This window comes from Dicentrarchus labrax, unplaced genomic scaffold (assembly GCF_905237075.1).
Source record: "Dicentrarchus labrax unplaced genomic scaffold, dlabrax2021, whole genome shotgun sequence".
Classification (NCBI taxonomy): Eukaryota; Metazoa; Chordata; class Actinopteri; family Moronidae; genus Dicentrarchus; species Dicentrarchus labrax.
The window spans coordinates 7,283,750-7,426,542 of NW_026136712.1; the positions used below are offsets into that span (position 1 = coordinate 7,283,750).

A 142,793-nucleotide genomic window follows, 5' to 3' on the forward strand; every position below is an offset into this window, starting at 1 on the left:
TTGCAGTCGATGAAACCAAAGCAATAGGGAATGGGAATGTGATGTCATCAACAGCAAGTCGGCCATTTTTGGAAGTTACCAACCGTAACCTGTTACTACCCAGCCCCGAGGAAGAGTGCCAGGCTTTGAAGGCAATTTGACATAGTGGCCGAACCGTGTAATTACAACAACAGCGTACTTTACATAATGCACATTGGCCCACAAAGACTTTTCCCCATAAGACACATTGTGAAAGAAGCGGCTGTAAAATGGTGGATAAATCTTTTTAACCACCAGAACTTGTTTCAGAATTTGATCCATGCGGTCCAGTAACATTCTGAAAATCTACAAGAGACGTACAAATAAGCTGAAAAGATGCTTAAAGGCTCGGTACAGCTGAGAGGAACCACAGTCGGGGGAAAATGCTCTGTGAGTTGTCAGCGTCGTCAAATGAAATCAACACATAAAGTTTGGAATTTCACCATTCAACCCTGAAACCCTGCTTTTCCCTTTAACATCCCCTGTTCCCTCATCGCTGTCATCTTTCTCCTTTTCCCCTCCTCACACACAGTCGCACACATACAGTTTTGTTATCAGTTCAAAGCGCAGGGAGAGGTCAGTGAGGGAGCATGTCAGTCAGACAAGTTGTCACCCAAATGATGACATATTGGCCGAATCTCCACTCGCCTCCCAATCAAGTCCAGACCTGGCTTTCTTGCACGCACAGTTCCTGTAAATAGAGATCGATGGCACTCAGGTGAAGCTCGCGGTCCCTTAGCTCAGTCACACACAGTCAGCACTCTGTCTCTGCCATTAACCGCTGCTTACAGTCAGATAGCTTTATCTAATTTATCTGGGTTTCAGTGGAGAGTTTTAGGCTCCCATAATGGTCTAAATTCTGTTGCAAATGCCTTTTCACCCAGAACCCTCGGAGCGCTGAACCCTTGTGCTTTTTGTGTCATATTCGACCATACTGAACACAATTGCTGTTGGCGTCAGGCTTCCTCCCACCTCATGCAGTATACAGTATAGAGACAGCATGATGGAGGGAGAGCCTTCACCTGTTTCTGATCTCCACTCGGCTACTAACCTTGACGCCTGTCCAATGGGCTTGTTTCCAGGGAGACAAACATCTTGTAACCCAACACTGTGAGTCTTGCAATAACATTGTCTTTATCGGCGGCGATGGATGGAATTTTCTCATTTCACGTCTTGAAGCCGTGCGAAAATGCAGGAATGCTTTTCCTCCTGGTGAATGTAGAGCGGAACATGGGCAAAATATTTGCTTTCTTTCATGCTATTTTCTCGCACTTTTCCTGCACCTTTACTGTCCTTCTATCTTCTTTTCTATCTTTGGCCACTTTAGTCATACAGGCTATGTTTGGTTAGCAACTTCACATGGAGCTGTAGCTGCTTATGTTTCATATTGAGAACATATCAATGTGCATTTCATAAGTTATCAGTGAGTAAATCCATATTTTGGTGGCGAAAAAAATATAGATATTGTGAAAAAGTGGGGGTCCCAATTTACAGACCTACTGACATTGACGGGGTTGACACTTGTGGCGTTGAATGACATATCTCAAGGGTTACTAACCTAAGTCAGGGAAACTTTCCCAGCAGGACTAAACAGATGCAATATTTTGTAATTTTTTTGGTTTTCTGTCAGTGATTTGGGATTATATTTTTCTCCCATGGAACTGAGTGAGTTGTAAATTCAAATTAAATGTTTTCAGGGAAAGGTTTTGCAGTTTACTTTAATTTCTTAAAAAGCAAGAATACATATAATTCAGTTAAAAGCTGTTTCCTTTACAGCTGGTGACCACAAACACATATTCCTTCCTTTATTTCTATAGTATGTATAAACCAGTGGCAACAGAAACAATGTAGATAAAGAGGAAAATGTTCCTTATTTTAGCACACTTTTTTGTTGAGTTTTCTCTCTGCCTCTTCAGCGTCTCTTTGTTATTGTTGCTTTGAAACCCACAGGGATCCATAAAGTTTAATGTTCTGTCACTGAATAAATCCTAGCTTTTACTTTACCTTTGCACTTTTGCTCCTGTGACCTCTTTGATTAGTAGAGGGAACTAAGTGTTGAGAGAGAGCTGAAGTTTGAGGAGTTTGAAGTTAAAATACACTGACTTTATTTTGTGTCGGGGTATTAAAAAACAAATGATGTCGAGGACAAATGCAGGACAAAGGCTTCTACAAGGGTTTCTGCTGTGATGTGGACAAATCCCAGGGTGAAGCTTTTGCTCTGATTCATTGCCATCACTACATTCATTCCCATTTGGTCAAAAAGCCATTCAGGGTGGGAGGGGTGTGGGTGTCAGCGGGGGCAGAGGTGAAATCCAAACTTTTAAGGCTAAGCCATAAAGTTTGCATTAAAAACAACCCTGGACCTCAGATGGCAAATGTGAACAAAATAACCGGACTCATTTTCTTTTCTTTACCACAAGCTTCCTCCAGGCGGGGGTCCGCCAAGTCGCAAATTAACGTTGATTCAGAAACAACAGAAGCCTTTTGTCTCAGAGGGCTCGGATTTTTTTCTTTCTTTTTTCTCGACCATCGAGCCACTTGGCTCCGCGTCATGTTATTTTTCCACGCATAAAACTTTCATGATGAAATAAAGCAGAGGGTGCACGGCGGCGGGGACGGGGCCACTCGCTAGGCCTTTTGGCTGCTATCACTCATGAACCTGCCTGACTGATGAGGCCGAGCTGGCTTCTTTTTCTGCTTGTCTGAGTCTGTGTCTGTCTTTCTTGCTGTCTCTTCTCTGCGTCTCTCTTTGTTTCGGTGTCTTCAGTCTACAGTGGAAGTCCCTTCTTCTTTGTGTCCCTAACCTTTCTATTTCTGTCTCTTCACCTTTCTCTCTCTCGTATAACTTTCTTTGTCGCTGTCTCCCATTTTATCTGTCTCTTTCTCAATTTAAACTCAATTACCATACATTTTTATTGGCTTGCACGCCTGAAAATCAATCTTGCTGACAAATCAGAAACGCTCCTGTTATCTGTATCATTCTCTTTCTCATCTTCCCCCACCAAACACACACACACACACACACACACACACACACACACACACACACACACACACACACACACACACACACACAGAGGCTCAGGTTCCCTCAGATGTCGGGTTTTAGGATTCATTCTGGACGTCAGATGAAGAAGTGCGTCTGGGTCATTTCCACGAGGATGTTGGTTTTGCCCGCAGAGCGTCGCTTTAACGTCGATATCTGATATTCATATTCTGTCATCTCTGATGTTTTTCTAAGCCCCCTCTACCTGTCCTCATAAATAAGGTTAAGCTGTGGATTTAATGGGGCAGCAGCAGACACTGATGGCTGCTGGTGTGTCTGACACCACATTTATCTCACATATCATTAGTTTTGTGACTCAGTTTCATGTTTTATGATGGGGGAACTGAACTTGTGGCCCCTGGATACAAAAATAAGCTTTTTCTAACCCTAGCAAGCAATGGTTGAACTAAAGCATTACATTTTAAAGACTAGGGCTGGGAGCTGATTTAGGAACCACCACCGTGTGAAAATCTGACACACCTGTCATGCAAACACAACCCTGAAGTCCCTCTTAAAGCTGCACTTGTAAATATTTTGATATAAGCAATGGATTAAATGGTTATGTGTATGTGAAAGGTGTCATTCATAGTGGCAAATGCACAGAAAAGTATAGCAGCTCCCTTAGCATTTTTCAGCTTAATGTTTGGTTTTACAGCTGTAAATAGCTACTAGCTGGTGAACACTGAAGCACTTAGCAGTATTTGTACAATACATTTTAAGCTACAGTTAGCAGCCAGCTAGCTGAGCTTAGCATAAAGACTGGAAGCAGGGGGAAACAGCTAGCTTAGCTCTGTCTAAAGGAAATAGAGAAACAAAGTACCTCCACTTCAGGTGGACCACCATAGAATTATTTTATCAAAAAATATGTACAGTGCAACTTTCTGGGCTTACAAAATTAACGCGATATATATAATTAATTGAACAATTCAAATTCAAAAAATTATAGTTATCTCCCCGTTGAGAACTATACTTCTTCTTTCAAATGAGGACCCCTGGGGCACACTAGAAGAGGAGGGACTTCACCTCCACTCCATTTTTTTAAAGTACACAATGTTTTTTGAGTTGGTGGGGACCAAAACCGTGTTATAAGGCATGTGAATATTGGGCTTACAACTTATAGACAAAGAGCCTATACTGTATGTGTAAATAGGCAACTATTTGCTAACAAGTTAGCCATAGCAACTTATAGTTAATATTACTTTTAAGCTTTAATGTTCAATTAAAGAACAATATTTTTCAGAAGCACCAGTGAGAAACACATTAAAGGTAGCTAGATTATCAACTGAAACCCCAGTGTCCTGTGGAGAAAGCTGACTTGTTCCACTTTGTGTCGGTGTTTTATAGACTTTATGGTTGCGTTTATGCTTTATTAGTTATGATCATTTATCTTTATAGATCCGTTTTAGCCATTATTAATTAAGTATTTTGTGAAAGTTTGACGTTATAGTGTTTAGTGCTTGTAAATATTATTTTAATAAAGCCTTGCAGATAAATTCTGTATAAAAAAGCAGTTTATTTTAGAGTGGTGCTAGTTCACTGATATTGTCTTTTGAGAGAGAAGTCGTGGCTCTTCCCATTCACCTCATACAGTCAGGATTTTCATTAAGCTGTTTGGTTCTACATCAGGAGCATTTTCACGACAACGATATATAACAGTAAGCAGATTCTAGCCATATGAAAGCATTTTTAACCTGACACAAGCCATCAAAATTAAAAGATTACATTTGTTCAGTGGTTCACTTTGAGAATGCGACAGGACAGACGTTAAGGTTAATTGTGAAATGACACATTAGGCTTAGTTCTTCTTGCCTCTGCTGCAGAACTATGAAGTAGCATTATGAAATATCTTACTGAGAGGTGTTTGGCAGAAAGTACTAAACACACGTCTGACACACAGAAAAACAGACTGACTGACAGGAAGCATGACAGAAAAGAAAGTGGGCTGTGAGCTGGGAGTTCCTCTGTGTTATTCGATGAAGGTGGGGGCGAGGGGCGGGGGGGGGCAGAAAGGATACAGACAGAGCGAGAGTTCATTGTGATTTGATAAACGCAGCAGTCAAAGTTTTACAATCACATCACACTGCATTTGGAGTATTTGATGTCAGCGGTTCAGGACTGGGTCATGCGATCATTAACAGCAACCTGAGAGAGCCTGTAACAGCAGTGTGTGTGGGAGAGTGTGGTTACAGAAATAATTCAGTCGGAACCAGAAATTTGCTGAATTGAAGTCAATACTGGTAACTGATTAGATTATATGTGTGTATGCAGCCAAGCCATTTAGTCTATTACAATAGAAATATGGGTTTGTTAGTGTCAGGGAAAATGGAGACTACACAATTATAACTTAACAATCAAAAGATACTGCGCAGGCTGACATAACAGTCCTCTGTCTGGGTTTTGTCAGTGTGATTGTGGTGCAGCAGATACAAGGCACAGCTGCACACCTTAATGATGGCCAAAGTATCACCAAGGATATTTTATGAATACAGCTCACCTGCTATGGCTAGAAACAAGTTAATGAGATTGGAGAGAGTGAACCGGTGAAGCTGTGGGCAGCAAAACTAAAACAATGAGCTGAAAAATGTTAAAAAGCTCAAAAGAGCTGAGGAGAGCTGCAGAGCTCCACATGAGACATTGCCATTTGAGCCATTGTTATTAAAAAATGTTGGTTATATATCTACTGTAACATGCTCGACTTTAAGATTCAAACAAATTATTTATAGATGTAAAACATAAGAGTCAGACATCGTATTACAGCTGTTAAATTATGAATTAGACTTATTTATGACCAACATGTTCCAAGTGTGTGTAAAGAACATAAATCACTGCTGTATACTTTAATACAGGAAAGTATTTACTTGTATGTAAATATTTCCGTACATAGGAATGACTTAAGTGATTAAGCTTTTTAGTAATTTAGTAATTTATTAAGAATGCACCAGAGACTGAAAGAAGGGAAGAGAATTGTTTGCCATAATTATTCTATAAAAGCGGGTCCTTGTGCATTTAATTGGAGACTTATTAAGAAACTGAGTCGAGACTGAGTTGAGAGGGAGGTCACTAGACCACAAAAGAACCAGTAGCTGATATGATGTTTTTTTACATCACTATTCAAAGAATGTGTCTAAATGAACACAGAGATAATAACTCACACATGTTTATCAAATCAAGGCCAGAAGTTGGGCAGAAGATCAATGTGCATCAATTGTACATTATGGTTTAACATGACAACTCCAAAATAACTACAACACACAATAACACATATACTAAATAGGAGGCAGGAATAGCAGGAGGAAAATATCATTTTCCAAACATTTCTGAGTGCAGGAATAATCTGACTGGCGGAGGTAAACGCCTGTGGGTGGAGCTCAAGACAGAGAAGCTGAGTAATATAATATCACCTCAGAGCAAGAAACCTCAAAAACCACCCAAAGTCAGAAAGATGGTCAACTTACCATTAAACAACCCTAACATCAGTTTAGTTGATGTTTGTATTGAGAGCTTCAGTTCCATGAGACCGGGCAATTTCATTTTGAGCACTCCCAGCAGGATAAGACCATTTGAAGTATTAAGTTATTTTTTCCCAGGAGAAAAGACTGAACTCTGAGTCAGTGTTCACCGGAAGAACAACTAATATACAACTGTTCTGACATTAAAGGGCCGATATAATGTTCATAGGTGTGGATGATCACGTGAAAATAACAATTGTTGTTTTTTCTTTACCTTAGAACGAACTGTTCTCATCTACACAGGTCCTCTTTACTTCCCCAAATTTCAAACTATTCCTTTAAAATTTACTTGATTTTCAGGGATTTTGGAGACATTTTGTAGTGTGTATTGTTTGCTGAAATTATATTGAGAAATAAGCTGACTATCACCACTGATTCTTTTTTAAGGCGTTGTGTTGCAGACACCATTTCAAGATATTGTGTTCAGTGCAGAGCAATGCATTTCGACTGTAAAACACACACAGCCAGTACTTTCCGTCCACTGCTTTCGTTCATTTCTCTGCTATCTGTGCTCTGAGCGCCTGCTGCCTCCTTCTCTCTTTCACTCATCAGCTCTCAGAGACAGGAAGCAATTCACTAACCCCTCTCATCACCACTCCAGTTGTTCCCGTCTCCAGCACTTTGGCATGCCATTTTGATAAATACCATGACAATTCATATACAGCGAGCCCAGCCATACCATATTATCCTCAATATGATGGAGTGTGTGAATACGGAGCGCAAATCTAGGGCCCCTGACTGAGTATAATGCAGTATCCTCTTAAATCCCTTCAAAAAGCAAGCATTCCCTCATGGATTCATGAAAAGAGCCCATTTATAGACATGAAAAAAAAAGCTCGTTTCAACAGACTTTAAGAGCTGCAGCCAAGGAAAACAATGTGCCTGGCCAGAAAAACTGAAGTCTGTAATGCAGCGACTTAATTCCATTCTCTCGCATGAAAAGAGAATAAAAAGTTCAGGGCTGGCTGGAAAACTCGCTGTGTCCGAATTGTGTGCGACTGACAGAGGCACTGACATACAAAGTATCACTCTGCACAAAAATCAACTCAAGGCTAAATCACACCACAGGCTGCCACAGTGGGGCCAGAGTACGTCACAGTGATATGACAAGTGATTTATAGACAGCTAAGCCAAAATGCTGAAAACGGGATTGAAAGAAAACGTGCGAGAGAGAGAAATAAGCAGACTGGGAAAGGGAGAGAAAGTATACAAAGACAGAGTAATAAAGTGAGGGGGAGAGAGAAAGACGGAAAGCGCTCGGTGCCAGTCGTCAGTCCATTTGGTCCATTAATGTGCAGAGTAACGGCCTCGCTGACTGAGATGATAGGAAAATGGCCCTTCCTGTAGGGTAGCCCTTGAAGTGATGTATAGTAGCGAGGACGGAGCGCAGCGCTGGATGGCCGATTCCTCCTTCCTCAGCTCGTCACGGGCATAAACAACAGGGGGCCTTCCTGTTAAAGAGAGGGCACTTTCACAACACGGAGCCAAACCAAACTAAAGTGTATGAACTGTATTGTTCTGGTCTGATAACTTCAGTTCCAACTTTAAGTGTTGCTACCGCTGTCTTTTTCCAAAGAACACAGAGTTTAAAACTGTAAAAAACAAAAACAGTAATTGACAACAGTATACATTATGCCACAGACACCTCAAATAGTGAATAATCAGTGATCTATTAACTATAGCAACAGCAGTTATACTCACTTGAGCTTTTAACACACTGCTGAAGCTAATCCTTACAATTACGTGAAACTTTGTACTACTTTTTTTATTTCACCATGGATCAAATGACGTACAATCAGGGGCATTTCCAGATTTTTTTGACTGACTGGCACTGATTTATGCAGGGGTATGAAGTAGCTCAGCTTTCCAGTCATTCACAATTTCTAATTCCAATCCTGTTTAGGGATGTAGAAATATTCAAAGACACGAGGCAAAAATTACACATTCATACCACATGCAAAAAGCTGCATGTTTTTCTGCCCAAACACTGTGTGGGATTAGCATAAAGTGGGTGCATCTGCAAAGTGGAGACTTGTATGTACCCATAGAACCCATTTTCATTCAGATATCTTGAGGTCAGAGGTCAATGGATCCCCCAAAATTTAATTTAAGCCTAACTTTGGAGCGTTATTTAGCTCTCTTCCCAACATGCTAGCACTTTATAGTTGGTACCAATGGTTGTGTTAGGTCTAGTTTCATATGATACCAGTATCTTCACTCTATCTTTAAAATGCCCGCTACAGTGGAAGAGGTAAGAGTACTGGCGTGGCACTTGGGGTGGCCCCCCGGAAACGCTCCTGTGTGCAATTGTTTTGGTTTTACGGCCTAAAACTTTTTTGTTTGCTCACCAACACCAAACAGCAACTAGCTGGTGAACACAGTGGAGGCTTTGGCTGCTTTAGCTGACTTGGTGGAGACCATTGACAGTGTATAAAAAAAGTGAATATTGGACTCCAACTCCAAATGAATGTTAATGTTAGTCTGTTAGACCTATCGCCGTGATGCCTGATTTGGTCTGAATACGGAGTTGATTTTAGTCAGTGTTGCAGTTTGTTGCATCAAAATATCAATCAATGCTGGTTTAAAGAACTGGTAATGATGTAAATACAGCCCATGAAGTGCTATAGTAAATCTGTGATTGTCGAAATATAGTGGACATGGAGTTGCTGTCGAGCACGTCATTGCTGCAAAAAACTGTTATAAACGGGATTATAGTAAAGATAATGGTGGAAAAAAGACATTTGGAACATTAGTGTTGTTTTTACACCTCATCTGGATGAGAGACGAGGTTTGAGGCAGGAACTGAACTGACTGAGTGAGAGGAGGGTGGGCCCCACAGCTGGACTACACTTGAAATGTAAAAGTTTCATCATGAAGCTTTAAATAGCTTCAGACATTTAAATATGATCCATCGTGTTCAGCATTGTTTGTCCTTGTTCTTTAGCTGACTTGGAAATTGCAACCTGCTCTATATCAAATCATTTAAATGAAATACCTCTAAATCCAAATCATTCATCATGTTCCATGTGGATGTCAAAAGGTGCATTCTCTAAACATCTATTTGTGCATGTGATAAGCCTAAACAAATAAATCATTCTAATAAGTGTTTTCAGTTAAACAACACCAACTGCATAAACAGTAAACACACGAGACAAAGTCTGGTATTGTTGTACAAATGAACGGAATCTCAAACTGCAGTTTATGTGCTTTACAACAACAACATAGTCTGGATGCAGTTAATAGGGAGAGAGTTAACAAGGTGAAGCCAAGTGCAAGCACAGGTCTGCTCCTGGAGCCCGATGCTGCGAACCGTTCCTACTGGCAAAGACAGATACGCAATCATGGCTGGCTTTTAAAATACAGCTGCTCCAGAAGCCTGAAATGTGAATAATAGGTGCAATTTGAGATCGTTGTCAATTTTTCAAATAACTGACAAACACATTGTGGATGATTGTTCTCAGACGGGGGCCTCTGAGGAGGAATTGCCAAAACAAGTCGCTTAGAGAAAATTGCAGTCTTGAAAACACTCGAGGAGAGTGATCACCATTTGCTAATGAAAGCTCTCCTCATGGGAGACATTCAGACTCACCCGTCACACAGGCACAGACTGACATTTGTTTTAGAGATAGTTTTTTAAAGTTTGGGCCCCGGCTGCGGAGGCTCCCTATGACATGTTTTCGTATGATTAGTGAGAGTAAGAGCTAAGTAGGAGTCCGCTGTTGGATGGCACAGCAAACTCGTTTTTCAAGAAGTGCGTGTTTGTCTGTCTGCAAGTTTTCAAGCCTTTTTGCGCCTGTCTTTCTTTGGTTTCTGAGTTCAGCACCTATCTTAAGATCTGGTTTCTCACTTTACTTATGTGCAAAGGGATTTCCCCAACTCCTTACTCCTGACCATAATGAAACTAAATTTCCTCTTTAAAGTCAATCCATCTTCTTGCCGACAGTACGGTACATCAACCACTGGACCAGACAGTAAGACACAATAAGAACTTAAAAAAAAAAAACCCTGCAAAAGTATTTTCCTAATTGGGCCGTTTGAGAAAAAGCGTGTCAGGACTGAAATCCATCACGCTGATTGCTGGCCTTGTCTGCGTGGAGCCACATGGGGGTGGTGCTGTGTGGGGTTTGTTGGGGTTCTTGTGGTTTTGGATTCTGCACATGCTAGTTGGATCTCGAGAGGGAAGCCCTCGCGCAGCCCAGAGAGCAGCTCATTACCTCGGTTAGTCATCAGCCCCACTGTCTGCAGCAGGATGATAAATGAGCGGGTCCTCATGTGTGGCTCTGACAGCCCCGTGGCACGGGGTCAAGCTGACATCTATCGAGGGGCGCAGACAGCGGGGAGGCCGAGCAAGAAGCAACCACACTTCAGAGAACCTGTGAGGGCTTTCTGGGAATTTAAACACACCCTCCAGGGGCTGCGCTGGAGGTCTTCTCTGGCAGCAGACGTTGTGTGAACAGTTGATATTATTTCTGAAAGGATAACTTCCCTTCCATCTCCTCACTGATCATTGTCATTTTTTTGTTCATTGTTAATAACGCTGTGTATATTGTTACGTACAGCGAGCACACAGCGTTTGGGCACATTTTGGATTTAGTAACTTAATAATTTGCTTTGTAAGACAAAGGCAAAGTAATCTGTGAATACTTCACACTCCATCACCCTGAGTTAACAGAGAACCAATCTTGAGCACTAACAAATTACACCAGCTAACACTCACTGCAAAACTTTAAAATACTTCAACCAACTCTGGTCGGTTGGAGAAACAAACTCCATCATTTGTTAAATTTAACTTTGTTAAATACTTTTCATCGGTACTAACACTGCAGCAGAGAGAGTATTCTTTCTCTACAGCTGAAGATATAATGTTTATAACACGGTGAAGAACTCAGCTTTCTTTTTCTTTTCCGCTTTATACTCCAGAACACACACCATCTTCACATTACACACATTCAATCAAAATTTGATTCTGAAAATCCTGTGAGATTTTTTTCAAAAGATTCCCACCTCTAGTCTATAATCAATTTTGTGTAGGGCTCATTATCTTTATTTTTAATCACTACAGGTCCAACCGGGCAACAAGCAAGATTGTCAGATGATCAAACAGGTTGTAAACAAACCTCCAGGTTAAACACATTTCCTTGGAAAAGAAATTACCAAAATTGTTGCCCCAACTGAAAACTCTGACTTCCTGGTTCAACTTTGACCTACTTGTCCATGTTGTGCGCAATTGCTGTGCAATTTGGGATTATTAGCAACATTATGGGTGGGCTCACTTTGGTTTTCCCTCTAAATAAAGTGGTAAACACTGAAAACACACTGTCAGCATGTTCACAACCTGTCTGATCGCCTGACCACTCAAGCTTGTTCCCCGATCTCAACCTATTGGTAGCGGTGTCGTCTGTGTTTTCAGATCACAGCAATCACTTTAGTGAGTACCAGAGACCAAGATGAACAAACTGTAGTTTTCCTTTAAAGTTCTGTAGTTTCAACAAGAGCTTCAAGCTGATGTGCAGCGTAAACTATTGCTCTTCTGCATTTTCTTCCCATAATTTGCTTTAATTTCTGTTAAAGTAGTGAAGACATATTTTGAGTTGTCCTAGAAGTTGGTCCACAAATAACAGTAAATCAGTTTCGGCAACCTACCCCTCATTTTTAAGAAAAAGGAAATTTTTCAGTTCAAATTATTAAAAACAAATCACATTTCTTAGATATTTAGATATTTGCACACAGGTAATTCTACAACTGAGCTTTCCGTGGCCATCGGAACTCTCTGAATCTGGAACAGTGCTCAGCAACCTTTACTATCAAAAGAAAAAAAACATCTGTCTGGAGCAGCAAAACACATTTGATCCTTTTAATGGAAATTTCTTGCTGCAGATCAAGCATAACAGTAAACCAGCAGTGTTGGTGGTGAAAGCAAACAAATCTGTCCACACACTATAAAATGATCCATTTTCTTCTGAGACATTGGAATCGATAGCTAGCCCACCTAAGGAGACTCAAGACTATTAGCCACCGCTATTGAGGTTTGGCAAAATCTAAAGTAAAAGGTGCTAGGTCAGAAGGTAACATATATGGAGCGCATTTTATTTGACAAAATGTTTAAAACTGTTTATTTGGTGTGTAATGGCTACGCTTTGAGAATGTAAGGATCCCTTTAGGCCTACAAGAATGACGAATGAAAATGTTAAAAAATAACTATTATTCATTTACATCCAATTTTTTGTCAAAGCCACAGGGAGCCAGTGAAGAGGGGCTGCATGAGGCTCTGGAGCCACAGGTTGCCTCCCCCTGACCCCGAAGATTGGCAAAATCTGTGATATGGGAAATACTTGCTTTAGGGACTCACATTCATCACCAGACACATACACACTCTCTGTCTCTCACACACACACAAACATATGACAGCGATGACTCCTTTGTCAGCGGATTGTCCATGTACTGCATGAACGAATAAATGTGGTCTAATTCTCCTCAGATGTCAGTTGTTGTTTTTTCACCGTAAGGTCTGGCAAATTGCAGTGATTTGCAGTTATAAATTTGTCATGCACAAGTTTCCCCTCTGACTCCGGCAGACATTCCTCTTTCAGCTGGCACTGCTGCGGCTACTTGCAACGCTAATGTATGAGACAACCGGATATCTCCCAGAGAGAGCGAGAGGGCCGTATGTTTGTGTGTGGACCTGTCACTCTCGGCTGAGTGATGCTGATGTGAGCCGAAGTGGCATGACTGCGGCTCTCTATGAGGGAGGTATGGCACAGGATCCAGACTGGAGTGGGGCATGGTGAGAGTATGTGTGTGTGGACGCCTTGGCAGACATCAGATGAGGGGATGTCATGCCCCTCGGACTCTCCCACACACACACACAAACACAAACATCCATATCCAACAGCAGCGAGCATGAATGGTCATTCAGCTCCAGCCAGCGGTATGAAAACAAGTCAAAGGGAGGAAGAGGAGGAGGAAAAGGGGGAGGATGAAGGATGGGGTCTCGGGCCAAAAGAAACATGGTGGGCTCGTCTGTCCTCCTCCCTGTCCTGATGAGCACCCCAGGCAAATATTCTGTGAATGAGAGCATATTTTGGGGGGCTACACTTCCTATTTTACCCTGCGAAGGCGAAGGAGGAGGAGGTGGGGGAGAGGTGACTCACCCATGATGTCATACAAGATGAAAAATTTTAAATGAGTCTCAATGTGTAATAGAGGACGTGAATTTTGGCCTGCCTCTGGGTCTGGTACTTCTATTAATGTAGAACAGTGCTGGTTTTTGACCTTCTCGGGCTCAGTGATCCCCAAAATAAAGTCGAGCCCTTTGAAATTCCCCCCGGTTAGCATTTCTTTCTTGTTTGTGTTGTCGAAGAAAAAACTCTAGAAAGCTTTTTAACACTCTACAAAACAGCGATGGTGAGGCATGAATGGGTGAGAATGGAATAGTTTGCCACTTATTTAGAAATACGCTTGTTTCTGGCTGAGAGCTCGATTAGACGCTGAATGCCAAAAGCCAAGCTCTGTCTGAGGGTGAAAAATCCACCTACCAGCGCCTCTAAAGCTTTCTAATTAACATATTCTATAGTCTCTGTAAATTTAATCTCATGGTGACGATAAGGCTCCAGGAAGCTAGCTAAGGAACAGTCCGATATGTTATTCCTCGTAAAAAAAAAACCCACTACTTATCATTTTTACACCTCAGCTGTAGCACGAATTAAACAAACGAGATTTAACGTGTACATTAGTGAGCTTTAGAGGTTCTGGTCCGCAGATTTTGTCACTTTCTGACTGAGCCAGGCTAGCTGTTTCCCCGTGCTTGCCCGTGTTCATGATAAGCTAAGCAAACCGGCTGCTGGACTTAGCTTCTTATTTAATGGACGGACACGAGAGTGCTATCGATGTTCTCATCTAACTCTCAGCAATAAAAGCAAAAACCATAATTCACGAAAATTTCGATTTTTTTCCTTTAACTACCCAAACGCAGAGAACATGATGAGCTGAGACATTTCCAGCACAGCTACAAAGAATAAAAAATGTAAAGAAGCATTCATTCCGCTGTTTTCTTCATAGAAGTTAAAAACTCCTCACGGAACAAAAAGCCTCAAGCTCGTTTTAATATTTGTGTTAAACACCTAATAATGACTGTTTTTCTACGTTCAGCCTCTCGCTCTACACTCTCTACTTTGTAACCCGGCTGACGTGTGTGGGACACAGAGCCTGGACACGCTCCTTTGATCCCTGGCTGCAAACCCACGATAATGAGGTGACTTTATGATCATTGAGAATTTATGCTCATTGGATATAACAGTTTTCAATTCAACAAATTATGAGCCTTGTCCGTCAGAATGTCCGCTCTGACATTTTCCCCAGTTCTCCTTTTGCAGGAAAGCCATTAAGTGAGAGGTCTTATGAAGTTTTCTGTGGGTGTGACAAGTACTCATAAGGGTTTAAATTACCTTTGAAGTGGCGACTAATCACTGTGGTGAAGCAGTTTTGGCTCAGTGGCTACAGCTGCTTATCCAGAGGAGTCGATATGGAGCTGGGGCCTTTAGGCTAACTTATTTAAGCAAGGAAAGGTGGCACAAAAGAGTCTGATAGTCTTCAGATATCAAGGATAAAAGGCAGGTTTTGTCTCTGTCAGCAATCAATTCAATCACAAACAAAATAAGAATATAAAATGTAGTTCTCAATGCGAAGTGTAGACTGTACAAATATAGAGCTTGAAGTCCTCATACCTGAGCAACAAAATAGGTAGTTTGTCACTGCCATCCAAAATGACCCATATTAGTATTTTCTGACCTGCCACCAGGTTTGGTTTAGTTCAGGCAACTAAAACTAGGTTGAGGTTAGGAAGAGATTACAGTCATGGTTAAAAGAATTTAATTGTTGGTAGCAGATTGATGTGAACTGTGGTCTCCAGTATCAAAGCCATGCCCTTTGTTCCCCCAACCATCTTCCCTGACCTCCTTCTTAAGAGGTTCTGTGGCACTATAACCACGTCGAACTACTCTCGGGGCCTCCGATCCCAAGGGCCTGGTTGGAAATCAAGCCTTGGCTACTGTTACCTTTGCTTCTGAGAAGGAAGAGTCATTATACGCTTGACCACAAGATGCTGCTTGTCGGGAAAAAAGAAGCACTGATTGTTTTGGAGTGTTGGATCTAATTCTGTTGTTTTTACTAGGGAAAAAAGTTCAATGTAACAGAACTCATCTTTCCTCAATTCAACGTCAGTTTATTTTGAGACTGCACATAAAAAACACCATCAAAGAAAACTCACAAGAGCAACATTAGTTTTTCTAACCCCATTAGAACCAATTAGACAACCCCACGCTGAGTGATAACAGAGTTTGATAGCTCCCTGGGTGGAGACAGATGCTATCTGGCTCTCTCGCTGAAGCACGACCTTTAAACACACCAGTGTTTTACTGAAGGGGACCCCAGTCCCAGCAGAGTCCTTTATCTCTGATGTAAGACATGGTGGTGTCAAAGAACCCCTTGTGATGCGCCTCAATACCAGTAGGAGGTATTTTAATAGATGTCTGACCCGTGGTGTCTCTAGCCTGCCGCCATCTCTCTCACAGGGAAACTATTGTGCTGCATCAGAAACCCAGTGAGCAGAGGAGTCCCTAAAAATCAGTTAGGTTGTTCTTCTTCTGCTGTTGCTTGTCACTCATGTTGATGAGCTATCAGATATCCTGAGGCTGAGATAACCATCTTTAGTTAAGTCCCCACACACTGTTTAATCTGTAGTGGTTTTATGTGCCAGCTTTTTTTTTTTTTTTTACCACACTTTTTTAACTTTTTATTTAGCCATGCTGAGGTCGGATTTTACTTGTCCAGTAAAATGCACAAATATTATTACTTTCCAAGGTGGTGATACATTTGTATTTGTCAAAGTATTTGTCTTATTTTTAAACACAATTTTTAAATACGATACAATACGATATACAGATTTGTATCCAGATCCATAACGTTGCATACCATGAGACCCAGTGATAAATAGAATTAGCTCCACCTTGAGAAACAACCATAGTAAAATTGCTACTCACACATTAATGCATCAGAATTATTAATCCAACGATATGACAGCCACTAGGGACATTTTTCTGTATTATGCGTTTTTTAATACACTTAAGTATTTACGTTTTTAGTGCAGGACTTTATTCCACTGTGGTAGTTGTACTTGCTGTAAGTAAAGAATCTGCATACTTCTCCCCACCCCTGACAACCACTCTCTCCCCAACCACAGCAAATTTGGCTTAAAACATTATCTTTGAAAAGCCAGTTTCCGAATGCTTAGGACACCAAATGTCACCACAGATATTTATTGTTATTTATGTTAAAGGTTCCAGCTTTAAAACCTCAATGGGTCTTTGTGTAAGACCTTGAATAGCCACACCTGACTAGTTCACACTGCTTCCCCTCTCTCTCTCTGTGATGGAGTGGGTTGATGTTGTATATTTCCAGTATAGGTTTAATATATTGTAATGGAAAGCTATTCTGTTGTTAACTTGAATCAAAACTCGTATGCAGTTCACCTAAAAGGGTGCATGTCTCTCGTTGGCTGTGCGCTTCCAGGCGTCACCATATCACATCCAGCAGCAGAGCCTCATGCATGCGTCCTCCCCCGGTCTCCTCCCATTGTAGAAACAGCTGTGGACCGTGAACCGTGGAGTGCGGGTCTGACACGGATTACCTGGATACCGGCTTGAAGTCTGGGTGGGCATCAACCAGCGACGAACAGAGAGCCAACTCTTCTGATCAAAGTTTCTCCACGTTTATTTTTAATCATTTCCTAGAACTTCAACCATGGCATGGATTTTTCACACTCTGCCTTTATTACTGATTCTGGAGTCGAGCTGGAGCAAACTCCTCTCTGAGGATCTCGGTGAAGCCGTGCGTCAAGGTGCCGATGTCCCGCCGGCTGTGGAGGAGCGCGTCTTTGCGCACGAAAGCGCAAACCGGGACATGGTTTCCATCAACATGTTCAAAGTGTACGAGAAGTACAGTAAAGAGCCGCAGAGCCAGAGGGACGGAAACACCGTGAGAAGTTTTAAAGCTGTCCCGAGTGAGTGAACAACGTTACTGTACAGGAGAGAACGGTTGATCCGGTCAGAATGAAATAATACTTACTGCTGGTGCTGAGTGGAAGCTTTCATAATATCTCTACACACTGTTTACATCTGCTTTATTAAGAATCCCTCAGGTGTCTTTATGTTACTGGTATTTCTATTGACTAATGAACATTTAGTGAGCATTTTGTTAATAAGTCTAAGTATTTTTACTTTTACTTATAAAGGAGGTGATTTTGTATTTTTGTGAAGCATGCTTTGGTGTCAGTAATAACTGAACTCATTTCAATATATCACAGCTTCTTGAAAACAGACAAAATGTTTCTTTTCTAAAGCAAATTAAAAATCAGTGAATCAGCACAATAGCCTATTCTTATTTACTCTATAAAATCATTTTAAACACAACTTATAACTGTTTTATGTTACTTATCGTCGAATGAAACTTTATTTATGTCATCTAACATGTTCTTAATCTCATTTTTGTTTCTCCACTTTATTTTACTTATTGTTGCTCATTTCATTACAGACTAAATCTATTACACACACAAAGAGAATGGCAGAAAGTTCACATTAAACTTGTCCAATCTTGTGCACAAAACAATACCCTGAAAAGATTTGTGACATCCTAAACATCCTAAACGCAGGTGTTTTATCAGTCACACAGCAGCTCTCGCGCCCTTTGGGCTAAACATCTTCACCTCTATGCTCCGTCGGTGCTAAGATTTAGTTGAACTGGGGGACTTAAATTCTCGAGCACTGTTTGTTGCCCGGTAGCTGCAACAGCCGAGGTGTTAGACAAGAGCCTATTATCACACTCAGACAGCGGCTGCACGGCGAAAAGCCTCAGAGGAGCTCTTTCTGCTATAAGCATTTCCACATGCCTGCGACAGACCTACTGGACTGATCCAGTGTTTGTCTCTCAGGCTGTGGTGGAAGTGTGGGAGACAAGGTTGAACTTCAAGAGTATAGCGATATAGAATGAGGGTGCTGGTCATGCGTGAGGCAGATACTTAGGCTTAATATATTCCATGCTGCTGCTTGTGTCAGTCAGATGTGTTGAGCAACATTTTGCACAAGATCTACTGGATGCTGTTATTTATGTAAGTCAAACATGCCAGAATGGGATGATTTAGGAGGAAAAAGGAGAGAGGGGAAAAAGTTCAAGAAAGCAACCCGATCGCTTTCAACAAAACATCTGTTTGGTTGAACCAGCAAGCACATCACTGTTTATAAATCCCCCCCCCTTTTTAAAGCCAATAGATACATTAGAAAAAGCATGGAAGACAGGATTAAACAAGGTTTTTTTCTTAATTTTCTCTGAAGTTTCTGAACATGAACTTGTTTTTTTAGTCAATCGTCTCATTCTTCTTCTAATTTCTAATTCCCCAGGAGTCCTGCACGGCAAAGACGTCTTCCAGTTCAACCTGTCCTCCATCCAAGAATCAGAGCTCATCCTCTTCGCCTCTTTTCATTTCCTCTACAAGCGGCCCCGCCACAACCAGCGACCGTGGCGTTTCCGAAGGCCTCGCCACCCATCCGGTGGCTTCCAGCATCCCTATCCTCCCTCCCCGCAGCTCCTCTTCCATGGATCGCCCCCAAACTCAGCTTTTGCAACACCGCTGGGAAACATAACTCTGGCTCCTTTCAAGAAAGGCTCTTGGCAAACAAGGGATGTTACGGCGGTGGTGAAGCACGCCAGGGATGTCAAAGAGCTTGTGGTCACAGTGGAGTTTGATATGGGGTTCGGGGCGGCTCGGGTGCAGCAGAGGAGTCCTCATGGCCAAGAGCGCCTCTCTCCAGCCAACCTGCCCTATATCTTGGTATACGCAGATGATCGAGCTATAGATGAGCCTAACAGCGTGGCCATGTCACTCCAGCGATACGGGTCGTTCCCTGTAGGGGAGGATGCGTCCCCCTCAGCTGCAGCCTCAGCCTCGAGGATCCGGAGGGAGCTTCACCTCCAGATCCAAACCAACGATATTCCCGAGGTCCAGTACAACACCTTGAAGAACCACGAACTGTGGCAGAACACGTATTTCCCTGCAAAAGCCAAAGCATCAGTGAAACCAGGAAGGAAGCAGGGTCAGGAGAGCAACGAGGGCCTGAGTAAGCCCCAGGTGCTGAGCTTCGATGAGAGGACAATGAAAAAGGCCAGGAGGAGACAGTGGACTGAGCCCAGGGTTTGCTCCAGGCGCTACCTCCGGGTGGACTTTGCTGACATTGGTTGGAGCGAGTGGGTTTTGGCTCCAAAGTCGTTTGATGCCTACTACTGCGCCGGGACCTGTGGATTCCCCATCCCTAAAGTGAGTCAGAGAGACCTTTAAGCTGATCACACACACAGACCCTGCTCCTGCAGCACGGATGTCATTCAGTGTCCCACATCAGGAGTTATATGAACTGAAACTTCTGAAGATACAGTTGCATGTTGCACGGATTCAATCACACACACATACACTGAAAACGTATGCACATGAAAAGTGTTCTTATAGGAAAAGGCAAATGTGATGAAAACTGGAATTTCAAAAGCATGCAACAAAAATATTTCAGTCACTTTGCAAATTTTTTCAGGCATCAGTTGGCATTTTTTAAAAATATATTTTCACGGTAATAACTTTGTTGTATTAGCACTAATCCATTTAACTTATTTCCTTAGGTGGTGCGTCCTTCCAATCACGCCACCATCCAGAGCATCGTTAGAGCTGTGGGAATCGTCCCCGGTGTCCCTGAACCGTGCTGCGTTCCAGAGAAAATGAGTCCCCTCAGCGTTCTTTTCCTCGACCCACACAGGAATATAGTGCTAAAGGTTTACCCCGGCATGTCCGTGGATACCTGCGCCTGTCGATAGGGCCGGAGCCACCGGATCAATCAAGGTGCGATCACTCAAGATGAAAGATTGCCAGGAGGACGTACGTGTAGACTCAGCATATATCAAGAGAGCATTTCCACATCGAAGAGGACAGTAGTGATGAGGACAGATGAGGATGAACTAATAGGGCTCTAGTTCTTGAGTCTCAATTGAGAACTCTCTTCTGAATCTTGGACTGGTGACGATCGGATGTTGACTCGTTGTCTAACAATTTTCATATATGTGTTTTTCTCCACACTGCATTTATTTTTCATCCAAAAGCAGTTTTGAGAAGTGCACTTAATACAAACCTGTGTATGTAATGATCCTATATTGTATGTATTGACTAACTGGATGTTGAAGTTAAGTATGAAGCTCCTGCAGGTGGACCTTCATCTCTGTTGATCCTTCATAAGCTTTTTCAGTCCTTTTTCAGCAAATTTTCACTTTTATAAAGTGATTTTGCCTGTCTAATATTAGGCAAGATAAGACATGACTTTCTCTGGTCTCAGACCTGGTTGTGGAATTGGTTCCAACTTCACTAAGCTGGGTTTCTGAAACCTTCGGACATCAGTATCCTCTACTGCCTGCCCCTGTTTGTAGGAACTGCATTTTGGACGAACTGATGAACCGTACACTGACTCACAGACTCAGGAGGGTCTGAGGGACACAGAGGCTGCATGGCAGCACATTTGAATCTTACCAACTTAATCCACCTATATCATGTAAATACTGTAGTTATTAATGCAAACTAAATCCTAAAGTACTTATTCTTAAGTGATGTGTCACACGGGGTGGCACATCATTGTCATTGAACACCTCCCATATATTGGCAAAAGATGTTATTCATGCATGAGAGGTAATATCTTGTTTGAACTATACTTCTTTAAACTATATTTCAATAGTCAGTTGTTTAGATCTTGTATATAATGACACACATTGAGAGTGAATGTACTACAAGCATTGTGTGTCTTGTTTCTGCTACAGAGGAAAAATAGTGCATTGCTGCCACCTGCTGTGCATTTCAGGAACGTTTAAGGGACTAAAACATTTTGAAGGAGAAAGTTCTAGTGCTTCCTGTGGCTATTCAGTAGTTCCCTTTAATACATAAATACTGTTTTATCAAAGATGACATGTACAGTAAGTAATAATAGTATATTTGCGTAGTAAGTAAGAAGGATAAATGTATCCAACTGTATAAGTGTAGGCTATGACTAAAAGTGTATTTGAATAGTTATGTGATGTGTGCTTTCACAAATCATAGACATACTGTACGCCTGGTAAGGAAATAAACTGAATTGTACATATAGTCAAAGATACTTGCTGATTTGCTTAGGTTTTATAAAAGGTATATACAGCATATACAGTACCTGGACATATACCTTACCATAACTTACTGTATGTCGATACGTACATATACATTAGATAGATGAGAGCCAAAGGGGCGTAAATTACATTTGACCAACAGTAAAGTTGGTCAAATGTCCAGAGTTTTAATCTTTAATATTAAAACTTCAGAAATGTGTGGATGACAATATATTTAATATACAATATTTTGACTTTTAATGAACAAAAAACATGGTTTAGAATTCACATGTACTCTTTTGCCAGTAGAAAGAGCATCAAGAGCTTAGTTATGTCCCTCTGGTTCTCACCCCTTGAATTGAATTTAAAGTTAAGCTGTTATCTTGGTTTACTTATGTATAATGTTAATCTTGAATATAACAGGTCAAATGTGTTGAGTATCATGATAATGTTCCTTTCCTCTCTGAACAAAGCTACAATTAAGAAGTCTGGAAAACCTGTAGTGAGATTTGATTTTATTAAATTAACTTTCACTGCTCTCATCAGTGTCCTCCCGAAGCAGATCTCTTCATTAAATAAACCATGATAAACCCGTTTTACACAGAACCAATCCGAGAGACAAAGTTCGCAACTAGCTGGTGAACACAGAGGGGCATTTAGCAGCTTAAAAGCCACATATTTTCTTCAGAAGTTGGTGGAGACCCAAAACAGAGCTCAAAGGAGAGAGAATTTTGGACTTATTTGTATCATGCTGAAAGAAACACAACTTCCAATGAATGCTAATGTTGCTCCATGTCTGCTTGATGACTTAATAGGCAACTGTGTACCACCAGTCAATGTTGAGTTTGTTCCTCTGCCCCCAAGAAGGCAGCATTTTTTACCCTGCTTTAAAGAGCTGCTAATAATAAAACAGTTAATTGGAGAGTTTAAATGTTACATAAAGTTTCAAAGCCCTTTTGACCCTTGGATACTTTCGCAATTCTTAACTTGAAAACATAAAAGCTTGCGTTGATTATTGAAATTAAACATCGCACTCCTTCGTACAATATTTATGTCAGGCATAAAAAAAAGGCTATTGGTCAAACTCTAATATAATTTGATAGGTTTTTACTGCATATTTTTCGACCCAGTAATATGACCACAGATCTTTCTCAGTCCAGTTTTCCCTGCTGTGTTTGTTTCTCTCCTGTGTGCCTACATTATTTGCTGTATCCATGCCAGTAGATTTTGTCGTCGCCTTTCATCCCTGATTGACTCCATAGAGAGGAATTCTTAAAAGCCTGAAAGGGCCACAACAAAAACATTTTTATGAAACCCGGCGTGAACCAAGTACTGAGTGACTGCATGGGTGAAAGACAGAAATTCCAAGATAGTCCGGACTCAGGCCAACGTCCCCAGACACATTGGCTTGTGGTTGGGGCTCAAACCCCCCCACGGGAACAAGGGGCAAATCCCATCATCCATCTAGCATATGCAGGATGTAGTGGTGAAAGCCACCACCATCATGTCCTTTGTTCCATTCGCCAGTGGTGTGAAATAAGCTCTCATGCTATCAGATTTTATAGATTCCCCCTATATATGTTTATGAACATTTTACCTTGCATTGCTCCTAACATTCTGCGTCTGGTTGTTCTTTAAAAAGTGCAAAGGAAGTGAAGTCATGTTTTCTTGGAATAAAGAATTAGGGAATTAGTGATAGCTGCCATGGATGAACAAGAACATTAAAAGAGATCCCCCTAGATAAAGTTCTACAGAAAATCAAAGGAAAAACATGTGAGAGTCACTCACAGTGCTTGACCGACAGGGTGGTTTCTGGGAAGTGCAGTGGAGAAAAAAATACAGAACTTTACACAATCGTGATGTGTTTCCCATCAGAAGTATATCTTTGTTCCCTTTTTATTTTGAAAAATACCTACAGTATGTGGGAACACAACAAATTCTTTCGACTGTCATATAATCTAATAATGAATAGTTTTCAATAGTTACTGAAAAGGAGAGGGAAGACGCAGCTGCTCTAGTGAACGCAAACAGCTGCATTCAGAGTCTATTATGGATCAACTTTTTCAGTTTGATATCTGAGTTCCCTGAATTATACACATCTTCACCAGCAGAGAGAAGAGACACATTCTTGGAGGAACATCAGCTATAAAGTCTAAATATCCATCATTTGGGACAATAAACAACAATTACGATACCAGTCAGCAAAACTTGCTGTATTTATTTAGTCATATTGCTTAACATTTCTTCTATATTAAGCTACAACTGGCTAGCTGCTAGCACAGATTCAAAATACAGAAGAGTTCAGCTGTGGCTCAGGAGGTAGAGCAGGGCATCCACTACAGACAGAAGATTGGCAGTGCGCTGCTCCTCCAATACTAGAAAGTTCCTGCACTGTGAATTCCCATGTAACTAACCTGGTTTGATATTTCACCAAGATTTTTGTCTGGTCTCAATATAGTAATAATAGTATTCATTAATTTGTTAAATAATTTTGTTATTGTAAAATTCTGTAAATTCAGAAATATAAGTAATCCGTTTTCAATTCATCTCCAGGTCAAGTCAATTTTATTTATAGACCACACAAATCCTGGGTTTTTAAAATCTGTACAACAGTGGTCAACAGTGTTTGGTCACCTCGGCTTAGTTCAACAAAAAAAAAAAAAAAAAGGCATTCTATGGAGATGTCTGCTTGTCAGTAACCTCACAGTTTCCAGTGCCTCCCTCATTATCTCTGTCAAGTGTTTACAGTGTCTTCATTAGCAGCCAGCCCTCTAATGATAACAAAGCTTAAAAGAAGGCATCAATGGCAGTGATAACAAGCTACTATTTTGGTTGACACCAAGTCCCCCTGTTTACTCTGGGAGCATGGGAGCGGACATCAGGACTGTGGTCCTTGCATTGGGGATCTCCATTTTCAAACCTTGCCATCGCAAAGTCTGTTTTCAAGCCGGGAAGAAGGTAAACTTCGTGAAAGATCAGTGGCTTAGAAGGAATCTAATTTCAACATGCAGAGCTCCAGATCATTCCTGTTCCAGGTTTGTTTAAGTCTAGTGGTTTCTATAGGCTCCTGCACCTGTAAACCTCTCACTAATGACATCCAGAGCGAGGACCTTGAAGGACTCTACTCTCAGCTGTCAGAGGAGGACCTTCTGGAGGAGGAAGACACCGACTCCAGGATGGAAAACCTCCTGGGAACCATGAAGGAGGGCTTTCTTAAGAAACTCAACCTGTCTGATGTTCCTCAGGAGCACAGTAAGATCTACCCTCCTCAGTTTATGATGGAGCTTTACGACAAGTACGCCTCGGACAGCTTGACAATCCCTCAGTCTGATGTCATACGAAGCTTCACTGTCCAAGGTACATGAACAGAGCGTAACACTGACTACCACCTGTTAATAAAGATAAATGTTAACCACAACTGCTTTATGTATAGTTTAGGTTGTCTTGAGCTGTTCAATTGTATCCATATATGATGTAATAGAGGCTTTGCCCCACTCACAGCAACAGAAAGCATCTTCTTGGCACTTTTTTGTTCAGTTAGGGTTTTTTATGTGAATTTTACATTACATAAAGCTCTAAACCCATGGTTCCCACACTTTTAGGCCTGTGGCCCCTTCATTGTCTACTTGTGATCCCTCATTATGTGATCAAAAGTGATCTTATTCTTAGTTTATTTTTGGGTGCCTAAAAATAAAAAAATAAAACGTCCTGTAATTTGTAAATTCAAAGGAAAGTCTAAAAAAACCTAATAATTTTATGAAACAGAAATATGCTTTTTCTGGTTCCTCTCTTTTTTGTAATTATGTCACAGACACTCAGATTTATCTTGTGAGCCCTTCAGGGGGCCTCAATACTGTGATGTATTACCCCATGATAGCCTCCCAAAGACTGTAATGCCTGTATCTTTCCTAGAAATAGCCGGATACAATGTATTAAATAATGATTCACCCCCACTTTTTTAATGTTGAACTGAAATTTCACTCATTCAAAGACACTTAAATGATACAGCAGCTATTGTGCATTGTATTCCATTTTTGGAGTTAAACCATTTTTGGATATAGTGTATTGGTTTCAAGTGTCTGGCCATGGGTATTTTGAGCCGTGATCCAGAGTTGCTGACTGTCAATTTTTGTGATCCATATGTTTTTTACTTTTTTCAACAGGCAACATAACATTGGTTATCAACTATTAACAAATTCAGTGCAGTTAAGTTCATTTCACTCAGAAAGTAGAAGCTAGCAACCTAGGCTATCTAGCTTCCACGTGGAAAGTAAAAGCTAGTTAGCCTATCTTGCTAGCTTGCTAGCTAACACTTCGATCAAATAAGTACAAGTCAAAGCAAACACCGATACATATACAGATTTCTTTCTATACAGAAAAATCTCGGTTTGACCCCTTGTCAGATGTGCAAATATCAGCTGCCACTGACCTCTTCGTATCTCTCCGACAGATATCACTTTCTCTGTGACAAATGGCACAAAGACGAAGTACAGGCTGCAGTTCAACGTCAGCATCCCCAGCCATGAAAAGATTACTACTGCTGAACTACAGCTCTTCTTCCTCCCACGTCCCAGGTCAGGGGTCACCTTCCACAATTTCAGGGCCACCGTCAAAGTCTATGAAGTGGATTACGACGATTTCACACCCACGACCCAGCTACTGGTTGGCAAAGAGGTGACAGGCTCACAGAGCACATGGGAGAGGTTTGATGTGACCACAGCTATTCAAAGCTGGATCAGGTCGGGTCATGGAGCAACTGTTTTTGATGTAGTAGTGGATAGGAAGGACTGCGGGGCTTCTAAGGGTGGAGAAGAAGGAGAAGGCTGTTTAAGTCTCAGCGTGTCTGTTGGGGATAATATTTCAGCGGCTTTAATAGTCTTCTCAGATGACCTGGGTAGCAGGAGGAGGGAGACCAAAAAGGAATTAAGAGAGATGATCCTCCACGAAGAAGAAACCATCTTACACTCGGGTGCCGATTGGAACAGAGGAGATCAACTTCCAAACGAGATCCCAGAGGCTCAGCATCCACGGAGGCAGAAGAGGAAGGCCGAGAGGGAATACTGCCGACGAACCTCTCTCAAGGTCAACTTTAAAGACATTGGCTGGGACAGCTGGATTGTGGCGCCTCCAGAATATGACGCCTTTGAATGTCGAGGCCTGTGTTACCACCCACTGACAGATGAGTCCACCCCGTCAAAACACGCCCTCATCCAGACACTGATCAACATCAGGGACCCCAAGAAGGCCAACATGGCGTGCTGCGTCCCCATCAAACTGGACCCCATCACTGTTATGTATCAAGAGAACGGACGCCTTACTATAAGATACCTTTATGAAGAGATGAAGGTGGCGGAGTGTGGCTGCAGGTAGTCAGAGAGATTTGGTTTGCTCTGATGGTAGCACAGGTGATTCTTATGGTTCTAATGCTGCATTTTATTCGAGTCAGTCCGATGTTCATGCACTCCATTGATCCAGGAGAGGTAAAATAGCCCAGTCTAAGAAGAAAGAGGGATGCCCCTACTACCTATTTGAAGAAAATTTAAAAATCCTAAATATTCCATGCAACAGCTTATGTTACATCAGTGATATTTTACCTAAATGGTGATGTTTTGCAGTTCAGCACTCAACACAAAATACAGATTACTTTTGCAGGTCTTACCGAAAGTATTGGACCAAAAGAAAGATCTGAAGAATTCATCCTCTGGGGGCCATTATATTCACGCAAAACTTCAGGGCAACTCATCCTGCTAGTTGTTCAGTTCAGTGTGGACCAAAGCGGTGGACTGACCTGTCAACAGACCGACATTGCCACCCCTACAGCCCTGCCGCAAGCATGGCTAAAAATATAATAAAGGTTAATTAAATATATTGTGTGTATAGTTTTTAGACTGTAGCCTTGAAATAGCCCAATGCCATGTTGAATTTACAGTTTATTCTATTCCTTGAAATGTATTGCAAACAAAAGTTTGAAAACTCAAAAATAGCGATATGTCTGGGATGCAGCATAATAATAATTATCAAATTATGCTTTGTAGCATTTCACATGTCGAAACTACCAAGCAGAAAACCAAAGGAAACAAACAACTTTACATTGTGTATTTAATACTGGTTATATGTACATAAAAAGCCCTTACGCTGCCTTGGTCTAATGTGTTTAAACAGAACTAATAAAATTGTATTTTGTATGTAGTAAATAATGTAAAACAGAACATAAGTATGTAAAAAGTAAAGTAAAATTAAAAAGTAAAATGCAAATGTAAAAAGTCCATCTTTAATTACTACTACGTCTACAAAATAAAAAAAAATTGTGAAAGATTAAAAAAATATTGCTAAAGCGGATCCATTTGTAATGTACGGAAGCCCTGAGAACGAAGTGAGAAAATAAATTCTGAAGATCCATTTCAAGTCCTCCAGTGGAGTTTTAATTTCACTATGCACTCTAAACACAGCATGGGTAAATTATACATATATTATTATATGTATACACATGAGTTAGCACCTGTTTCAACGGATGAAAAGAAAAAGTATTAATCCTCTGGGCTTCCATAATGTGTTTGTAAAACCAATAAATTGACCTGTTGGCATTAATAGGGTGGCATTTAATCACAGCTGTTCATCTATTAATCCTGTACTAATTTTAATGTAAATCTGTACATTACCATTGTAACTGTATGTTTGTTTATATTAATATATTAGTAGTAGTCTGTAATCTACTGCCATACAGACTTGTACTTGTACAGAATGGTCAGTTTATACATGCATGCTACATTGCTGATGTTGCATCCACTACAAGAGAAACTGTTTCTGAAGTGTTGCCATGCACGGCCGCTGTAATGAACTCCAGCAAATTGTCCAGCTTCCGGTGGAGAGTTTTTTCCTACTGTATGTCTTTAGATGGCAGCATTTTGTTTCCGAGGCCTTTCCTATCCTGAAATGAATAAAAATCTTGTCACAAAATAAAATTGTAGTTACTAATCTTGTTTACTGAGCTCATTCTGCATTTATAGCATTTAGTAACTTGACTTAATGTCTTTTTCTGGCCAATTCCTTTACTTCTCTGATCTCCAGGGATGACTGTAGTATACCAGGAGGCATAAAACTCAACCAATAAAACACTTAACACCTTGTATCTGCAGCTTCAAACAACTAAATAGTATTATTCCTCTAAGTTCTATTTAAAAATCTACAGAACTATACTGATTGCTGACTTTTCATCATTCAGCAAGCAGGTTCTTATACATTCCACTGGCAATTTTGACATGGCATGACATGTTGATTTTGTGAAATAATGAGAAACGTTTGTGATATAAAAAGATAAAGTGAAAACTGTGAATATTTCTATAATACCAGTTGGATGAATTTGTACTTTGTTCTCAACATTCTCTTCTCTTTTATTCCTACATGTATTATATTGGAGGGACAAAATAAGGTAGAACTTTATTTATCCACAGGGAAAAGTTGGCTTCCTTTTGTCCATAGGTGTGAATGTGTGTCTGTTTATATGTGAATATTTGTCTATATAAGGCCAGCCCTAACTGAATTGGGTATCAGAATGAGTGCAGCTGTGAAAGCACAGATGTCGCTAATAGCACAACATTAACAACACTATTAATTGTATTATTTACACCTTTCTTTTTGTTACTTTGATGTGAGGTGTTGAAGCTCCAGGATGCAGCCAGGGGAAAACAATCATTTCTGAAAGGATCATCATCCTTTGCAGAATGACAGGATTACAGCAGGCAGCAAGGGAGGGGCGGGGTACGCCTGAAATCAAATCAGTAAACTGTCACCTTGTAGAGATGGACACTAGTGCAGAAACCAAAAGCAATAGAAAATATCTCTCTGTTTTTACTACCACATTAAAATGCATTTTTGAGAAAATTAAGAAAACTTTTTTGAAAACCATAGACATTAATAGGCAATTTATGATTTTATATATGATATATAGTATCATATATGATGATATTTGAAATGGAGCTATGTTTTTTGGGATGTTTTCTCAAGTAAATCAGTCCAGTAGCAGATTATTGTATCCCTGCACTAAGTTATAGTTGCACCCTACTGCTCGTCATATGATAGTGAAAACAGCTGTGAGTCCTTGTATCTCTTAAGCAGTGACACCGTCAATAATGAGTTTATAGCAGATGATATTCTGTTAAAGTTGGTTCAGTTAGGCTAATGTATCCTCCTGTACAGACTGTGTGCTTGTGCATGATTGACTTTTACCTCACTCTCTTGTTAATTCATGGTTCAAGGAGTTTGGTAACTTCAGATAATTCCCAGCACAAATCCACCCACCTCAACCGGAGCAGAAGCCTAATTAACCAGAATAAGTGAAAACACCTGTGTAGGTGTGTAGGGCTTTTAATAAAACTTACTCTTTTTGCCTTGACTGCTATCCTCCATTTGTCCACTGCCAAATAACATTTATTGCACTTTGAGGTTTTAATCTATTCAATACATTCCAGAATATAATTTAATTATTAAAAATGTTCTTAAAAAAATCAAGGTATTGTTCACAGTTCTTGACTATCCTATTGTAACTGTGAACCCAAACTGTAATAACAATGGAGATAAATAGTAAACTGCACTTATAATGATAAGATGTTTGATCCATTCGCAACCTCCATTTTACACATTATTCTCAAATTCATGGCTGGTGGAATATTGAAAGTGGCTGCTTCTGTAAGGTGTGAGAAAACTTCTAAATATTGTCTGCATGTATATCTTAGCCGCCACCAATCAAGGGACTCAAATTGAGAATTACATAAATTCAGCTTGTCTGTAAATTTCCTCACATAACAGGACCATCCCATATTCTGTTGTTTGTGGGGACAGACTCGAATCACAGATAGACTTCTCAGAGGCCACTTGTATAAAATGAAGGGAACACACTACATCTGCACAAATCAAAGTAAAACTAACTAATTCTCGTCAAATATTTTTATCTTAATGCACAGTGTCAGCTCTGCAAACATTTGCAGTCAGTGACACATCCTTATCAGAGCGGAAAACCTCTGTGACAAGACCAATGAGGGTACAAGTTCATGTACGTTAATTGAACATCCTTCCTGGGTAACCCAAAATAGCACCAATAACGAGACACACAATTATAAAAAGGAAAAAAGCCAATACAATAATTGCTTCAGTTGACTTTTGCCTCAGAAGTTCTTCCCCCAATTTTTAAAGTGTCTGGATTGCAATAGCAGTATTAAAATGTTCTTTGTCCATTTGGGAGCAGAACAACAAACTGTAAACACACAATTGACAAATAACAACCTTATTTATTAGAACAGCATTAAAGGCAACACTGAAAAGGGCTCGCTAACTAGCTACCTAGCTAACTACTGAAATAGCTAAGATAAGTGTAGCTGGTCATGTTTATGCCTACTGACATGTAAATAATCCACTGAGATTATTTCAGCCTACAGCAGCAGATAATAGAGAGTAGAGATTATTTGTACATCTTAAATTCTGCATTACATTTTTTTGGTTGCTGTTAGCAGTTCACAAACTTCAATAGGCCTATGCAAAATTGTGGTAGCCTGTTATTATATTGATACAGGAGGGCAAAGTATGACTGTGATTAGAAGTCTTAATTCGCATGCTGGGAATTTGGCAATGGGGATTGTATTATGTAAGGCATGAGGTGGTATTAATAGTTAAGACACTAAGATTAGCTGAGCACCGTCTAGCATTTGGATGGAGATAATGTCTGGCTGCATAATTCTGAGCTGCAATAATTGCCTGGATCAGGGTCTTGCGGGATTCTGTACGGAAGTCATTCAGGTTCAAGATCAACAACAAGATCGAACATTTACAGCACATACAGAATTTGAATCAAATGAAAGGATTAAAACTTAGACGTAGACACTTTCCTTGTTACACCATCCACCAAATGAAAAGATATCATTTAAGAAACAACAGTAAAGCAGGGGAAAAGGGAGAGTAAATACTTCAGCATTCAACCCAGATAAAGACTTTCCAATCAACCTTTTGTTCCTGTATCCAGAGTGTGTTTTTTTTTTTTTTTTTACCCAATTCTGATCCTGCATGTGTTTTAAGAAGGCTTTGCCACGTGTCCACAAACTGTGTAATCATGTCACCAGTGGAGCGACCCAGACATGACCCCTAAAGCTACCAAGCGCACAGAAATACGCCACCATAAGCTTTCATAACAGACAAGTGGGAGAGAGTGAGGGAGAAGGAGTGTGAGAGTTTCTGATCAGGGCTTTCATATCACTCCACCGAAACACGTGTTTGACCTGTCCCTCGAGACAGTTTTGTGTCTAAAAGAAATGTTGAGGTGGTATCAGTATAATGATATATGATAGCATATGATGAACTTGTCATATGATGCAGACAGTAATTCGAGCACAAGTAAGACTACAGTGAAACTGTTAAATTGTGTCAAGTCCATGGACAAATACCAAGCAACTGCACGAGTATCAATTAAAAGTAAGAACCAAAACAAGCACTGTGTTGGTGTAGGAAAGGGTAAGAAACTATGCTCCCATTTACCATTTTTCATTTTGTTTGTTATTGTCTGTTGGCTGAAGCACCACATATAATGCGATTAAAGGTTTATTGAGGACAAAAGCCTCTTATGTTGATGTTGTTGTCCAAAAAAACGACAATGACAGTGTTCCCTCCTACAAAAACCAACCCCTCTTACAGGGTCATATGAACTATCACAGGCCAGTGAAAGTGAAGTCAGAGTGCTTCTCTTTCCATCAGTGATGATGAAGACATTGGCGATGGCGCAACACACACCACCACTGCTATTGATTCTTCTCTTATGTACTCTATCTGTAAACTCGTCATTCCAGCCTGCCCTGGTATTAGAAATGGCCAAGATTCTTTTGGAAAACTATTGCTTCCCAGAGAACCTGGTTGGGATGCAGGAGGCCATCCAACAAGCCATCAACAGCGGAGAAATCTTGCAGATTTCTGACAGGAAGACACTGGCAGCTGTGCTTACAGTCGGAGTACAAGGGGCACTGAACGATCCGCGGTTGACTGTGTCATACGAACCCAATTTCATCCCAGTGATGCCACAGATACTGCCGTCTCTCCCCGTAGACCAGCTGATCTGGCTGGTGAGAAACTCTGTCAAGCTGGATAACCTGGACAACAACGTTGGATATTTGCGGATAGATCGGATAATTGGGGAGGAGACAGCGGCAAAGCTTGGCTCTCTGCTGAGGGACAATATCTGGGACAAAGTTGCTCAAACATCCTCACTGATCTTTGACCTGAGGTATAGCACAGCTGGTGAATTGTCTGGAGTTCCGTTTATAATCTCCTATTTCTCAGACCCTGATGCTCTCATTCATATTGACACTGTGTATGACAGGCCCTCAAACACAACCAAGGAACTATGGACCATGCCGTCATTAATAGGGGAAAAGTATGGAAAGAAGAAAGACGTGATTATTTTGACCAGTAAGCATACCGTGGGGGCTGCTGAGGCAGTGGCATATACATTAAAAAACCTAAAGAGGGCCATCATAGTTGGGGAAAGGTCTGCTGGTGGGTCAGTTAAAGTCCAAAAAATTAGGATCGCTCAGTCGGCGTTCTATATAACAGTTCCTGTTGCAAGATCGGTCAGCCCAATAACAGGTCAGAGCTGGGAGGTGAGTGGTGTTTCCCCAACAGTCAACATCATTGCCAAGGAAGCTGTCACAAAAGCCAAGTCCCTTCTGGCTGTAAGGAGTGCCATTCCAAAAGTTGTGCAAAGTATCTCTGACGTAATCGGGCGATTCTATGCTTTCACTGACCGAGTTCCAGCTCTTCTTCAACATCTGCAATCTACAGACTTATTCTCTGTCGTATCTGAGGAGGACCTAGCAGTCAGACTCAACCACGATCTCCAGACTGTGTCTGAAGATCCACGACTGATCATCAAATATATGCAAGACAATGCTGCCATATTAGAGGAGGACCCTGAGCTTTACAATGTTCCAGATGATATGAAATTATTAAGAGAGCTGGTTGATACGATGTTCACAGTGGAAATTCTCCCACACAACACTGGCTATCTCCGCTTTGACAAGTTTGTCAAGTTCTCTGCAGGGGATAAACTAGAAGAGCTCATGGCTAAAAAGGTATGGGAGCCCCTCAAAGACACTAATAACCTGATTATTGATCTGCGCTATAACACTGGTGGATCCTCTACGTCTCTAGCCCTGATACTGTCCTATCTGCAGGATGTTTCCCAGGAGCATCACTTTTTCACAATATATGACAGTTTTCAGAACACAACAACAGAATATGACTCTCTGACTCAAATTACAGGCCCATCCTATGGCTCCAAACGAGGGGTTTACGTGTTGACCAGCTACTACACAGCAAGTGTCGGCGAAGAGTTTGCTTACTTGATACAGTCCCTACATTGTGGCACCGTCATCGGGGAAATTACATCTGGTACCCTGATGCACTCAAAGACGTTTCAAATAGAGGGAACAAATATTGCCATGACTGTCCCTTTCATAAACTTTTTAGACAACAATGGTGAATGCTGGCTGGGAGGTGGTGTGGTTCCCGATGCCATTGTGCTTGCCGAGGATGCTGTGCAGCATTCTCACAAGATTGCAGATTTTCACAAAGGGCTCAGGTCCCTCATAGAGAGAACTGGGGAACTGTTAGAAAAACATTATGCAATCCATGAAGTTGCACTAGATGTCAGCAAGGTACTGTTGAGCAAATGGGCTGAGGGATTGTACCGGCCAGTGGTTGATTTTGAATCTCTGGCATCTCAGTTGACGGCGGACTTGCAAGAAACTTCAGGGGATCACCGCCTTCATGTCTTTCACTGCGACGTTGAGCCTGAGTCACTTCATGATGTACCAAAAATTCCTACTGCTGAAGAAGTGGGATACATGATTGACGCTTTGTTTAAAACTGAGCTTCTGCCAGGCAATGTTGGTTATCTGAGGTTTGACATGATGGCAGATGTAGAGGTAGTAAAGGCCACCGGACCTCAGCTGATAAAATTAGTGTGGAGCAAGATAGTAAACACAGATGCCCTTGTAATTGACATGAGGTACAACACCGGTGGATATTCAACAGCAATTCCCCTTTTGTGCACGTACTTTTTTGATGCTGAACCTTTGCGGCATCTTTACACTGTCTTCGACCGCACCACAACCACTATGACAGAGGTCATGACTTTGCCTCAGGTCATGGGTCAAAGGTATGGGTCCTCCAAGGGCGTTTACATCCTCACCAGCCATATGACAGGGTCAGCAGCTGAAGTGTTCATCCGTACTATGAAAGACCTGAACAGGGCCACAATCATTGGGGAACCAACGACTGGAGGCTCTCTATCAAGTGGAACCTATCAGATTGGGGACAGTGTCCTATATGCTTCTGTCCCTAACCAGGTTGTGTTGAGTGCAATCACTGGGAAAGTGTGGAGTGTTTCAGGGGTCGAGCCTCACGTTATTGCCCAGGCAAATGATGCTCTTCCTGTGGCACAGAGAATCATAGCTGCAAGGCTGTTGAAGAGAGAGCAAGGAAAATAGTTCCTCATGTTGTATTAGGGTTAGGGTTAAGGTTATTTCCTTTGAAAACTATTAGCTGATTTGTCTTGTGTTTAGCCACCACTTCAATGTCATAGTCCTGTTTTTATGTGTAGCTTGTGTCGCCTCATAGTCAATTTCGCATATGAATCAGTCATATGGTCCACTGGCCACAACTACAGCATATAAAACAGTCTTATCACGTAATGAAATTTAATAATTGTGCGGTGTTGTTGATAATGAATCGTTCATTTAAGGCAGTAGTTCATAGCAGAGCTTTTCTGACAATTGAATTTCAGAGGAGGTGACCTTATAATACAAAGGTGTCCAGAATCCAGAAGAATTCTATTTTTCTGGTCTTGGTTTAGAGTCTGTGTAGGGTTTCAGGGACATTTTCACAAAAATACAGTGGTGGGAGTATAATAATACTTGTAAATTTTACATAATACAAATGTCGGCCCTCCACAATCTTTTTGATATGATTCGATCTGTTTAAATCTCAGAAAGGCCAGCTATGTGTATGGATTCAATATATATCTCATTACAAAAGGGAACCTGTATGCTATTGGTTAGAATCAAATCTACTATGGCATTAAAGATGATGTAATGTATGATAACCTGTTGATATAATTTTAGGTAAACAATGAGCAAAAGTATGTATAAGTATAATTCACCAAGTCAGTATTTCTTGAAGTAAATTACATTGCACTCTTTTATTTATATAATGACATTATACCTCCCCACTATATTTTTATTTATATATCATATAAGGTTGCCTTTTTCTCTTCTGTTTTAATATTATCTGATAGTTCCTGTGATAACATTTTAAATGCCTCATATAACTAGGTAAATATTGTTGTCCCATATTAATGCAAGAAAAAATATATGATCATTATGTAAATGTATGTTGATGTATTTAATTATTAATTATTAATTTCTTTGCTAAATGTCTTGACTGTTTGCTTATTTTCTTTGCACTGTGTTTGTTCAGTGTGCCGTAATGATGTTTCATTTTTCTGTTCCTTAACTACAAAACTACCAGCAGAGGGAGCAAGCACCAAACAAACCTGAACTGAATCTCACTTCAACACCACTTGAAAAAGGAGACAACCACCACCAACTGAACAGCTGCAATTAAGTGTGCACCATTTATGAAACAATAAAGAATTCAGTGGTTCAAAATTATTAATTTTTTTGGGGGGGCTTTTATTGCCTTTATGATAGAGACAGCTGAAGATAGACAGGAAAGGGGGACAGAGAGAGGGGATGACATGCAGCAAAAGGCCACAGGTCGGATTCAAACCCTGGGCCGCTGCAGCAAGGACTCAGCCTCGGTACATGGGTCGCCAGCTCTACCCACTAAGCTAACCAGGCACCCCTTCAAACTTATTTTTGATTTACTTTCCAGACATTAACAGGCAAATTCTTCTTTGACCATGAAGAAATTGTTGAGTAGGCCACACAACAGTGTTGTGTTGAATGATATAGTGATCATGAGTTTTTAACCTCCTCTTATATTTTCATCTTTAGCCAATCAATAACTCCTACTTGTGAATAGTGGCACCAAGGAGCTTAATAAGTGAACAGTGAATTACCCTTAATCCCTTTCCATTTGTCAGTCACAAAGCTTACCTTATTTGACACAGGCAGCTTTAAATAGGTGCTTAAAATACCTAAATTTAAGTCTACCATCCTTGGCAACAACCCCTTGTTACTACACCTACTTGGCAAGGTTGTTATTGCCTTACCTAAGTACTCAGGATAATACGATAAGAGGTTTATTGTGGGGCAAATCCTCTTACGTGTGTGTTAACAGAGACCTTGCATCCAAAACAGTGCCATTTGACAAAGAATCTCTTCGTAGAAGGAGGTTCGGCTCAACAACTTCCACTTCTCTCACTCTTTTTCTGACTAAACTGACAAAAATGGCAAGGGCTCTCTTTTTGGTAGCATCTCTGCTAGTTTTGGGAAATGTTTTCTTTATTCATGCCTCTTTTTCCCCTAGCCTCATCGTAGATATGGCAAAAATCATCATGGACAATTACTGCTCACCAGAGAAGCTGGTGGGGATGAAGGAGGCAATTGAAGCGGCCAGCAGCAACACAGACGTTCTCAACATCCCAGACGGTGAATCCCTGGCTAATGTCCTCAGTGGTGGAATGCAGACCACAGTCAGTGACCCACGCTTGATGGTCTCCTTTGAGCCAAACTACGTCCCTGTGGTTCCCCCAAAGATGCCTCCCCTGCCCCCTGAGCAGCTCATTGCTGTCCTCCAGACCTCAATAAAGCTCGACATCCTGGAGGGCAACATTGGCTACCTGAGGATTGATCACATCCTTGGGGAGGAGGTCGCTGAGAAGATTGGCCCTTTGCTCCTGGACCTGGTCTGGAATAAAATCGTGCCAACCTCAGCTCTTATTTTTGACCTGCGCTACACTGGCAGCGGGGACATCTCAGGGATCCCCTACATTGTGTCTTACTTCACTGAAGCCGAGCCTCAGATTCACATTGACAGCATATATGACCGTCCCTCAAACACCACCACTAAGCTGTTTTCTATGTCCACACTGCTGGGCAACAGATATGGCACTACCAAACCCCTCATTATCCTCACCAGCAAAAACACCAAGGGCATTGCAGAGGATGTTGCCTACTGCCTCCAGAAGCTGAAGAGAGCCACCATCGTGGGCGAGAAGACCGCCGGGGGCTCTGTGAAAGTCGATAAATTCAAAGTGGGCGACACTGACTTCTACGTTACTGTGCCAACTGCAAAGTCCATCAATCCCATCACAGGCTCTACCTGGGAGGTTACAGGTGTGACCCCTGAGGTGGAGGTTAACGCAGAGGATGCCCTCGCTACCGCCATCAAGATCGTCAACCTCCGTGCCCAAGTTCCAGCCATCATTGAGGGATCAGCGACCCTGATTGCTGACAACTATGCCTTTGAAGATATTGGCGCTGATGTTGCAGACAAGTTGAAGGGGCTCCTGACAAATGGCGAGTACAGCACTGTTGTCTCCAAGGAGAGTTTGGAGGCAAAGCTGTCTGCTGACCTGAAGACCCTGTCTGGGGACAAGAGCCTGAAGACTACCAGCAACACCCCAGCCCTGCCACCTATGGTAAGACCCATGTACATGAAATTATTGGTTTTTGGCAGTGAAAGTATCTTTCACTTGTCTATCTATGGCTGTGGCTCAGAGGCAGAGCAGGTCCTTCCTTAATCAGAAAGTTGTGGGTTCGATCCCCGGCTCCTGATGCCACATGTCGAAGTATCCTTGAGCAAGATACTAAAATGTGTATGAATGAGTTAGTTTCTGTTCGATGGACTTTGCCATCACTGAGTGAATGTGTGTGAAAAGGTGAATGTGGCACGTAGTGTAAAAGCGCTTTGAGTGGTCAGAAGACTAGAAAGGCGCTATACAAGTACAGGTCCATTTACCATTTGTTGTTGTTCAAAAATAGTTATTTTTGTTTGAGATTCCAATATAATATCAGTATTATATTTAGTGATGTGATGATGTAGATGGTGGATGAACAAATTGTCTGTTGTGTTTTTACATTTTTAGAATCAAATTAAAATATAGGATTTTGCAGTGCACTCGGTACAAATGTTTAGTCTATGGAAGATAAGATATCAATATTATAGATTTGACATTTGTAGTATGTAGCAATAAACTTTTTTTTATTATTTACTCGTGATACATTGGCCACACTTATATTACAAATTCTGAGTTTTGCATGTTCCTCTCCCACAGAATTATTCTCCGGAGATGTACATTGAGCTGATCAAAGTCTCCTTCCACACTGACATATTTGAGAACAACATTGGCTACCTGCGCTTTGATATGTTCGGAGACTTTGAGGAAGTCAAGGCCATTGCCCAGATTATTGTTGAGCACGTCTGGAACAAAGTTGTCAACACTGATGCTCTGATCATTGACCTCAGGTGGGTAATCCTGCTCACAGAGCAAGTCAAAGCTTCTATTCAAAATGCAGAAATAGAGGATTTAGTCACCATTAGTATAGTATTGTTTTCTAAGTATTTATGTTTTTGTTGTTTATCTGTACATCATTTTAAAATATGGTGTACCAACAGATCCAGAGGATTAACTGATCTAGCAGGAAAAAGCCAATCAATTTATTACTTAAAAACATCTTGTCTTATCGTACCCCAGCTCAGATCAGATAAAACCTTTATCAATGGCAGCATAAGGGAAAAGTTCACAAATAATCTTTCAATTTCATCATTAATCTAGACTTTCTATGATGTTCTGCAACTATTCTTGCAGGAACAACATTGGTGGCCCAACAACAGCCATCTCAGGCTTCTGCTCTTACTTCTTTGATGCCGACAAGCAAATCGTGCTGGACAAGCTGTACGACAGACCGTCTGGCACCACCTCAGAGCTCTTGACCCTGCCTGAACTCACTGGTAATATAAAAAAAATCATTTTATTTTACAAATGGTGTATAATGCCCTAGATTCCAGTTAGAAGTTAGCTGGTGAGCATGGTGGAGCATTTAGCAGCTAAAGAGCCAGATATTTACCTCAAGAGTTGGTGGAGACTAAAAACAGAGTTGAAAGGAAAGCTATATTGGAAAGACTACTCCAGATGAATGTTAACATTGCCCTGTATCTGCTGGATGTGTGAAATTAGAAAAAGTTTGCTAAGAAGTTTGCATATCATCTTAAAAGGTGATAAGTGTTGTGTTTTTAGGGTGTTTCCACTGGCCCCAAATGGCCAAAAATCTGATGCATGCAGGTTCAAAAATACATGAACATAGAAGCGTCTGTGCTTTCTGGTCAGCAAGAAAGCTTTATTTTCTAAAAGCTGTTTTCTGTATGCTTTTAAAGGGAGACAACTAAATGTCTCTCTGCTCACCCTTCACCCTCGCCACTTCCTTCTTTCAATTCTGTATTGACCCTTTACACTATGCACCCATCACCTCTCTACCTCATCTACCTCACATTTTAACCTTGTTCTGCTTCCATCTTATCTTCTTCCTCAGGCACAAGGTATGGCTCCAAGAAGAGCCTGATCATCCTGACCAGCGGAGCAACTGCCGGTGCCGCAGAGGAGTTCGTTTACATCATGAAGAAGCTCGGCCGTGCTATGATCGTGGGAGAGACCACCGCTGGGGCCTCCCACCCACCCAAGACTTTCCGTGTTGGTGAGACCGACATCTTCCTCAGCATCCCCACTGTCCACTCCGACACTGCAATTGGACCAGCCTGGGAGGGAGTTGGCATCACACCTCACATACCCGTCTCAGCTGAGGCCGCCCTCGGCACCGCCAAGGGCATCTTCAACAAGCACTTTGCAGGCCAGAAGTAAACCACGTCCTGAACAAAGCCAGAGGTGTCACAGCAGTCACTTTTGCTTTGGCAGCCAAATAGTTTAGAGATTTAGAATCTAGACTTGTTTAAGAAGTGAAGAATGTAGAATAAGTACAAAGTACAAAGTGTAATCTGTTATTCATCATCTCAAAACCTAAGCCTTGTAAGCCTGTCTGTAATGTAGAGCAGAGTTTCAACAGAAGGATTTACTTCTAGTTTTTATTTCTGTTGAATATTACCCTGGCTGCTGAAGGTTTTGTAAATGAATGGCACTGAGAAGTTGATTCTCTTGTGAAGTTGGATATGAATAAGTCGGTGTCAAAGATCAGTTGTCAAAACATCAAAATCAAAAATAAATTAAAAGTCACATGAAAAAAAATAGGAAACAAATTAAGTAAACATATAGATGTTTAACAAAAGTTATGTGCTATTCATGTATTATCTTGGATATTTGAAATTGGGACCTTTGTGAAGTAATCTACTTGTTACTCTGATCAGAAAACCATCATGTGATGTCCTCATTGTGTTTGGGAAATTATATATGTCCATTATGCCATATGGGCCTACTTGGGTTGTATCAATGTCAGTGGTGAGACAATAAAAAAGACAACTGAAATACAAAACAAAAGTGTGTGTTGGTCATGTTTTACATAAAAAGAGGAGGCAAAGAAGTACAATACAAAAGTGCTTTTGTGAATCTATCATGTATCTATTCTACAGTGAAGTACAGACAGTTCCTTTTTTACCTAATTAGTTTGTCATAACATAAAACTGTCAGTTACAATGCCAACAGCTGGAAAGAACAAAACATTTCTGTTAAATTGGAGCATCAGTTCACCAACAATGGAGTAAAATGGACCAATATGGACCCATATCTACATCTGGGCCACAACAGACAAAGTCTTGGTACCCAAAGGAATCATCAGAAGACAAGCAAAAGAAGATTTTTATCAAGATTGAAAATTAACTGTACCACAAGCACAGTCTGCTTGAGGGGGTTGTTATGCAACTTGTCAAACCTTGTATTTTTTAGTGACAGTACAATTGTCAAGATTATGCTGTGTTTAAGGGCAATTATTTCAAGGACTGCAGGAACATGCTATTCTCTGAATGGTGACAGTTTTGGTGGTTTCAGTGGTTCAGATCCTGAGTCATGTTAATCAGAGCAAAAGTCAGTCTTGGAATAATTTTGATCGCATGCTTTAAAGGCTAGCCCTGTAGTCTTGGTAAAAATACAATAAACCAAACAGAAACACAGATAAGAACCTATTTTTATTGTTGTGCAGACTAGATTCCAAAAAGAAACCAACCTTTGGTATCAAAAAAAGTGTCTTCATATAAAGTGAAAAATTATTTCGTAAGCATCTTATGTAAATATGTAGGATTAATTCCTCAACTCATACAAAACGGCTGAAGCTTCCCATTTGTATAGTTAATGGTAACTCAACCTTAATAGATATATAATTGGTTACTTTTTTGTGAATCCACTAAAACTATTGTTTCTAAGGTGCAATTCAGAACATGCACCCAGAGTTAAGTGGGTAAGATTTCCTGCCTTGAGGCCCAAGTGAAAAAATCATTTCTCCTGGTCTCTGAAGGAAACTGGACCCTCTAAACAAATATGAAAATATAGAGATGAAACACATATTTTTATTCTTAATTTACTTTAGGTTATTAGTTTTAAGTAAAACATTTTGATTTGTTAATAGTCTACAATGGACTTGAGTGTTTAAGTGTACATGAGTGAACATGAGACAGAGGAGCTCTGGAGTAAAAGTACTGGACTTTCATTTGTAAACCACAGGGATCAGAAGGGATCAGTCAGGCATCAACATGTGTTGAGACTTAAAATGAGAGACAGAGGGTTAAGGAGTGCAGTGTATGTGTGTGGAAGTAGGTGGGGGGATCTGAGGCTTAAAGCCCCACAACAGGAGAACATGTGAAAAACTGGGCATAACCTTTTGTGAACCACATCTTGTTTTGTAGATACATTTTTAATGAATAACCACAGTCAGTGCTAATCTCAATGACAAATACACTGCGTTTTCTGGTGTTAGAGTTTCGCCAATTGAAGTGGTAGCAGTAGGATATGTCCAGTTTGCAAAGGTAGAAAGTTAACACAGCTGTGATGCAACTGTTAGGTAAGTGAACAGTACAGTGAGGCTGATATAAATGAGATAAAATTACAAACAGTAACACTGGATTACATTCAAGCTTAATTTCCTGTGAACGTCATATGAAGGCAACTTAAATCCTGAGCAGGAATGGCGGACTCCGCCACTTACATTAAAAACTATTAGATGTGGTAAATGTGAGTTGTAATTGCTGAGTGTAAATCAAGTGTGAAACTATCGTGACGTCACTCATTGGTGTGTGGAGAACAATTTTGATGCCTCCGGTTCGGTGTTATGGCCGCCGCAATGACAGTAAACTGGAGCCAGCGCGAGCCAGCGGACGTAATGTACTGCGAGTTGATCTACACTCATTGGCTGGATAAACAATGGCAGCTCACCTGGTCACACGCAATATCGTATTACAGCTAAATAGTAGCCTACACTAAAATATGTTTCTGAAGTGATTTTAAGCGAGAAATGGGCAACACAATAACATAATCTAGCTTTGTATCTGATCAGCACTGCCTAGTTTGACAGTTTGATTTTAGTTTAATGCTCTGCGCTGGACGGATTCACTGAGAAGACCTGTCAATCAAAAGGTAGCCCCACCTAAAAGCATACGCTGCTTTATCGTATATTTTATTCTAAATTGGACCATCATTTACTAAATGAACATCATAATGTATTGAAAAAGAGGTCAAACTAGCAACTGAGACCATAAACTCATGAGGAAACTCTTTACTAAGCTCATAATTGAAGTGACAAGTTGGCTTATTCCCCCTATAAAGTGAATGGGATTGCTGTGTTATTGCAGCCAATGGAGCTCCCCCTGCTGGCCTTTACATAGAATGCAGATTTTAAGACACTTCCACGTTGGCTTCACATTTCAGACCCGGAAGCTCTGTCCGTTATATATACTGTCAAGTAAGGCTATTGTTGAAAAAGTGGAACCATAAGGGCTTGATTTTATGAACATTTTAAGGATCATAACTTTAAGGAAATGTAAACATGGTGTATTTTCAGAAATGTCATAACATCACAAACTGCCATACATAAGACATGGGGCCATGTAGTATTTCACCATATAGGGATACTGTATGGATAGAGAGCGAGAGGACCTGGGGGTTAAAAAGGGGCCCAGCAAAATTCATTTCTACAGGGCATGTTAATCCATCCATGCTTACAGATATGATGAGCATGGTTGTCCTCTTTGTGAATGTAGTAGGTGATTTACATATTGATTTTCAGTATATGGATCATGGAATAGATTGTGGCGGGTTTTTTTTTTTTATTAGTTTCAAAATATGAATACAAATGTAACATACACTTCACACAAAGACTAAAACTATCATTTTTGTTGTGTTTTTATTAATTTAATTTCATCCTCTGCTTCCAAACAAACACATTAATGAAAAAAGTGGGACCTTTACGCTTAATATAAAACATTTCTTTGACACCAAACCCCAATCCTTAGTAAAGAAAGCAATCAGACTACTATCTACTAGTTAGCCAGATGTTTTCTTTGGAGATAAGCTTCACAACAGCCAAAACACATTTTGTGTAATGTTTGTTGTACTCTGTAAATGTGCCAATCAGCATATATTTGCCACACTCTTATTACAGCCTCTGGTTTATGATGGTGTAATTACAGAGGATGTTGCTGTCCATGGCCCCTGTGCTGTAATTAACTGGGAGAAGCAGCGCAGAGAAAGCAAACAAACTTGTAGAGATTAATGAGGACAAAACGCCGAGAACCGACATAAATGCACACATTGGTTTAAGGTGGTCAGACAGACTGGTATATATGACAATAGGCTTCAGCATCCAGCAGTGACAGCTCCTATCCATCGTGCCCTGCGCAGATTCCCCCGCTAAATGCGCCAGTCTGCCACGTGAGGGAGGCGCAAAATGGGATCTTGACCCATTTTTCCTCTTTCTCTCTCCTCCTCAGTATGAAATATGAAACCTGGTCCATTTCAGCCAAGTCTGTCCCCCGGGCTCCCAGTTCCTCCAACGCTGCTCTGCAGTAACCCAGCTTCATTTGGCTTTTTCAGACCTAAACTAGTTTTGACACTTTGACAGGAAACTTTTATTCATTTTTTTTTATTATTATTTACGAACCACCCACTCCATCATTTTATCCATTTCTCCCTTTGCCGCGGGTTCGGATTTGTTTCTGCAAAGGTTGTTTTGAAGACTTTTTTTCCGCCCCCTGCTAACTGCATGAGTATCTTGAAATAGCCGAAACTTTTGTTTTCAGTCAGTCCCAGTGAGAGAAAGCATCTCTCCAGCAGGCGTTTGGACCGGGATGCTGGAGGTCAACGATTGTAAACTGAGCTCCAAATAAAAGAGACGCGGAAGCATCGCCTGCATCCTTTCTTTTGTCTTCGTTGCATCTCTGCCTCTTTAATTATATAACTGTCTCTGGGATGTAAGAAGACACTGAAGCATTGTGGTTTCTTTACATCCACAAAGGAATTAACTTTTTTTTCTTCTCCCCGAGGAACTATGGCGAGATTTTTGGTGAACATGCGTCTTGTTCTGGTTTTATTCGGATTATTTTTGCTTTCTTCTCCATCCGCAAGATCCGAGCCGGAGCTCCAAGACGAGGAGGAGGAGGAGAGCTCCTGTCAGGGAGCGTTTGACCTGTATTTTGTGCTTGATAAGTAAGTGGAAACAGCTTATAACTGTTCTCTATACATAAAGGCATAACGGTAATATCACTGGGATGGTGAAATCCGCGGTGAAAGGTAGCAAAACACCCAAAATCAGCTAACATCTGAATGTACTTTTCCTGTTACTTTTATTGGGGCTTTGTGTCACGCTGTAACTGAGGATAAAAAAAAGAGGAAGCTTATGTTCCAAACAGGTGGAGAATTATATGAAAGTTTCAGCTTTTGACACGAATTAAAAAAAGATTAATAAAAGATAAAGATAAATAAGTTTAGCTAATCGGGTTTAAATTGGCTGATTAGCGCCGCTGCATCTGCGCGTGCGTGCGTGCGCGCGCCATGACGCTGACTCGCGGAGTACAGTTTGCTGAACAAGCAAAAAGATGGGTGACGATTTGGATGCTGCAAGAGTGATACGTCTCTCCCTCCGCACGTACAAACCAGCTCTTTCTTTGTCCACATCATTTTTGTAGAAGAAAAAACTGTAGAGCTGCTCAAGGCGAAAGAGGCTGCTCTTTCCTTCCCACCCCTGCTAAAGGGACTTTTTTTGGTCTTAGCTGAGTGACTGCTCACCGTTCACTCTTTCATTTCCACTCTGTACGCCCACATAGGAAAAATGTTGTGGTTTAGTGACATCTTAGCGCTGGACTTCAGCTGGGGAGAAAATAAAATGTCAGAGAAAAGCAGGAGAAACTTCCAGAGGGCCTGCTTCTCTTTAAGTGCCTTCACTGTATGGCTGTTATACATTAAAGTGCAGTAGTCTAACTTGTGTTTCCTAACTTAATGCAATATAGGAATCACCCTCTGTGCCATGTTGGGAGTCAATTTCCACTAAAACCCACAGAGTAAAAGTGCAGAGTTTTAAACTCTGATTCATTTTACAGACAAAATGAATCACATGCTGCAACCAAACAAAGTGATGAGCAGACTTTTTTGCGGCTATAGTGTGGATTGAGTCAGACTCAAGTACAAATTTGAGGACTTTAGAGTCAGCTTGAAAAAATCTGAAAAAAGACTTGCAACTCGACTTGGATTTTAACACCAACTCAACTCTTTCACTTGCTTGATACCTTCCCCCGAGCCCAAAGATCATGTTATGTAAAAAGTGTGCCATGTTCAGTATGAGAAAAATAATGTAGACCTATAGACCCCCTCTTTATTATATTATTACTCTGTTGTTAAAATGGCATTCAGTGGATAGAGCATTAAGACTTGATTAGGACTCGAAACTCATAGTTTAGGACTTGACTTGTGACTTGCACAACAGTGACTTGGACTCACCTCTGCTTTATTGTGATCAATATAAAGCTTTACTTGGTTTGCTCTACTGCTCCACTATTCTATCTGTCTAGGTTTATCTTAAGATTCTCTAAGCTGCATTTAAAGTATATTGTTGTATCAGCTCTTATCCTTCATCTTGCACCAATGGAGCAGTGCCAGGAGTGGTGAGGGGAAACAAGAAAGGGCAGGAAGCAACAGCATTTATGGAAAATGTGGTCTTAATTTGGAGAGCAAAATGTTGCACGCAGCACCTTTAAAGACCTGTTTTTGGGTTAAAGAGAAATGAGAAGTCTCATGCAGTTGACTGTATTTATCATTTCATACCCCTCTGGATGGCTTTATCTTACATTTTTGCCACTGATGGCCCCCAGTGGGAACCAGTGCCTAGTGACAGTGTAAGTGCTGTACCCACTGAACTTCACAGCACCTTTGACATTTTTCCTGGCATTTGATTCCAGAGCAGAAGTGGACACAAAACATGAGACTGCTCCCCAGATGTGGAGGTCTGCATTTGGCTTGGGCAGCGCGGTAAACACTGACACATGCTGTAAATAAGGAAAGGGATTATTATTTTTTTTTCCAATGTCAGATGCTATTGTTAGCTTGTCTGCGTGCTTTGGTGCTCACTCTGGGGGTGACTAACAAGGTTTAGACATTAGCTACGGACTTCAAACCAAAGGAAGCTCATTAGAAACCTCTTTCAGCCACCCTTCAACCCCCATCCCTCAGGCCTGAGTTGGTTTTATGAGACACAGTCTGAACTCTCTGCCTCGGTTGATCGAGCATGAGAAGGGGTTTCCGTCCACTGAAACTGTGACAGTCCTTCCTTCATCAATGTAAGACACAAACAACTACTGCAAGGATCTTTGGAGAGTTTGAATCATTGGTCACCTAGACTCCAATCTTGTATGGTTGTGTTGTTGGAACCCCACAGTCATAGACCTTTTGTAACTCACAAAAGGGTGCTTAACATATTGTGTTTTAAAGCAACAACAGAAGAATTTGAAAAATAAAAGTGACCTAAAGGCCAAACTTAGACACAGAAATGTTGGCAGTCAGGAAGTTAATTTACAGTGAGTAGCACAACAGACAGGACTGACCACTATGGTTGAAAAGAGGTTTTTTTTATATTATGGCCACAGAGGATGTCACTTATTAGCTACTCCTCTCGGGTGGAAGCTGTTTTCATCATTTAGGACACATGCAGGCTATAGTGTCCCTGGGGAAATTAATCCTTGTTGAGGATGATGATGAGAACTTATTGTCAGATCAAGATGGAATTTTTTCTTGCATCACAGCCGCTCCAAGAAAAGACAAAAATTAGGACAAGAAACCAACATACATATATTTAACATAACGTTACAAACACTGAGGACAAGTTTCAAGACTTGCAACATGCATTTGATCTGGGATTAAGATCCATATTTAATTTTAGGATTGACTGGTGCATACAAAGTGTTTCAGTCTAACCTTTGGTAAATTGTGGTGTGTGCTAATAAGATGTTAAAAAACATGTTAAGAAATAAACAAGTCTTAAAGGTCCGTTGTGTAACGTGTAGGAGTATCTATTGGCAGAAATGGTATATAATATTCATTGGTATGTTTTCATTAGTGTAAAATCACCTGAATATAAGAATGTTTGTGCTTTCGTTACCTTGGAATGAGATGTTTTTATCTACAGAAGGAACAGGTCTTCTTCTACATAGTCAGCCATGAGTCTACATTCCTGAAATGGGAGTGTGAAGCGAGGGGGCTGTATTCTGCAAGTACACCGCTAGATGCCACTAAATCCTACACACAGGTCCATTAAAGTAGTGGACAAACATTTGTACCATGTTGTACTATAATACTGTCGTGCTTACAATGACAAGGCTAACATGCTGATGTTTAGCAGGTACAATGTTTACCATGTTCAACATCTTAGTTTAGCGTGTTGGCATGCTAACCTTTGCTATTAAAAAAAAACAAAAACATTGGCACTGAAAGTTCAAAAGCATCATTTTTAAACATTATCTGGGGCTTTGCAGAATTATCCAGTATCAACATCATGTCTGCAGATAAGGCTGTTAGTGTTTAAGTGGAAAGAAAATGTACAGACACATGGTTAACCTGATGGGACTGGGATGGGTCCGTTTGCTTAAGAATTAGAAACACACTTGGGCACTGTGTTGTAGGTGGAGAAGAGTCACGAGTTTCACAGTAATGAGGGAAGATAACTGCTGCGTTGGCTCATAAAGTCGACTCCAAAGGCATTTATTGCAGACAAGGGCACATGATGTCACGTCATGGCTCGAACATGTAAGACATTGCTTTCTGAGTCAGATGGGTGGTTGCAGTCCGAAGGGCTGATAATGTGTCCAATGACTGAATGGTTGAAAGTTTGAATCTGGAACATCTTGGACTGGGTTTGGAAAATCTGGTTTGTAGCTAGACATACTCCCCTCAACTGCCAAGTGCCCTGCAGATCATATCCTAAAGGAAAGTAGAGCTGTTACAATACTCACAAGGGCTCAAAGGGGTGAGACGCAGCAACACAACAACCAGTGACAGACTAAAAAGATGCAACCAAATAAATGAAGAGGTTGGTTCTCCCTTTAAGACTAATACACAGGCTCTAATAACTAATAGGATACAGATGCAGGAGCATCTAACACATATGGACATAAAAGCAAAAACTGAGTCAAAATGACACAATATACAGGGTCTCAAGGGTCTCCTAATGAAGCCTTATGGCACAAGCGTGTTGATTGTAAAATGTGGCTGATAAAAGATAAAGAATGATGTTTTGATTAAATAAAATATGAGAACATAATGGCCCATAGCCGCACCCCGCCAACCGCAGTTAACAGTCTGACATCATATCCCTGAGTTGTGGTTTATGGTATATGGTTCTCAATCAGACATGCAACACCAATTCACTGATCAACTACTGTAACCTAAATAAAGTCACACAAGTCCACAGCCATTCTAGCGACTCAGTGGTGCTAACTTCTGCATGCTAACATGCTAATGTTTAGCCGGTACCAGGTGTTTACCATGTCAACCATCTTAGTTTAGTGTGTTAGTATGCAAACAGCTGAGGCTGATGGGAATGTCATTAGTTAGGTCATAAAGCAATGTATTGGACAAATTAAAAAAAAGTACCACTAGAGCGATAATCAGAGGATCACCAAAGTTATTAGGATTCGTCATCTGGGAACCATAAATGTCTGCACAAAGTGTAATGGCAGTTCATCTAATAGTTGTCTAGATATCCAGTCTGGCCACTGTGTACCAAAAATGTACATACAACCAAAAAGAAGAGCCACTGGCTGATGGTAGTCACTCTAGAGACATGACGTCTGCATACATCAGGACTTTTGGGCTTATAAGTGTTGGGGAGATTTCCTTGTTGGTCAACGTAGGTGTTCAAATGATGAAACTATAAGCCTTAAATTGGTCACTGTGATCATTTGGTGTATCCCTTTAAGCCCTATACTGCTGCATATACGTACAAGGATGTATATTTGCTGATTCAGAGCAGACGGGAAGCAGCTTGCTGTTTTATATGGAGCACGGTGCCAAAGGAATGGTTTTGGGTGTGTTCATATGGGAGATAAAGGAATTCACCTATAAGTTAAACGTTAACGCCTGCCTGCATTTAACCATCTTGCACAAATTAGATGACATTCTTGCACATGGTAATTCCACAGTATTGCTATCAGTGTTCAATTCGTGGATAACAATACCAGCTAAGGAAGGTGAAAGAATCAGCCTTGCAGTAGTATCTTATTAATACAAATGCCACTGACAACAGACACATGTAGCCTTACAAGCTGCCTTCCCCTCTTTCCCTTTGTGTCAGTGCCTGTCTGCTTTTCTGCAATTCCTTTCCACAAGTTCTTTCCACTTATTTCTCTCTCTCTCTCTTGTTTCCACCAGACTCCGAGTACCTCTTCAATCCATACTCCTCGTTGCCCTACTTGGTGTTACTGCAGTACGGCATTGTTTTAAGATGTAGAGCCCAACACGTTAGAACTGCTATTGATAATAACCTTTCTCTGGTACACCCTGGCCAAATCACAGCAATTCCTGTCTTGTGAACACTAATCACGGCTGCAAGATGTTTTTGTTGATGTTGATGTAGTCACAAGTTGGCACACCGGTTGGGCGTTGGGTCATGCTGCCTGAATCCTGGCAAGTCAGCGGAAAAACCAAACTGCAGCTGCAGTCCATAAATATTTTTCGATGATGTCTCGCTGTGGAATACGTTCTAGCTGTGGAATGACACTCGCTCTGTGTTTTGTCGTTTTGCCTTTTGCAGCGTGACACTTAAGTGTTTTCAGCAGGAAGAAATGTCTTGTTAAATGATATCGTGCTGTGTGAAGTCCCTCAGGGACAAGAACAAGACAGGGGGATTTAAAGAGGATGAATGCCACTCCTGGTAATATTTGATAAATGGCTTGTGAAAAGTGCATTACAAAGTACATTTTAATTGGTCAGATTAAAAAAAGAACCTATATAATGACACACATCTCAAATGCCTCTCCCCCAGCTCGTTTTTCCTGACAATTCCTCCCGGTTTTGGAATAGGCGTGCAGCATTAGCTCAGCAATCACGCAGTAAAGACTTTGACTTCTGCAATGGCTGTAAAAGTAGGTTAGTGGTTTTAAACAAACAAATCCTTGTGCCCAGTCAGTTAAATTGGAGCACCATCATTGGCTGCAGGCTGGGGTGGTGTGGGTAGACCCAGCTGGAATTGCAGACAGCCTCCTTAGTGGAGTTGGGATTTTTTTTACATTTTTCCCTCTTCGACACTTTGAACCGTGAGAACGAAGCGGAGAGCCGCTAAGCCTTCAGACCGACATGGCTTTTTCCCACATGCCGTCATCCCGTCGCCCTCTGTGACAAAAGTGTTTGCCGGCTTGTTGAGAGTGGACCTGGTTGAGAAATTAAAGAAAGCTTAGTCTCAGACATGCTTCAGCTGTGATATCCTTTGCTAGAGTTACAGAATTGCAGGCCCAGTTCCCTGACATTCAAAATGGCCGCTTAAGGGCCCTCAGCCCAATCAGCTTGATTTGAATTATCAACTCCTTTTCTCCTTTGAAGGCTCCTTAAAGCAGTATTAATGAATATGCTTAAAACTATATTATATAATATACATTAAGGACTTACCACCTTTATATGAATTGTTGTTAGCAAACAGTTGTACACTCAGCCGACAGCATACCTTTGGACTCGTGTCTCTGGCCATGCATCTCGGTCTTTAGCTGCTCAGCTCTTTATTATGTTCATCAGGTAGTCACTAACTGTCTGCCTTGTGATGCCTTTTTTTTGCTGAAAACAGCTGGCTGCTGCTGGGAATGATAAAGCTCAACCAAACACTGAAGCCACGGGCCATAAAACCCAAACAATGAGCTGAAAGATGCTAAAACGCTCTGTAGGGGAACTGTAGAGGTGATAATCATCTGTTTGTCCCTATGAGCAACATTTTGTACATTACGCATTGTCTGACTCATTGTTAATATAAAAATATTGCCTAATGAAGCTTTAAAGTGGCAGATTCAGTTTACTCTTTTAACAAAGCTCTGATGCTAAGTGCATTGGTGTTTAAAGGGGCATACCAGTGGGTTTGCATGTTTAGAAATGTGGAAGTGTATTTTCTAGTATTCCAGGCTGTCACTGGTCACAGCCTGACTTTTAGTAAGACCTAAAACATAGAAACATACTGTTATAGTCCTTTAAAGACTGTTCTGCTTCATTGCTGTGTGCCTTTCTATAATGTGGTCCTTTTACTGTCTCAGCTTCTTCTCTCTGTTGTTATTTCTCTATCCTCTTTTTTTCTTGTCCTGTCTCATTGTTTTTCTGTCTAACCCCTCTCCACCCACCAGATGAACTTTGTGCTCTCCACACCATCTGAGTCATTTTCTGCAGATCCAGCCATTGCAGTATCACCCAGCCAGCAGAAAAAGGCATTATCAAAAATGATTGAAGATGTTTTTGATGGTCTTCTTGGACCCATGGGGAAAATCTAGCAAATTCCTGTCTCCTCTTGACACGGTCTGTTCAGCATCACTGAACAGTAATGAAGCGTATTAACTCTCTTTGTGCCCACAGCTATTTGGAAACAGTTGATCACTGCCCTGAATGTTAGAATAAATTAAGTATCCAAACTATATATAATTTAGGACAAATAGAGGTGAACATAACTTTTCTCAGTTACAAAAGCCGTAAGAATCTAATTTGGGCAACAGGGTGGTGATGCCTGGCTGGAGTTGAAGTTGATTGAGCCAGTAGCAACATTATAGCTGAGCAGCTGTCAATTAAGCAAACCCAACTTCAATTAAAGCTGCAAGCAGCGTTGGGCGGGACCTCACACTCCACGCAACTCGGGGCGTGCTGCGGCTGCGTCGTAAAAACTGAATTCGACAAGTCATTACTGGCACGCGGTTTGACATACAGTCACAAATACTTTTCATCTAGTTTGTATGACCACAGAATTCAAAATGGCCAACTTTGACGGCACGCCACAGATACGCCCTTCAACGTACAGTCTCAAATAGCACAACTTTTAATCAGCACCATTTTTTGACTGTACTGACCAATTTTGAAGTAGATCCAATAAATTCTCCAGGAGGAGTTCGTTCAAATACAAGGCGAAGGCAGAAGTTATTAGCCTAAATGCATTTTTTATGATAGTAGCGCCACCTAGTGGCCAACCTGAAAGCGACTCATAGAATATTTTCACCAGGCCTGACGACTTTGCCAAATAAAATTGAGTTTTCGTATATGTTCAGGGGGGCAAAAATGCAGTCAAAGGGGGCTAAAAATAATAGGTAAGAATTCTAGCAAAAACAATAGAGACCTTCCAGTTAATACTGGCTCGGTCCCTAAATATACTCCTCTCTAAGCTAAGCGCTCTGAAACTATTTTTGGCACCTAGCCAGGATCATTTTTGTATCTGTAAGTCTCTACATTATTGCATTATTGTAACATACTCCATGAACATGAAGACATAACACTTTTTGCTGAAAGAATCAAACTAAATTCCGTGATACTTGATTAACACAAAAACTATTTCATGATGTGGCATCTCCCCCACTTAGACCTTCATTATTCAGAAAAATGCTGAGGACAGATAACCAGATAAGAGGTGACATCATCATCCCACTACATGCTTTGTCATCTTCCTGATCATGTTTGTCAGATTACTGTACAACCTTTGTCCTTTTAATATCACTTTATACACTGTTATGTAGTTATTGCAGTTTTAATTTGCTCCACTATATTTTTCATGACTTGCTCTGCACCACTTATCTGACCACAATTTTTCTTTTTTGGTTTTAAATCCTTTGCTTGCTCGTGTTTATGTTTTGTCTGCCTTTGATTTTAAATGGCTTACAATGTTGTTTTTAATGGCTAATTAATTCAAAATCAAGTCGAAACATTTGCCATTTGGCACCAGAGCATTAGCAGTAATGCTGAGGTGCTGAAAGTGAAGTTAAATAAACAAAGTGAACTACTAATTGATTGAATCAGTTTTTTACTCTTACTTTGGTTGAATGGTGGTGTTGGTGCTTTTAGACTGTTGTGACGTGTTTGCCAGCGGCGTTGACTGAAGCACACCGAGGCAGGTCGGAGAGAAACAGTTGAAGTTTTCATCGAATCCTCCACATGTTTCCTCTGGCAGACGAGTTTACGAGAGAGCCAACAGATTTTTCACATTATCTCATTCCTAGTCAGCCGAATTTACTGTAATCTCACCGATAAGGCTGTTCATCTTCCCTTTGCTCTTTCCTTCCTTTTCTTTTGTTTCTTCTTCTCTCAGCCCTCCAATGGCGTACGGCCAGACACATGCTCTTCATCTTTCTCCGAGAATCTGTCCAATCAAGAAAACCCTGTCGCACGGCTCTGACAATTTGCTATGACATAACTTCAAACTGCTGTTGGGCTCGATCACTTTGTCGGCAAATTGTAACACCCTTCACCTCCCGAATTCTTTTATTTTTTGAGTCCAAACCCCAAACTGCTGAACTTTAAAGCTCAACTCAGACCATTAATATAAGATCAAAAGATTGAGGGTAAAAAAAGGTACCGCATAAAATGGTTTCATCAAGAATCACAGAAATGAAATGGGCCACTTCCTTTCCCAATGCTGTTTGGACAGGTGAGTGAAACTGCAAGCTAGGCCTCGGTCCCACGACTGCAGCCACCTCAGACAATTGAGCTATTCCAAGGCAAACAAGAGCCACTGTGGTTCAGGATTAAAGATAAGCAGCTGAAAACCAACGGTGGGAGTCCTCAGATTCACCCTGATGTTAAATAAATACTCAAAAATGATCCCCCACACCTCTACCTAACTATTAGCTGCAGGAAAGTTTCCCCTAGACTCTATATTCTCTATAGAGACTCTATACCCCCCCGTTGCTGTAATGGAACAATTTACAAAAGAAATTGGCTGCTGCCGTTCCTTCGGGTCAGAGGCCGTCTGTGCATGTGTGTGTGCGATCCTCGTGTGACTATTTCTGTTTGCGCTGCACATTTTGTTGAACATCCAAGCTAAACACCTCTCCTCCTCCACCTCAAGCTTTTTATATTTTGGGAGAGTTTTGTTTAGCTTGTAAGGTCTTGTCCTCTTTCTTTGCTCAGTCAGCCTCAGAGGAATGTAAAGCCTTGATGTGGGGGAACAAGTCATGTCATCAGATCAACAGTAACACTGAGAAAATGCTTAGGTAGGATGTTCAGTTGACCAGCATTCGTATCTGCTCAGACTAGACGAGTGAAAACACTGAAACTTACATAACATGTATGTGTTATTATGGATGCTTTGGTTGTATTTGGAGTAAGGGTCTAGATATTACCAGTATGGGTGGCCCAAGAGAGCCCAAACCCAAACTTTTAGCTTTGGCAGAGGTGCAATGCTCTACTATAAGGAGTAGTTATTACTCAGAAAGTTGCTTCCCTTTGTTTGTTTCCCTTGGCTTTAAAGTCGATGAAGTTTGAGTGCGAGCTGGCTCCCATTTGGTCTATGACGGCTACCGTTGTGCTCATTCTCCTTACAATGCTTGTAGCTGCGGAGTTTTTGTTTGTTATTAGTTTTAATGGCAAAAACGTTCAGCATCTGCAAAAGAGAGCATTTACTGTAAAGTCCTGTTTGGCAGGATAAAGAGCTTTGAATGACTGAGCCATGATGGGAAAGTCCCTGGTGTTCCCTGGCTGTGTCTACCCCCCAGCCTGGTGAAATAATTACCCCTCTGCTGCCGAGCAATAACACAAAAACACCATAGGGCATAACCTCAGAGACAATTGCAAGCAAATAACATTAGTCACAATTCATTTCCATTGCACGTTCTGACCATGGAGCTGCTGTTTTTTAAGACTACAGCTCTGTTGGTTCTTGTATGTTTAAATATCCAAATGATCAAAATACAGAAAAACTATTGATGGTAATGTAATTGACAGAACAAATGTTTTTATGCTTTCTTACCAAAGCATTCAAAGCCCATAAGAAAGAGATGGTTCCTTCTATTTATTATGTCTAGACTTGACCCTCAAACAGATTGTGGTGGGAACTAATACAACAGTATTAGAGTCAGTGTTTAGTCTGGTTCCCATCTACTCCCATGCACACTGATTCAAACTGACGATTTCAAGGCCTATCATTTATATTTACTTCCTGGGATGAACTCCTTTCTTAATTTCTGGGTATATAAAACCTTAACTGTTAAAATGATGTACTCTTACTGACATTATTTACATTAAAATGCCTTCTTGCAGTCAACAATGATGGTGTAGACCGTAAAAAGTCCCATTCATGTTTGGGTTTTACAGAAATAAATACTTTCTAGTTAACTGAATGTAAATGGCAACTGTTCAATAAACTGAAATCCAACTAATCCTTGTGGATAAAAATTGGTGTCAGCCTTCTGTCTCACACAGAGAAATACTAACACATCAATGCTGGCCTGTTCCACTGTGTCTAATGTCGTTACATCAGTCAGTCAGCACCTAGAATAACACTGAGCCAGCCTTGCACTTTATTCTAAGTAAGCTTCATCCACTAAACAGTCCTAGCTTTACCACAGTCAATTAGCTCATTTCCCATGTGTCATCTCTCCGACTCACTCGTTAGCTAACGGATGACCTGCTGACTGGTCACATCATGCCGGAAGCCCTTGCCCTTAATGCTCACACTTAATAAAATTGCCACTAACATACACAGACACATGCCCAGAGGAAATGAAGGTAGCTCCGTTGGGAGTTTTTTATAATCAGTCCAGATTTATGGAGGTTCCCCTGGGGAGACTAGGACCTGTTTCCTCAGCCTTCAGGGGGTCATTCAGGATACAGCAGGGTGCTAAATTACACACCAGACCGTACCACCAGTCTCTTTTATCTCCAGAGTACACTTACTTGTCCCTAATGTATAGTGCAAGCTAATGGATTTAAATGATTCCCTCAATGGTGTTTGTGATACATAAACGGGATTATATTCTTTGTTCCTTCCCTTCAAGGGTTAGTACCAGATAAAGGAAGCACAAGCTGTGTATATGTTGCTAACCAGACAGCTAACAACACCATGCTGGCAACTATGGAATAAAAGCAGTATTCCTTTTGTTAAATAAACAAACAAAATACTTTTTGTAAGAAACAATTGAGGCAGATAGTGAAGTTACAGTAGGGTTGTGTTTTGCCCAGGATACACAGAGCTTGTTCTTCATGTTGTGGAGCTAACGATTTTACCCCCTGTTGTTTTTGGCTAACAAAGCTGTAGTTTTCTTGTTTGACTGCTCTACCATATGGAGGTTAGTGTGTGTCTGACAGATAGCTTAAGCCTTGGTATTTTGTGTGAGTTCAGAACAAATCTTTTGTTACTTACAGATATGTACAGAAACTATATTTTACAACCGCTACAGTCATTCAAGCTGCGTGTTATCATCCAACCATGCTAGTAACAGCCATGAATTAAGGCTAACTGCGCTGCTTTTATGCTAAAGATAACAGAAGGCTAACCATGGGTATCAGGAAAAGATCTGATCTACTTGGGGATATGTCTTAGTGTTAAACTTTTGATATGCATTTGTGACAATTCATAATTTGATTCAAGTTGTTTCGGGGATGTTGGTGCGTATATAATCGCACTGAAGATTCTGTTCTTATTCATAATTGCTGTTTTTCCCTCTTTCCTTGTCTTAGGTCTGGCAGTGTGAAGAATCACTGGGATGAAATCACCTACTTCGTGGAGAATTTAGCTGAGAAATTCAAAAGGTAAGAGACATTTAACACGTATACATGTTAACACTAATAACCATTCAAATATGTAGCAAAAAAGTGGAAGTACGTAGGTGGACATTATACCGTAACATTTAAAATGTTTGGAATGGTTTCACAACCGGACTTTAAGTCTGTAGACACTCAACAGCCTTGTTTCCTCCCTACTCGACTTCCTGGAGCCCCGAGATGTAGATCACTAAAGAGAAACACACACTTTACACAGCAGTCATCCCGGTGAAGTAAAATAAAATCTGTCCCTACAGCTACAACTGGCCATATGCTAAGACACTCAGCATCCAGGCTGATGTTTCACTCTGTCTCTGCAGCAGCCTGAGCTGATGTCTGGTGTCAGTGGGGTTACCAGCAGTGACTACAGCCTAGAAGCTCTCTATGTGTATGTAGCCTGGATTTTATGGCCTCTTTAGACTTAAGGGGGGCAAAGAGTGATGGATGCTTCCAATGGCTGCAAATTATTAGGTGTGTTCATTAAGTGTAGCCTCTTTCTGTTTCTGTGAAACTCCAGTGTAAATCCAGGGTGGGACAATGCAAACCAACCTGAAACATCCTCTAGTACCCATGCTGCTGTATACTAGAAGTTGCCAATGTGTTGCTAGTGGGAAAAACACTCATTATTATCATATGATGTGTACTTGATCATATGCCTTGAAATAAAGTTCATATTATTCACATGTGGCACCCTAAAGTGTTGCATTGTTGCATTTAAGGTATTGCAGCTCTAGAGCAGTAAGAATGCAGTGTAAAGTGGGATATTTCAACAAATGGCCTTCAGCTTGTGGGTGGTTTTGTTTTGTCCGTACTGCTTGAAGGCCACAACAACACCTGGGACTTTGAGGTTCAGCCATAGCAAAGAGCCAACCCTCCTCAAAGTTTCTGTTTTCAACAAACACAAGAAAGTTTCAAACAGCGCAAATCTGCATGAACTTACTTTCTCTCACAAACAACACAACACTTTTTTTCACTTCAACTTCAGATAGCTGTGTGTTTGTTTACCTGCATGTAATTCCTTTCTATATTTATTTTTTCACTATTAAACATCAATAACAGACTTGTCCACATCTGAGGATTCAGTGACTTAGTTCAAGTGTCAACACAGAAGGCACTGTCACGCACAGAAGGTTCAAATCCTGCACACTGACACAAACCCATGCACGCTGTCACTTGGTGTCTCAGTGTGTTGGGCTGCAATCAAGAAGCAATTCGGCCTGTTGGAGTGACTTCAAAGGAAATTAAGTAGTTTTTGCGCAATGAGTTGTTCATTTTTTTTTAATAGGAAGACTCATTCTTTGCTTATGATGGGTCACTGCCAGATTTCTGATGAAAACAATACGTTGCGTTATTACTGCTTGTTTTTCTCTTTTTCTCAGATTATGTGGAAGTGTTTTTATATGTCCGAGGTGGGAAATCACCAACCAACAGCCAGATTCTGTTGAATTCTGTTTTTGGTAGTTCCTCTTAGAGTTTGGGGATTTCAGTGCTGTACACTCAACAGTGAACTGGCCAAGAGTGTGGGTTAATGAATGACAAGTGTGATGATGGATTTTTTTTTTCCTGTTCCAGTCCCATGCTGAGGATGTCCTTCATAACATTCTCCTCCAGAGCATCCACCATCATGAAACTGACGGAAAACAGGTACATTAAGTGATGGTTAATGGAATTAATGAACTGCAAATGACTAATCAAAGCTGAATCTGTGTTCTAAATAAAATAAATGCTTTTCTACCATGGAATACTCTTCCACAACAAAAACAATCAGTCTTAAAGTAAACTCAAACTATTACACTTGAGTGAAAGCAGATGCTCTCTGCTGTTGCATAAAACTGTTGTTTTGAGTGAGAGAGTTTTCTGTGTGAGAGGTGAGATCCACTACAAACCACTATTGCGTAAACTGGGGCTTCATTTCCAACAGAGATGTCTCAGTTTGCATTAGTGCTCCAGTAAATGATATGAACATAATCAGTCGAACATTTCTGCAAAGGATAGAGACGTAATAATCTACAAGATTGGAAATGACAGAGACCATCGTGCTAATTGTGGAGAGAAGAGGGAAAAACACAGAGGGAAAACACAAATATTTCAGGGAGACGGATTAGTTTAAAATAAATAGGACAAACTGCAGTTTTAACATATTCTGATTAAAACCAACTGGGCTATCTTTCTTCTCTGCAGAGTGGACATCAGAAAGGGACTGAACGCTCTGAAAAAAGAGATTCCTGGTGGGGACACATTCATGCACCTTGGACTGCAGAGGGTACTATTCTTGTTTAATGTTATTTAACACTGAGAATCAAACCAGCAAATCAAAGTCTATTAAACTACTAGTTTAAATGTGAAATCTTGGGTATTTCCTCACAATCTGACCATGGATATATCTTCTCACTTAAAGGCAAATGAGCAGATACACCAGGAGAACTTTGGTAAGCATCAAGTAATTGATTTGTATGAAAACTCACTTCAGGCAAAATTTTTAATTATGTTGCGGTTATAGCACGTCTGTATGTCTCTTCCAGGCACAGCCAGCGTGATTATTGCACTGACAGACGGAGAGCTGCAGGAACATCAGCTCATCACTGCACAGCAAGAGGTAACAACTTCACACCGAGGCCTAACATACTCTCATTGCTTGAGTGCCTGGAAGTTATAGATTTATCCCCTCTTTTTTCCAACAGGCGGAGAGAGCTAGGTCTCTTGGGGCTATTGTGTACTGCGTTGGTGTGAAAGACTTCAATGAGACACAGGTAATGCAATGCCAACGCAATAAAAGTGTGGCCGGTTAACATGTATATTCCATGTATGTTATGTACATCTGGTTTGATACATTCTGTCCCTAAACTTCATTGTAATAATTTTTTTAATCTGCAGGCTGGTTACAGTTAACCATGCATGTACTGTACACCGCATGTGCTCAGGAATCCATATACGTGTGGAAACATCCAAAATGCTTTTACCTCCATGTTGAGTGTATTCAGTGGCCCCTGCGCAATTTGGCTAACCCATAATTAAAAATTTCCTGAAAACTAATCGGAGTGATTTTTAAGTCGGAGCTGCCTCCTAGGCTGCTGCAGATGCCAACTTACAAGGTTGGACTGGAGAAATGTCTGAATAATACTCCACAATTAGCTTCACCATGTTGATGAGGGGGATGATTCCTTTTCCTGTATTTAATGTGAAAGATATTTGAGACCTCAGGGTTTGCTCTCTCATGAGGGCTGGTTCAACCTTCAGTAACCAAACGAGTTTAGTTCAAGCTCCATTTGATTGATTATAAATGGACCCATTACCTGATTGTGGATAATGTGTCATCATTACTGTGCAGGGGATTCAATGTCTGAAACTGTGTCACACCAAGTACATTTGAGGCCTGTTTGGGATTGTTATAAAAATATAAAATATCAACCACTCGGTGTCATCCACCTCTGAATGCTGGAGCTGACTCCCTAACCTCTTTAAAACAATCTGCTAATTTCATTTTCCACAATTTACGTCTTCAGGTAATTATTTATTAAACGTTCTGTGAATAAATTCTGATTTCATATAGTTACTGAAAGACAATCCACACCTCTGTCTCTGCTTCTCTCCTTATAGCTGGCAACCATTGCAGACACCATCGAGCATGTGTTTCCTGTGTTGGGCGGCTTCCATGCCCTCCGGGGAGTCATTGATTCGGTAAATAAACTCAGGGAAGCATTCCTGTTGCTGAGCCTTACAAACAAGCCGTGCAAACATCAATGGACTCTGGAAAACACTCAAAGCATGAATATACAGAAAACTCCCTCACTTACTGTACTAGGAGTGTTTTTAAGGAGTTACCTCCAGCCTTGTTTCTCATCAGCCTCTCAACCCAGTCACTATTGATTTTCACAATGCCAGAGTTCAAAAGTAACACTGACACGGTTTTAGAGCCAAGGCAAACAGACCCTGTGCACTATTTTTTTAATATGTGCCAGGAATGTATACTGGGCTCATGAAACATATTCATAGTACAGGCAGGATTCAACTTGTGTTTCTCATGATAGAAACTAATATTTTCATCAGTTTCCCTGTTTGTTAGAATGAAGTGGTTCCCTTTTTACTGTCATATAGTCCTCACATTGCACATATGCGATTTACAATATTAATGTTACAGGTTTAAGGAGATAGACAAAAGCAGGCTCCTCAATTTTAGCCGGCGACTGGTGCGTTTTGCTAGCTCTGAATAACTAGGCAACCATACAAACACTATGTTTTCACTTTTAACATCCCGAGAGATCAGGCGTTTACGGGGAGTGAGGACTAACACATGTGTTTGGCGCACATAATGCTATCTCAGGTCACCTTGGCTGTGGTTGTTGGAGTCTAAACTTACTCAAATTCATTGCAGTGCAGACACACTGAGCTAGTCGTGAAAGTAACTTGTAGCCCCACGAACATATGTTGGCAATTGACCTCAGAAGTAATTCTCAGTATCTACTCTAGGCAAGTTTGCCGTGCTAACAATTCAAGTTTACGTAACAGACATAAACATACTGTTTAATCCATTCTTTCCACTTTTACATTTTGGGTTTTGGGTTTAGCAAACAGTTAGTTGGTATGAATAAGGTTCGGTTATTCAAGAAAAGAACTAGTTCATACATCGGAAGGAAAAAGTGTTTGTAGCTGTTCCGAACGTCCACACTGGAAGGCAAAGTAAAAAAGCCGACCTTCACAGAGAGGCACCAGACACTGTAATCACTCAAATATGCGAATAACCCTGCACAGTCTCTTCTGGAATACATTCATAGCGTCGCACATGAAAAGTAACTTGAGAGAGAAGTTCAGACCCTGGCTCCTCTCTCACCTCCACACCCCTGGCTAATAACTGTGTGAAGTGGGTGTGAATGTCAAGATGTGCAGTTTCGGAAAGGTTACGGCCCAGAAAGGTGTGGGGAAGCCATTTGACCACCTGACAAGCAGTTTTGATGGAGTATACTTAACTGTTGTGACCATAGTGTTCCAAATAAGCATCGTGAGAAGAGGAAACGTTTTCAAACGTGAGACGCACAATGATACAGTATGCATAAGGAAATGACTTCATTCTTAGCAGATTTTTTCTTGACCTCTGTTTTCCTAATAGTAAAATTTGACAAACCTGCTCCTTACAAACAGGTCTGCAGTGAAGAATAACTGATCACTGTCTTTCTCCTCATTTCCCTTCCAGATCATCAAGAAATCCTGCATTGAGATTTTGGCAGCTGAGCCCTCCAGTGTGTGTGCAGGAGGTAGGGAGCTAGAAACACACACTTGCACACACTCACACACAAACCAAAGTGGGTCTCTCCTGAGTGATCCACACCGGTGCCACCCTCCCATCATTTCTTCAGCTGTGTTAATTTCATTAATGGGTGCCCCGTCTCCCCTTTTCTCACTTCAGTAATGACAATCCCAGACTGAAAAGCCACTATATATGGGCATCCAGGTCACTTACAGGAAATCTACTGGGACACGATACTGCAGTGGGAATATTATTATACGGTCTCATTAAAAGGATTGACCGTGAGAGAGTGGCAGTGGTGAGATTGGCTGCAGCTGAAATGCAGAGTAGACAACACCCTTTAGTGTCCTGCCAAGAGAAAGATTATGACAGTTAAAGCAACATTAGATGGACATTAAAAGGCACAAATGAACAGATAAAAGCAGGGGTTGATTAAACACTTTTGGCAAAAGCTAAGGAGATTTTATTGCTTCTGACATCTGCTTTTGTCTTTTATTAAGCAGTGAATTACTGTCACTCTTAGAGGAAAAGTATTTCACTTGAAACTGAATAGTAGTCGCTGGTTTGGTGCAGCAGTGAGTGCTGTACTCTACAGCTCACTCCTGCAGGCTCAGTCTCTTCTTAATACATTTATAGCTGAGTATTTTCTTTGTGTTGCAGGCAACATTGCAACCATTGAAGTTAATGTCCAACAATTATAACTCAGTCATATGCCATGGGGCTTAGTTGTGGGGTGGAAAAGTTGACTTTGTACTCGACCCAATTATAAGCAAATTAGGGCTCATAAATTAAAGTCACATGACTAAATCGTTTGCCTGCGTAGTGGACAAAGTTTGGACAACCAGATTAGAGATTTAGGCCAAAACTAATGTGTTGCTCTTTTTCATTTTGTCTCACTTGGTAATTTTTTGAATGATATAGCTTGACAAACCGAAAGTATATATTAGCAAAATGGGGAATCCATATACTGCACCGTATGTATATTTATACATATTTAAATGTCGTAAACATATAAAACGTAATAAATTAATGACTGATGTGTCATTTTCAGTAGCTGATACATTATGTTTTCAGATGAACCACACTACAGTTTTATTTTAGTGACACAGTTCAAATGTTGTTGTTCTCAGACAGACCAATAAACTGAATTAATGGAGGAAGCCATTCAGACTTTAAAAACTGCCCTGGCCTCTAACCATGCTGGGAAATGTAACTGTGTAGTCTTAAATATGAAAATGTAATTTTGCTTGGCAAGTAGTTTCTAAAAAATAAAAAAATGTCAATGTGTGTCGTGTAACCAGAGTCTTTCCAAGTGGTGGTGAAAGGAAACGGTTTTCTCCATGCCAGGAACATCGAACAGGTGCTCTGCAGCTTCAAAATCAACGATACCATTACAGTCAGTAAGTACACCTACACTCTGCTTGTATCTGTCTTTTCTGTAACAAGCTTTATACCACTCATTTTCAGTCTTTTTGTCAGTGTAGTTTATCAGCATGTTGTCTTTGCCTCGTAGATGAAAAGCCGGCTGGTGTAGAAAACACGTTTTTACTGTGTCCAGCTCCTGTCATCGATGAAGTTGGGAAGTAAGTGCCTCTTTTTTATGACTTTATGATTTTAGTTGTTCAAGGGGAAGTGCTTATATTTCACACAAAGTGGAATTCACGTAATCACATTCTTTACCTCAAACACAGAGAAACACAGACTGTATATGCATACACCCGTTTATGGGCACAGGCCATAAGAAGCCTGCCATACATTAACTCCTTTTACGATCCCTATCCGTGGCCGCATTCCTCTTTTCTGGATCCCAGTACAGCTTAGCAAAATATAAGGGGCTCTGTAGCGGTGCCAGCACACGCAGTGGTAAACCCTTCATGCATTTGTCCAGCTTCTGTCCTGAATTAGAACAGAAATGAGAAGAGAAAACTGGAGACAGTTGTTTTTTTGCTTACATAAGCACTACTAAGTCAGGTCTAGAAACTTGCAAATCTAAAGTGTCTCACGACTTTCTGAATCATTAGTTTTTAATTCTGATGACAAAAAAGAGAGCTGAGGTTGGAGCATCCAAGTATCTCACCTGGTAGAGCTTGTGGCCCTCTCTCTCTTTCACTCTGCCCCTTTGCTGTCTATCAAGCTAGCTGTCCTACCAAAATAAAGGCAAAAAAAAATAAGACCCATAGAAAATATGTTTTTAAAAGAGAGAGAGAGAGCTGTTGTTCTGTTTTGTTTCATTGACTCCTTAGTCTCAGAGCAGTGGAGCAAAAGTGGACCAACAGACCAACAAATTTGTTCTTTTCACTAATCAATATTTTTAAATGAACAAATGATCAAATCAAAACCCACAGAGAGTTATTAGCCAGCTCTATTTAGCATCTTTCTTGTCTGACAGAAATGATCTTGGTTTCACATCCCCAACTTGGTTGCTGTTTTGGTTCACTCTCGCTTCTGTATCATTTCCATCCGTAGCAAGCAGCTGTTTTCTTTTTAAAAAGCTCTAAAAACACAGTGTGTGCTATCAGCAGTAGACAAATATTTTCCCTAAGAGTTGGTGGAGACCAAAACAGAGCTAAAAGGAGCTAAAAGGAGAGTGAATATGTGTATAGTGATGCTCAAGATCTGCTGAATGTGTACATAGGAAACGGTTTGCTAATAAAGCAGCTTTAAATGCTTTCAAACTACTGTTAAAGACCTTAAATACTTGTACTTTTGTTTCATCTTGGTGCCTGTATTTTGCAAGATTCTGAAGAATCTTCAGTCAGGTTCTTGTATTGTTGACACTTAATGGGAGTGTATGATCATTTCTGTTGTGATCAAAACCTCATGTAGTGCTTGTTTGTTTGACAACCTGCCATTTTGCCTGTGAGAAAACTCAAATGTTGACCTCAGTCTTAGTACACTGCTGGCTTCAGACTGAGATAAGTGGGAGAAGATCTGATTATAGTGGATTATATTTGTTTGTTCAGAATCAGGTCTATTGACTTACAGATTAAAAATACAGCATGTTTCAATCACTCCAATGTTCTCTGGCCCACTGAAGGAAAAGAGGGAGGCGGTGGGATGTGAAGACAACTGAGGGTGTTTTACTCAAACATTCACCACACAAAAGTCACACAATTTTCTGGTGTAACCAACCCTAGCCTCGACCAGAGTCGCTGAGTATCAGTTGGCCATAGTCTCTTTTTAGAGCCCAGCCTTGTTCCAAAGTCAACAATCCACAAACCTCTCTAACCTAAGTCTTTATGGGAAGAAAAGTACAAGAGGCCACAGAGGAGAAGGTTCAGTGGACGGTGGTTAAAGACTTTAAACTGCATGGAGAGAAAAGAGGGGAGAAGGGCTCACAATATTAGACTCACACACTGTCTTGACCGTTAATAGTATTTGTGTTGGTGATATCATTATGACACAAATTCCTTCATTTTGTTCTCCCATAGAAGTTGTAAATCTAATTTACAGTCAGTATTTGCACTGGCAGTGGTGTGGAAAGAGAGATCATTTGATTTTAACTGCAGTGGGGAAAGATTTAAACAACCTGGACTGATGACTTGAAGCTTTAATCGATACCTTTGCAGTCGTAAAACTGAAGGTACATCGTGTGCCTTTGCCTCCCTTAAACTTCCCATTAAGTCTTTGTATATGTTCCTGCCCTTGCCTTAGATCTCATAAACTTTCCATCCAATCCCCACGACACTTAACCTCCTGACTCTCTATCTTTTTCCCCCTCCCCCCCTCCCCTTTTCTCTCCACCTCTGCCTTCACTTTCGGTGCCACGGTGGCTCTTTTCACCAACTGCTTTGCCTCGCTGGTTGTTTTTCACCACCCCCCACCTCCTCTGTGTGCCCGTCTCTGTATCTGTCTTTTATTTTTCTCTGTCACACAGAAACTACCTCTTTCATCCCCTGTCAGTCTTTCGCTCTCTTTCAACAGGCTCCTTGTCCAGTTTTGGCTGATCAAAGCCATGTAGCAGCTAGCCTGGTCTTTCAAGTGTGGGGCCATGTGTTTGTATGCAGTCTGATTCTCTGCAGGGCGGAAAAACCTTCAAAGAAAGTGTTTAAACTGCGCCATTAATACCCAGATTAATCAGATAATTTTGACTGATTAGACTCTATTCATATCATGGAACTGATTGAACTTTGGTAGAAAATTTGACAAATTTGTTGTCTCTTTAGTCAAGACCCAATCTTTTTTCAGTGCTGCATTTCATTCTGGTCTATTTTCTGATAGCATTTTCTATGTCTGACAACTTATCACCTATGCTAGGCCAGTTATACAAAGTAAAAACGAATGCAGGTTATATAACGCTTTTAGGATTTTTCCTTTAAGGCCAGTTGACCCACACCACACAGTGAGTGGCAGATGAACTCTAGGGTATGCCCCATTCAAGTGTGTATGTATGTATGTGTGTGTGTGTGTGTGTGTGTGTGTGTGTGTGTGTGTGTGTGTGTGTGTGTGTGTGTGTTGCTTGAACCGCCTGCCCCGTCTGGTTTATTTCCTTGCTTAACAGCTGTCAGACATGGTGCTCTACAACCAACTCTTCCTCCCCACTACATTGTTTCAGCCACATCCTCAACTTCTCTGCCTTCTCCCTTCTTTTAATAACCAATAAAAATCAAACTAATTAAGTTAAAGCCTCTTTCGTGAGCCACACCCAGACTAGATCATTGTTTTAGATTGGAAACAAGACAGATTGGAGCAGACTTGCATTAAGTCATGTTTTAGGATCCTTCTGACAGAAATATCCAGTAATAGATTAAATTATAAGAGAATATGTTCATTATTGTCACCAAAACCAACAATTAATATATCCTAATAATATTATGTTGTCCAAAAACTAATGAAATATGTTCCTTTATTACAAAGAACCTGAGCACTGTGGTCTATTTAGTCTCAATCCCACATTCATAAATACTCTACTAACAAAATGATTGATCTGCCACAGAAAATAGTCCCCAACAAATTCTATCATCTATATATTCCTGTCACCTACATCCTTCGATAATAACTGAAGCAACTAAAAGGAATGCTGGTTGGATGTGCGTCTAAACGCAAGTGAGAGTCCATATTTTCATGCTGTCGTCCACATGAGATCTCTCACTGTCTTCCTCTCTCATCAAGTGATGGTTTTTCATCACAAAACCCGACGCCATACGTGATTCTGCTGGACATCTGCTCCACGAATGGTCTGCATACGTTGAATGGTGTGTGGTGTGTGCATGGCGATTTGTTGACAATAAGAAAAATAAAGAACAATGCCAACCTCATTCAACCTATTTTACAACAAAAGTTAGGACCACTGTGGTTTTAAAGACTTCTATTAAACTATTTCTTTTTAGCTTAGCACATAAGTTTTAACTTAAATTTGAGTGAAGATTTTTACTTAGCATACAGCCATATTGTGCTGATACATCCAAAACATGAAGACAAACCGTCTCTTTTTTAGCATTAAGTCTATTTTGAGGTTTCAGTCCCTTAGTGCCCAGCTGTTTGTTGTCAGCAATGTACATATGCTGTTGATCATGAACTTCACCCGCTTACCCAGCTCTTCTCTCCCCCTACTCTCCTTTTTCTTTAACCCAGACAGACAGCTCTCTGAGTCAGAGTAAAGACAGGTTTATCGGTCAAATGGGCTGCTTTACATCTGCCAGACCTCATTCACGTCCACCTGGTGCCTCAACCAAATAAGAACTGGAGGGGGGTGTTTAAAATGCATGCCTTTCATCCACATGTTTTGAAGATCTGAACGAGAACAGGCTCCAAAGAGACCACTGGAGGTCACGTGAAATTCCCAGAATTGTTTTTCCCCACTTGGAGGAGGAAGGGATTCAGACCATCAAGAAAAACTTTCGCAGTTCCAAAAATGGTAGCAGGGGTAGGAGATCCTCAGAGGACATAGAAAGAGGATGAGCAGAAGGATGTTTTGACAGAGAGTTTATAAGTCTTTCTTTGCTGCATTTTATATCCCATAAGGGAAATTATTTAGTAGCTCCAAGTAGGGATCATACTGTATAGTATGGCAGAGATTATTCTCATTCCTGAGAGTGCATTAAGTATGGTGTCATGTCTTGGAAAAATACACAACTTGCCCAGAACCATAAAATCAAAATCTTAACTTGCAGGTTGTGTTTTTTTTCCATTTCCATTTTCCTCAAGTTCATCAATCCCACCTTGGCCTTGTTCCTGCTGTGTGGCTCACACAATCACACCTACAGTTTGTTGTTTTTTCACTGGTTTTTAACCACAGTGGAAAACTTTTGTGTTTGGTTCATTTGGGTTCAAATTGCTCAATTACATGTGAAACAGGGCTCATAAACAACAGTCACTCCACTCACCAAGTAGCTCATTTACTGGACATAGTTGTGGTAGCATGTTCTCCTGCCAGGTTGGAAAGAGTCAAAACTAATCTGATTCCAGTTTGTGTAAACTCAGAAGAAACATGTGAATGTGAATCGCTTTGTTCTTAGCCTGAAAATCTCATTCGACTCATACTCCCTCGTCCTTTGTGGTCGTTTCCTCTTGGTTCATTCATTCTCGCTTCTAACAAACCACCTCACAGTTCGCAGGCGGTTCGGTGACGTTATTTGGTTTGAACCCGAGTTCAAATGACATCATTCTGGTCAAACAAACTAAGCTGAAGGAGGAAAGGCTTCAGACTAAATAAACTGCATCAAACATGTTAGTTGTGGACAGTAATGAATATACAGAACATACTTGTCCTGTGTGTGTGCTGTTTTGTTTCAGGGTGATTTATCTCCAAGTGAGCATGAACGACGGCCTGTCCTTCATCAGCAGCAACGTGCACATCACCACCACAGAGTGTGTAAGTGGGAGCTTTTTGTCCTCTGATCATGCATTTAATCTGCATTCCTCCCTCTTGGAGATGCATTAAAGTGCAATCATGCAGTGAAAACAGTAAAAATAAAAATGGAAACTTCTTTGCACCAGAGTAGATTGTAATAATGTTTTCAAATTCTTGTCTATAGCAGTATTGTTTCCTCCAAACAGATGATGAATACTGTTTCATTTTGAGTTAATATGTTACAGCTTCTCAGCTAAAAAAGTAGAATTATAGATTTTCTCTTGAGATTTTGCATGTTTTATAATATAATAAAAGAGGTTTTCCATTTCTTATTGTATTGCACTCTTCTCCAACCTCATCTCTTGCACACTTTTTCTAGAAGTCTGTTGTTTTGCTCTCTGCAGTGAGTTTCCTTACCTCCTTTTATCTCTTTCATCTTCCCTTTTTCCATTTTGTTATTTTCCCCGTTTTTTTCGGGGAGCCAAACCACAGGGGTTTGTAGTAGCGATCCACCCAAAAAAGACCCTCTGCCCGGGGTGGCAGGAGACAAAAGGTTAAAGAAGCAGGTTCATGACCGTGAGGCTGCCGCCTCAAGCAACATTTTGGATGTGAAAGTGAAAGAGAAGCATCCTGTAACAGACACGACTGACGCTTGTAGCTCCCAGGTGTATGAATGCATATAACTTGTGTCAGTGTGAAGCAGGGTGGAGCTTAATTTCCTTCAAACCAAGATTAAACAAGATGCAATTTAAGACGATTTAAAGCAATTTAACAAAATAAAACACGTATGTTGGAACATATGGACTGGAGCCACAGTGGATTCCCACCCAGCCAAAAAGAAACATGCTCTTTGAAGCTGTTCCCCCTCAGTCCATGTGACATCATACCCATGAAAATACTGTGAATTCAGACGGCTGTGTTGTGGTTCATGATATACAGAGCTCAATTAGACATACCATTGCAATGAGCCTCTTGCCACTAAACTAAACCATATAGGCTAAACTCACACCAGGATTAAAGAGGCACGACAAGTTGCTAACTTGAGATGGGTAGGCCTGGTACAATAAAGTCAATGGATAAATCAAGAATGAAAACAAACCCATGCGACCCCTCCCCATATCCTCCCAAAGTGCTGCTTCCAGCTGTTTCAACCTTTGTAGTTAGTCCACAAAATATGCCCATATAGCACAAGAAAACACACACTGTATGTGCAAGAGTGACAAAACGCAAATGTGGTCACTGTTGACATTTTTGACATTCTTTGATAAACCACTTACTTACAAATTCTGCATGTCAACTGTTACAGAAAGAGTGCTGATTGGTACATTTCTGGGAAACAGTCATTTGGTTCCAGTGATGTGCTGTCCGTGATGGACCCCACTGCTGAGTTCAAATAAATCCCCCCATGTCTCTGCCACAAGATAGATAGGGGAAAGTCTAACCACATGTGATCCTCATCTGTGGTCTGTAATGGGAACCATGTTTGGCTCATGCATGCCTGCCTGGCTTAAAGTGAGCAAAATAACTGATGGATTCATTCAGGGATCACACAACTTACACCAACCACTGTCATCAGAAAGGCAAAAACATGAATATTTACAGTGACAGAGCTGACAAAGCAAGAAAATCAGTCTCAAGGCTTCTTCCATCATACAAATATGATTATATTTCCATTCTACCATTATTGCTAATAGTATTATTACTGGATGTACAACATAGTCTAATACTACTGCCACTCTATTTATTGTCACTACTACCACAGCAACGTAGGGATTTGTTTTCCATTGATACGTAGTTTCTTTAAATCTCTGTCCAGCTGGTTGCATGTGGGTGGAGGAAGGTAGTTAGTGTGCAGTCAGACTTTCCTTTGGTGCAGTGCTCATGTGGTACTGATGTACTAGTATGTGTGTGTGTGTGTGTATGTACTCTGCAGTTTGATGGCACCATTCTCCTGATCACTCTGCTGGTGTTGTTCCTCCTGCTGGCCCTGCTCTTCATGTGGTGGTTCTGGCCTCTGTGCTGCACTGTGGTAAGAAACTTACACTGCATTCAGGAAGTGGATGATTTAAAAAAAAAAGCAACACTTAACAATTTCCAGTGTTTAAAAAATGCTTTGTCTAAAGTCCAAAGGGCGAATACGCACCTTCAGAGTCCTTACAAACCAAAAACATAAAACCGCTAAGACGTCCTCTGAGACGTATAGTGCTGATTCGATTAATGTGTTTGTGAAACACTAAACAATGTCACATCTCTTATTCTTCCACAGGTGATCAAAGAACCACCTCCTCCACCTCCTCCTGAGCCTGTGAGTCAAAATACACACACATATTTACCCACCATGTCTGAAGGAGAATGTATGTCTGATACTTAGTCACAACTTGTCACGTCCTGTGGTCCTTTGCTTCGTGTCGTCCCCCTTCTCTCTCCCCTTTCCTGTCTATCATGAGTGATCCTGTCAATAAAGGCAAAAAGCTAGTAGTGGATAATTCCAGCTTATGTACAGATCTCAGCTCAGTATTATTGACACTTGACTTCTAGTCAGTATCTAAAGGTTCGTGTGTGTGTATATTCGAGTGGACAAAGTCAGTTATTTTGTCTAATTACTTGTGTTTTAGGAGTCAGATGATGAAGACGGCCTGCCCAAGAAGAAGTGGCCCACTGTGGATGCCTCATATTACGGAGGAAGAGGAATCGGAGGGATCAAGAGGATGGAGGTGACACACATTGCATAATGTTAAAAGATAATCATAATTAAATCTATAACACAAAAACACTGAAGGAAATTGGAGCACTCTAGATTACTGCTTTTGTTTGTATATTCATGTACTGTCTGCTGTCTGTAGGTGCGCTGGGGAGGGAAGGGCTCGACCGAGGAGGGGGCTAAGCTGGAGAAGCCGAAGAATGCTGTGGTGAAAATGCCGGAGCAGGAGTACGAGCCCTTCGAGCCCAAACCTAAGAAAGCTCACAACAAGAAGGCTCCTCAGAACCGGAAGTGGTACACGCCCATCCGGGTAAACACAGACACTTTCCCTCAGAACCAAAAATACAAGGGGGCACTAACACGTTGGCGTTTAGTTCACTTATTCCTTCAGTGTGCATCTCAGTGTGTGATGACCAACTTTATAGCACACCAGTGCATCCTTGCTGTGCTGTTACAAAATGTCAGCTTTTCAGGAAATCTGCCTTGTTTACAGATTGACCACTGCACATTTTTGAGTTCCTGCCCAGTAAGTTTCAAGTAACTGAGGGTGGCAGAATTTTTCTTTAACCACAGACAAGCCTCAACTCCTTCAACTGAAGTTAATACATGAAAAACAGCACGAGTGGAGTTGCAAAGTTTTCACAAGACAGCAGGGAGGAATAAAGGCCATTCTGACCATATTTATGTATAATTAGTTGCATAAGCACCAAATTTCCCAGCTATCAATGTGCACACACAGCCAAAGTAATGTAACATATTCAGCAGACAGAGAGACATTATTAGACTTGGCGTCAGTGCTGTTTGTGCCTTAATCGCACACTACAATACAGCTCTGTGCAGCAACACTGGCCTTTCATACAGGAGCAGCGCTTACTGTTATCTGACAACCTTACAACTTTAAAGGCTGTAATTTGAATATGACTCAGGTCTACAAACAGCACTGCAGTAATACATAGTGAAATTTACACTGTTACTACATCACAGTTACAGTAGGAGAAAAGTGAATTTATACACTGGCTAGTTGCTGTGTGTTGTTGGGTCCTTCCACAGTTCCATGCTTCTACACCTGAAGATCCTTTAATTAGTTGTGGGTAATTTTAGACATTGACTTCCTTCCTCTCATGTGCGTGCCCTTGAGGATGCTAATTTTCGTGCCAAAAGCATCATAACAGCAGCATCTTACGCCTTAAATAAGAAAGAAAAATACCCCTATTAATCTATTTAACACCAGATGAAGACTTGTGTCTTGCAGCTCTGTCGAATGTTAAAAGAGATTTTTTTTTCCAAAAAAGGTTGCATTGAAATTCACCTGGGATTACTAAAGCTGTTAGTAATGTTCTTGTTGGGATCATCATTTCTTTCCTGCATATTAAAAGCAATCTGCTGCTTTGCTGCCAAACTATTTAATCCTTTTTTCCCCGGCCGTTGGTCGTTGAAAGGGAAACACTAACTGCTTTATTTGTGGCAGCAGAGAAACTGACTCACCAGGATTTAAAGTTCACGTGTCTTCAGTTAATCAGACGTCAACCAAAATATGACCATGTGACTAATCAGCACAGCTTCAACCAGAGAGGAAGGAACTAATCAGTAGAATCAGCTGCTGTAGTGTTTGTTTGGGATTAAAACCTGCAGTCTCTTGGCCTTGGAGGAACACTGTTGAGAACCACAGACCAAACGTTTGCTGATACAGTAAAATCAGTAGTAATAGGATTTTATTAAGGATTGCAGTGTGGAAGAGTTTGGTGTCCAGATGTGGCCAGCTGTTAACCCCCCCCTATCCTGTGCAGGGTAAACTGGATGCTATCTGGGCTCTGTTTCGCCGCGGGTACGACCAGGTCTCCCTGATGAGACCCCAGCCCGGGGATCATGTGAGTACCTCAGCAGTGCACCATGAAATACTTCATTTCATCAAATGCTATTTTACGCACACCCCCACTCACATTCACTTCCCCTGTTCTGCATTTTTATGCCTCAGTTCCTCCCTCCTGTAGTGATTTATACCTGTGGTGACCCACCGCTGTATGACCCTCTTCTTCCGTTCTTTCACCCTTGCTTTCCATCTTCATTCATATTACTTTTGTCTTTTCTTTTTGAGATCTTTTAAAATAAGTTTTTTTCTTTTTTGGCTCAAATAACAATGATGTGAAAATTTAGATTGTTTTCTGGTACGGTGGTAGATATACCACTTAAAACCTTATTTTTTTAAGAAAGGTTTCACACGAATGCAAATCAAAGCAGGCTACTCATTTCTTGCCAACAGTGATTTTGCCAGAAGAAATGACAACTGCTGCTGACGGATATAATCTGCTCTAGCTAGCTAATTATTAAAGCTAACTTAAGTTAGTTAGTTAGTTGGTTGAAAACGCCATCGCCAGTTGACTTTGTAATGTTTCATGTTGACTCCGGTATTGCATTGTAGAGCAAGAACAAGAAAGACAGAGGTTAGATTTAAGCTTTATTGTTTGTTGGGAGCTTAGGCGGCTTTTAGGATGAGGGCTTACCAATGTGGTAAACATAGTGTTAGTCTGACTGGGGTTTCTGGAGTTGTAAAGTTCACCAAATCTAGAGCAGGACAGAGGGGCTAACATTACACTTCACTCTGCTCTATAGCAGCATCTGGGACCAGCTTCCACACAGTGAATGTGTTATCTTGAAGGGTTTGGGTTTATTATTATTAAAAGAACCTTTAACCCCGCAAAATAATGTAATATGAAATGCTCCTTGGCCTTGAAAGTAATGCTGGGTTACTCTACTACTGTAGGTTGTAAGTTAGTGAGCCTGTTTTACCCCCCTTGCTCTCTGTACAGTCCCATTCACAACGCTTCAACAGAAAAACCACCTCGTTACAGTTGCTAAGTTATGATAGTTACTTAAAATTCTTGCTGGAGGTCTGAATTTAAAGGTTGTGTCCTTTTATGATGAGTCAGATATGAGAAGATATATGTTATATATATATATATATATGAGTGTGTGATTAACTATCCTTTGGGTGAACATTATAGTCCAACTGGCTCCATTATAAAAGTCTAGAGCCTGAAAATGCTTCAGTCATGTGTACCCATTACTCATCCCGTCCTCCCTTCCTCCATCTGTGTCTCCGTCTCATTCACTCCTGGTGTTCCTGGGTTGGCTAACACCTCCGTTGGCCCGTCTCCATCCCGTTGAGCCAGCCTCACACCTGCTTCGCATTAGACGCCATAAAACGGATAGAAAGCAGAACCGCAGCTCACACTTAGACACATCCTTGTAGCTCAATAGCAGTGTTTTCTGAGCTGTTCGTGTGTGTGTAAGCTGGTAAAAATTCTCTCTTCTTCACAGATGGTTTAGTTTTAATTCCCGGAGCCTTTGTATCAAAAAGCCCCAGATAAGAGTTTGGTTTGAACGCAGAGAGAAGATGAGAGTTCACTGAGTACAGAAAGCTCTCCGGATGTTTTAAATCCTTCTGACACATTCAGCAAAGTCAGTTTTAGTGTTTAAATGTGTTCTGGTAATTCTTTATAATTTACGACTTCACAAGGCTTAAGAGGCGCTTTGGTTTTTAGCAACGCTAATAGTGTGTTTACCGCTAAATAGCAAATGTTGCAGTAGCATACAAACATGCTAAAATAAGATATGAACAAGGTTAACATACCTGATACACATGAGCATGTTAGCATGCTGACTAGCTCGAAGGATAGCCTCCCAGAGCTGCTAGCATGGCTGTAGACTCTTAGTCTGCGATAATATGATTCTCAAATAATACTGTAATAGTGGGCATCTTCCTCCTTATCATCTTCATTTCTCCTGCCCTCCCTCTCCACCTTTTCTTTTATTCTTCCTACTCTACACAGCCGACTCCCGCTGATCAGGCCCCGTCCAAAGAGCGAGTTAAAATCATGCCCTATTAGCAGAAAATGTCCAATGATCTTTTTTAATGGGAATTCCACATTTAAGAGTGTTTTTTTGGCACCACAAACAGAGACATAGACAGGATTTGCTTTTAGCGTTCCCTGAGACAAACAAGAAACACTCACCATTAGCTTACGATTCCATCTTTACCAAAGCACGCTGGCAATCAGATAAAAAAGATTTGGGATTTGATTTCCTTACTTAACAAATTTCTCCTACCCAGAGAAGCTTTTAGCGATGGCCACATACGTAAGCTCTGCATGACGCAATGATTATTTTCTAGAAGAGATCGTGTCTCTCTTTCCACTCATATGATGTCGCCTCCTCAAGTCATTTGCGGTTTGTAACGAAGCGGCAGAAACATCTCCCAGGCCAGCAGGTCGGCTCATTTCCAGGTAGCGTAATGTTTTATTTCAAAGAGAAAAGAGTGGAACCATCACGGGACACCTCTTTCCCCACATTAAATGTTACCTGAAAAGCTATTTGTGTTAAATTTCCTGCCACAGTCCCACCCGTAACAGTCTCACACTCCAAAGCTGCCGGACTTTCAAATCACCCTTTACATGAGGCCAAGTTGGTCGAGTTCAGTCTGGATTCTTAATTGGTCATTCTGTTGCTATGGTGCATTCTTCATCGCTGTGCTGATTGCCACAGCAACAGCCGAAGGTCGCTCTTGAGACCAGCCTGGCTACAGTCCAGTACAGTGTGGTCATGAGCCTCAGTGAGCTCCTATAGTGTAAGTCTATCTATCCTTATCCTTTTATTTTATTACAATAAAACTCTTTCTCATAAATGGATTACCTTTTCATCCATCCCCAGCTAATACACGGTGTAAACATTTACTGTGTGCAGTTCATTAAACCTTTCTTATTCCCTTTTCTGAACAGCTCTATACTGGGAATAACCTTCTGGCACAGGAAATGATGCATTTTACACTACAGACTGCCTTTGTCTTTGTCTCAAAACGTCTGCTTGCATCTGCTTCAGTCGTGCATTCAGAACTGACAGTGAACTGAAAACCATCTGATAAACTCTGTGTATGTTAAGTACTGAGCACACAGTAAACGGCCTATTGGTGGCTTCAGTGTGGTGTAGAATGTAGTCAGTTCTTCCCAGTGGTTCCTGATCTCCTCTCCTATAGTATCAGTCATATACTGTACTGACTACTACACATTTTCTCCCTTCAGTGAACCCAGTAACCCTTCTGCATGTTTGCGCAGCATAGGCTTGTGTGTGTGTGTCTGTGTACTGTATATACGTATAGACACATAACCACATAATTCAGCAGTGATAGACAAGAGTTAAACTCATGAGGATGAAGTTATCTACATTAGAGACAGGAGTTAGCCATTATAAGAGTGTGTGTCACCAAACCACATCCATTACACTGACGTCAGAGTGTACAATATGAGGCAGACCTGGTCCTCTCTCTCTCTCTCTCTCTCTCTGACATAAACACATGTCCCCAGGGAAGTATTTAACTGGCTAAAGTACATGAGGTAATACCTACAGTAAGGCAGACGACTGGCAAGGCTGTCTCCACCAACTCGCAGACCATGTCTCTCACACACACACACACACACACACACACACACACACTTGGCCAGGCCTAGACAATTTTATGACCTTGGTAAGACTGTAGACAGTGGAGGAGGTCAGCGAGAAAGAACGAGCGAGCGCGGCTTTCTTTAATCCAGGAAAATGTTCATAGATTCAAACCGCAGCTGGGCGCTAACAGAACGATGAACATGAAGCCAAGCTGGGATAAAAAAAAACATCTTTCTTTTGGTTTTAAACCTGCAGTGGGGTCTACACACATTGAAAGGCACCTTACACCTTGTTTTAAAAAACTTCAACATGCTAAAAGCTTGAGAGAATAGATTTATTTGCTAATCCAGTTTGGGCAACTACCGGTGGTAGCTTCATATTTAGTGTACAGACGTGGGAGTGGGGTTAATCTTCTCCTATAACTCTCTGCAAGAAAGTGAAGTGTATTTCCCAATGTCTACTTTTTTCTTTAAGAATATGTACTGTGTCGTCAAAAAACACTTAAAATCACTTAAAATCCCTTTTTTCCACCTCTCATTGCTGTTCACTTCCCTCACAGTGTGTGACAAGAGTGAGAGTTAACTGAACTGTAACATGCAGCCATTACACAATACGACTCTCCCCTTTATGTAGTTTCTCATCATTGACAGTGTTAGCTGCTCTGTGGAACTAAATGAGACTTTATAACACAAAACTCTGGTTCAACTAGTCGGACCAGCTGTAAAAATGTAACAGTTGAAAAAGAGAAACAGATTATTTTCTCAACACATCCTGTGTGAGTCCAAGTGCAGGACTAGTTTATTGTATTTTTGTATGTCTCCTCACTCCTCTCTGTGTGTATTTCCATGAGGCAAGAACAGTGTTAAAGAATTTGAGATCCTCATTCAGGCTTTTTTATCGATGTCTAGGAATGCCAGACTGGATAAGTGGCGACAGACCAAAAACTGGTGGTAAATTCTTGTCTTTTTCTACTCTGTTTATTCAACTTTTTGTTTTTGCTCGCAGCAGCTAATTTACCAGTCAGGATGAATGGAATGTGCCCTTTGGGACTGTTTAGATTTATATTTTGGGCCAAATGTTGCCTCTGTGTGACTCCTTGTATGTGTTAGAGAGAGGGAGACAATTCCAACTGTCGTCTAACATCTCCTTCCTCCAGCGTAGCTTTAATCTGCCTCTGACCTTGAAGTTGAGTGTTAGAGAGGAGTCTGCAGTAGATGTACAGATGTTCAGATAATGGAGGAGGACAGGAGTGGTTGGCTGGAGTAGAGGGCAAAAGTTTAGAGCGGGATATTGGAGAATTGCCTCAGTTCAATTAGGTTTATTATCATTTTCTCCTTTCTGGTATTATTTCCTTTCTGTATCTCCAAATATCCTCTTTCCCTCCGTCTGACTTTCACTCTTAATGATTTAATACTTTATCTGCATGAAAGTTACTGCTATATATCCACAGTATAGGTCCCAAATGTGGCCCTGTTTCCTCTGTAAGTGGTATTTTCCCAGTGTTCTTGTATGCTTATTCTCTGTAGACTTTTCAGTGAATAAAAAACTTTTTAAAAATGTGAAAAAGCACAGATACACTTTGTGCGTACATTTTTTTTTTTTTTTTTAAGGTGAACTGATACTCATTCCACGCAGCTTTGTTAGTGACATCAATCTCAGTTCCCTCATTTTCCACTCTGTAAGACCGTGCTCCTGCGGGTCCAATCACCGATACTGGTTATTAGCAGATTAACATTACTTCACTCCACTCTTGCTGCCAGCCACATGCAACTATAAAGTGGGTGGGGTTACCATGGTAACGCAGACCTCTGTGAACTCGGGTGAAGCTCGCGGTTTGTGTAGTATTTTACAAGCGTCTCAGGAGTGAAATTTGATTTCTGCCGGAACTAATTCATTAGTTTTACAGTCAGATAAGTCAGGCTTACACTGGTAACATTTTCCTGCATCTCCCCCCTCTCTTACCCCAGCCCCTCCCTCTCTTACCCCAGCCCCTACCTATATATATTTCTCCATATGGTCTAATCATGAGGTTGAGGGAACTTTGGTAAGTGAGTCACAGTCCCCGGGACAGAACATTGGACTAACCAGGATCATTTGGAGAGGGGGCGTCAAAGCAGGGATTTAAGTGTAATCTGGAACACCAGCTGGCTACACACCACACACACACACACACACACACACACACACACACACACAGTCTCATAATGTCACTGTCCTCTTATCCCAGATGTGCCTCAGATTAGACACCTGTCTTTCATGTCTCTTTCCTTCCCTTTAGGGTCGATGCATCAACTTCACCAGAGTGAAAGAGGAGTCGGCGGCAGCCAAGGCCCAAGCTCGCACCCCGATCCACACACCCTCGCCCCCGCCACCGGACTACCGTCCTGTGACCCGCACGGCCTCCTCGTCTCCCACCTCGAGCAGCCCTCCTGCCAAACCACCCCCCGTCAGGCCAGGTACCCCCAGGACCGCCACCTGCCCGCACACCCCCTGGGCTTCCCTGTCCACCGCCATCGCGTCCCCCGCCCAGCCTTCGTCCCTGAATCACACAGACAAACCCCTCCCGCCCCCCCAACGCACCCGCTTTGATATCACAGACTTACCGCTCTGTTGACCAGTTCTTTCACTTTGAAGGTCGTGGTCCTCGCTGCCAAAGATACTCCTGCTATAGACCAGAGATCAGCAGTATTTTGAATCCCAGTCGTCCTGTGCTTCTCTTGTATCGGAAAGAGTGTCAAGTCAAGTTTAAGTCATTTCAAACACGCAACCAGCTAGCATGATAAATTGTGTAATACAAGGTAAGAATACCAGGGAAACTCATTATGAAAGCTGAAGTTTGACCAACCTCTATGTCCTCTGCGTCATTGTTCATGTGCAAAGTGAAGACTGGGCACGCCAAAAATTGGAAACGGTAATTTTCTATGAGTATTTGCTAATGAGCAAGAAAAATGATTTTAACCAGCAGTTTGACTTGACAGTCTGTCGCATACTGAATGAATGGGGCGATTTTGGGGAAATATTTTACTTAGTGTTGGCACGTGTGAGATCAGGGAGGATTGTTGCTGGACAGCAAAGCATGTAGGGACAGGAAGTCCACAAAAGAATACTGCAATGGATTAAATTTCTTTGTTGTCTTTATCAACTACTGAGTTAGGCCATTGTCGTCAAGAGTTAAGGTGAAAAGTAGGTTGTACATGAGAATCTTAGTTTGAATGGATTGGTTTATTCCTCCATTGCTGTGATGGTGAATCAGGTTTTGGGATTTAGATTTCAAAACAATTTAAATTGGTCAGATGGTTAATGGTGTTCAGCACCTAAGATAAAAAATATCTGTTTTTTTTTTGTTGTTTTTTTTTTTACATTTTTACATTTTACTCAGTGCCAAAGTGATTCCTTCTTCACCTTTTTGTGATGTTTTTTTAATCCAACAACATGCTAACACAACAAATTCCAGCCCTTTAACACAGAAATGATTTTGTGATCCAGTTTTCGTACCATTCAGTGACAGGGAAGTGTACAGATGTTATGTGGAAGGTATGTTGTTACAATATGTGTTTGAGATGCGTTCTTTGAATGTTACATTGGTTGATATCTTTGAGGCTTTGGATTTTGTCCTTAACCACCTTTTCATGTAGTTGAGTTTAGAATACAGCAATATATATATTTTGTTTCATTTGTTTGTTTTTTTGTATCTGCGCACATAGACTGTTGGGCAACTACAGTATGTATTTGTTTTTGTTAGCATTCGGACATGGAAACGTATGAAATCGAGCAACCAGAAATCAGGTTAACGTCTCTTCTCACATTTTTTATACACAATCCTGATACTGTACTTTGATACCAATATGTGTTTTTTTTTTTTTTTTTTTTTTTTTTTTAATGTCTTCAGTTTTATCACCACCGGTCACATTGCAACTGCAGGGCAGTTCAAAGAGCATCTAATTTATTTTACTCCCCGACAGAAATAGAGGAGAGTACTTGAATATCGACAAGGTGTCCAACCACCAAGACGGACACTGTGCGCAGAATTTAGAATCACAACAGCTAGCCAGTTAAAAGTCGTATAAGGCTTACCAGCGTTTCTCAGCCCCTCAGCTGAAACATTAGACGGTGAAAGGGATCCAGCTACCCGGCGCCATTGTATGCTCGGTACGTTTAAAAAGAAAAATTTACTCCTAGCTAGCAGGTGAAACGACACCGCTAGTGATGTGTACATGTAAGCAGTGACTAAATGCTGAATTGGGAAGGAAATTGGGAACATGCCCCCCCCCCAAAAAAAATAAAAAATGAAGAAGAAATAACAGAACTATGATATTTTAACTTCAGGGTGCAGAAAAAGGGTTGAAAAATGCTGGTATTCCTTTTATATCCAGTGCCTTCTGGAATTTTATTCTTGTTTGATTTTTTTATACTTTCATTTTAATGTACGTCATTCAGTTATGTTGTGTACCGTTGTGTTAATACATACAATGATAATTGTCTCGGTGCCTTAAAGCTGAGCTAAAAGAAAGGTGCATACGTTGTGTCCAACCATCCACATTTTTATTTCACTTTATATTTCACTGAAAATGCCTTTTAATTGGACTAATGTATGCCAGATCTCATTTATGTGGCATCACTTACTATCACGAGTTAAAACACATTCTACCTTTCACACTGATTTTTTCTTTATTGAGGCAACATACTTGTTTGTTAAGTGATGAGAGCACCAGGAATTAGATTTTTCCTTAAAAAAGTCAACTGTTTACAGATTCCCAAACCCAGCACCACAGTTATATTGTATTACATTGTAATGTGCTGCACCTTGGTTTGATTCCCTCCTTTTGCTCATCTCATGTTGCTGAGAGAATAAAGTTCTCTTAAAAGTTAAACCAAAGCAGATCTCATCACCTCGGCTGAGATAGAGGGGATATGTTTAAATTTTTTTACATGCACATCATTCCACATTTGATCTGAAAGCTTGGATTGAAACACAAAGTGTTATTGCTTTGGACTCAGCAGTGTGCATTTCCTTGTTTTATCTCTCTGCTCTGATCAGAACATACAGATGTTCCTCTTTTTACTGCAAACAATTTGCTGAACAAAGGTTTCAAAGGATTATTGTTTGAGAGACTTAAGAGGTTTTGGTTGTTGCAATGTGCTAATTCGGGTCACCTCTGTAACACCGAAGAAAGGATTTCAGAATAAAAGCAGCATTGATGCAGGATCAGTGTTCGAAGGGCATCCTCCGCAGTAGCTGTCAGAGCTCAGTGTCCTTCCTTATCGAGATGAGATACATTATGTTAATCAGTGTTTCTTACACGCACATTACATTACAAGCAAATATGAAAGACCTATATGATTTTCTCTTCTTGGTTGACATGACTTATTTTTAAACAGTATCAATAAAGGTTGACTTCCAAGCTTCTTCCAGAGAGTTTCTGTGTGTCATTTCTGCTTGGACTCGTGTGTTATACAGGAGTCAGTGTCTCAGTGTCGAATATCCCTTTTGCAGCTCCACCCTTGCAAGTTTGGACAGTGGATAACTGTACGCTTCACAGTTAGCCCTGTATGCTACCCACACATGCATCTTGGCTACCCTCATAAGCCAGTTAGTTGCTATTTATTTTAACCTATTCATGTGAAACTGATACTGTACCTGCAACTGAGTCTCCTGATGACCAAAAATAGACCTTTTTCACAACAGAAGTTTTAACTCATCATAGCAGGAAATGACACATTTATCATGCACTGTGTTTAATTAGTTTCCACTGACACTGACAAATGAGCCACAATATGTAGAATAGTTGGGCCCCAGCGACCGGAGGACCTAAATTTGAAGCAGCCATACTTCCTATGATTAGTCACACCTGTGTCTGACTTGTCAAAACTGTCTGCTGTGAGAAAGGCCTTAGAAGTAAATAACAGAATATTGTTGATTGCAGGGAAATAAATTATGGAACCAGCATGGAATAAGTTCATGCTGGCTCACTGTCACACTGTCATGGCTTACTGGGACAGAACAGAGCCATGGTTAATGTCAGTGTTAGTAACACCTGGCCTTTTCCTGCTATTAAGAGTCAAAATATCTGCTGTGAAAGAGCCCTGTAACAGTTCACAACCATATCTATTGTTTACATTACAAAATACACAACAATGTTTAATTGGACAATAATAAATGGATTAAGGCAAGTATGGAAACGTGTATAACCCCCTTGTGGAGTTTTTTTATTAAGGTCATAAGCAGACTAAAAGTACTGACATGAAAAATGTTGCCAAATGCCAGAGTCTGAGCTAACACCACTTAGATGTCTGCTTCTTCATGTTGTAGTAATGTCACAGATTTGTTCTTAAAGCAGCACTATTAACTTTTTTATATTAAGAATATGATTAACAATAGATCAAATGAGGTGTCACTTTACATACATACACACATCCACCAACAGGGAACCAGCTCTGTCCCGGTTGGAGCACCTGATTTTTAACCGTTTTGGTTCCCTCTCACCGCTCTCATCAGTAACATTTTCTGCAACAGCAGACAGATTTTATTAAAGGCTCTGATAAACCCACACTACTGCCCAGCACCAACACCAGACATTAGCAGCTAGCTGGTGAACATAGTGGAGCATTTGGCAGCTAATGAACCAGATAATTCCTTCAAAACTAAAAGGAGAGGGAATACTGGACATACATTCACAGACTCCAAATCAGTGCTAATGTGGCTTAATATCTGCTCTGTGTAAAGAAGCAAATGTTTGCTTCAAAGGTGATAATATGCCGTGTTGTATTCACAGCTTGTTTCTGCTGCCCCCAATTGGCCAAAAAATCATCATCCTTATCATAGGTTTAAGTAAGTTATTACTATACATTTGATTTAGTGTGAAGTCACAAGGTAAGATACGTAACCAAGTAAAAACTAGAAGTTTGCAGAGAGATACAAACGGGTTGTAACAGGTTCCATTCACCAGCTCGTCTGTTATGGAAGAGAGAACCAGAAAAGTGGTTTTGCTTTGGACAAATTTTCCTCATCCTTTAATCTTCCTGAGGCTTCTATGCTGATGTAAGGAAGGGTGCTTTCCAGTGAATTTCCCCGAATACTTCTTTCCACTGCTGTGCTGGGCTCACCACTGGCTACCTTCCGGTCATAGTGCTATCCTTTCGACCTCCCAAGTCAGCAAGGACGTACGAAATAATGTCACTGTCGGGCCTGAATGCAAGTGTTCCAAAGTGTACCTGAGCGTCCCCTCCCGGCTCCAAGGATGCCACTCTGTAGCCAGCAATCAAGGTGTCACGTGTATAAAAAGACAGTCCGTGCTGAAAGAATATTCAAAATCTGTTTCCCTGGTTGGTAATGAATTTAATACAGCCAGAATAGCCCCCATGAGCAGTTCCAGCTGGATAATTATTGTGGAGTCTGCGTTTTTCCCCTCTGCATGCAGAGGAGAGAAGGATGTGGGATGTTGAAAGGGGTGGGCTGAATCAGAAAAATAGAGAAAAGAATGGAGAAAATGAGGCAGACGGGCAGGCCGTCCTCCAAACAGATGAACGAGGGAGAGCTGAACCAAGCAGAAAGCTAGAATAACAGCAGCTGGGACAGTCCCATCACCTTCACCAACCCTGTTATCTTTATTCTGCCTCTGTTTGCTTGAATGTTGATATTATTTGGATGTGAGGTTAGCCTTTATTTTTACATAATGTTCCTGAAGAACCTGTCTGTGTAACTCACCCAAAAGATCCCAAACACAGTATTTGCCTTAGTAGAAAAACACACATCCTGTTTGTCCATAACTGTTGTTCTCTGTGCCATTCTTTGACCGTGACACCATAACGATCTAAATGATGTTGACGAAGGGATGGATGCCTGTCACAGTATGTTTGCATGGTTACCAGTGGTTACTCAAAGACATAGAAACAAGGTGCAATACAAGTAAAATTTACACAGGCAGAGAGATCAAGCGTCGCTTAGTCATAAACTGTGGGACAAAAAGATGAAAAGCTGTACTTTTCTGGTCCAACGTACCAAATATTTACAGAAGATATTAAAAACATACAGTGAAATATCCTACATTGGTAGAAACCCATGGAAATACAGCACCATGATGATGTCCATTGATGCTTCATTTCTGTTTCTGTTTCCAAAAGTAGGAATGTTACTGCCAGTATATTCAGGCCACAGACTGAACCACTTTCAGTCTGTCACTGCCTGTCACATTCTTGCTCTTGGCTCTTTTGAAATGTGTTGAAGTGCATTACGTGCAATCAGTTCAGGCCTCACAGACATTTTAGATGGGTTATTTGCAGAGGGATGATGTTGAGTGCATGTATGTGTATGTTACGAATCAAAATTTATTACAAATTATTCCAAGATGGGAGCCGCAAACTTTGAAACTTTCCTTGAAGAAGGAATGTGAAGCGGTAATGGACTGCTAGTTATTTACTTAACATACATTATGAATTTTCTTTGCAATATCAGATCAAATCTAGGAAGTTAACTAACCATATCTCCTACATTCCTCTTTCAAGTAAAGATTTGTCCTCACACACACTCACAAATAACCCGTGGAACCGTTATTTTTGATATTCACGTATTGTACAGACTCCGTATGGTTTCCGTCCAAATGTAATGCAAACGTTAGCCAAATTTTGAGAACATAGGCAAAAGGAAATGCTAGTTAATGCACATTTCCATCCACTACTGTTGTGCAAAAGCATAAAAAGTTGCTTTTTATCGATACACCAACTTTTTTTTTTAGTACTGTCCTAAGATGCAATGTAGTAAACTTTGTGAGCTGAATTCTTTCTGGTCTGGTCTATTCAAATAGCCAACTTAAATGACAGGCTGTGCATTTTCAAAGTTTATTTATTTCAACAAACAAAAGTCTGGGTACACATGATTATAAGTGGTTATTAAATGGCTCGGCGGCCACAACACAACAAACATCTTAAGCCGGCACTCTGTTTCTAGTCTGGTTCACAGATATTCAGACAATATTTGTGGGAAGTAAATTCCTCCGTCAACCACCGTCGTGAAGCAGGCGAAGCTGAAGGCAGAAAGCCTCCATAAAGTATATGATTATGTAAAGACTACAACAGCATACAGACGTATACACACTGCTCTAATGAGAGGTGGAGGAGTTATTGCTGTGTGACTATGATTGTTACTGAATGGCCCAAGAGGCAACTGCATCATTTATAGTAGCTGACATGTTTACTGCTGCTTGGTTTTCTCTCTCTGTAATATTCCTGTCTTTCTGACATCCCTTCTTCTTTTCCTTATTCCCTTTTTTTTGTGCACCATCCCTTTAATTTCTTTCTTTCTTTCTTTCTTTCTTTTCACTCTCTCTCTCTCCAAGCTGAAGAAAAGCGAGGACCATAGGAATGTGCTGATGGCTGAGTGTTTCATCTCGGTCTCACATTACCGCCCAGACTGAACCTCACTGACCCAACACACACACACGCACGCACGCACGCACGCACGCACGCACGCACACACACACACACACACACACACACACACACACACACACACACACACACACACACACACACAGATGCTGGTATTTGTCATTGTGCCTGTATTTTGATGCCCCTGGTATCCACGGTAACTGGTGTGAGTGCAAATAGCAGGCTGGAAAGATGGAAAGCTGTCCTGTAAGCACAGTGGTGGGTTTTTCGCAGTTAAAGCTGAGTTTATATAATCACTGTTTCTGATCCTCTATACACTGCTACACGGGGAAAACTTGTAATGCTTTCTTGGCTCTGCACATTCAAGGTTTTTTTCACTCTAATCCAATAAAAGGCCAGTGACAGGTCTATTTGACAAGTTGGTGCCACTTTCATCCTATGAAACCATGTAAATTGTCCAGTTACTGTATGATGCTATGCCTTTGGTAAAACTATATTGTACTGATTATATTCATTTATTTTATGTTTTTATTTTTAAATCTTTTTGTAAATTATGCTTCACTTATCCACTAAATGTTTGGTGTTTTACAGTATGTCTTGGATGTGCTTTTATTGTCCTGAAACATTTCCAGGAAAGTGTCAGTTTGATGTGCAACCGTGACTAATGTGTGTAATTCTTCTCCCTTTCTCTCCCACAGTTAAATTTGAAAAATGTATCATTATTGTAATGTTGTGTTGTTGCCATTTGCAACAAAAAATGGGTCAAATCATTTTTATCCACAGACACCGCAGGTCGGCTTCTATGGAGTACCGCCATGTTTCTACAGTAGGCCAGGATGGACAAACCAAACGCTGGCTTTTTCGCATGATCCACAGCCACCATAGGCCCTTTAACTTTAAAGCTGCACCGATCCAAATTTTATATCAACAACGGATCGTATAATGTGAGCGTCTGCTCAAAGTGATGAAAACCAAAGAGAAACCCAACTCTCCCATCAGCTGTATGGAGCCTATTAGCATCTTTCAGCTCATTGTTTCTCAGATAAACCCACTGTTTGCTCTGTGCCCATCACCAAAACTACAGATAAAACAGTAAGCATTAGAAGCTATTTAGCCACTAAACAGACATATGTTTCCCTTGGTGGAGTTGGTGGAGGCCATAAACAGAGCTAAAAGCAGAGTGAATATTGGATTTACATTCATCAGGCAAACAGACTCTAAACGAATGGTAATGTGCTCTGTGTCTGCTGCGTGTGGAAATAGGCAACTGTTTGCTAACAAGTATCCTTATTTACTAGCTTATTATCACCTTATCAAATTGATAGTAAGCTAGTTTCACTGCCCCAAAGTGGCCAAAAGTCTTTCCGTATTTAGAACCAAGTAACTATCAGTAAAAAAAAAAAAAAAAAGTCATAACAAGCCATCAAACAACGCTCTGTGAGTTGATTTTGGAAGAATCATATGAATAATATTGGAAGGTACCGACGAACAACCAGTGTTGTCTTTGGGACTTGTTGGGACTAAGAAGTGATAACGTTGCTGTCCTAAGTTTTGCTGTTCATTTTCCAACATTGTTCCCTTCAAAGCAGATATCAGATTTAAACGCTTAGCGGGTTGTATTTTAGCTCACAGGTTTATGGAAAGTTAATGTCAGAAAGGATAATAAAATAATGTTATCATGCAAATATTTAAAAACACGAATAACACAATTCCAAGTTATCGGATTTGCACGTCATTGATTTCACATTATGGGTCAGAGTTGAGTGCAGATTGATGCATCTCATATTGAAAACTGGCCTTTCCACAGAATCTATACCACCTGGCCGTCAACGCTGAACCAAAACAGTTGCTGCTCTTCAGTAATTTCCAACATTGATGATGAGTCATAAACTGACTGACCAAATCTTCCACTGAACACTGTCAATGACTCATTACTGTCAACAGTGATTGTGTGTGTGAATGGTGGGTATATGATGATTGTACAGTTTCAAAGAACTGTAAGGAACTTAAAATGTGGTTTTGTTTTAGTTTTTATTTGCCATAAATGTTCAGTTTCGTTATGAATTTATCAATGAGTGTGCAGAGTCTGGGTGTGTTTAGTGACAAACTTCTTGACTTTGGATATATCACTGTATTGATCATTTATTGTCATTTGAACGGGCCCTGCTTATGTCACACAGTAGCAGCTGACAAAATAAGTCCTTATATTTTCTAGCATTTTTATTCATTTAACTTTACTAAAAAGAATTTCATGCTTACTTTTACTCTTACTTACTATTTGCAATCAAAGATGTTTCAGCTGGGATCCCCCAAATACTCATCTGAACATCACAGTTTACAAGTTCGACAGTTAAAAATAAAGAGAAGAGCAAGAGAGAAACATTCCTACCAGCAACGACATAGACGTGGCAATTACAGACATGTGATCCGACGTGTCTGGATGGGTCCAATTAGACTTCATGTCATGCAATTTCCTCATCTCATGAGGATGCACAAACAGTGTCATTACAAGGCAGACATGTACACAACAGTTTGGTGGTTGGTTTGTTTTGAATGTGTATATGTGTACGTGCATGTATGCTGAGAGCTGTGGGTTTCGTGTTTTATTGACAGGAAAACAAGGATGTGACAACATTTGGCACTGCCACTTTGTTTACTTGTGCATCACCCCTTGTATGATAGATGCTGCTTATCAGACTTTCCTGAAATCGGAGGGAACTGACCGTCCGTTGAACCAATGTCCCAACCAGTGATTGTCCAATCGTAGCTTAGCACCCGTAACTAGGCGCCACAGACCCGTCAAGCTTTGGATCCACACGTTGAAGCGGGGGGAGCTGTTGTAAGACTGATGCTTAACAAAATGTTAGCGTGCATGGCTAATTAGCTTACCACGTATAGCCTTACCTCCAAGACAAGCAGCATATAATTAGATAGGTCATTATATGGGGCCGCAGGACTGACTCATTCACTATGTTGGAGCCAAGATGCTACTGTATCAGGGTTTAGGTTGATGTCTGCACACCAGCAATGAATGGGTCAACTGGAAATGTCAAATCACAGAGTTCGGTAAATTAGCCAGCTGATTAAATCTGCTAACAGACGCCATTGTAGAGTCAGAAATGATGGTTGTGAAATCTGGAACACATTGTTTCAAAACGTGCTAAGAATTTAAAGTGGTTAATCCGCCATCGTTATCATTTTAAACTCCACACCAACGGTAGCCGGGGCTTAGCAAAGGTCAATTCTAAGAAGATCCTGAAAAAAGTAAATAAATACAACCCGGAGTTGTTATCATGTTGCTCCGGGGGCGCCAGTGGAACAGCAACCAGTCGGAAAGGGTTAAAAAAAAAAAGCAAAGCAGCCTCGGTGCCAGCTCTGCTTTGCTCAGCACTGAAAGGAATTACAGTTCTGTGATGCAAACGTGGCACCAGGAGCTGCCCTCAACAGCCCCCCTCCACACACACACACACACACACACACACACACACACACACACACACACACACATCCTCCTCCTCTCTACTTCCTCCCTCCTTCTTCCTGCCAAAGCCAACGCGACCACTCAGGCCCCAGGGGCAACTTGTGTGGCACAGAGTACCCACCTCCACCTCCACCTCTCCTCCTCCCTTACATCGACTCAGTAAAGCAGAGTCTTACATATTGAGCTCCTTAAGTACAGCCAGTGCAGCTCATGCCACAACCTTTGACATCTTTACAGTACCATAATAACTTCTCTCTGAATGAGTTCTCTGCAGCACCAAACGGGGAAAACAACATTGTTCTCTCGTACTGATTGTCAACTGATTGATAAACTAAACTATTTTGTGAAGAAACATTGGAAGTCATCCAGGTTAAGTTTAATTTGACCCAGACGGTCTCCGGTAAGCATTATTGTACCTTAAAACCTTTATTACCAAGCAACCCCCTGACCAGGAAGTGGGAAGAACAAGTAAGATAAACAGAGATCACAGCTTGTTCTGAGACTCCCACACACACACATGCACACACATATGGAGCTGGTTCACATGAATCAAGAGAAATAAGAATGGGCTGGTTTAAAGAGGGGGTTAAAAGGGGATTTTTAGAAATAAGCAGTACATGGAGGTAGATTAAAATCAAGAAAAACAATGTCACATTGTTCTGTCAAAAGCTGTTTCTTGAAGGTGTTTCACTGATTTAGACTTCATCTTTACTGTTTGTTTATGCCACATACTCAAAAATAAATCTGGAGAATATATTATATGTGATACAGGGAAATCCTGAAAACAATCTGATAAAATTGTTATGGGCCTGTATAAATATTAAATGTTACACACTGGACCGTTAAACATGAATATTTTCGTTCTTAATCTTCACAAAATCAGCACAATTGCCATAATTATGGCAAACAGTCCAATGCTGATGCCTTTGAGAGGCTTAAACCCCACATTTTTTTTTCTTACTCCAGCTCAAATTACAATTATAAAGCAGTTTTTTTGTTTGTTTGTATTTTTTACAATAAAACTCACAAAGGAAGGCTGAAATAATATATAAATCCAAGTTGAGAAAAACATTTCCCTTCCCTGTTTTCTATCCCAAAAAATGTACTATCCTCCCTTCAGCTAAAAATAAGTACATAACCCTCCTTTTTTGATCCCCCCTCCCACACTAATAATTTTCATACAGTCCCTAAAGAGTTCTCAGACTCCTACAAGACCAACAGTATCCAGCTTTTTTTAGGGTTTTGGAAGCGACTGTAGACGCCTCAAAGTATAAAGACACTGGAGACAGGACCAGAGACAGGGAGGGCATGACGTGCCCAAACTCAGGGACCGGATACAAGTCTCACATCGCATGGTGGGCACATTAGCCACCGGAGCAGCCAGGACACCCACAGTCTGCAGTATTTTGCTTCACTTGGTTGGTTCTCATCCCACAAATGTGCTCATGTGCTAACTTTCTTTCCCAAATGTTCAAGGTATATTGCAGACCTGGTTTGCATCAATCCCCATATCCCATTATTATGCTTATTTATTTCTCATAGAAAGTAAATGGAGGATGACTCTTTGCCTCATGAAATTTCATCTGGCGTTTAACTGCTGCAAGTGGACATAATGGAGAGCCCAGGGTTTATATGATTGTTTCAACCATGTTTAAACAACTGTATTTTGGTTGCAACCACCTCTTTTGTAGTCGAGAAGAAATGTAATTATTTAGGTGCTGCTGAAACGAGGGCTATGGGACCAAAGTGATGCTTAGTGGGAAAGTGTCTCAACTGGTTTCAATTGCATTAATTTCGGTATGGGGCTGTCACCATAAGAGAGGCAGAGAGATAGAGAAAGACAGACGAAGATACTGGATTTGAGTGACACAATTGATATTTATACTCTGAGAAAAACAAAACGTGTAGGTGTGGTATGGCTGCATGGAAAATACAGCGGGTGTACACAGGGCAAAGGCTGTCAGATCTCACTAAAGCCTGCACTACAGCAAACAATGCTAAATCACAAACATACCTTAACATGCAGCAAGCAAAATATTATAGAAGTACAACACACTTACAATGACTACCTTATTATTCATGGGCGGAGCCACCTTAATCTGACAGTGTTAGTGCTGTTAGGTAAAATACCATCGGCTAATGTTCAACAAGAGCCGTGTATAAAGCTACTGTTTGTAAGAAATAAATACAGGCTCTGTTGTTCACTCCTGAGACAGCCTGCAGCCGGTTTCTGTCCCAGTGCTGGACTGTAATCTCATTCCTCACTGTTAACAGGTGACACACTGCTGTATCCAGTTTGTCGTGTTGCCACATCATGAAATAGTTTGGCATTTTGGGAAAAATGTCTTACTGACAGTTAGATGAGAAGATTAATAACATGGGTTATGTGCCAGACTATTTCTTGACTGTGAACAGTGACTTCCTGGAGCCTTATTGTTTTCTTTGTGCAGCAGATAAGCTAACTGTAGCTTTATATTTACAGTACAACCCCGATCAGTGAAAGCGGAAAAGTGTATTTCCCAAAATGTTTCTTTAAACGTGTGATGGAGTAGGTCAGTCTATACACAGCTGGTGCTCAGTTATGCCCTTTATCCAGAAAACCATTGACTGCATATAAAGATGGACAACATGACCAACCCCTGGTAGCCGGTTGCAGTACAGATCATAAAGTAGGTAGTGTATAGACCAAATTAACACATCAAATAAGTTTTTCACAAAGATGGTTTCATTTGTTTTTGGTGCTGATGTTGTTGGTCTTTTTTTGAAAGTTGTTTTTAATTGATTTTTGACAGTGGGGGGAGTCTCACTAAAACTCCATTTTACTGATACGACCTTTTAGTAAAAATATCACAACATTGCGTGACTGAGAAACACTATCTGCATCGAACCTCATGAGCATGAATTTTCCCTCAGAGCTGCAGATGCCATCACAGACCACAGAGAGAAAACAAACAGCAGTGCAACCTGATAGGACAAAATTTAGTGACATAAATTGACATTTTTCCACTATCCTGCCATGTCATGCGGTTTGGATAGAGCATTATGTAGGCCAGCGGTAATTATGCTATATTAAGAGTTTGTGTGTGTGTGCGTGTGTGTGTGTGTGTGTGTTTCAATCAAGAATGTAAGTGCCCCTCTTCTGTCACAACCGGCTGATTTATCTGAAGAAGGAAAAAGCTGCTCTCATCGCAGTCTGGTTCACTGACAGGGAGGCCAGGATGACTTGAGTAGAACTTTATCCGTGTCATTACACCACAATAATAAACCTTATTTATATGGCACTTTTATAAAGCAGAATTACAAAGTGCCTTATTATGGTAATAAACGAGCACATCACAAAATATACAAGACAGGAAAAAGCAAACAGATAAATCAAAGTGTTTTTGCTGACTTACTGGTGAGCTGTTTATGTTCTGACTCACTGTTTGAGCACCTATTCAGGGTTTTTGTTCACTCAGTCAGACAACAGAGCAAATGCTTTGGGTGCAACTTTGTGGTTTTATATTTGTCTAACTTATTTTATCACTTCATGTTATTGAGGTCGAAACCAGACAGCAATTTGAAATGTTGGTACAAAGCCCCAACATCCACTGCATGGGCTGCTGTACGGCGTTGTAGGCTCAGTGTCAGAAAGTCAAAGCTGGATGACAAAAATGAAAGTAATAATTTTGGTTTGGTAAATTCTTACATTAAAAAGACTGCTGTTTGGAAGCAGGGTCAGTCTCAGTCTTCCCCCCTTGCACAAAAATGCACCACACTGGAATTCTTTCCATACTTGCATCTGCAAGTAGATGGCTTTTTATATTTGTTTTACAAATTGATCTTTTTGTCCCCAAGAAAAACAGGCGACCTCATGCTGCTTTGTGTGCCATGGAGGTCTCTGTAAGAACTATAGGTGCTTGTGTTCACATGCAAATAAAATGTGACATACAATGACATGTTGTCATGGATATTTGAAGAGATTTGGTCGGCTTAATGACATTTGTCTTTTTAAAAAGATGTGACTTCTGGAATTGAAATATATTAAAGCAACTGGTAGGCGGTACTTGGGAAAATGCTAGGTAACGTTTAGGTCAATACACAGGAGTTCTGCTGCTTGGTTAGTAGCTTATGGCGGCTAATATTAGCAAACTTTAGATGTTTAAATGTTAGCCACCATAAGCTACTGGTCAAACCAGACCAAATGAAGCTGTAGTGGCTTGAATTTTGTAAGATTGTGTGATTACTGCACTGGAGAGGAACATTTCTGTGTCACTTTACCAGCAAGTTTGACTCAAACCTGCACCCTTCCAGTCAGAGATCCATTTCTCTGTCCTCCAGGTGACCGCTGCCTCACTTTTTCCCTCCGCTGTGGGAAAATCTGCCTTTCATAGTACTCATATCAGCGTCTAATACCCAGCAGAACATCGGGAGATTCTCCTAAGCTACAGTCTGGTACAGTAAAAGCCTCGAGACAGTCTGCTGATTAGAATGGAGCTGTCTACGAGCCTCCTGATTGGCCGCAGGGCAAGGATTGGAAATGAGGAGATGGTTGCTTTGGCTCTAGGGGATTTGATCAGTTTGTTTCACCTGCATGGGGAAGGAGTGTGTGTATGTGTGTTTGGCTGACTTTGCGCGGGGGGTTCTGGCCTGATGAAGACACTGTCTTGTCAGTGTGTTGATCCTGGACAGCGAGTGCAGTTAATTGGGTTTCTGTCTCGGTGTTAAGCTGTGTCACAGCTTAACTTTCTTCATGTCGCAGCTTATTATGTTATAGGCCTCTTTACATGTTGTTCTAGCTGTGTTCCATTTCAGAGACAAACACTCTTGAAGGCTGATGTTTATGAAGTGTTCTTTGAGAAATGTTCAATTTTAAGCTAATTGCAATATATTTTAATATACTTAGTTGTTTTAAAATGGAACAACGTAAAGTATATTTATTGTAATTGAAATGTATGACTTTAAATTACATTTGAAATACCATTTTCTGTTATATTTACGATACTCTCCGAGAACATTTTAAGTTTTATATCATTGTGTTCCATGGACATTTTTGGATTACATCTTAATTAAACATGTCAATCAAGTATCAGGTCAGATATGTTGACCATATTCCGACATACCTTATACTTGCAAGCTCACATGTTTTGTCCATTGCTAACCAGTTCATTTAGCTACGCAAAAGTCACACCTTTGCAGGTGTAAATTTATGTAAAATATAGTATGTTTGGTGCCACCAGTTTTAATTCATGAAGTAATTTTCTACTAAGTAACACCTACTTTACAACTTGGCAATGTTTCAACTTATGAAAAGCTGCTGAAGACTAGTAGACTATATGCAAATCTGGGCAAACGCAGCATTTACATGTGTCAGTGAGATGGGAAAGGCCTGGTATAACAACTTCAATCTGAAATGTCAGCCACTGTGAAATGTTAAAGTGGAAACAGCACAAATTATTTTGTTTTATAGATGGATTTCTTGCTGCCATTGCCTGATTGTGAGGTGGATGAGAGCCTTTTTGATTTTCAACAACTTAACTTTGCATGGTTGTAAACTGTTATTACAATTTTCACTCTTTTCTGACACTATGGTTGAAAATGTTTCTGTGTTGTTTGTCCCTCGGTCTATATCAGCAAAACAGGTTGTCTGTTTTTAACCCTCTGACCTTTAACCTGCCAAACACACCCAGACACACCTTCCCGCCATGCTAAGCCTTGGAAACCTGCCTCTTCTTGTAACACCTTCCATTGGCTCAGCTCCCACTGGGCACTGTGACGTGGTCTGTCAGGCCATGGGGTGACCAGGTTCACAGTTGTAGTTTACAGTACAAGGTATTAAATGACTCACATATACACCATAGTATTAGGTGAGGTTTAGGTGCGCGCAGGGTGAGATTTAGGTAAGTGGATGAGAGTCCGGTGAGAGCAGGGATTAGCTTTAAAAGCCACCATAACTAGCCCCACGAGCACACGTATGCATGTAAACATGTACGCACACACACACACACACACACACACACACACACACACACACACACAAACCCCTGACCTGACCTGACCATAACCTCAGTTCACAGAATTCATCCAGAAATTATGTTTGCCTCATCAGGACAGGGCTTTGGTCCCCATGAGGAAACTGGTCCAGACAAGATTGAATGGAAAAGGTAACAAAAACACGCGCACACACACTACTCTCCCATCACTGTGCTGAGAGGATTTTCCTTCTTCAACTATTCTGGATCGAGTCGTCTGTTATTCTGGACCAAATTCTACTTTGCATAACAATCCCCTGTATTTATCCCACAGAGAGCACACACACTCCTCTCATAAACATCCTGATGACTCATGAATGACCTCCAGTTCCTGTAATTCGGAGCAGGAGATTATTGAAGGTTCACTAACATCAAGTACACATTACACTGAAAGGGATCAGCAGAAATAATGGTGGCTTTTGTTCAAAAGCAAGCCAGCATGACACTGATCCAGTAGCTGCAGAGAGGAGGACAATCGAGGAAACATTACCGAGAAATACAGGAACATTTTCCAATTCTGAAGTGTTTACTGCCGCTATGGAGCGAATAATATTTGGAAACAGTTCAACAGCTAATTTATTCTTCTCCTCCCAGACGGTATAATCAAATTCAGTCTAGGTTTTTACGTAATGTACAGAGTTTGTGTCAAAATTTTTACTTTAAAGAAAAATTATGACAAGAGGAAAAATAGCAAATATTTTTGACAGAGAGTTGCTGGTGATGGAAAAGAGTGAGGGAAGGCAGGAAATAAGGAGAAATTTGAGTTGACAGGGGATGGTTTCATATCTGGGGGAACCTGGTCTGCCAGCCAATGGAAAGAGAGTCCCAGAATTGAGATCCTTAACTTCAGTTAGCAACCTGTGCTAAATACTGTGCTAAATCAGCTAAATAAAGGCTAACATGTTAGGGTAGAGTGCAGGTGGTGTAGGCCTGTTGGAGAAGGGAATAAAACTGAAAACGAAGCTTTGGTATTGTTATTGTCAGTGTTGAAACCTAGTCTATGCATAAAATATAAAAAACTCAAAAAATGAGAAGGTAACGCCATCGTAACTTCAGTGACAACAACGCGTATGACAAGCTAATATTGAACGACACATCAGCTGCTAATGTTTAATGTGTGTTTTCCACAACTTGCTAATGCTACAATGCAAACATATGTTACAAACATCTTTATAAAAGATAGTTATTGCTAAACAGAAGTCACTTTGTGTGTGGCGTTCTTACAGATTGGATTTTATTTTGCTTGTAGCTAATGTTTTACACTGAAGTACTTTTTCATCCTGACCAAAAAAAGAGTCATACAAACTGCTATCGCACTGATATACGAACGTCAATGGTCGGCACCAACAAGCAAACACTCCTGCAGATGATTAGCATTAGCATTAGCATTAACATTAGCATTAGCATGGTAAGCTAACGGTCAGTAGGAGTGGAACCACAGAAGTTGAAATTACAGCCTATAAACGGGGAATTTCCAGCGTTGTAGGGAACATGGTGCTTATGTCCAGTGGGGGTGGCGATGCAGGAGATTTTCTGGTCAGTCCAGCTTTCTCTCGTCTGGACAGTTTTTATTTTACTCTCACTTTTGATTCACCACTTCCTGTGGGGCAGACTTACCACTATACCAGCAACACATATTAATGTAGCCAAATGTGCAGCGTGGTTGCAGCTTTACTTGTGATTCAGAATGACAAGCTGGGTTTGTTTTCTCTTTTTTGGGGGAAATTTCACACAAAATAACTAAACTAAACTAAAATAATGACAGTTTATTTTATTTTTTAACAGCCATTCACCACTAGCATGTAAATCCACAGACAAATTAAATGAAATCATTTACATAAGGGGTAAATGTTGGCCTCACTGTGCCTGTGGACTTTGCAGTTCACTGGGGAGGATTAGTGTAAAACTTTATGGTGTCCACTCGGGAGGTTTTGCTGCACACAGAAAAGAGGCAGAGGAAAGAAAATGAGATGCACACATTTTATGGGAACTTCATAAAACATACTGACTGAGATCCAAGGTCAAATTAACAACCAGGCATGGGACAAGGACGTAACCAAACCCTCCAAGCTCTCTGCTGTGGCGTCAGGGTCATCCTGGGTCTGTCAGTGGGGGGAACAGAGTTTAGAATAAGGCTGACTGGGCGAGTGACCACAAACACAGCGCTCCCTGTGAAATTCCACCGTCAATAGGGGCTTTTTCCAGCCCCGGTGCACCACAACCCTCCGGAGACCCTGTGTTGACTGTATATGCAGAGAGTGAGAGCAAGGAAAAGACAGAGTTGTACTGCTTGAAAAGTTCTCTCTCCGTGTACTGAGAGGATGATGTTAGCTGCTGTGAAATATGCACCATGACAGTAATAATGGGTAGTAGGTTCACCAGTAAGGAACGGCCTTTACTGGCTATTCACTATGAGAAAATACATAGTTAACCCGAGCATAGTTGATCCTTTTTCTGCTCCAAACACTTCAGAAGTTGTAATTCTGTAGCGCCACCTACAGAAACTCCATCAAGAGAAAATTCTAGAAAGCCCCGTTACCTTCAAACCCACGCTGTTTGATTGACAGGTGGCTACTGGGAAATGCGGTGCTGAAACATGAACTAATCCAAATGTTGACCGTCTGTATGAGTGACTCGTTCACATGTGCAACCAGCAGGTGAGCGCTTCCAAGCCTTTTATATGCCCGTAAAGCCACCTTTGATTGCAACTACCATGTCCACAGCCTTGTTCTGAGGGGGGGTCAGATGGCATTTTGGGAAATGTAAGAGCAATTTTCTCAGCTCATGTCCTGTAATTCAAATTTCAAAACCCTGTGGTAAAGATGCAAAAGTTTGTCTTTGTGAAAAACAACTTTTCCACGGCCCACATTTTCCCACTCTCAGGTTGGGAACACACACTGTAACTCATCTGATTTATGTCGGATTATGTCAGAGGCTAAAACAAACAAATCTGTGTGTGTTCCATCTCCCTTCATTCCTCCCACAGCCCAGGAAGCCTCGGTTCACTCGAGTGTTTGCACAAGAGCTGAGCGCCATCTTGTGGTGAAAATAAATATCGTTCTCTTGCATGGAGACTTGATATAGAATAAAGTCGACTAGTTGAATATGAATTTTTTCACACTAAATTTTATTCAACAGTTTAAAAACATGATTGAAAATGAAATCAGCATATAAATGAACACACCAAGTGTAAAATAAAATGTGGGTTTCATTAATCATCAACAGGGACCATTTTAAAAACATATGAGATTTCTCTTCTTTCCGAGGTGCTTTATGGCTGTTTTTATGTGAAGGCTTTGTTTAACTGCAATGCCTTCTGGGAATTTGAGTTTTTAAAGAAGAGAAGGGGTGTATGTTCTGCCATTGGTTGTCATGTAAGCGTTGTACCAAAGAAACATTTGAATGAAGACGTGCATTTCCTCTAAGTCAAGTCAAAAAATTGAGGAAGGTGTGTGTTGACAGTGTGGAAAAAAGCTAGCAACCAGACCTTGAGTTCAGTTTTTTGGGTGAAAAATCGCAGAGATGCTTTCTAAACTTTACTAAAATGATGGAACTAAACTGAGAGCTGAAACTCGCAGAGTCCGTGCCTTAAAAAATCATAACTGAGGTGAAGTTGTTGGAGACACACTAATAACATACCTTTAGCTTACAATGCTGACAAATGAATAGGCAAGATAAAAAAAATCAACTAGGAAAAACAGATTTGAAATCATTTGCTGTGGTTTTTTTTTCCCTTTTTAATTTACTGGTGGTTGAAAAGGCCGAATTGGACCTCTGTGTCTGACAATGAGTCAGATTTAAGGCACAGAGTTTGACCATTACCCAACATGAGCTACTGTACAAGTATCTGTGCTGCACTAAGGATGGAGAAAAAGCATTTATTGCACATTGCATTAGAAATAAACTAGTGAATTTCAACAGTGTGTTTTGGAGTGGAAGTAACAGAGTTAAGGTCCTGCAGGCTCCACCCGTACAGGTGTTTGCACTTAGATTAGAAATCCTCTCAGGACTGTCATCCCTCGCTCTCCTGCTTTGTTCTAATTGTCCAACAAATATAAAACATATGCTGTCTGAATAATTTGAAAGCTCACATAAACATTCTACAGAGTGGCATTAATATAACAGAATAGCTCCAACCAGCTAGCCAGCTAGAATAACATGCCTTTTTCATGAAGACCTTAACATACTCTGCTACATCTAAATAGAAGTGTTGGAGAATGGAGGAAACATAGTAATTTAACTTTATTTGGAGATTGATTTTTGCTACAGCTTTTTAAAACTGGTGGATTTAGACAAAGTAATTCCATCCTCCTTCAAAAATATGCACATCTATCTATATTATAGCACGTTAAAGGGGAGCAGCACATTATTATGTATTTGTATGCCCTTCCCTTAAAACAAAGAGACGCTCCATACTGAATTGCTAGTGGCAAAGAGACTGGTTTTACTACAACCGTCAATAAGAGGGTTTCCTCTGGAGCTCTCTGATGGTTGCAACTGGAGGAACACCTTAAAGTTCCTCAAGCCCTTTTAATTTTACATTGTACAAATATCTTGTGCCTTACAGTTTGACACGAAACAAAGGCCACTGCCTGTTACTAATATGAGCTGAGGACAAGCACAGGGACACTACCCATGGCTCACTTCAGCAAGGACGCAGTAACAGGAGACGCTATTGATAAAGTTGTCAACAAAGCTTCCCCCCTCCCCCCTCCACCCCGAGGCTCAATGACACCCTAACCTTCACAGCCGAGACGCGCGGGGCAGAGCGCTGAACGGACACCGGGAGAGAAGAGTTGTGTAGGCATTTTTTTATTTTAATGTTTAGATATTTACTCTGTTAAAAGGTGAGAGCCCATCTGAATGGTCAAGACGACAGCTTAGAATACATTTCAAAGGGACAAACATGAACATTTGAAACAGCTGACAGAGGCGTCTGATTATAGCAGGCTTCTGCCTGTACTTGACATTTCTTTAACAATACTCATAGAAATCTGTAGAGTCAGAGGAACAAAACAAAAATGATATGAGGTCTATGTCTATTGTATTGCACATACAGAGAAAATGCTCATTCAAGTTTGCATACAATGATTAAGAAATATCCCCAGAAGAACCACTGCTATAAGAAAAGGCAAAGAAGGCCTGGAAATAATCAAAAAGGGTGATTGTGATTAGCTGAAACTGGATAGAAAAGAGACAAAAAAAAAAGGGTGAAATTACTTTTTAAAAGAAACCATTTTCTTGATGTGGCGAGCTGTGGCTCAGTTAGGTTTCACACTGATGGTTCACTTTTATTCCCTCCATGATCATATACTGCTAGAGAACTGTGTGACAGGAGCGGTGAATGAAAACAATGCAACATCAAGCTACTAGTGTGTTTGGGGGAAATCAGACATGACTAGCACAACACAGGCTACATTCACAAAGCAGGTCTTGGTTCTATTCTGGGATGTAACCCAGTCAGATCTGACACCGATAGGACCTGGAAGTGACAGCGAAACAAGCAGAGCGAAAGGGTTTTTGTATCTTTGCTTCTCCTCTCTGGGATAGAGTACATGTGGTTTCAAGTCCCCTCTTTGAAATTTCTAGAAGGCAAGGGTTAGGGTTATTTGGTCATAAACCAAAGTGTTGGATAACTGGATATTGGACCTGATGATGGATACAAATGTAAAAGGATCATAAGTGATTACAATTCATCCACATAAATTTAGATTGTTGTTTTCAAAGAAGATTCTGTGGTATTTAACATCAGCGGTGGTTAAAAGTCATCCGTTTCCCATAGTTGTGTCATGTTGCCTTAAATGCTAACACACTTCTCAGAAAAGCTGACAAGTATGAAATGTATAATAAATGTCTCCAACTGAAAAAGCAAAAACTTTATTGTGCTTTCAGAGTTCAGATAAATTATTTCTTACATGTCCAAATGATCCACGGGAGCAATGATGTCTAAACTGCGCAATTTGAGCTGCAGTTGAATGTAGCCACAGTATTTTAATGTGTTTCTACCACTTAGACTGTCAGGCATAATTGGAACTTGAGCCAAGGACTGCCAGCATAAATTGAAGGCGGTGACTGACATGTTTCTGTCCTCTGGCAGCCACTGTGGTCGGTGACAAAGCTGGAGGCTCATTTCCATCAGAAAAATTATATTTGCCATACAACAATGATCAGTCGTAGTCACTGCAGCTGTACTATATATAATATATACAGGCAAAAGGCTGACATTGCTCAGTGTCAAAATTAAGAATTGACCCGCTGTTTGAAAAAGAGTGGTTACAAACAAATAGTCTCTGCCCTCCAGACCAAACATTAGTAAAGACTAATGTCTACGCAGTGGTACAGTGTTTGCACTATGCTGTCTGAAGTCAAGTGAAGTGAAAAGGGTCATTACAAAAATAAAGCTGATAAGTTTGCTTTGTTTTGTCTTGTCAGGAAAAAAATATAATTACTGTCACTTGTCCAACATGTTGTCTACGAATTTAACAGTGTCCAATCAAATGTTATATTGTCATTTCAGCTGTGCTCAAGCGACTTACAGCTCATTAAAGGGGTACTCTGGAGATTTAGTAAACTTCCATAAACTTGGAGGACTTGGAAGAGTCAGATAAAAAAAAATAACGGTGAAAACAGAAGCAGCCATGGCAGAGATATGTGGACTTCTTGTATGGGGTCAAGCTAATGAAAAAAAACCTGGGTCCTACATTTCCCATAATACAGCTGGATAGGGTCTTAGGTTAGAGCCTGCTGCATGCTCACGCCTATACTTTTCAAACTTGTAATCAACATTTTTCTTCCTGTAGGAGTTCCTAGTACTGCCAGTTCCACTGAGAATCAACACCTCAGCTTATTGTTTTGGTTCACCGCTCCATATAGACTCCCAATGGCTGTCACCAATCCCACATATAAAACGTGTAGGCAGCCATTGAACACAAGCCGTGTGTATGCTGGTGACGAAAGGCAAACATTGAGATGTAACAGACAAACGTGACACATATTGGACCACATCAAGAATCAAAAGGCGAATGAATACTGGATTTACATTCATCAGGTGACGAGAAAAAGGACAACTAGCCCTAAGCAACTGAACAGAATATATCAGGGCTGTGTTGCTGCCCCCTAGTGGTCGGGGAGGGGGCTTCATTAAGTGATCAGTAATGCAGCTTAAGACCATTTTTGCATGGAAATTTCTTTTTCTCTAGACAGTATGATATGATTGACTGCAATGACTGATACACCAGGGAAACAGTCTTATCTCTGTGAGCTATGTCAAACTGAAGAGTATGATATTGGCCTAGTACACACACACACACACACACACACACACACAGACACACACAGACACACACAGCACACACACACACACCAAATGTTTTGTCTGCAAGATTCATGAAATCATTTAAAAAAGGCAGCAGTTATAGCTTAGAATTGATCTAAGAGTTCCTGAATCTAAAAAAAAATACTTAGTCTTAGCCTAGCGGTAAAACTAACGTCTTTCAGGACATTAACCCTTTTTTTGTTTCGTCTTGTAGAAGGCACACAAACTACCACAAAAGTATAGTAATAATCTTCAAATGTGCAAAAAAGCTCAGTTTACATTATTTCATCAATAAAAGGATGAAGGGGGGGGAAAAAAGAAAGAAATATTCAGTATCTCACTCTCTGCCAGCCCCCTCCTGTTTCTGTGGAGGAGAATTGCAGTGTCCATGGGCGTCATAGTAGAAATGTGCTTTAGAACCAACACAAGCACCTCTGCATTTCTTCCATTGGCACTTAGTTAGCATTAGTGCAGATACAAAGGCAGAGGCAGAGTCTGCATCAGCAGCATGATGTGCTGATTATGTGGTTGAAAGGCTGCACACCAGCATGATAAGTTCTGCTGTTATTCAAGATGATTCAAAGAGACACGGAGACGAGGATCTCTAGAATTAGTGTGCTGACTGGATTCACTTAAAGAACAACCCAGCAGACCCCAAAAAATACAATGACACATGGTAGATGAAAGAAAGCAGCACTTTTGAGTTTCTCCCTCATGTTTTTGCTCCAAAGTAGTTTTGTACCTCCACAGTTTGATTTTTATTTCAGTAGCTGTCAAAAAGCTAACTACTTATCCAGACAAAAGGAGGCACCTCTGGTCCTTTACTGCCTGCCACCATCCTCTCTACCCACGGCACTGTCCTTCCATCCGTCCTCTGTGTCCTCAATTACTCGGATGAAGGCGAGGAGGCAGTGGTGGTGGGTGACAGCTTGGGGGCTTGGAGGGCCTGCGGGTTGACGATGACCTGGATGACAAAGTCCTTCTGGATCTTAGTGTCCTGCAGCCGCGTCTTGTCTGTGAGCAGCTTCCCAGAGAAGAACCAGCGCTGGTGGGTGGCGTCGATGTCATCCTGAGCCTGCAGCTGCTTCTTCAGTTGCCCTATGGTGTCGGCCATGCTGGCACTGAGGCGCAGGTCCTTGCCCGTGGAGAGCCGTACCTGCGGGGAACAGGAAGTGTGGACATCAACACCGGTCAAAGGTTTAAATAAGCAGCAGATTAAAAACTGAATCTGGAACGTTTTTAACAATTCATCTTAAGGGGGGCATAAATGTTTGTATCAAATCCATCAATGTTTGTCGGAAAAGGAAAGAGATTCATTTGATGGGAACCATGAATGTCAAAAAAATGTCATGGCAATACATCCAATAGTTTTTAATACATGTTACTTCATGTATGTGGATTAATAAAAAAGATGAGACAACTCCCAATAAAATGAGAAAAAACAGCCATGTAAGAATTTTAGGAGCTGTGTTTGTCACAGTACCTTGAGCTGGAATTCCTTCTTCGGTGCTACAGGGGGTTCGGGGCTGTCGCTGGGGTCCTCGTCGCTGCGCTCTGAGATGAGGTTGACTGGTGGAGCCAGACAGTAGACGGGCAGCTGGTAGCGGTTCCCGAGTTCATCGTAACATTCTGCGAGAGTACCTGGAGGGGGGGGCGTTGAAGACAAAATGTCATTCTGTGCACTGCATATACGGAAAGAAATGTGTGTTTCTGCGATCTACATGTTTTCTGTCCTCACCATGTGGCAGTGTGATACTAGCTCCATCCACTATAGCCTGTGCCAGCTCGTGGTCGTTACACTCCAGGGCCACAGCCGCAGCTTTCAGGGCGTCCCAGATCTCTTTGCGGCCTTCAAATGCTGGCGCCGTGTCCCAGAATTCATCCCGTTTGCTCCGTAACTGACCCTCTGTCATCGGATAGTCGCTCTTCCACTTGGGACGATCTTTCTTCAGAGGCTCGTTACGTCCTGTGATGGGAAGATACAGGTACAGGTCGTGAAAGGTTCTGGTTCTTTCTTTTGGTTTGAAAGGGTCAACAGCTGTGGTACAGTTGCCTGGAAACTCTTGAGGTCAAATGGCTTTTATCATATTCAGGCATTTTACAAAAAGGAGAGGATTTGTTTTTGTTCCAGATTCATCAGATTCAGATTCATTCTTTATTGTCCTCAGTGGAGGAAATTTGTTTTCACAGTGTGTACAAAGAGCACCTTCAGCGTGAGTTCTACACACAAACTCCACATAGTACACATATACAGACAATACACACATGTGTACACATATAACACAGGAATGACATTGTTAACTTGTCTGTGAGTTTAACGCTCTTATAGCGCAGGGTACAAAACTTTTTCCAAAGCGTGCCTTTTTGTAGAGCAGCTGTCCGTATCTACGGCCAGATGGAAGAAGGGTGAAGCATGAGTTGAGAGGGTGGCTGGGATTGTGTACTATGGTAGTTGCTCTATGAGCAGTGGCAGTATTAATGAGGGCTGGTAGGTTCCACAACTTACACGTTATCATGCAGCAGTGGCACATGGTGTAGGTCCTATTCTAGTCTGCATGGGAGAGACAGTTTCTAGAGCTTTTTGTCCCTTTATAATGTGTCATCCCATAGTCTTTTGTGAGCCAATATGCTTCAGTATACAAGTGCGTAGAGGCATAAACTGTGTTTAACTTTTCTCAAGTTGCTGAGGACTACTTTATCATTTCTTTTAAGAACGTGTGGCAATGCAAATTAAAGAAAACTGCAATCAACTGCATGGTTTTGGCCTGTGCAGCTGAACCTCTCTGATCTATGAAGTGATCCACAGAAAGAAATAAACAACAAACTTGTTGTGAGCATGCTGCTTTACATGATTATGGGAGAACAGGAAGCGGGGGAGTCAAGATACAAACAATGTATGGAAATAGTGGTTTGAATAAAGAAGTGACACTGCGAATGAGAGACAGTGTGTTGTATATGTTATATGGTATATGTGTAAATGTTGTAATTACAAATGCAAGTGTGTGTTAGTCCAGTGATACATATTAAGCACAGTGCCTCAAGATGTGCACTCATTTTTTATATACCAATGCTTAGATTAATTTCTCCAAAAGGTGCTATTGATCAATTATAAACTTGGAGCCAGATGTTTCATACTCCTAATACAGAAGTTACTATGGGAGGAAGGAGTGGACTATTTTAAATGCATTCTCAGTACAATCAATGATTTAAATTAATTTTACAGTAATGTGTACCACACAAGATGACAAGATGTTCCCATATAGTTCATATCCTGTGCTTTCATCTCTTTAAACTCATAAACAGAGCTGCCAGCAGAGAGAAACGCTAGCTGTCACCAGAGACAGAACATCCCACCCCACTACGCCATCCCAATCTAAAATTAGGTCATTCAGAGTTTGCAATATGCATGAAGCATCTGTAGCCTATATCTGTCTTGACTTGTAACCTTACCTGTGTTTCCCACGATTCAATATTAACACAAAGCACACCTAGGCCAGGAAAGCTCTTATATTAGTGGAGGCCTGAGGGTCAGACGCAGTTAACTAGCATCGGGACTGCGAGGTAACATTTCTGACCACCATTCAGCAGTTGAGCATCTGGACATTCACTAGCACTTCTGCAAGCTGTGGTTGCCTGCCAATGACACTGCAATTTACCAAAGCAGCAATTGTCTGGTGACATTTCCCACCATGGGTAGTACTTTAACAAAATGGGCTGTTTGTAGCAGCATATGGTTTTTTAAAATGGTTCCCAACATCCAGCCTAATCAAAAAGCACCTTTAGTACTCGTCAGAAACAGATTATAAACCAGCCTAAGCTTATGTTTCTTAATGTCTGAGAGCAAGAGATGCCAGTCACTGAGTGGAGTGATGGAAAATGAAGAGGAGTATATCGGAGATACCACACATCTAAGAGGTTGCATTTCTTTCAAACAAATTATTTATAGTGCAGGCGGCTTGGGAGGAGTCATTTGAAGGACATGGGGTGGTGTAGGATTAGCACTTGGAGTGGAGTGAATCCCAAAGTGAAGCAAAGGGGCTTCCTTGCTACCGCTCAGCCAAAGTTGTAGTGTGGAGATGTGGGGGTCTAGATAGGAGACATGGGGTTCAAAGTGCAATATCTGTCCTAATGTAGTCCACATATTGCACCACAAGACTGAATGTAGGTACACATACGATATAAGTGAGGTGGTGATGTGTTATTCCAATTCCCAGGGCCAAAACACACAACTGTACCAGTAGTTTATTAATTTGGGACATTCAGTGTGACTTACACCTTCCTAGGATATCCTTATCTGTTGTCCATCACGAATAAACATCTGCTAAAAAATCATAGAAAAAATCTTCAATATTAAAGTAACTAGGCCACAACTAACAATTATGTTCATTATTGATTATTGCAGATTATTTTCTCGATTGATGAGATTACTCATTTTAAATAAAATGATAAAACAACAAAAAATATCTATTTGTGTAAATGTTTGTAAAAAGACCAAGGTGGCATCATCAGATGTCTTCTTATGTCTGACTAACAGATACACTGTTTAATGATTATTCATTTTCTGTCGATCGATGATTCGACTCATCATTGCAGCTCTAATCTAAGTATAAATTGTGAGTACATCCATGGGTACACTGCAAACAGGAACTGCTAACAGCTACTGCTGCATTCTTTTAATAGTGCCAATTAACCACAAAGTAATTATAGGCTTAAAAAAGAAAAACAGGGCTCAAGTTGTAGCCCACAGCAAGCTTACCAACTCCATGGCAAAAAGATACTTCCTGTTTACATGGATGGGGGTGGTGTGAAACCGCTGAAATATACCCAATATGCATCCTCTTCTCAAAGAGATGCTTTAGCACCCACTGTATATGTAGCCAGTAATGATGATTAACTATGCACACCATCAACACAGTGGTATCAGTATCACGATACAGAGACAGATGATATCTGGTAGTTCAGCCAGCTTCCAGTCAAGAAATATTAAAACCACATTTTGTTGGCTTCACCTGAAATAGACTGATAAATTGGCGGATATATCTGTATATGCCAGTCAATACATAAAAGATATCTCAGTACAGAAATGTCAAACTAGGTAAAAGGTCATTTGGAAAGAGTGCCTCTATTACACTGTTCACCAGAGAGCAATGACAAGATATATATTCAAAATATTCCTTCTCACAGTGTAATAATAATAATAATAATAATAATAATAATAATAATAATCTAAAGGGATCCATATAACCTTTTTTCAGTTTTTTCCACAATTATATAATTAATTAAGAATTCTTTTTTATATATAAATATTACAGGACAGCTAAAGATAGACAGGAAGGGGGGGGGGAGGGAATGACTAGCAGCAAAGGTCCACAGGTTGGATTAAAACCCATGGCCGCGGCAGGAAGGACTCAGCCTCGGTACATGGTGTGCCAACTCCACCAGGTGAACTATCCGGGCGCCCTGTGATATCATCAAAGTTGGCAAAACAATGAGCGATAGCAATGGGCTATAGTTGTGCCAACTTTTGGTTCCCCTTTCCTAAGAAGCGGTCTGACTCAACTCAGACTGGTTATCTCTTAGTGACACATTGAGTCAGTATGACATTTACAGAGGATATTTTCTGAACAGTTGAAATCCAAGACAGCTAAGAACTTTGAAGTTTGACAGAAAATACCAGTAGAGGGGGTTAGCTACAAAAAAAAGAGACAAGCATTACAAACCAGAGGAGCTTTCCCTTCCTTGCTGTAATATGCCTCTGAATTTTAATCGTGTGGTGTTAAACACTGAATAAAACCATATGCCCCCAAAAAATGATGTTATAGGAAAACACTGTACAAACAAGCGGTAGAAATAAAATATAAAAAGGCTTTTACATTTAATGGATGCAATTGTTCTCCGGTGTATTGCCAGTATGAAGTTTTTCAACAAACAGCCCCTTTATATCAAATCTATAAAGCCCACCAAAACACAGACGTGTGTAATTGATTGCAGACACGTGAAGAAGTATCAGGCTGTTTTCATCCATCTGGGCTAATAAAAGCAGGTGCCACGTGATGAGGTTATCGTGAAGTGTGTTGTATTTATGAGTGTTAATGAAATGCGTCATAAACGAGCCTCCTTAGTGCTGTATGTCAGGAAACAAACAAAACAACGCAGCCAACAGCCATAGGTGGCTGTTAAAGGATTACCTGCTTCTGGGAAAGGAACACTCAGCTGTAACACATAATGCTGCTTTTGGCCCTGTGAAGACTTTTAACAGCCTCTCACATTCTCCCGACATGAGGCAAATAATAAATGTGTGGTGTTTTCTGTGTTCCTGTTTAACCAGACACAGACTGCATCCATGTGAATCCATTTCCTCTGCACACACACACACACACACACACACACACACACACACACACACACACACACACACACACACACACACACACACACACACACACACACACACACACACACACACACACACACACACACACACACACACACACACACACAGCTTGTTATCTTATCACCAAAACAGTGCATTCAGCTTTCTGCAAGCACAGATACAGTTACCGACGACGTCCTGTGTAGCATCCGTTATGTTACTGTTTAAAACTCTCTCACCAAAGCAGGAGCAAATTAAATTCATCTAGTCACAGACACAAATATTTCAGAGAATACACTCTTAACTATGATACTAACGGGGGCTGGTAGACCTGCAATTTTCCTATGGAGCTGAGCTCCTCTACTCTATCTTACTTTAGCTTTAATTACTTTGATGTTCATTTCTACAGAACATTTCAAACTATGCTTTGAGATTAGGTATCTATGTGCTATACTACACCCTGACCGATACCAATATCTGAGAGTTTTAGACAAACATATGATGAGATACATTGGGGTTGGTTTTTACAAACTGTGATTAAGATGTGCTTGTGAGTTAACCTTGCGAGGCAGCTGGACACTCATGGGAGAATCCATCTTGCCAGGCTTCAGGTTACGCACTTGTGTCCGAGCCACAGTGGTTTAGACCAATCAGCTTCCTATGAGGAACTACTGGTGGCTACGACATGAGCTATGGGCATGGTTTAAGGCTAGGTGTGTGTGTGTGTGTGTGTGTGTGTGTGTGTGTGTGTGTGTGACGATGTCAGCTCTCAATCCCGCTAGAAATCCAACGCTTCCCGTTGTCCTAGGGAAAATAAAAGTATTTGCTTATTTTTACATTACCAGCGCACAATTAAAAGTAATTACACTAAAGCTAATTAACAGCTAATTTGCAATTGTTGTCCCCGGGCAGGTAAGCAAAAAAACCCCACAGAACAGTAAATACATAAAACAGGTCAATACATAAAAGAGAGCTTGCTAGATTAAGCGTCTTCAGTGACTTTATTTCTAAAAATCAACTAGTGACAAAAGTGAAAAGGTAAGCAATATATTAAAATACATTATGTTGTAATTCATCCCCATGCATGCTGCTCAGAGTAATCACAGTCCTCTGCTCTTCTGCCAACAGCACCAGGGTCTCTCCCTCTCCTCTTGTGCCGTGCAATCAGTAGGTGTGGCTTGTGGGGGATGTTTGAGCTTCTTTTTCCACGGGATCTCTGGCTTAGAGTGTTCCTATAGTCTGTGTGTAAACAGTTGGCTTGAGCTAGTAAATATTTAAATAGTTTGTTTGATCTTCTCCCTCCATTTGTAGATGTTTTTACTTTAGTTTTTCTACTTCATTTATACAATGTTCCTGTAGTGAGTTTGTGATTATTTGACTAAATAATAATGTTAAATGTTATGTGTGTGTATGTAAATTTCGCTGTATACTGCTCAGAAACAGGTTTGCATTTGCTCTGCAGTTTGCAGTGATGCAGTAAGTCAACCAATAACTAAAAGAATAATGAAGTACACTGTAGCGAGTCAATGAAGTGAACTGTTTAAAATGATGTCAAGGATCTTGGTGGCGCGCCATTTCAAGGTTTCATGCAGGTTTCTTCCAACCTTTCTTGTATATCTACATATCTCCTGTTGCTCTCCACTGTCAACTGCCAATGCATGGCATTAAAAAGATGCAATCATGTAATGTTACAAAGCAGCACAAAGGAAACTAGAAGAGTATATAGCCTTGGGGATGGAAATGAGGCCTTTTATCTCTCAGGCAACCTATATATTACAACACAAAACACATCACAGAGAAATGAGGGCAAAATCTTTACTGCTTGCTGAGAACTGAAATCCCTTGTCCCATATTGTGAAAAATGGAGAGACACCACGGGGCTTCTATTGTATTTGACCTCTTCCTCTCACATGGTTGTCTGTCTGTGCAAGGGTGTGTCAAGCACAGTAGACTCCCGTTAGAGAAGCCCGTCAGCGGGACACGATGTGGCTTGTTCTTTTTGATCGAAGCCTGGTCTAAAGAGGGAGTGTCTGTTTATACCAATCAGGGTGGGAAATTACCCCGAGCCACTGCCAAAACCAGAGGGAATCTTGGTTGGGACGGCTTTAACTTTAAATAGTATATCCATGGTCCACTTTGGTGGGTAACAAAGAAAGATTAAGGTCATGTTCTGCTCTAAAAGTCTACATAAGATGTTCATTTTGGAATAAAGAGGTCAAAAAGTGCACTTTAACTTTAACTATTACTAATGCGCAAAGCTGGAGTCAATCTTAAAAAACGTCCTGCCTTTGTGAAGTAAATTGGAGACAGTTCCTGCTTGACAATGAAAAACTTTCCATCAGTACAGTTGGCGGAAACAAAGGAGACCCAACCTGCATCCAAACGAATACCAGACCCTCAGATTCCCGAACAGTCACTATAACGGGAAGTGTTATTTTGCTCCGGATATGCTGAATGTGACAGTGATGCAACAGGCTGAAGTGTGTTTAACTGCTGGAGCATCTGGTAGAACTGACTAAGTTGATGACCCCCGCAAAGATTTCACCACATCCCTGAAGGAGTCCTAAAGGTTGTTCCCCCATGCTAATTGAGTTTATAACAACATTCATAAACCTGCATGTCCGTAAAGCCTCTAATTATCCAATAAACAAAAAGCATTTTAATGTGTCGCACCATAAATTACAAAAAAAGGTCAGGCTAAATATGACTGACATTGTTCTTTGCGGTCAAAACTATGCAGAAATTCAGAACGTCTGCCAATTCAGCCGCCGCGGCGCCTGCGTCGTTCAGTTTAGTCTGGTTGTAAATAAAACATTTACTCTTACTAAGTGCTAAAGCAGCAATCCAAATCATGTCTGTCACTATCAAGCAGAGTAAAAGAACAAAACGTGGCATTTCGCCAGTGTTTATCTCAAGACGAATGTTATCTACCGGGAAGGTAAATAACTTATGCATATGAACTCAAGTTCCTGGTAGTGGATGAATCGGCATATCAGCAACTTTGGGAATCAAATCCTATTTCTGTTGCCATACAGTAACCACAACCTCCTGCTTGGTGACTAACTCCACCTTAAAAGAGCAGTGTGATATGGTGTTCACAGGGCTACCATACTACCACTTTTAAAGATAGCAGTTGTGGGATTAAGTGTGAGGCTTGAAATTGCTGGGTGAGAAAATTGCTGGCCTCGTTATGAGCGCAGTGTCAGGCAAATGTAGGTGTCGTGTAGGTGAATTTGGCAGTAATCAGCATAGAGAGCAGATCTCTGGGAAGGCAGAGTCGCCTCGGTGCTCCATTTAAACAGACCACATTCTTGTGTAGTGGCAACACAGGAAGAGGACATATTTCCAAATTTTTCCAAATCTGGCGTGAATCCCAGCAGCATACAGGTGAACTGAAACCGCATTTACACTTACAACTCTCCAGCAGCAATCAGTCAGAAATCACACTGCCTGTTCAAAATCCCAAAAACGCAAACCCGTCTGTGTCCTTCAGTTTTATTTGCTGTTGTGTAATTTAGTATAGCAAGCCACTTCAGCATTTGTGACTGCACAATACGATCGCTTTCTAATCGACCCACTGGAGCACCTGTACACACACTGGTCCAAGCATGCCGAGGTTTTATGGAGAGATGATATGTAGTGCATAGTGAATGCAAATGAATCCCTGAGCGGGGAGAAAGACCACGCAGAGTGATGTACCAAATAGTCCTCTGTGCCTCTCTTTAGCAGCAGTTCCCCCACTGAATAACTAAAGTGAGCGAGGGGATGAAACCCAACCACATGTGGTCACTTGAGGAGTCTGATGCGGGATAAAATATGCACAAATACAGTGAGTTCAACCTCCTCTGGTTCTGTTTTCTACATTTTATGTGCACTTTATTGCAATTAAGCAGATATGGACAGCTGTCAGATGTCACCCTTCATCACATCCTGCAAAAAGATATCAAAACCAGCCTGATTTGGCAATGCCACTTAGGATAAAAGAACACGAGAGGAAGGTATAATAGTGGTGTTGCAAGAAGAACAGCTTTTTTTTAAAAAAAAAAGGCCATACAGCCACAAACAACGCACACACACTGTGGTCTCACCTCCTCGTCCACCGTTCCTGGACGAGCCTCGGCTCTGTGTGTCCTCCCAGCCTTCCCAGTATCTCCCCACACATCCTCCCATGGTTTGAGGGCTGCTGATAGTTTCCACGCGTCGTACTAGCTGAGGAGGGGGCCCATCGTGGAAGAAGACGATGAACTAGGTCCGATGAGGAGGAGGAGGAGGAGGAGGAGGAGGGTCGCAGGTTCAACTTTGCAAGCCTGACAGACCCTACGGATCATCCGGAGCGACAAAAAGAAGACGCTGGGATGTTTGATAGCGATGAGCTGCTCTGTAGCTGGATCGTGGATCAATGTGCCGCCCCTCTCTCTATGTATGAGCGTTATTTGTGGTTGACACGACCCCACAGGATTCAAAGCTCGTGGCCCGCACTCACGTTTACATGAGTTTGATAGCCAAACCAGCGAGCCACCACAACATCTGCCAAACCGTTTTTTTTTTTTTTTTATCAATGTTAGGATATACGCGGCGACATGCCAGTTCCCTAACTTGCCGGTTAAGTTGGTCTAGTTGTAAATGTTGATGCCCACAGCGCGCACCTTCCTCGCTAACAAGCTAACAGGGCCAACCAGCTAGCTACCACAACATCAGTAAACACAAACTTCCACTCGCACTCGTGATCATTTCCCTACACGCCGAGTTTCTTCCAAAGTGCAGCGGATAGTTACGCTTTCCCGCAATCCACGGTGTACCGCTTCAATTCTTTGACGCTGTCTCCAGGTTGTTTTTCTTTAAATCCCCCAAATGTTACTTCCCTCTCTGCTGGTAAAAGGTGACTAGCGGCACAGCTAACGCCACCGAACTTTTTTTACGCCTGCGCGTAAGCACGCAGGCAGGTGTTAGGTTCTCTTACGTCAGGAAGAAAAGCAATTATGAATGGACGAGACTGAAAATGAATTCGACACCGGCGGAGGTATCATATGGTTGTTATGTACGGCTAGCTACTACGTTTCTTGTTTTAACTAAATAATTTTAATGATACTGGTAGTAATTCGTTTGAAATTGTTAACAGTAAAAAAACCACACAGCCTCAGTGAAAGGTTAGACGGTGTACATCACAGAGAATGCCACTTTACTCGGTTGTATTCTTTGCAGTGTATCGGAATTCGGACAGCACCTGAAGGCAGCACCACAAACTAAACATTGTAGTTTTTATTTCAACATTCAGCAAACGTTTAAATTAAGAGCAATGCGCATGTAACAAAATGGTCCCAATTTAACACTGCACTGTTTGTTAAAGGTCCTGTTTTATAAATGTTTACGTTAAACGAATCACTTTCGCGTTTCAACCCTTTTCACAACTTTTCGCGCATGCGTGGTGGCGTCAGTTGAGTTGCAGGGCACGATGGCTGCGGACAGTGCCTTGCTGCTGTCTCTGGTGGAGGAATATGTCTCAGGACTACAGGACAGCAAGGCCAAAGATACAGCAAAAGGTAAATAAGTCTTCAGAGTGTTTTCCTCGACACTCTTTCAGAACAGGTCGTTGCGAATAAAACGCTGCTGAGCTACCGCTGCGAAGGATGCGCAACACGGCGTGATGGTTAACTAGCTAACTTAGCGCCACAACATCCTGTGCGGTGTGATAATCGCATGCTACAAAACACACACACACACACACACACACACACGTTGTGACACCGGGCTGCTCGTTTTAACACAATAGCAGCACAAACTAAATGTATCCCTAGCGTTTTATTGTGCTGTCATTCCACCAGTAATGTGAATTTTGAGGCTGGTCACCGCATGTTTTAAGCTAGCTGCTGTGTTTGTGTCCCTTTATGAAAGCATCCTGTCAATGAACTCTGTACCTTTGAACTCCGCCGATACTGCTAGTTAATCTGTACTAACTACTAGAGATAACTTAGTTATGTGCATGTGTGTTCTGTCTGTTTTCTCTGTGTGTTTGTGGTCTGTTAACTTGGATACAATTCACTAAACTTGGCTCTTTGTTCAGGTGTCAAAGATGGACAGTTTACAGTACTGCAGCTAGTGGAAGCACTGGGGTAAGATATTCATATTTATCTAATATGAAAGCCATAACATGAACAAAACAAAGCATGTTTCTACTTTAATTTCCCTTTTTTTACTGAGGACTTATTTTGGTATTAGTTGTGGTTAGTGGTGGAAGTTATGGGCTTACAGAAGCAGGTTTCACTCTTAATATATAAATATATGACTGTCACCCAGACAACAAGTGTTTATTTCTCATGCATTCTTATTAATTCATCATATATTTTAAAAATATCTACACTATATTCATCATCTATTCATTTAAAGGCATCAATTAAACTCAGAGTCATTTTGATTTAATATTTAATGATATTTAACATTTTAATTTCCTTTCCTGTTTTAGGCTGAGTCTGACCAGCTCTCAGCCTCACACTCGTGCCAGAGGAGTGCAGCTTCTCTCGGAGGTTTTACAGGAGTGTTATGGAGGTCTTACTGAGAGAGAAGGTACACATATTCTCTTACATTTTGTTGAAAATATATGCAAGAGTGGTATTTTGACAGATTGACTGATGTCTCGCTGTCTTTATTCTCCACAGTGGAAGTGCTCATCGCCTTCTATGAAAACCGTCTAAAGGACCATTACGTCATCACGCCCCCTGTTTTACAGGGGCTCAGAGCACTGGTGAGTGTCTGTCTGTGATAGACTTTCAGTGACAATAACATCTCAAACAACCTGCAAATGATTAACTGACTGCAAAGCTGGCAAGTTAGTTTCTTCAGGTTTGAGTATCATGTTGAGAAGTTCCAGATGTGATTGCTGTAAATAACGTGTGTGTTGTGTGTGTGTTTGTGCTTTCTGTTTTTCTAGACAAAATGTACAGTGTTGCCTCCTGGTTCAGCTGTGTCCATGCTGAGGTCTTTGTTCCAAGATGTTCATGTTCAGGTGAGACTCGACACTGTGTTATAATAAAGATGTTTTGTGTGAGGCATAAATAAAACAGTGGATCTGAGTTAAATCCAATACGTACATCATTGCACTAAGTAGCATTGTTTTCTTTATTTGTGTGGATCAAAGACAAGTAATGAACAAATGATTTAGCCTACAATCTATTAGTCTATTATTCATCAGCTGCCCTTGGCCAGATGTTAAAATGCACAACTGCAGGTTGTCATTCAGTGCTGTGAGAGTGTGTGAAAATGTTCTTGGTTCTTCCATGTTATCGAATCACTTCCTCTTTTATTAACAATGCTTTTTAGGTAATCTGACTAATCTAAAGTGTTCATAAATGTAGGCATTGTGGGTAAAAAACTGGGTCAATATGGGTCTGTTTATTTTTCTCCAGTCTTTGATGCTGGCAGAGAGAGCTTGTGTCTACCACATGCTCATCAACCTCATGGAGACCAGAGAAGCCGGTAAGAGACTTGAGTCTGATTCGCAGTTAATAGAATAAGACAGCAGCGTGTCCCCACAATGACTCAGAGCTCTGCTGAAAGAAAGATCACTTTCTGTGTAGGGATGCACCGATTTCTTGCCTGATATTTGCCTTGTTGACTGACGTTGGCAAATAAACAGGCGTCCAGCGATGTCAGTGACTGATGTTCATCTGTTGTGTTGGTTGTTTCAAACTCGGATATTGGAGAGACATTGGAGTATCGCTATTGGCTATCGCCTTATTTGCCAAATAGTTATCAGTGCGTGTCTAGATCTGTGTTGAAGACGGTGATTCAAAACAGTAAGGAGTGAGTCAGAACTCTGGACAGTTGGCTGACTAACCACTGTGGTTATTTCATGTCTCAGGGAAGTTAAACTCTTACCATCCCTGGAATAAAGGAGTTGTCACATGCTCTTCTGCTTTGGTTGGCAGTTGAATGATTTTCTTTATGTACACTTACTGTGTAGGATGCAAATTGAAGGCTGTCAATGAAGTGTTTGTGTGTGGCTTCCGGTAGTTATTATGAACACAAGAGCATTTCAGCCTGTGTGTGTGTGTGTGTGTATATAAAAAGAGTGAAAAGAACAATTTCCCCTAGGGGATCAATAAAGTATATCTTCTTCTTCTTCTTCTTCTTCTTCTTCTTCTTTATCAATTAAATAAAAATAAAAAAACAAATATTTGCAGCTTGCTGGTCATAGATTTACTTGCTGTTCCTTTGTGGTCAGGCAAGATTAGATTACGTAATCTTCAATATAGTTGAAGGCAGTGGTGGAAAGTAACTAAGTAGATTTACAAGTACTGTCCTTAGGTACAATTTCGAGGTATTTGTACTTTAATTTAGTATTTCCATTTTCTCTATTTCATACTTCTACACTACATTTGAGAGGCAAATATTCTGCTGCATTTATTTGATATTTGAACTTGTTAATTTGCATGTTCAGATTAATAATGCAAAATATAATTAACGAATAAATTATGATGCACTACAGATTCAAATAAAATTTTATTGATTCCCCGGGGATACATTCATAAGCTACCACTCAGATAAAGTTTATAAAGTAGTTAAAATTAGGCCCACCTTTACCAGCTTTAACATTAAAGTGATGTACACAGTAATGTATCAATAATTATAATCTAATCATATATATAGTTTTTATATTGTCCATTCTGCATTATGAATACTTTTGGTGTTTTAAGTATATTTTGATGCCAATATTTTGTACTTTTACTTGTAACAGCATTTCTACGACTTTTACTACTATTAAGACTTTAAGATTTACAAGATCTGAGTACTTCTTCCAACTCTGTTTGTAACCAACCCCCTACATCCAAACAACCATAACAACTTGTCAGCCATCATACAGAAACTGTGTATTCCTGTTTGACTCTTCCACAGAACTGAAGGGTTTGGGTGCAGACTTTGTGTTTGGTTTCGTCCAGTCAATGGACGGAGAGAGGGATCCTCGCAACCTCCTGTTAGCCTTCCAGGTTGCCAAGAACATCATCCACCGAGGTTATGATCTAGGTACACATACAGCATTTTTCTTTCTCTTTGTTTCTGTTCGTCTTTCGACCTTTTTTGGACCTCTTTGTCACTATCCATCACACAGTTGAAGCATGACTCCTCTTTGCCTCCCGTTTATTTGTGGTCTGCTTGTAGGTAAATTCACAGAGGAGCTGTTCGAGGTGACGTCCTGCTATTTCCCCATCAACTTCACCCCTGTAAGTCTCTGTTTACTCAGCTGCTTTTGTCTGAGAACTGATGAAAGCAGAGAGGGCAGCAGACAGAAATGTCATCACTGACTTCCTGTGACCTCAGGGGAACTCTGTATAAAACAATAATACTGCCTCCTCATCTGCTCACAGACATTTCCCTTGTTAACGTCGTGTGTTGACTTTGGAGCAAAGCAGCACATGGCCACAGTGCTACTAATGTTGGTTTTAGTGTGACATAAACACCACAACATATACCAGATAAAAATGAGACAAGCTTCTAAATAACTTGTACATTGTTCACATTAGGCTGGTTTGGTGTATGGTGTTTTGAACTGAAAGTGTGAATTGAATTATGGCAGTAGGAGTCATTTTGTATGTTCAAATTCAACCAGAAAGTGAAACAGTGAACCATTAACACTAATTAAGATGCCCCAAATTCCTGCTGCATGATATTGCCTGTAGCACACATTTCCAAATAACACAAGAACTCTCCATGGGAATCCAGAAACAGTTTTCACTTTGACATGAATATATGGAATTAATCTTTAAACTTGCATCAATGACTGACTAACTACTGACTCATGTTGGTTATTCAGTTAGAATTAGATTGCTATAACTGAGAGGTCTCGTCTTACTGCTGCTGTTTGACAAAATGTGAATCAATGAAATGACATTACCAGTGGGAACTAATTGTAAGCCTACAGAATACTGTTTGGATCACAGCCACAGTCTTTATAAACATTACATACCTGCAGAGCCTCTCATTGGTGATCTGTCAACATGTATAGGCACATTTATGATTTCTTCTTCTATGATCTCCTCTTGCCTCACCTTCATCCCCCCCATACGCACCATCAACCCACCACAGCCTCCCAATGACCCCCACAGCATCACCAGGGAGGAGCTCGTCCAGATGCTGAGGGACGTCCTCGCTGGGACGCCACAGTTTGCTGAGGTAGACTATTTACATGTAGCTTTTTGGTGCGATGGATATTAGACATATTTTTTTGGTGAGGGCCTAAATAGAGTTTATGTTCTGTTACAGTTTCTGTTACCTCTCATCATTGAGAAGCTGGACTCAGATGTTCTGAGTGCAAAGCTGGACTCGCTGCAGACTCTGGTGAGAAATCTCTTTTTTTTTTTTTTTCTAATGTGCCTCTGATCTTATGAGTCTAATTGGTTAGGAATTAAAACATTTTCCAGCTCATGTTCTCAGCTGCAAGAAGTCTGTAAATGTGGATCATACACAGCACAGTTGATGTTACCTTAAGCAACGCAGTCACTCAACTGACAACTACAGTGGAGCTGCTGAGAGGCCCAGAGCAGGCAGGGGGGGTTTATGTATAACCTGGTTTCTTATTTCACCGCACTTTATATTTTTCAGACTGCTTGTGTTTCACAATATGAACATAAGGACTTGGCAGAGTTCCTCGAGGGACTGTGGGTGTCACTGCGCAGAGAGGTAGGGCTGATGTGTGTATATTGTGTCTGAACAAAGTTTTTTCATCCACTCCACCCTCAAAAACAGGAAGCATCTTTAAGGCTGGGCTCACATGAACTAACTTTGTATCTCTGCAGTGTTTACTCTATTAGTTTGTGTTGTTTGTCCAGTTGTAAACGATGTCATTTGAACTCTAAATAATGGCTCTGAACAGACTTCTGGACATGAGTCTGACTCTTGTAGCAAAAGAACTGATTGATGGTTCATCAGAAATGAGAATGTAACAGAGAGCATCTGAAGCAAATGACCCAAAACAAAATGCTTTATGGGAAGAAAGAAGCAAATTGTTCCAAGAAAAACACAGTGAGGTCTGGACCTATCTCTATTTATCTTGTTCTCTTAACAAGAGTAGAGACAAATTCCCCATGCTCCAGGTGCTGAAAACACTTTCTAAATTTAAAAATCAAAAGTAAACTGTTGATGTGCTTGCCTCTTAGTGAATCTGAAGAACAAACTAATGACAGATGTTCCCCTCTGGTTGCTTCATTGCAGGTGTTTCAGACATCTAGTGAGAAGATTGAGTCTGCTGGCCTCGCTGCTCTTACCGCACTCACTTCCTGCCTGTCTCGCTCAGTCCTTAACTCTGACTCTGAAGACTCCCTCTGCACCTTCCTGGATCTTGTTCTCAAAGGTGAAATGCAGCTTATCTGCACATGAAAAAAAATGCACATTTTATTTAAAGCATGTTCAGTTTTATTAAAACTCAAGTTGGATGACACAAAAACAGCAACATTGGAAGACTTGTTAAATAACTGCATTTTCTTTGCTGCTGGTAAGGTGGTAAGAGAGGCTGTGTAGATTGCATTGTTGAACTAAATATGTCAGCGTTGTGGTAATGGGAGGGTTTACTGCAGTGTTTAAGTAGTTGGGCAGGAAATCATACCACAGTGCCTGTTCAGTTCTTTATTTTAACCAACTGCTCATACAGTTAACATGACATGTCAACAGTGTACCATATACAATGTTTCCCTCAGATGATTATTAGTTTCCTGCCAAAGTGCACTAGAGTTATGGAAACCTACCAACCAATATCGACTTGTATATTTACGCCATCTACATATAAGTGATTATATTAAGACACTGGATCTTTACTAAAATGTTTAAAGGCTAAAACCAATATGAATGTTTTAGACTGAATAGTTTGGCTGATATATGTCACAGTTAGTAAATCTGATCCTCCACATCTCTAAAGACATACCCAGGAATTGTTGTGTCCATGTTTGTCTCTTTAGGGTAGAAAAGTCAGTGAAACAGCATGAGACACAAATAAATGAAACTGATGTCTTTTACCTGTCCAGTGTTTGTTTTTTTACTGAAAGTGAGCTGTCGTTCCAGACTGCAGACATCACCTATGTGAGCCGGACCTGAAGCTCGTGTGGCCCAGCGCCAAGCTGCTACAGGCTGCCTGCAGCGCCTCCAGCAGGGCGAGCCACATCATAACATCTGCTGTCATGCCCTCTCTCATCGAGCAGTACAACAGCAAAACAGAGGTAAATGTCCGTTTGATGATGGGTGTTCTTAAGGCCTGCACCATCAAGTCTGTATTTTCTGTATGCGTTTTTTATATCCGTCGTCCGATTAAATTTGTTACGCATAGAAACCTTGAACCCAGAGTCAGATGTGTTTTGTTACTCTGTTGGTTGAGAAATTCATAATACGAGACGGAGTCGTCACGCAATGAGGATGATTTTATAGTCCTCTCACTTGAAAGGAAAAGCAATTGGGTCCAAGGAGAGTTTCGCCCCTCTCTGCCCGTGTCTTACACTTAGCACCGCAGGGCTGAACCCTCTCTGTCTGTGCGCTGTCGCTCTCCCTGCTGTCTGTGTGAAAAAAATGCAAAGAAGGTAACCTGTTCGGGAAGTTTTGTAGTCTGTGTGTAAACATTGACACAACATTGGGTTGTATTTATTTTTAAACGTGCAACAATTTTGGACAGCAAAAACCGACTTGGTGTGCAATGGCCTTTACTCGTGCTGTTGCTGTGTTGGAACATCTCGTGTTCATGCGTGACTCTGTCTCTTTGTGCAGTGTTCCCACAGACGAACATTACTGGAGGTGGTGCAGCGTTTTATCCAGTCAGTAAAAACCTGCCAGTCTTCAGAAAATGGCAAGTGCTGTTTATTTATTTACTTATTTACTTCAGGACATCATATTCACTCCAGACGGCTCATCCTTCACTTACAGCTGCATCTTGTTCCACTTTAACAACAATAAATAATGATATAAATCTTCAGAGAATACTACGAATGATACTAATACTGTGGTAGTCAAAAAGGAACTTCAAAAAGGATTATATGCCCTTCATAAACAAAAAAAACAAATACCCTAACTGTGTTTAGGGGCTGTTTGTACATAACCATGGAGACCAAAGACACAACCCAAAGATTTTAACTTGTCTGTCTGTCTTTCTCTCTGTCTGTCTGTGATCCATACACATTAGAAGAGAGCGTGTTTTTAGCCTTCCGCCCGTCTCTGTGCAGCATGGTGTTTTCAGCTCTGACAGAGACTAATGCCAGTCTGCAGATCACAGCCACCTCTGTGCTCACCTCACTAGCACAACAAACAGGTGAGATGAACTCTTCCATTCACAGCTGCCAGCAGAGTCAGATATGGTCATAAATTCGCCGCTGTTATTACAGATGCACTGTCTCTCTCAGGTCTGCTGCTGGACTCCGATATTGAGCTGGCTGTAGATCACCTGACCAGACTGTTGCTGACGGAGGAGGACAACAGAGTCAGGTCAGCTCATGTTGAACATACTTCTCTCTCTCCTCTCCCCCTGTCCTCCCCCTTTTGACAAAATCAGAATGAAGATGTTTGGATTTTGTTTTGCAGTCGAACTTAACAGGAAGTGTTTGTCTCTGTTTCTTGTCTGTTCCTGCCTGCAGTCTTGCTGTGGTTGAGTGTGTTGGAGCCCTAGCAGAGTTGCACCCAGCAGCCTTTATCGCTAAACTGATCCCAAGACTAAAGAAGGAAATGTTTACAGGTAGGTGAAAAGCATACACAAAAATATGACCTACCCTATAAGGAAATGTTATTTTTAAAACACTATACAGATATTAATATTTGTATGATACAGAGCTTATAAAAAGTACAGTTTTATTTACTATTTATTGATACTGATCAAAATAAATATTACTTTAATTTTGAAGTGGAAGAAATCTCTGAATTTTTAAAACAAAGTATTGGCCCCCTTCCAGTAATGTTTCTCTTCACCTTACAGTTTAACTTTAGATCAGCAGACTTAATGAATACACCTTACAACCCTTTCTTTTCCTCTCCTCTGCTCAGAGCACATGGATCAAGACAACAACAGAGAAGCTTCTGAGCAGCAGTCCCTTCAGGCAGTGCGCCAGCGTTGTATGTCTGCACTGGCTGCGATGTCCACCCAACCCGGTGTTGTCCAGGAGAGCACACCTGTCCTCTTGGAGGTCCTGAGCTCAGCACACACAGGTAATCCGTTTGCAGTGCACTTGTGTTAAATAACATGCATCAGTTAAGGATTTGGTGTGTTGTTGTGCAGCACTTCTTTCACTGTTACAGGTTAAAGAAATATTGAATGTCAATGTCATTTTTTGTATTTTTTCTTTTTTCCAGGTAGTGTTGGTTTCTCAGTGGAGGAGGTGGTGGCGGCGTGTCACAGCCTCCAGAGAATAGCAGAGCAGGTTCAGGACACAGAGGAGACGGGACGATGCTTCCATGACGTCATCATCCCACGCCTGCTGTCTCTGGCTCTCCAGGCAGCACTGCAGGGTGAGCAATTCCTCAACCGACATGATGATAATCTCCTCTTTTACCTTCCACCAAAACTCCACAACTTCTACCTTCACTACTGATAATGTGTTTATAACTGCTACTGCATCGGTTTACCTTTTTAAAAACATAAAAACATGAAAGTTGAAAGCTGAAATTCATGTTCATGTTTTGTAGGTGAGGGGTCATCTGGTTGTCGTAGTCCTCTTTTGGAGGAGGTGGTCCTGTCTGCCATGGTCCCCGTCATCAGTACTTCCTGCTCCAGGCTACAGCCCACGTCAGTACAAACTCGCTCATCCATCTCTCCCGCTTTGCTCTCTCTGTGAGCACTTTTCAACACATTGACACTCTTTGTTCACCACAATGCAACGATAATGATATCTGTATGTTTTTATAAATCTGAACTATTCTTAAGGGACCAGTGTGTAGTGTTCAGTGCCAGCTAGCAGTGAAGTAGCAGATTGCAACCATTTGAATACAGCTCAGCCTTCAGAGTGTGTAGGAGAAGAAGATAAAAAAATAGATAGTGTTTGTCCATTCTGGGTAACGAAAACACAAAGATTCTCATTTTCAGGTGATTATACACTTATGAAAACATACCTATGAATATTATATTCCATTTCTGCCAATAGTAACTCATCTAAATGTGAAAACATACAAAACAATGTCAGGTGAAAGGATTAGGAGAACAGTTAAAACAATAGATTATCACTCGCTTTTCCTTTTCTTATCATCATCATCATCACATGCATCTCGTTTCCATTGTTCTTACAGCTGCTCTTTGAATTAGTTCTCAAGTTTCTTTCACACTTGCAGATCTAAAAAAAACACAACCTAAAAATACTACCAGTTCCTGTCTGTTTCTCACCTTTGCGTATTTTGTCAGTCTCTGATTTGTTTTTCCAAAGTACCGTCAGAGCATTTTTCATGAGGTTTGTGTGGTTTCCTTCCGGGGGATTTCATTTCATCAGGTTGGCGGGACAGACGGCGTTGAAGGCTGTGTCTCTCTTCCTGGATGGTGATGTTTCCTTTTTACCCGACAACTCCTTCCCTTCACACATCGGGCTGCTCAAGGTTATACTTTAGAGACTAATTTATTAAATCTTTTTGTTGAGATTTTTAAAAACACTTCAGACAAATTATCATAAAAATGCAACTGTAGAAATATTTTCAGTGTACCTCGTATCATTTTTATTTTCCATCCCTAATTTAAGGGTTAATTATTACTTATTTTTCACTGCAGTGTCACTGTTACTTAAAGAGTGTGGTTATTAAAGCTCGTAATGTTTCCCCAGAAGCAGCAGGGGGACTCATGGAGCCAGTCCCAGATGGTTTGTCTGCTCATGGGATGTGTGTGTTCGTTACCTCGCAGTGTGAGTCTCAACTTGAATTCTGCTTTTAATTAAAACAATTAAGTTGTTAGTAGGGGTACTGGAGCTGAATTCTGAGTGTTGTATGTGTAATCTAGGTGGAGGTGCCTCAGATGGATCAGCTGCTGTCACAGCTGGAGGAGATGAGTTGCACCTGCAGCCACCCGCTGTCGTACACCTCGGCTGCAAAGTGCTTCGCTGGCCTGGTTAATAAGAGAGCACAGGGTCAGTTGGTGTCTTTGCTCTCCTGCTTTTTGTTCCAAAGCTGAGCCTCACTTTGTCAACTAAAAGCAGCTGTGATGGTTTGCTTTCTTCTTCAGGTGATTCTCTCGACAGCCTTATTCAGAGCACGATGAAGAGAGTGTGTAGTGAGTTGGACTCTGCGTCTTCATCTCTACGCATTCAGGCTTTCACCCACATGATCTGGGTACGAGTCGCACCGTCTTCAATGTGTCTGCTGCTGATTGTTTGCATCATTAGTTTATATATATGTGTGACTATACAGGTTACATTTTTTATCTCACTAATTTCCTGTTTCCTGTTTCCTCTTGTTTCCAGGTTGCCAAGGCTCTGCTTCTCAGATACCACCCTCTGTTCACAGCACTGACTGACAAGGTAAAAAACAGGAGCACGTGCATCTATAATACATACTTTATTAAATACAGTGGGACCAGTTCTTAACTGTGCCGTGATGAACTGCAGACCAGATAAACTGGTTCTAATTTCCTTCCACTGTGTATTTTTGAAGCTCTTCTCTCTGCTCGACGACGCTGACCTCGGTCCGATGGCAGCAGACGGCTTCTCGCTGCTGATGAGTGACTCTCCCGACGTCCTGAACCGCGGTTGCCACGCCGATGTTCGCATCATGTACCGTCAGCGCTTCTTCAGCGAGAATTCGGCCAAGTTGGTCCAGGGCTTCAACGCTGCGCCGCAAGGTACGAGGCCACGGCACTGCTGAGTGGTTATAAGGAATCAACTTCATTCAGGGAAATCCTCTGTGTGTATGACTTGAACATTTCTGATATTAAAGGCACTTTGGCAGACAGAATTGCACTGCTATCCAGTACAGACAGTCCACAAATGATCATAGAAAAAAAGACTACATTGTTCACAGCAGTTTGAGCTTTTTTGCTGACATGAATACGAAGATTCCTGGACTGTAATATTTGAACATATAAAGAAGAAAGAGGAAATGAGAGAAGGAAATACAACCTTTGATCATTTGCAGTGTGAACATGTACAGAAGAGTAAAACGTTTTTATTTAGTTCTATAGTTAAACCAGTTAACATCCACCAAGTGCAATGTGTGAAAGATTATTCTCACCTAGGCTGACATATAGTTGCAAGTTAACATAGATAGATAACATTTACAGGACCGTTGAAACTAAATACCTAAAATCTTCACAAGAGAACAAATGAAAAGTAAAACGTTTTGGAGGTTTTAGACTCTTTCTCTGGTCTTCATCTCAGATAAACTTTATTCATTGTCTGCCTCCCCTACAGAGAAGAAGCCCAACTACCTGAAGGCTCTGTCTAACATAGTCAACAAACTGCCCAAGCAGGTTCAAGTCACTGAACTACCAGCGGTGAGTAAAGAGCAAACTGCGGCAGAGACTGCAAGTCATCTTCAAATAGTGCTTTATTTGAAATCTTAAAAAAAAAAAAAAAATGTCAGCATAATGTGAGATTTTTTTGTCCCCGTCCAGCTCCTGTCTCTGCTGTTGGAGGCCTTGTCATGTCCAGACCGGGGCGTCCAGCTGTCCACCCTGTCCTGTCTGGAGCCTGTCCTCGTCGACCCACCACCAGCGCTCATACAGCAGCTAGAGGCTTTGGTCGGCAGGCTGCTGCCCCTCACCTCCAGTCCATCTATGGTTAGTGAGATATCACACCTAAGAGAGAGGTTTAACATTTACCTGCTAAATGGTAAATGGACTGCATGTATACAAGGTGTCTAGTCAGATGAAGCTGCTCATTATATAACATGAACTTGTTTATTAGTCAGAGCTCGAACCAATATTTTGTTTCTTGTGTCCTTCAGAACGTAAGGATCGCCTCATTGCGGTGCATCCATGCTGTTTCCCTCTTCCCCGTTCATGAGGTAACGCTCAAAACTGTCCATGTTTCAGATGTTGTCAAGTTTGACTTTCTCAGAATCTCAAAATTGGAGTCTCTTCTTGACCTACACAAATAAAAACAAGCTTTAAGGAAACTTCATTAATTTGTTACAGCAGGGAACCTCAGATGGTTCCTTGAAGAATATTTAAAAATGTTCCAGCTCCTGATTTCCCTCCATTTCCATACAGTAAATGTGGCTTTTCCAATGAACTAATTTGGGTTTTATATGTAGTGAAGAACAGAATACTATTATAAAATAAAAAGTGCCCTTCCTCACCCATTGAAACAATACAGATACTCTAATAACTTACACGCATTACATTAATCTAGGAACTCCAATAGAATACAACTTCTATCAACATTTTCCACTGTTTCAGGTGTTGCCGTTTCGGGCCCGAGTGCTGCGAGCTCTGGCCCGGCCTCTGGACGACAAAAAGAGGCTGGTGAGGATCGAGGCGGTTCAGGCAAGAGCAGAGTGGTAAGAATCAGATACCACCAGGATATTTAAAATCCTAAATATATTAGAAATCAGTGTCACGTTTAATATGCTAAGGGATGAAATGTCTGTATTCTTAAAACAAAGAAAACAAAAGGAGGCAAATCTGAAAGTCCTGTTCTTTGTTAAATTGGCACATGGATGTTAGAAAGGTACCCATTACTGCACTGTGGTTCCTCCTCACAGGTTCCTGTTGGGAAGTCCTGGGGGAAGGTGATTGTAGTCCTATCCCATCTTCCCTAATATTGGAAGAACACAGATGTGGGAAGATCGGACTCCAGGACCAGGTACCAAGGATCAAAGCTGTGCAGGCCACACAACAGCTCCCTCTCCAGGCCCCACACCCCCCCCAACTTGTCTTTGGATCTTCCAGAATCCCTCTATCCTTCCTACTGTCATCTTTTCAACCACAATCCCTCCACCCTTCATCATATCTCCCTTTTTACTGAAATGTTTTTGTTGCAACTGTCTGTATCTTCATTAACGCACAAGTAAAAGTATATGGACCGACTGTGGAGCCTTGTCTAAGTTTAAAGAATGAAAGTGATCAGTTTGTTTAATATGTAACACGCCTCATGTATGTTGTCTCTCACTGTGTATTGGAGAAAAAGTAACATCAGGTTGCAGGGAGGCCTTTTGGTTATTCATAATTTGAAAAAAAAAGTGCATTCTTTCACAAGAGCCCAAAGTTTTCTCTTTTAGGTTTCCTGCTGTGCAGATCAACAGCTAAAACAAATCTCCAGAAATGATTATGTAATCCTAAACACATGAAGCACAGTATTTTTGAATCTTTAGAATGGTCATTTGAATAAATAGGATTAATCAGTATTATCAGTTGATTTTCTGGCAATTAACTAACAAATAATCAAAAAATGGCTACTTAAAAAAACATAATCAAACTTTATATAGTCTAGTAGGAAAGGTACAGATGATTAAGTTCTAAAATTCAAAAAGGCTCTTGTTGAATGCACTTTGAATGTGTCAACTGTGTTCTCCTCATATAGGAGTTGATACTGAACTGAAGTGATCTCTGAACTGTGATAGCAACATTTTCTTGTTTTACTTAATTTTGAGACTCATCAAAGATGACCGCTTCACTGCATATAAAGATGTGGACTTGCAGCACTGAACCCAGCAGGCACGGACAGCCTTTTATCTTCTCATCTGGATGAATGTGTAACTGAGCAGTGATCTCTGAACAACGGCTGGTGTGTTTGATTCGTGTCACTCCGGTGTGCCCAGCTGGGTGGGGAAAATTTAGATGTGCCAATTGTCCTCGCGCAGGGTGACCTGAATCCAGCACTTCTATATGTCTCACACTACCACTGACGTGGGTTAAATTTTAAGATTTTACATAATTAAATATCTCTGAGGATAAGTGTACATTGAATTGAGATTGTAAGTTATGTGAACAATGTGTCAAACATCTTCCTTGTATTCTGTCAATATTTGAACAAATACTGATGCTATTTCATAGCTGAGTCATTGTAGTAAGGTTGGCTGACTTTGGACCTCACATCAACTTATGCCAAGGAAATAGACAATATTTAAAATGTCTAACTTAAAATGTCATTAAAACTTTTCTTTGTAATTATACAAAAAGCATGTAATGTCATTTTTATGTTCAATATCATCACCTCCAAATGAAGAAATATCAAACAGGTATTTTATTAAAAAAGACAAATCAAACTGGAGCACAGCTCCCACTGGTTACAAATGATATCACAGCTGTACGTCATGTTTCTATGGCAACTACAGATCCAACTCATCCACCACTAAGTTACGGGTATAAACATGTTGGGGTGAAATTTGGAATTACATTTCACAGTGCCTGAATCACTTAAAGTGCCTCATATTAAAAGGCTGAATAACCAAACAAGGCACAGGCTTCATCAGTCTCTGAGAATGAAATGTTAAAGGTGAGAAAAATTAGTTATTTTGTCCTACAGTGGCATGTAAGGAAAATATTTAAGACAAGTGAATCAAACTCTTGGTTTTTAGCTCTTCTTCGGCACCAGAACATCAGTTCACAGCAGTGGTTCTCAACCTCGTCAGCACACAACACAACAGCAACATATTGCAGGTGTAAACAAGCAGAAAAGTAAACCTTAAATCCCTTTCTTAAAATAACATTATTTAAATCATCGCAGGACATTTATCAAACAAAATCAAAAATTAATATTGAAATTATCTGGACTTTCCTTCCACACCTAAAGAAAAATTTGGATTTGTCAAATCTGCCCAAGACACATACAAACAGTTACTATGGACAAACTACAATCAACACTAAAAAACCTCTTAAAAAAAGCAACAAGGCCCAGGCTCAATACAGCATTAATGGTGTTATGTTTTGCATTTTCTCACGAATGAATCACAAGTACATTAAAACTGTAAACAAATGACACCTTCTCTTAGAAGACCATCTGCATTTGAGTCCTTTTTGGCATTTCTGCATTATTTAGAGTGACAGGAAAGGCAGGGGAGAGGCAGAGCGAGCGACATGTAGCAAAGGGCTCGGGCTGGAATCGAACCCTCTACCAGGAGAGCTACCGGGGTGTCCTGCATTTGTTTTTTTTATCAGAAATCAGGAAGATGGTGCTCAATAGGGTAAAGTTAACAGAGTAAAAGCCCCCAAAAAAGTATCTGGGAATTTTAGTCTTAAAGCTGCAATAAACAATTTGAACATAGACAATGTAAAACCTCCCTCTCTGCTGCCTCGTATCACTCTGCTCACAGACATTTCAAAGGAACCCTTTAATTTAATATTGTTAGTGGTCAAACTGAGTTACTTCAACCAAAAATCTAATTAAACAACAACACCAACTTCAGTTTGAATTTGAAAGCACTAGCAATACAACTGGATTAAGATGGCGGCTACCACTCATGCTAAAGTTTACAATGTGCTGTATTGATGTTAGAAAATGCAACACATAGCACCTTTAAGATGCTGTAACAACATGCTCGGCTGTTCTCCTCACATACTGCCGTATCCCCCCCACCCATCCTTCTATCTTACACAATTAAGAGGCTGTGGTGTTGATGCAAGATTTTCAGTCCAAGAAATGCACAAAAAGTTTTTGTCGAGTCTTTACAAATGGGTACAAATGGGTTTGGTCTTGACTATGATGCTGGCCAGCAGCACCAATTCTACAGAAAATGAATCAACAGCACTGCAGTCTGCTGCTGGCATGGCCTACAGTTAGACCTACTGTACAAGGGCGACTGGTGGCAGGTGTAAAGCTGGGAAATGATAACTGATTCTAAGAAAAGGAGTCACAGGTGGTTATATCCATGTGGTTCCAATGCAGCAAAAAGCTCTTGATTTACGACAAAGTTTCAAATGGTCGTAGCAGCGATCAAAACAGATGAAGTTGGAGCTTCTCTTCTTAGCTGGTCACAAGAGTATGACACATCAGTCCTGTTGCTTTTAGTGTAAATGCATGTTAAAAGTCTTTTGATGTGGAGTAAGAGGGTGAGGCTCAGATGGCCATGGGGTCTCTCCTGGTGAAGGTGCAGTCCCACATGATGCCGTCTTCGTTGGGAAGATGACTGGAGGGCAAGAGGACCCGCGTGAACCAGTGACTGAAGAACAGAAGGGCTTTTTAAAACATGTAGTCTGGTTGAAGAGCGTTTGTAACTGTGTTTACACATTGGTTTACATGAAAAAACTCAATCAGAATTCAGCTGGAATGTGACGCTTTTCATGAAATCAAGCCCTGCGTTTGATAGTATTTGTAATTTTTTTTGTGCAATTGCTTTTCAGTGTATTTCTATTCTGTCATCACTCTATATAGCAATTTGTATTTGTAGTGGCGTAGTCCGCCATTCCTGCTCAGATTCAGATTGCCTTCACATGCACAAGGGATTCACAGGAAACAATGCATGTATGTAATCCAGTGTAATTTTATCTCATTCCTAACCACAGTTCACTGTCTCTACAACGTATCAGAGACGTATCACATTAAAGCTAATGCATTGTTTGGCTGCACTGTAAACAGATACATCAATTACTCTTCTTTTGTATTACTGACAAAGTGTTTGCTGTAGTATTAAACTTCACTTGCTTCCACCACGGTAACCACAGGTGTTGCCAAATCAATCATGATACAGGCACCATTTGAGGACAATGGGTAACTGAACTCACCTCCTTTTTTCCACACCAAACAGTACCTTCCAGTTGTTCATTCTACCATGATGATATGGATTTCTGAACACCTGAGAACAGGAGAAACTTTTGACAACCATTTTCAAAGTTGTATTTTCAACACTTAAAGCTTTGTGTCGTTTAAATTATATATATGTGAGTGCTCTGCCCAGTAAAAGCAGTCATGTTTGTTATACTCCAAAGCTAACAGTGGCCCCATACTGACAGCATGAGAGTACATGTACCTTGCCCTTCTCCTGTAGTCTTTTGGTCTCTTTGCGGTTGATGTGCCGCTCCACGCTGGTCTCTCCTCTGCCGATGAGTATGACATGCCAAAGGGTAAGTCCTCCCAGAGCTACTGCCACTGAGCTGTCCGGGGGAGGAATACAATAATACATGACCTGTCTGCATGATGTAAGCAACCTTTATCTGATCTCTAAACACGGGGAGAACACGCGTGGTGAAAGGCTCTTTACCTTGTCAGCACCCAGAGGAAGATGACACTCTTGGAGGCGACGGTCTCACTCAAGGCTTCGGTTGGTGGAGGAGTCTGATAATATCTCTGAAGGGGACAGTATTCACACTCTTGTCAGATAGTTATTTTACTTTCAGGTAGGGTTGCAAAGGGGCGGACATTTTCCGGAAACTTTCCGGAATTCCAATTTGGAAACTTTCATGGGAATTCATGAAAATTATGGGAATTAATGGGAATTAAGGGGAATTTAGGAGAATTAACTGGAAAAGTTGAGTAATTCATACAATACTGAAATGTATTTTCTTTGTATTTGTACTACGTTGGTTGTTTTAATGTCGATTTTAAATGCTCCTACACACTTGTTTACATTGCTGCTTTAGTCCGGTCACCAATTTATGCATTGCGCGGTGTTGCTGTGCATGCAATACAATGAAAAGTTTTGTTTTTGAGCTGGTTTGCGAAATAGGCTAATGTAGCTAACAATAACAGTAGCCTGCCACTGCCCCTGGTGGCTCGAGACAAACGCCACAGCACTTGTTGATATGAAATAGGCGAAAATGGCAAAATATTATTGAAATGTAAGACTTGCAATAACAGAATTACTTGAAATGTCAGTGTTTCTGTAGAAAAACATTATTATTTCACATTGAGCTTGTTTAGATGAGCCACAAGCAGTAACAAGACAGCTGCTGCACTTCTTTCTGACTCATAATGCCCAAAGACAAATGGAACACTATAAGTGGTACAAGCCAGGCAATTACATCACATTCTCGCGTCAGAGCAACTCGGGCGGGGGATTTACGAGACAAATGGATAGCACCATAAGTAGTAGCCCAAACCATTGACCTTTAGCTTAACATATGATGGTAGCTAGCATGCTGCCTTTTGATTTATATAGGTTAATAGTAAGGGGAGTCCCCCCAAAAAAAAAGAATCTCATATTTTAAAAAATAAATGTTGGCAAGTATGTAGTAGCCTATGCTGATTACTGCGTGTGTGCATGTCATTGACGAATATAGGCAGGACATTCAACTGAAGCTGCATTAAATCAGGTTGTTTTCAGCAAGATTATCCTGCAAGATGTTTCTTTTCAACTACATGTAAGTTCCCTGTTATAGACTAACAGTATTATAACAAGCAATATTAAAAATATCCAGTTTATTCCCATTAATTCCCATTTATTCCCGCTAATTCCCGTTAATTCCCATGGAAAGTTTCCAACTTTGAAAATTCCCAGAATTTTGCAACCCTACTTTCAGGTCAGATCTGAGGATGTCTTAGCTCACTGCTGTCTGAGGGCATTTTGGTTCAGGATCAAAAGACCTTCTACAATATGGATGTGATACAAGTCTAACATGCAGGATCCTATTCCTGATTAAGTGATCTTGGGGTGAGGAGGACTTTCAAACTAATTGGTATTCGAGGCCTGGAGTTGTTTGTTTACCAGCTGGTGCACAACCACCGTTGAGATAAGACCATCCTGGATCAGATAAATATGAGAGCAGAGAGCGAAGATCCTTTTCGCATGTCTCCCGTTTCGCTTGTCATTTGCCATCTGAGCTCGACTTCTGCCTTCTTATTACCGTCTGGCAGGTGCCAATGGACCAAACATTTCATAGCTCATCGCCAACTGGATTGTCTCTACTCGTACCATTAGCAACACCTCGCCGAACCTCATCAGAAGAGTAAATAAATCCAGTTATATGCTAACAAAAATAACAGCAGGGTTTGTGTGTGAGGTGGCAGTAGTCTGGGGGGTTAAAGAGCCTCACCTCTATGGCACTGTAGGCCTCCATAAACAAGTCCCTGCTGCTGATGCTGCAGTAGATGCACCCCAGTGTCATGTATAGGCAGAAGGAGAAGAAGTAGCGGTGGTTGAAATGGCCCACACAGTTGTTCACCCAGGCTGGAAACATGTTCAGTTCAACTTTTACAAAGTGGGAAGCTTAAATAAAATGTAAAACTTTTAAAAAGTTAACAAAAAAGTATAATTTTTCATGCATTTTCTTTTGGTTTTGTGTGTTGCTTGTTAGAAGGATACGACAGTGGTGGTCCATCTTCAAAACACACCTTTAAATACAAGAGAGACAGTTTACCATGAAGGGTTAAAAAAGATGACAAAAACCAGACAAACTGTGCATGAGAATTATTGTTTGGTTATCTTACATGTTGCAGATGCTACAGTGGTGTGTCCTGGGAGGTTTTGGAGTGATGCATTTCTTACAGATGGACACTGAGGGAATATTCATTTTGTCCTAAAATGAACATAAAATAGAAGGCTGTATTATTGTCTCACTGGAACAGAAGAAGTCAATCTAACCTTGTGGGAGCAAGTACTGCACAAATCTTGCTGCATCATGTCAGTATTTTCCTGAGCAGTTTGGTACCTTGGGTGGGTGTCCTGGGGAGGTGGTGGTGGCCTTGTAGTAATGGAAGACCACCATGACAAGAAGCCAGTGGCCACAGCAGAGGTGCCAGATGACCCAGTGCAGTGGGTAAGTGCTGAGGATTGTGGGAAGGACGAACAGGTAGACGATGACCAAAACTGAGGTCGTGAGCATTACGACTAGACAGACAAACACCTGGGAGGGAGAGACAAGAGTGGGTGAGGGAGCGTAGTTTGGAGGTCGAGAAGCATCCACAATAGAAATGCAACAGCTCACCACTCCAAACCAGCGGGTCACATTGTCCACAATCCAGTAGACGGGTTCAAACGCACAGTCCAGCAGAGTGTCCGAGTTGGTGAGGCTGTTGAAGTACAGTGACTTCAGCAGTAGCTTGCTGTAGCTCCACAGCTCCAAAACCCTGCCTCTGATCCACGGCTTGGCCCCTGCGCCTCGGCCTCCCCTCTGTGGGCGGCAGAGTCGGCACCAGCGCAGTGCTAGTCGCATGGCCCGCGACAGCTGCCATCTCCAGCTGCTGCCCACACGCATGCCACCGCCACCTCCTCTCCTACACACTCTGCCCTCCAGACACACACAAACACACAGAAACAGACACCAGCAGTTACAAACGCAAGCCGCGTAAAACAGCAGCTCTTCGTAGCGTAGCCGGACGACCGCCGAGGTTTCCATTGCCATCTCTGCGTCCTTAAGGAGAAGGTGTGAGAGCTTTGAGTGTATCTGAAAAGTTCACCAACCGGATGGCTAGTGAGCCAGATACGAGAGAAGAAGCAGAAGGCAGGACAAGGGACTCGTACACCAATAAAGTGCTCTCTTTCCTAGAAAGCACTAGTCATTCAAGTTCGGTGAAAGCATCTTCTGTGTGACACACGTTATAGGAAACAAGGACAGTGGCTCTCAGGTAATGAGCTACCCCCATCAGCTCTGACAAATAAACTTCTCCTGTAAATAATTCACAGCAAATCCACGTCTCCAGGCCAAAAACCTCTTAGAAACATGCAGGGGAGATGCAGAGTGGTAACCTTATAAGAGGGAAATGCAAAGGGATGAATGTCTTAAGAAGGAAATAAAGTGGCTACCTGATCCAGGGCATCATTTCATGAAAGTGAGTATTAGTTTCACAGATAAGGCTTGTTCAGGTTCTCCCAAATAGCATGGCATTAATAATGAGAGATGCTAATCCTGGACCTTTAATAGACATAACAGTGAAGCCTGCAAACAATCTGTCCTCTTTCTATCAATCTGCTACTTGACCACTGCAAACCTCGTTTTATATTCTTGTTGTTTTGCAGACACATTAAAAAAGATTGTACCTGCAAAAAGTGATCCAACTATACCCTGTAGAGAAACATGTGACTCATGTCCCATCTGTCAAGGTCAGACATGATGACACAGATAGGTTTTCCATTCATTAAAAGGTGCAACATTAATAAATCATGACCACATTAATTCGATAACATTAATGTAATTACTCTACACAGATGTATGGAAGCCCTGTTTTGCCAGGAAACAAATTGATAAAAAGTTAAAAAAGTCATGGGTCATTGTTAATGCAATGAATATTCCAATCCATAAATCTGCAGATTATTCTGTATATTGTATAAAAAATGTCAGAAAATAAATAAAAACAAATGACAGATTCCCATTATAATTTCTAAAGTCCAAGATGAATCTTACAATTCCCTCTTTTATCCAAATATCAGGCCAAAACCCAAATAGTTTTATATTACTATCATATCTGACAAAAAAGAAATTCTCACATTTAAGACGCTAACACAGATAATGTTTGGCTTTCTTGTTTTAAAAATTACTGGAATGAAACCGATGCATCTCTTGTCATTCTCCACTGCTCTACTAATCAATTAGAAGTTGGTTTGGTATATAATATATGAAGAAATCCACACTGCAATTTCCCAGAAGGCAAGTTGACAAAGTCATAAAAATGCTTGTTTTGTCCTACCAACGGTCCAAAACCCAAAACCCAAATATATTCAATTCAAAGAAAAGCAACAAATTCTCACGCGTGAGAAGCTGCAACCAGAACATATTTGCTTGAAAATCATCATTCAAATCATTATTGTTGCTGTTAAATTTTCTGTTGATCGATTAATGGACTAATCCTTCAGCTCTGTATGAAACACAAAGTCAGACTTTTAGTTATTATGTGATCACGTATTTTCAAACGTATTCTTGTAGTTGGGTCAGATTGAGGTTGGATCACGTCTACACCAAAAATAATTGTACCAAAAGGGCAAACGCACAACACAGATTTGAAAACGCACTCGGTCTCATAATTCTGATTTAGTATCATATAATTTTGATTATTTTTATATTTGTAATTCCAAACATTTTTCTTTCTTTCTTTTTTTTTTTTTTGCTGGCAGAAATGGGCTCCCATACATTTGACATCTGTTCCAGACCTCTAATCAGCATTGTAATTGGTGATTAAACAGGCTACACTTGGTACTACCAGAAAATCTGCTGGATTTCCTCATGGCAGATATCAAAAAGAGAGCAGTTAATCCAGAAAAAACAGAGCTAACAAAATCCCAGTCAGAAATACAGATCGAGTTAAACAATCAGGATGCAATGGCTACCGTGATCAACACCATGATGTAAGTGGAAGAGAAAATAAATATGAAAAATGTACCACCCTGTGAGGACACATGCAGCAACACCTCTGCTCGTTGCACAGACAGCCTGTTGGCTGACTAAATAGGACTTTAAAAAGGCGTAAAATCCATCTCCATGTTTGGTACCTGGCAGAGACAGTAAGAACATGAGAGAGTGGCACACAGCAGGGCACCGCAGTCTCTATGGCAACCCGCTTCCCTAAATCTGGTCTTAGAGGACAGGAAGATCACTGCCTGTGTGTCTCATTGTAATGAGCTTCACTTCGTCCTGCTGTCTCAGTCTATCTGAGTAAAGTGGAGGAAGATGTGTCGGCTAACTTGTAGACAGGCTTTAGACCTCAACAAGCCGCCGCTTCAATATGATCATTGATCTTATTACAGTGGAAGTATACAATATAACATTTAAATTCCCCTTAGCTGTTGATGGGAAAAGACTGCAGTAAACTAATATTAACATGCTTATTGATATATCGGAAAGCAGTCTGAAGACAGAAATCACTACAGTACTTCTGATGCCACGTACATACTATATTAGGTAGGTTAGAATGTGGCATAAACTCAACATTAAATCTAAACTAGACTATCTCTTATCAATATTGTGACATGTGACTGGCCATTATGACTATTAGGATATTATGTAGAGCAGAAACAAGTGTATAAGTGATCGACAGAAAATGAAGTGGCAGCTATTTTGACAATCAATGAATAATTTCAGTCACTTTTCAAGACAGACAACATCCTGTTCCAGCCTCTTCAGTATGAAAACGTGCTGCTTTCTTCTGATTTATTTCATTGTCAATTGAATATCTTCGGGATGGAGATATCTGAGGACATCACCTTGAGCTTTGGGCAGTTATTTGGACATTTTTCACTATTTTCTGACATATTATAGACTGAGTTATTAGTTGTTACATATAAAAATAATGTGCAGATTAACTACTAATGAAACTGTAATATGATATGAGCACTTAACTAACTTAATTTTCCAGTCTAAAAGGCACATTACAGTCAACTGATGCAATTGTTGAATCACTTATAGCTGAGTGAAATGAACATACAATCTGGATACTGTTCCTTCAGGTTATATCATCCACCCTGCAGTTTGTACCATATACTGTGTGAAAGCCATCGTTAGACATCAGTACATAGAGCAGATCAGATCTTTGTCTAAATGAGGGCATGACATAAAACAATGTAACAAATGTCCACATTAAGATAGCTCACACTGACAGACTGAATCCTACTATCAAGTCTTATAAGTAGTTAGATATCTCATGGTGTCAAACAGTAGATGAAACCATTCCTCCTGTTAGATACAATGTGTCATGCTTTAACCGGCTTTAACGTTAGCTAACTGCTAGCTGCCTCCAGCCACCTTCAACCCGCCCATGTTAAAAGCCGTTTTAAATAAATACAGTACACCAAGCCAACTCGGACCAACCTTGAGATTGACATGTTGTACCTGGTCAGGTGTACTGGGCGGACAAGCCTACAGCTCTACGGTCAGGTCATGCTCAAGTTAAACCTTTAGCTAAAGTCCCCGCTGACTGCTGCTGCAGACCCGCAGCAAAGAGCGGCGGCGCTCACGAAGATTGTCTATTCAACAGATGTTTCACTCAACTGTAGAAAAACACGTCTTCCGGTCGGATAATCTGGCCACTGGAGAAAATTCGTTTTTTAGGTGAAATGTAGCATTGAGGTCAACTACTGTCCATCACTAGTAAACCAGTTTAGTTAATTTGCTCCAAATATCCCGTTATGTTAGACAACGAAAAGTTACACTAGAAGGGTTTAGTGCCCGAAAAATAACTACAAAGTGAGACCTCTTCATCTTCTTTTTCTCTTCGGCCGCAGCTCGCTTGCCCGCAATGCGCCCTGGGAAATGAAGTTGTATTTTGCTGTAACAGTTCATGAAAACGTCCCCGTAATTCACGCTGTAGTTGTTACAAACGACCAAATAACTCCACGTTACGTGTTAATAGTAGCAGTCCTTAATATGACAACAATAAATATTTACCTGACCGACAATTTGAAACTAAAAACTGAGCTTTATTAAAACTTAGGATAACCAGGAAGTACTGAGGTGTCATATGATGGTAGAAAAATGGCTGCGGTGCAGTGGTAAGATGCTCTTTTCTCAATTAAAATCACTCCGTATCATCAACAGAAATCGGTTAAATCATGCATATATATACATATTGTGTATTTTAATAACGTACACGCAGAGCAAATGCGTTTATCGCGAGCTTAGTTGTATTTTAGCCTCCGAAAAGAAATGTCAACTTTCTTTTGCAGGTTTTCAGCATAGCATTACCATTACAAGTGTTATTACAGCTGTGGCCTTAAATCAAAAGCCCTCTTTGACTGTGGTTAGGTTGTACGCCTTAAAAGTTATTCCAGCGGTTTTGTAGCACTCTCACATTCAGCTAGATTTAAATGTAAATGCTCTCATTTGTGAGGATGTATTGTCAGTCTGTCTCACAAGTAGCAGCTTTAACATATGATCGGTGTGCCAGGCCTCTTTCTTTCTGAGTTGTTCCAGTTTACAGATGCTGTCTGACAGTCAAAGCCAGAGCGCATAAAGATACTGAGTATCTTTGGTATCTTGGTAGTCCTGAAGCAATGATGGTAGCTGGCTGTGTTTTGCCACCACAGACCTTCATCTTTGTGTCTGAAGCAAGTTCTCAGATCCTAATGAGACTAAATCAGTTCTTTCCACTGCAGATAATAAGCCTTAAACACAGAGAGTGTTAGTTGTAGTAACTGTAAATAGACAGTATGTTAAATGTAAAGCCCCATGGTGACTGGAAGGATGTCTCCTGTCTGTCTGTTGTGTAACAAGGCGTTCCCGAGGGCGCAACTATGAGGCCGAGCTGCAGAGATGTCGTCCTGAGGCTGCTCCGGTTGAGTTTGGAGACTACCATCCCCTCAAACCCATCATGGTAGACCCTCTGCTGTTGTCACTGTCTTCCTACTGTTCATCACAAACACTATCAGCTCTGCACACACGCATTCAGAAATGATTGATCTCTGATTCATGATATCTGCACCAGTCCCTCCATCATCTCGGTTTTGAGAACCATAATCTGACCTCCCCCACTCCTCTCCTCCCAGGTGACGGATACAAAGAGCCGCCGTGGGGCTCGTAAAGGTAGCACCTCCTCGTCCTCCTCGTCCTCCTCCTCAGCCCCCGCGGACCCCCTCAGCTCCATGCTGGATGGGACCGACCCCCTCTCCATGTTTGCAGCGGCCTCTGTCAGCGAGGCTCCTGCCATGACGCACAGCGCCTCCACAGGGGTCAGTTCAGAGCAGACAAAGTGATAGATGATAGTCAGTCAAATGCTGCTCCAGATACTTTTCCACCCTGATTTAATAAATAAAAAAAACACACACACACAACAAGTGGAGAGAAGATGATATCCAAACTTGTTTTTTTAATGTTGTGCTTCCAGGACCTGGGGAAGAAGAAGAGGGAGAAGGAGGAAGAGGTGGTGGGTCCAGACTTTGAGCCTTGGTCATCAAAACGAGGAGAGATCCTGGCCAGGTTCACCACCACAGAAAAACTCTCCATTGTGAGTCGTCCCAAAGTAAAGAAGTTAGTTGAAACTGTGCTCACAGCCTTGCTTTGTAAGACAGAAATAAATTCCAGTTTCTTTTGTCTTCATAGAATCTTTTCATGGGTTCTGATAAAGGTAAGACCTGTGTTTGTATTCATCATAATAGACCTTTTTCCTTTTTCATATCAAAATCAAAACGAGTTGTAGGAATTGAGGCTATATCTGCACCACCAAGTTACTATAATGAGTATATTTATATTAAGATCAAATTCTCAGGAGTTGATGGAGACCAAAACAGACCTAAAAGGACTTTTAATTTGTTGGGTGTAAAAAGGCAAAAGTTTGCCAACATGTTAGCCATATCAACTTTGTAAGGCGATACTATATTGTTGTTGTGTTTACAGCATGTTGTGCTGCCCAAATTGGCCAAAA

The 142,793-nt window shown here is 41.0% G+C and overlaps 8 protein-coding genes across 13 annotated transcripts in view; 6 read left to right on the top strand and 2 right to left on the bottom strand.

The window, feature by feature from the left end:
* The first annotated feature begins 16,995 nt into the window (after nt 1-16,995).
* Nucleotides 16,996-22,325, top strand: gdf10b (growth differentiation factor 10b). The gene is made up of 3 exons (XM_051418446.1): nt 16,996-17,629; nt 19,023-19,936; nt 20,287-22,325. The coding sequence occupies exons 1-3, from the start codon at nt 17,371-17,373 to the stop codon at nt 20,476-20,478; spliced, it is 1,365 nt and encodes a 454-aa protein (XP_051274406.1). The 5' UTR covers nt 16,996-17,370; the 3' UTR covers nt 20,479-22,325.
* A 2,217-nt stretch (nt 22,326-24,542) lies between these two features.
* Nucleotides 24,543-28,758, top strand: gdf2 (growth differentiation factor 2). 2 transcript variants are annotated; one of them, XM_051418565.1, is made up of 3 exons: nt 24,543-24,741; nt 24,819-25,140; nt 26,234-28,758. In XM_051418565.1, the coding sequence occupies exons 1-3, from the start codon at nt 24,649-24,651 to the stop codon at nt 27,151-27,153; spliced, it is 1,335 nt and encodes a 444-aa protein (XP_051274525.1). In that variant the 5' UTR covers nt 24,543-24,648; the 3' UTR covers nt 27,154-28,758. The 2 variants fall into 2 exon arrangements, with proteins under 2 accessions (XP_051274525.1, XP_051274524.1); XM_051418564.1 differs by having other exon boundaries at nt 24,545-25,140.
* Nucleotides 28,759-32,540: 3,782 nt separating this feature from the next.
* rbp3 (retinol binding protein 3) lies at nt 32,541-41,272 on the top strand. 2 transcript variants are annotated; one of them, XM_051418468.1, is made up of 5 exons: nt 32,541-35,225; nt 38,135-38,425; nt 39,062-39,252; nt 39,596-39,738; nt 40,317-41,272. In XM_051418468.1, exons 1-5 carry the CDS (start codon nt 32,541-32,543, stop codon nt 40,640-40,642), a joined length of 3,636 nt encoding a protein of 1,211 aa, XP_051274428.1. In that variant the 3' UTR covers nt 40,643-41,272. The 2 variants fall into 2 exon arrangements, with proteins under 2 accessions (XP_051274428.1, XP_051274427.1); XM_051418467.1 differs by lacking the exon at nt 32,541-35,225 and having other exon boundaries at nt 37,141-38,425.
* Nucleotides 41,273-44,727: 3,455 nt separating this feature from the next.
* antxr1c (ANTXR cell adhesion molecule 1c) lies at nt 44,728-83,549 on the top strand. The gene is made up of 18 exons (XM_051418163.1): nt 44,728-45,424; nt 57,887-57,958; nt 59,543-59,614; nt 60,152-60,233; nt 60,369-60,399; nt 60,493-60,566; nt 60,652-60,720; nt 61,568-61,648; nt 63,159-63,219; nt 64,514-64,612; nt 64,726-64,795; nt 69,948-70,026; nt 71,939-72,034; nt 72,272-72,310; nt 72,621-72,719; nt 72,849-73,016; nt 74,494-74,574; nt 80,421-83,549. The coding sequence occupies exons 1-18, from the start codon at nt 45,267-45,269 to the stop codon at nt 80,754-80,756; spliced, it is 1,767 nt and encodes a 588-aa protein (XP_051274123.1). The 5' UTR covers nt 44,728-45,266; the 3' UTR covers nt 80,757-83,549.
* A 16,575-nt stretch (nt 83,550-100,124) lies between these two features.
* ubtd1b (ubiquitin domain containing 1b) lies at nt 100,125-115,653 on the bottom strand. Its single transcript, XM_051418677.1, has 4 exons — nt 114,795-115,653; nt 106,072-106,299; nt 105,817-105,974; nt 100,125-105,489 (listed from the first exon to the last, which is right to left on the bottom strand). The coding sequence occupies exons 1-4, from the start codon at nt 114,874-114,876 to the stop codon at nt 105,220-105,222; spliced, it is 738 nt and encodes a 245-aa protein (XP_051274637.1). The 5' UTR covers nt 114,877-115,653; the 3' UTR covers nt 100,125-105,219.
* Nucleotides 115,654-116,141: 488 nt separating this feature from the next.
* On the top strand, nt 116,142-130,752 carry mms19 (MMS19 homolog, cytosolic iron-sulfur assembly component). Its single transcript, XM_051418670.1, has 31 exons — nt 116,142-116,246; nt 116,768-116,816; nt 117,167-117,267; nt 117,360-117,445; nt 117,632-117,706; nt 118,107-118,176; nt 119,596-119,724; nt 119,860-119,921; nt 120,784-120,870; nt 120,961-121,035; nt 121,300-121,377; nt 121,909-122,047; nt 122,752-122,906; nt 123,445-123,523; nt 123,857-123,982; nt 124,074-124,155; nt 124,305-124,402; nt 124,708-124,869; nt 125,014-125,169; nt 125,347-125,446; nt 126,141-126,243; nt 126,465-126,542; nt 126,638-126,764; nt 126,860-126,966; nt 127,098-127,154; nt 127,288-127,474; nt 128,043-128,125; nt 128,246-128,410; nt 128,578-128,637; nt 129,032-129,132; nt 129,337-130,752. The coding sequence occupies exons 1-31, from the start codon at nt 116,159-116,161 to the stop codon at nt 129,365-129,367; spliced, it is 3,096 nt and encodes a 1,031-aa protein (XP_051274630.1). The 5' UTR covers nt 116,142-116,158; the 3' UTR covers nt 129,368-130,752.
* A 42-nt stretch (nt 130,753-130,794) lies between these two features.
* On the bottom strand, nt 130,795-140,406 carry zdhhc16b (zinc finger DHHC-type palmitoyltransferase 16b). Of its 3 annotated transcripts, none has more exons than XM_051418675.1 (10): nt 140,267-140,406; nt 136,433-136,730; nt 136,157-136,351; nt 135,936-136,024; nt 135,811-135,839; nt 135,542-135,675; nt 133,771-133,856; nt 133,540-133,663; nt 133,295-133,365; nt 130,795-132,732 (listed from the first exon to the last, which is right to left on the bottom strand). In XM_051418675.1, the coding sequence occupies exons 2-10, from the start codon at nt 136,700-136,702 to the stop codon at nt 132,630-132,632; spliced, it is 1,101 nt and encodes a 366-aa protein (XP_051274635.1). In that variant the 5' UTR covers nt 136,703-136,730; nt 140,267-140,406; the 3' UTR covers nt 130,795-132,629. The 3 variants fall into 3 exon arrangements, with proteins under 3 accessions (XP_051274635.1, XP_051274634.1, XP_051274633.1); XM_051418674.1 differs by having other exon boundaries at nt 140,246-140,397; XM_051418673.1 differs by lacking the exon at nt 140,267-140,406 and having other exon boundaries at nt 136,433-140,239.
* A 369-nt stretch (nt 140,407-140,775) lies between these two features.
* Nucleotides 140,776-142,793, top strand: part of vps35l (VPS35 endosomal protein sorting factor like) — a 10,408-nt gene continuing 8,390 nt past the window's right edge. The window contains exons 1-5 of one of the 2 annotated variants that reach the window (XM_051418672.1): nt 140,776-140,925; nt 141,647-141,746; nt 141,919-142,101; nt 142,257-142,376; nt 142,472-142,496. In XM_051418672.1, the coding sequence (XP_051274632.1) occupies nt 140,909-140,925; nt 141,647-141,746; nt 141,919-142,101; nt 142,257-142,376; nt 142,472-142,496 (445 nt within the window). In that variant the 5' untranslated portion in view covers nt 140,776-140,908. The remainder of the gene's footprint in view (nt 140,926-141,646; nt 141,747-141,918; nt 142,102-142,256; nt 142,377-142,471; nt 142,497-142,793) is intronic. The other variant, XM_051418671.1, reaches the window with a different exon arrangement.

What these genes read in the sequence shown, in the direction of transcription:
- gdf10b (XM_051418446.1), top strand. Translation starts at nt 17,371, where the DNA reads ATGGCATGGATTTTTCACACTCTGCCTTTATTACTGATTCTGGAGTCG. An exon ending in AAGTTTTAAAGCTGTCCCGA is followed by an intron (nt 17,630 to 19,022) that starts GTGAGTGAACAA and finishes CTAATTCCCCAG; the next exon opens with GAGTCCTGCACGGCAAAGAC. An exon ending in GTGGATTCCCCATCCCTAAA is followed by an intron (nt 19,937 to 20,286) that starts GTGAGTCAGAGA and finishes TTATTTCCTTAG; the next exon opens with GTGGTGCGTCCTTCCAATCA.
- gdf2 (XM_051418565.1), top strand. Translation starts at nt 24,649, where the DNA reads ATGGGAGCGGACATCAGGACTGTGGTCCTTGCATTGGGGATCTCCATT. An exon ending in GTTTTCAAGCCGGGAAGAAG is followed by an intron (nt 24,742 to 24,818) that starts GTAAACTTCGTG and finishes TTCCTGTTCCAG; the next exon opens with GTTTGTTTAAGTCTAGTGGT. An exon ending in ACGAAGCTTCACTGTCCAAG is followed by an intron (nt 25,141 to 26,233) that starts GTACATGAACAG and finishes TCTCTCCGACAG; the next exon opens with ATATCACTTTCTCTGTGACA.
- rbp3 (XM_051418468.1), top strand. Translation starts at nt 32,541, where the DNA reads ATGGCGCAACACACACCACCACTGCTATTGATTCTTCTCTTATGTACT. An exon ending in TTTCAGGGGTCGAGCCTCAC is followed by an intron (nt 35,226 to 38,134) that starts GTTATTGCCCAG and finishes GTGACCCCTGAG; the next exon opens with GTGGAGGTTAACGCAGAGGA. An exon ending in GACCCTGCCTGAACTCACTG is followed by an intron (nt 39,739 to 40,316) that starts GTAATATAAAAA and finishes CTTCTTCCTCAG; the next exon opens with GCACAAGGTATGGCTCCAAG.
- antxr1c (XM_051418163.1), top strand. Translation starts at nt 45,267, where the DNA reads ATGGCGAGATTTTTGGTGAACATGCGTCTTGTTCTGGTTTTATTCGGA. An exon ending in CTGTATTTTGTGCTTGATAA is followed by an intron (nt 45,425 to 57,886) that starts GTAAGTGGAAAC and finishes TCCTTGTCTTAG; the next exon opens with GTCTGGCAGTGTGAAGAATC. An exon ending in ATGAAACTGACGGAAAACAG is followed by an intron (nt 59,615 to 60,151) that starts GTACATTAAGTG and finishes TCTTCTCTGCAG; the next exon opens with AGTGGACATCAGAAAGGGAC.
- ubtd1b (XM_051418677.1), bottom strand. Translation starts at nt 114,876, where the DNA reads ATGGGAGGATGTGTGGGGAGATACTGGGAAGGCTGGGAGGACACACAG. An exon ending in CAGGAACGGTGGACGAGGAG is followed by an intron (nt 106,300 to 114,794) that starts GTGAGACCACAG and finishes TTCCCATCACAG; the next exon opens with GACGTAACGAGCCTCTGAAG. An exon ending in AGAAGGAATTCCAGCTCAAG is followed by an intron (nt 105,490 to 105,816) that starts GTACTGTGACAA and finishes TGTTCCCCGCAG; the next exon opens with GTACGGCTCTCCACGGGCAA.
- mms19 (XM_051418670.1), top strand. Translation starts at nt 116,159, where the DNA reads ATGGCTGCGGACAGTGCCTTGCTGCTGTCTCTGGTGGAGGAATATGTC. An exon ending in CCTGAGCTCAGCACACACAG is followed by an intron (nt 124,870 to 125,013) that starts GTAATCCGTTTG and finishes TCTTTTTTCCAG; the next exon opens with GTAGTGTTGGTTTCTCAGTG. An exon ending in AAGTCACTGAACTACCAGCG is followed by an intron (nt 128,126 to 128,245) that starts GTGAGTAAAGAG and finishes GTCCCCGTCCAG; the next exon opens with CTCCTGTCTCTGCTGTTGGA.
- zdhhc16b (XM_051418673.1), bottom strand. Translation starts at nt 136,849, where the DNA reads ATGGCAATGGAAACCTCGGCGGTCGTCCGGCTACGCTACGAAGAGCTG. An exon ending in AGGCCTACAGTGCCATAGAG is followed by an intron (nt 133,857 to 135,541) that starts GTGAGGCTCTTT and finishes TGTCCCCTTCAG; the next exon opens with AGATATTATCAGACTCCTCC. An exon ending in TTTGGTGTGGAAAAAAGGAG is followed by an intron (nt 132,733 to 133,294) that starts GTGAGTTCAGTT and finishes TCTGTTCTTCAG; the next exon opens with TCACTGGTTCACGCGGGTCC.